Genomic DNA, 102608 nt, shown 5'->3' with positions numbered 1-102608 from the left:
AGGCAAGGTGAGGTGTCTGCCTTAGATGGGAGGATTCACCAGGACAGCAAATCTCAATGACAGTCTTTCCCACCCCCTTGTTCCTGATGTAGATCTTCCCCCACCCCTTCTTCCCTGGTGAGGAGGGATGTGCCATTTTTGGATCTTCCTCAGGTGCCCAAATGTCTTGGGCCAGCCCTAGTCCTATTATAGTTGTTAATCTTTAAGGCACCACAAGACTCTTCTGTATTTGCTACAACACAGCTACCCATTCAGAAGATGCAGAGGTGGTCTTTCCAGGTTGTAGAAAGAAAATCATTTGGCATTACAACATAAAGCAGTATTTTACATTTGATTTTTGTAGCAGGCCCTGGAGCTATAATTGGACAGAACTGCCCTCAGTCCCAGCCTGCAGGGTGAGGGATGATAGATGTCCTCCAGTGCCTGGTGGGAAGCTGCAGATTCCCCATCCCTAGTCTGAATGAACTGCCCAAGCAGTGTGTCACCTAAAGCATTTACATGGCTGGGAAGAGACTAGGACTGAGGATACACGCATTCTGTTCCTTGCCTTGTTGGTGACACCCTTTGTGACCTTGCATAAGCGACACAACCGGTTTCTGCATCAGTTTGTCCATAGGTAAATAGGGATAATGACACATAATGAACCCCTAATTGCAGCGTGATTATTAGTTATTTGCACCTCGCGTGATCCAAGCGCAGACATTTTTGCAAGAGTTTAACCAGCCTGCTTTGCTTAGGTAATGCGAAACGGGCAAATTAAAGCGTCCCCTGAAAGCTTAGCAACACGGCTTGCAGCAGCCCGCGCGGGAGGACTGCCTGCACAACAGACGAACCATCGCGCCATCTCCGCGTTATAGGTCAGCGGTATTTCTAAGGGCTCCTTGCGGAAACGATCATTGGCGGAGCGGTAATTTGAAGGACCAATCTGGCTCTCTCTGCGCCTCCTCCTGTTACTAGCCCTCTAACTTTCTTCCGCTGGTGCAAACACGGCGACGGGACCACCGAGGGAGGCGCAAAACGGCGCCCCTCTCGGCGCTGCTGAGCCAGCGCGCCCGGGGAAGGCGCAAAGGTCAGCGGGCGACCTTCCGCCCTGGAGGGGTGTTGCCCCCACCCCGCCTGTCCCCCAATAGCGCTCCGCAGCAGAGGAACCCGCTGGGTCGCTCCCCTTCATTCAGCGCCCGTGCGCTGTCGACAGCGCCTTCTGCAGCTGCTGACCCCGCGGGGCCCACGCGGCTGCCTTTGTTTCCCTCGCATCGCGCCTCTTCAGCCCTCGCGCAGCCACCCTGGGTGCAGCGGGGAGAAGAAGGGGAACCTGCCCGGGCTGGGAACGCAGCGCCACAATAGACCTCCTTCTCCCCACAATCCTGCTCTATGCACAAGCCTCCTCTCCTCCAAGCCCCTCCCCTCCCTCCGGCCCCGCCCCAACTCCCTGGCTCCTCCCTCGGCCCCGCCCCATCGCCACCAAGCTCGGTTGCCGCGCGCCAAGGGATGATGTCATTCTCTAAATAAGCGCGTGACCACCGGGGCCCGCCCTCTTTTCGCATTGCTCGGAAGGTGCCGTCCGTCTAGGCGGGGGCTCCCGCGATTGGCCCAGCTGCTCTTCCCTCCCCCGCCCACTACAAAATAATAAACAATCTAGTAAAATACGGCCGGAGGGTTCGGTGGGCGGCTGGGTGGAGGCGCGTGGGGCGAGCGGCCCCTGCAAGAGGAGCCTCCCTTGTGCAGCCCCTGCAAGAGGAGCGTCCTCGCCATGCCCCGGTCCCGTGTTAGTGCCATTGCTGGGAGCTGGCTCTGTCCCGGAGGCGCCTCCCACTGGAGGGGAGGGAGCGAGGGAATCTGGCCCACGGTGGCCGTGGCACGAGCGGGAGAGGGGGCTCGAGACTGCCAGCCCCGGGATTGCAAAGGGAGGCGCATGTCCTCGCGGGCGAGACTTCACCCAGGGAAGGGGAAGGGCAAGATCTTGAGTACCTCAAGAACGTGAAGGGAGCTGGCATTTGGGCTGGGGGGTCAGGCAGGGGAGGATTTCGGACGAGGCCGTCCTTGGAGCAAGCCCAGCAGAAAGAGCGAGTGGAGCAACTGGATCACACGGCTCCATCTCTTTCTCTCTTTGCCTGCCCTGCAAAGGATAAAATAAGGTGCCTAGCAGGATGTTCTGCAAGGGAGAATTGTTGCGGGAAAGGCAGATCTGAATCCCGTTCTGTGTTGACACGATGCCGAGCAATAGGGCCAAGCGTGGAACTATTTACACCCCGACTTTGTGTAAAGGGAGGAAGGCAAAGGGTGAGCAGGAACAGGCACGTTTGTGGCCTTGAGTATGATATAGCTTATTATTTGGCTTAATTAAAGAGAGTGCATTGAACAAGCTTGATCCGGGGTCTGTGGTTGTCAAAAAACTTAGATACAGCCTGAGGAGAAATAGATCTACAAGGATGTCTATGGCAAATACACACCAAGCTTCACAATGTTGCTTTTTTATGGATGTCTGAGTATATTCTTAAATATGCAATCATTTGTGGAAGTCTTTGCTCTTTCTGGCCTAGGGCTGGGGAAGCTGAACATATGCGATGATAGAAAAGATATTCAAGCAAATTCAGCAGAAATAAGATAGCTCTGAGTTGTTGTTTTACTCTGTCTGTTTATATGGTTGGAACATAGAAGAGCGGTCCTCAAGTTTTATTCAGGTGGTCTCTGGTGGGTCTGTAAATCGTGCAGCATCTAGCACAGTGCATTAGAATTGCTACAACAGGTAGAAATACCATTAAGTGGTTCACCAAGACCTTCAGCAATTTTCAAGTTGTACATGTTGGGAAAGGTTTGGGAACCAATATAGTTTTCCTTAATTTCTTACACCAGTAAATTTGTCCTCGGCCATTACATTTACCTTTCTGGAAAGATGCATTTATCCAACTTGTGATAGTAATTGTATTGTTATCTGCTTTATAAGTCTCTTCATTTGTATTTACTACAAGCTCTCCTATCATGTTTGTTTTTGTCACACTGTGTGTGTGTTGTGTTATAGTCGTACATTAAAAAATTAAATTTAAAAAAGATAGTACAGAGGTATTCACTTCCATAATGCAAGATTTGTGTCTGCTGTCTGTTTTCACACATGGTTCTAAAGATGCTACAGTGAAGTGTTTTATGTATTCTTTTTATTATTAGTTTTTATTAAATATTTTCTTGTGTTACAAAACAAAAAAATAAACAGGGAAAAGTACATCTATTGTCTCCACTTTCAATTCATAGAGTGTTTTTCACAGTTCGTTTACATGTAGTGACAGACACTTTTGTCATAGGCATCTTGCAGTTGATGGAAGGGAGAGAGGTGGGGGTATTGTTCTTTTGTTGCAGAGTGTTACTGTACCGATTTGTGTTAGCATCACATGGGTAGATCCTTTGTTACACACACACATATACACACCAATTATGAAAGATTAGGGGATCCAGAGCTTGGTTTGTTGCATTCAGTTGATTGGAGTGTGGCTTGTCTGTATGTGTGTGTGTTAGAGGGGGAAGGTTGTTGACTCAGGTTAGCCATATTGATTTTTATACAATGGTACCTCGGGTTATGTACGCTTCAGGTTACAGACTCCGCTAACCCAGAAATAGTACCTCGGGTTAAGAACTTTGCTTCAGGATGAAAACAGAAATCGTCCTCTGACGGCGCGGCGGCAGCAGGAGGCCCCATTAGCTAAAGTGGTGCTTCAGGTTAAGAACAGTTTCAGGTTAAGAACGGACCTCCGGAACAAATTAAGTACTTAACCAGAGGTACCACTGTACTGTGGAGAGGGGATAGGTCATTGTCCTGTTGTGCTGTGTTTGTGATAAAGGGGAACCACACCGGGATGAAGAGGTTTTCCTTTGCTTGTCCCCGTGCTAATTTAAGTTTGTTGGTTAACTTTCCTAGTCTAGGCCGGTTTCCGATACATTTTGGTACCAGTAGTCTGTGTTCACTTCTGATAGATCCTTCCAGTGTCTAGTTTCGATGTTTCTTGCTGCTGGGAATAAGTTACTTATGAGTTCCTTAGAAGAACACTTGGAAGCTTCAGGGACCTCAAAATGCAGCCACTAGGATACTGACTGAGCTGGACTGCATGGACCATATAATGTAGGTATAATGTGGGTTTGAGTCAATCTTCACTGATTTCCAGTTGGTTCCCCAACTGTCCTTTCCCAAACTGGAGTTAAAATTATGGAAATCATTTCCTAGTGAGTTCCATTGCACTGTCATTAGACTCCAGACATTCAGGTTTCTTCTACAGAGCTTTTGAGGTTCACTGCGTATTGATTATGGCTGTTTTAATTCATTGTTTTCTTGCTGTGCTTACTGCTTCTTTATTGAATTTGATTTCATTATTGCTGTAATTTAAAATATTTTGTTACCTCCTTTATGAATCTACAGATTGGAAGGTTGGTACAGTATAAAATATTTTAATAAGTCATTGTCCGCCTGCAGCTTCCTTTTTGCTTTATTTTATTATTATTTATTAAATACCATGCATAAGTATTATAAATGAGAAATAGACCTGGGAAATAAATTGTATTCCAGTCTGTGTTTTGCAGTTTAAGGACAAATTGATTGTAGCTTCACCTATAGCAACAATGGAGAATCTGTGGCCCTCCAGAATGGACTGCAACTCACATTATCCATGATTCATTACCCTGACTCAGGCTGATCAATCTAACAACATCTGTTCTCCACCCCTGATGGAAATCTAACAAATGTCCGAGCCGAAAACTGAAAAAAGCTCAACAACCTTTCTGTCTGGATTATCACTGTTTGAAATATGGCCACACCAGGATCTATGCATGAGCCCTAGATTCAATGGGAAGTGCTTCCAAGTGGGTGTGACTGAAGCCACATTCTCTCACAGGCAAAGTGTGCATATTATTTTATTTCACTTTAATATTTCACACACACACACCCCTTGAGAACGCAGCCATATCTCCACAATCATTCACTATTGCTGTGCGAGTATGTGACACACTTTATTTGACAATAAAACATCAGAATCTCCGGTTTCTCAGAAACTCAGTAGATTCAGTAATGAAAAGGCCATAAAAGTTTTCTAGACCTCTCAATTTCACTTTTTCATACATCTTTCATACATCTAAAAAAATAATAGTCAACATTGATAGTTGTCAATGGCATAACTAAAAAAGCAAACAAACAAGCCCACAAGGGAATGATCTGTTTTGGAAGAAGATTCCAATATTTATTTGTTTGTTTCTTAATAGCTGCTTTCTATGGAGCACAGCAAAGATCTGCCCTTTTAAAATGGATTTTCTTTCTTTACAAATTGAGTGGGAAAGTGGGGGTAGTAAGGGTGTAGTTCAGAGCTGACATATGTTCAAGCCCAAGAGGCTTAAGGAAGCATATACTCATTTTAATTTGTTGAGAGAGGCACCATGCCCCTTGTCTTTGCTGTAATGATGACTCGCTGTTTCAGAGTAGAAAGGGGAAGAAATTAACAGCTCAGGCTTATGGGCCCCTTGGTAGCTACCTGACCAAGGGCAACATGTGACTGTCAAGGCTGTTAGTTCACCTGATCTCTTAGCTAGGGAGAACCCCTGAAGCGACTGTTTTCTGTGTCCCTGTGTTAGGAAATCTATTTCAAGCCTTTTAATTGGAAAATTAAACACAAATTGCTTTAAAACAGTGGTGCATTGCTTTGAAAAATGAAGACCATATGGTGTCATTTATTACTTTGCAGGGTGTATTCAATCTTTCGGGTGTAATTTTAGATACCCACTAATGCAGAAAGTCTTCTGGAGGAGGAATAAAGCACTACAGTGTGTGATTTAATGTTGCAGGGTCACCAAATATGTATCAAGATTACTGCCTGCATCAGGCTGCCGTAAAGTAACGGATGTCCCTGGAACAGTGAATCCGTGACAATGAGAGAGGCAGATAAATCTAGAGAGATTTTGAAAGTGTGATGTACAAATAAAAAACCAGAATAAACCCAAAACATTCCTAAATCCACTATCCAGACATATGCTAAGAAAAAAGGCTTTTAAAATAAATGGGAATTATGATTGACAAGGACAAAGGGTGCTTCTAGCCTGTTATTATTTTGGGGTGAGATTCAACCAGACACTGACAGATTCAGGTTGTGCAATTAAAGTTGATTTGGGGCTCTCACACTACAAGCCTACTTCTTGCCAAAATTATACATGTTACGATAAGGGAAGTGACAGGAAAATGGACTGGGAGGTGTGGGGTAACATTTGCTCAAGACAAGATCATATCGCCTCCCTTGCAAACAAATTGGAACGAGTGTTCAATAAATAGTCAAAGCTGTCTAACCTTCCTGCAAACTTTTTTCAGACGAGTCAAGATGAATGCTCAATAAACAGGTCAGCTGGAAGCAACTGAACAGTTGCGTTATTAGATCTGATGGGTTTAAGCTGATATGCCTTGAAATTATTAAAGCCATGTAGGTACATCTGTTGTGCCTAAGCTTTAAAAACAAAACCCTAAATACCTGCATGTTCAGATGCACAAGGCTAGTTTGTGCAGGGCCTATGTTTCTGTTTATATATGTAGCAGAGTGTAGGTCTAAGCCTCAGGCTCATGTAACCCTCCCTGCTGTGTAGGAGCATTTTAATGTGAATGGGGGTCTACGCTTGTAAATTCCTATGTCTCAGAAGAGCCATCCATTTTGCTTGCACACCCCACCCTTATGTAAGGCATGTAGGCCATGTGTGGAACAGCCCCAGATGAAGCATATTTATACATTATTTTGAGGTGCAAAGAGGCTCCATTGGTTTTTCTATTAAGACAGCCCATTTCCAATAATTTAGAGTCTGGTGTAACTCTGCTGCATGTAGGGGGTTTTCTTTTGCGCTTCGATGATCAGGCGAAGCTTATTTCCCTTCAGTTCTGACACACACTTTCATTTTTGAGGGCAATTGTATGTTGAAGTTGTGGGATATCCAGCCTCATATAACCAACATACTTAAGTCTAATTAACGCATGAAGTGGTTAAGACCATAGAGTAAGCCATACTTCCAGGCCTAGCTAGGTCATTTACCCATCACCCTTGTTCTCTCTTCCTTTCCACCATGTGAACCCTACCAGTTGGGATGTCTAAGCTGGATGTTCCAAGCTTAGACCATGTTGCTTAAGAAAGCCATCTTTGTGTTCCTGTACAAATAATTTAGAAACATTTACTACTTTTTGAAACTAAATTTTGTCTTTTCTTGATGCTGTATAGAAAAGCCCATGAATCTTACCTCTGAAGAGCTTGTAAGTGTTTTTAACTTAACAGTCGTGTGGTCTCTTTCCATGCTAAGGGAAGTAAGGTGCTCTGGAAGAAGATCAGAAGGGGACATTTTAAAGGTTTAACCACCTATATTTCCATGCTTTGCTGCATTTTTGTGTGTGATTTTAAATCTCTGCTGGGGTTCTCTCACCAAAGCCTGGATTTAGGCATGAAAAGAATTCTCCTTTTATTTTGCCATATCTAGTATTCTTTCTTTTAACCAAAATATTAAAACAAACAGAAGTGACCTTTCTTGTCCAAAGAAGGCTAGGTTGCCCTTCAACATGTCAGGACTTTGCTGTCTCAGCTGTTCAGGGAATGGAGCACTGAGAGGAACTTTCCCCCCTGCAGACCTGTGCATTTTTGTCTATCCATAACTGGCAGCTTCTGCTAGCATGGGTGCTGCAATTCCAAAATGAAGGCTAAAATTGAGAGCTTATTCCTTTCTTATTTTAGGGAAGTCAAATGATTTTCATTATTCTCTGGTATCATGACCAGGAATGTGACATAGGATTAGTTTGATTTTTAATGTACACTTACTGCCCTTTTAAAAATAAAAATTGCCTGGTGACTATTTTGTTTCTTTTTTGCCATTCTACTGTGACATTTCTAGTATATCTTCCATGAACAGCCATCTTATAAGAAGATTCCAGTCCTTTCTGTCTCATCAGAACCCATAATCCATTATTCATGCTCTTGTAATTTCAAGGCTAGACTACTGTAATGTTCTTAGCATGGTGCTACCTTTGGTTATGGTCTGGAAGCTTCAGTTTGTTCAGAATGTGGAACCAATCCTTTGATAGGTTGATCACCCACAGAACATTACACATGTGCTCCAACATCTGTGACTTCCCATTAGTTTCTAGGCACAAGGTGTTTTGACCTGTAAAGCGCTTAATGACATGAGCCCACACCTCATCATGGCTGTTATGTTTAGTCTTTCCAAACCAGGTTTTAGACCACTAGAGATAGTGGTTCTGTGCCAGAAATACTTGTTGTTTTCATTTGAAAAAATTGAGAATCTCATGGAAGATTTAACCTTCACAACAATATCTTCCCTCAAAATTTGACCACACAACTTTATTAACTCATACTGCTGATGTGTACTTAGTATTGCCTGCCCTCCTCTTCTTAAAAATTAAAATAAAAATTCACTTCCTGTCTCAACACACAACTATAAAAGGTATAGTATGACCACATCTTACATGGGGGGTTCAGTTCCAAGGGTGGGTACTCAAACCACCCCCTTGGAACCACCCCTACCGGAGCATCTCCTGCCTTCCAGAGCTGGTGTGCTCAGTAGGCCTTGCTGGGTTTTCCCAGCATAGAAGGAGCTTTTAAGCTCTCTGTCTTGCTTTGCTTTACACCAGCTCCTGAAGGCTAAAGATGTGGGCACAAGATGTCACAGGAACTCAGCCCAATGAGTCTGTACACTCTTCTGTTTACAGTGGTACCTCGGGTTACATACGCTTCAGGTTACAGACTCCGCTAACCCAGAAAGAGTACCTCGGGTTAAGAACTTTGCTTCAGGATGAGAACAGAAATCGTGCGGTGGCAACAGGAGGCCCCATTAGCTAAAGTGGTGCTTCAGGTTAAGAACAGTTTCAGGTTAAGTACGGACCTCTGGAACGAATTAAGTACTTAACCTGAGGTACCACTGTATTTTGCATCTACTATGCGCCCCCCACTGGTTTGGAAAGTGGTGCCCACACCATGTTAGCCACAATACATATGTATCCTGTATTTATCCTGTCATTTCTTACGAAATACTGTATTTTGTCCCAAACCAGCTTTGATCTGAATTGAGAATTGGAACAACCCAGCTGTGTTTTAAGATGGCATTGAGTACGTACCCCTACTATAGTCATTGGAACTTATTCCTGGGCTGCAATCATTATTACTTACCTTTCTGGATGCAAGCATGATTAAATGCACTGGGACTTTCTTCCAAGTAAACATGCATAGGATTACAGTATTAAATGGCAACAGAGGCATGGACCAAGTTATAAGATTTAATAGGAATATTGTTCCAAACTTTTCTGGGGATTTTTGCTGCAACTTTCTATAAACCAGTACAGAAAGGCTGGCGGGGGGGGGGGGGAAGCCTTCTGATCAGCCTTTTAGTGCACTTTTTTTTTTTAACAGAGATACAAGGAATTGGGAGCTTTCTTTTTATAAGCATACAATTTAGAGGAACTGGTTTTCACTCCATCATATTGCCTAGGTCATGACCTGTTGTGTAACTTTGTTAGGCCAGATAAAAGGATCAGAGCCATCAGGGGCACACTCCCATGCTTCCATGATAGCCAAGCAAAATGGCCATTAGAACAAGAGAGAAAAGATTATCCTCTGTCATTTAACATTTGGATGAGCACCAAGCCAGCTTCCTTCCAGATCTGTGCTTTGTGTTTCTTCATTGGTATAATCCAGTTACCCTGAGAACCTGGCTTTTTTTTATATATATAAAGGAATCCATGGTTTCAAATACCCTCATAATATTGTTGTGCCTATTCCTTTCTATGATAGAAGCATAAATCCACGGGCTGAGAGCAGATTAATGGACTGATATCTTGCTAAGAACAGACATTAGGGGCAGATACACCTAACGCTCTTCAGCGCTTTTATTTCCCCTCTACAGTGGGTAGGGCTACATATTATGGACAAACACATTGAAAACACTTTAGAAGAAGAAATGGTCACTTCCAGAGGGGCTGATCAGGAATTGAGTAGTTTTGTGTTAGGAGGTGGTTCTTAACCCTTTCCCCACCCATTTTCTTGTCCCAAATGTTCCCTGAACCACTTACCCACCTCCGTTTTGGTTGCTCTGGGCGTTGTGGTAGGGTAATTGAGGATAGGAAAAGGCGTAAGCACCATAGCTGCCAACTTTTCACTTTTTAAAAGGGAAATTCCCTTATTCTGAATAGGATTCCTCGCAAGAAAAGGGAAAAGTTGACAGCTATGGTAAGCACCCCATCTTATTTGTTGCTTCTCCTCCAAAATGACAGCTTCCTAGGGTTGCTGATTGACTATAAAAGAAGTGTTTGGGCTGCTCCTGTGCCTTTGACAACAACTGGATCTTTAGAAACCAGCCTGTAGCTTTCCATGACATGGATATAAGCATCACAGCCTGCTAATGTCTGTAGATCAATTGCAGTTAACCACACGGGAGCCATGTCTGCTTTAGAAAGTTGGTAACTCTGGCATAGTTAAGCAGCACTTAAATCACAATCACACCAACACTTTTCATACCCCTGCCACTATTTTTGTCATGCAACCTTTTTGCGTATCAAGTACACTTATACAAGGATGGGCATGGACTCCACCCTCATCCTGGCTACTTCTTGATATTTCTCTTTTCATTCACTCTAGGCTAGGCTAAAGTGTGAACGCTTACCCACATGTTATACAAACCCTCCTGACCTCAGTCTCACAGCTTGTATGAACAAACATCCTCTTGCCAGACTTTTTGGTGCTGGCATCTCTTGTGTGGCTCTTTTTGTACATGATTTGTGCTATGGGCCACTGTTTATGTCTTTCCTGGCACTTAATCTGTTTTCACCCCTCTCTTATATTAGCAAAGTAGGTTAAAGGTAAAGTACCACTGGACAGTTAAGTCCAGTCAAAGGTGATTTTGGGGTATGGCACTCATCTCGCTTCAGGCCGAGGGAGCCGACGTTTGTCCACAGACAGCTTTCCGGATCATTGGCCAGCATGACTAAACCGCTACTGGTGCACAGAGTACCATGATGAATGCTAGAGCGCACGGAAATGCCGTTTACATTCCCGCCACCTATTTATCTACTTGTGTCGGTGTGCTTTCGAACTGCTAGGTTGGCAGAAGCTGGGACAAAGCAATGGGTGCTCACCCCGTCACGCAGATTCGAACTGCTGACCTTCTGATCAGCAAGCCCAAGAGCAGGCCCCCCCAAACTCGGCCCTCCATATGTTGTGGGACTACAATTCCCATCATCCCTGACCACTGGTCCTGTTAGCTAGGGATGATGGGAGTTGTAGTCCCAAAACATCTGGAGGGCCGAGTTTGGGGGGCCTGCTCAAGTGGCTTAGTTGTTTAGACCACAGTGCCAGTACCCTATGTGGATAGTGAATTTTAGATCCTATGTCAGGGATGCTTTGGAAGGATAGAACCAAAGCCTCTCTTCCAATTTCTCCAACTAAGTTGTCCGAGGACACAGAGTGGAAAACAGTGACATGGCTGGTGTCTGTGTGGTTATTGTGTCTTCTTTGAAAAGTACTCCAAGTCCTGCCCTAACCTTGTTCCCTCGTAGACCTTTGGCAAAGATCCTGCTGCTGCTTGACATTTCTTTGGCTGATAAAGGAAACTCTGAACTCAGCCAGCGCTTGCTTTGCTGCTTAGATGCAGAGCCTCTAAATGACCCACTAGATGGATGCAGCCCTCCAGAAAGGGGATGGGAGGAAGCTGTGAAGCAGATAAGAGGACACAGAACACCCGCTAAAGCCGTGTGTGAGAAGGGTTGGCCAGGGGACACCAGAAAGAGTTAAAGCAGGGGTAGACAACATGGTGCCCTCCAGATGTTGTGGGCTACAGCAACCCTGACCATTGGCATGCTGGCTGGAAGGCACCACATTGGCTAGCCTGTTCAGGATTTGATCTTCTGATGTTGAGCTGGGGCAAGTGTAAGGCAGAGAATTGTTGTGGCTCAGAGCATCTGCTTGGCAGGCATAACATCCCAGGTTCAATCCCTGGCATCTCCTGGTAGGGTTGGGAGAGACTCCTGTCTGAAACCCTAGAGTGCCAATTTAGGCAATACAGAACTAGGTGGACCAGCTAGGGTTCTGATTCAGTTTGGCAGCTTCCTAAGCTCCTACCTAAGCTATGGATCTTGCTTGTCCACCATAGAAAGCCACTGTGTAGGTGCCAAGTCTCAGTTCTGGAGGGCCTTAGACAGGGCACAATTCATGGAGACCCCCTGCCCCATGGTTTTACCTCATTTTATCAAGTTTGGTGGTTTCATGCCAGTGGGCCTCCTGACACTCAATGTGTACACTCAGTAGATGACTGGCATCGAGTGGTCCTATTTTAACATTAAGTGGCTAATTAATTCCTCCTCCTCCTCTTCTTCTTCTTCAGTAGGTATTAACTGCAATAAAATATCTCCCAGATTCTAAAATGCAGAGTGGTATCTAAGCATGATGTGTAACATCGTACAAAGATACACTGTACAGCTAGTATCTTGGCTACAAGCTGCCTGAAGGGTTCCTATTTGTTCTCTTTTGCACTATTTTTAAACTATCTCCACAATCCCATGCATATTTACTCAGAAGTAAGCCCCACTTACTTCTCCAAGGAGGCTAATTCCCCAGCAAGTGTCTGCAGCCTGAATGAAAGGGTCATCAACCAATTGATTTATTGGAAATGTGTCACTTTTATTTATTCGTTCGTTCGTTTTAGGGATTTATACCCCACCTTTTGTCTTTGATTCAAGACAGCTAACAACCAAAACAATAATTGAATGGGAAATATAATGAGTACGTGAAGCCCAAGGCTTGGCTTTCTGACATCAGCTTTATGCAATCAACTAGTGTTACTGTTATTAAGAAGGGCTCAACATGCCATGAAAAATCAAGTTCAAGTAGACTGGATATTATAGAATCTGCCATGGTGTTCGGGGCTGTGGATTTTGAACTTCCAAAGACTTTGTAGTTCCATCCATGCTAGTAAGCAGAGCAGTAGAACAGAACCACCCAAAGATGCAACAGAGGTTTTGGCATGCTAGGACCCTCCCCAGGAATTGGGTGTGTCTGCTGATGCTGATTTAAAAAGAGGGGTGAAACCATTCCCAATGGGAGCTGCATTGTGCACAAAAGCCCTGTGGCAGGAGTGAAATGTGAGAAACATCTAAAATCTGACAGTGACAAAGGTGTGTGTGTATGGGGAGGGGATGGACCCCCGGGGGTCTAAGAGCTCCTCCAGACATCCTGTTTATTCCACATTTATTTAGCACGAGTTCTTATGGACCCCCCAATGTATTCAATCAGTCCTCAGGGAAATTCTCGTAAAAGCTACCCCATCAACTGTGATGTCTTACCCAACAAGGCTCCTGCATTTACACTGGTAGATTCTTAAGGTAAAAGATACAGTACTCAATGGTTATTTTTGAGACTATCTGAGCCAGTTAGACATGCGGTCCCTTAAACATCACAGTGAAATGAAGATACAACCAACCCTCTCATGGAGTGAACTCAGAAGCATTTCTTCCCTGAATAACAGTGATTATATTCTGCCATCTTGTGGCTGCATTCAAACTTGCAGTCAAATTCTAGGTCTTGAACGTCCAGCAAGCAAATGTAGAATGTTCACAACCACAATCTTGCAGTTCTCCAGACAAATAGATTAATTAATTAAGTCATACATGCGTAGAATATACTTGTCCACAATGGTCCCAGGGCGTGGCCTGAAGGCTGATTGCAGCAATCTTGTTGAAGCCAGGCAGACCTAAGTCCTCTCAGTGCCAGCGGAGGACCACTTGGAAACTCAAAAGTATGCATGCCCTCCAACATTTCTCTGATGTAAATAGGGATGTCCCATGCCACCACCACCACCATTATTATTATTCTATGTATGCCCCACCCATCTGACTGGGTTGCCCCAGCCACTCTGGGTGCCTTCCGACATATATAAAAACATTATAAAACATTAAACATAAAAAGCTTCCCTATATAGGGCTGTCTTCAGATGACTCAGGGGTCGCATAACTCCATACCCTCCAACATTTCTCCAATGAAAATCCTAAGGAAAAGTGGGACATTCTGGGATCACAGAAACCGGGACAGCTTCCATAAATCTGGGGCTGTCCCTGGAAAATAGGGACACTTAGAGGGTCTGAGTGTGCTGCCTTGAGTTCCAGGGAATAATAAACAATTGTTGTTTTATGATCAACTGGTGACCACCTTTCTAAAAACAAGAAAAGAACAATCTTTTAAGAGTGTAAGAAGAGTCTTGTTGGACCTGACTATGAGCCGAATCCAGCATTCTGTTTCCCACCGTGACCAATCAGATGCCTTTGGGAAACCCACAAGCAGGACATGAGAGCGAGGTCTCCTCTCTCCTGCTGCTGTTCCCCAGTACCTGGGATTCAGAGGCATGGCACCTCTGATCTTGGCGGTAGTATATGGCCATCCTGACTTGCAGCCATTGGCAGCCCCCTTCCCTCATTGTTTGAGGATTTTAATGACAACAACATTTTCAATGACAATTACAGTTCTAGAACTTAGCATTTTGGTTCTAACCCATTTAAGATTTTTTTTGGGGGGGGGGAATTCCCCCTTTCAGACAGCACAAGAGTGGGAAAGTTGGTAGTGGCTGATCCCTGATGAACAATAAACAGAGCTGGGCCAATAATTTTATTTATTTAGGTATTACTTTGTCACCCTTCACTGTATGGTCACAGGGTGATGCAGACCTTAAGAGGTGGAATTCAACATCATGCTAAGTGGGGTAAGCTCACAGGGAGCAAGGCCCACCCTCTCCTCTTCCTGTTCCTCCCCTAAACCTGTTCTATGTTTCCCCTCAACCCCCCAGAGCAGATTTAGGGGGGGGCACAGGGCATGTAGAGGGGAGAGTCTCATTGTGCAGAACTCATTCTGCACCTGCAGCAACTTAGTTGACTCTTGCCCACTGAGACACATCAATATATGTTCTAAAACTGATTCAAACATCAATAAAAAAGAAACACAAAAAAATAAAAAAGAATATAGCAGAGGGTCCCCTACAAACTAATGTCAGACAGATTATGCTTCTTCACCTTCAAAAGCCTGATGAAAGGAACGTCATCATTCTCCTAAAATGTGTGCAGCTCAGTTGGTTGAAGAAAAATAATATTGAGGGTTAAGGAAGGCTAACTGTGGCTACTATGTGTTAATATAAAAAGTGAGAAAGCATTACAAGTACAAAAAAAGAGGACAGAGGGGAATACAAACTTGCTTACATTCAGACACAAGTTTAGAAATACAGTGGTACCTCGGGTTATAGACGCTTCAGGTTACAGACTGCTAACCCAGAAATAGTACCTCGGGTTAAGAACTTTACCTCAGGATGGGAACAGAAATTGCGCAGCGGCAGCAGGAGGCCCCATTAGCTAAAGTGGTGCTTCAGGTTAAGAATAGTTTCAGGTTAAGAACGGACCTCCAGAACGAATTAAGTTCTTAACCCGAGGTACCACTGTAATAGCTATTTCTGATACATCTCAATCTGGTGAGGAGAACTTACATAGCGACCTGTGTGCTTGCAGAGTTTGGTGTCTTGGTGTGAGCTGTTGATGGGCAAATTCCTGGTCACACAGCAGCTCTTCAAACAGAGTACTGTCCTCCAAGATGGTCTTGGGTGGGCCTATTTAAAAGCAATGGGAGGCTTCTAGCATCACAGATTGTGCCTTGCGATGGTGCACAGAGAAAAGGACACATGTGTTTTCTTGAGCTCTGCTGCAGACAAACTGAGTTGAACACTTGGTGGTGCTAGATGCCGACATATGGAGTCTGTGCTTCTGGTGTTTCCTTAAAACTGCATTCAGGAACAGACAGCAAATTCACAGTTTTCAGCTACAAGTAACAATATCAATTTCAGAACATTATATTGAGATGCAACTTTATTATTTTAATGGGATCATTAACAGGGGGGAATGTGTTATTCCAGTGCCCTGTATCACACAACTATAATGGCAGTTATTTTTTGTTATCATAAATAAATATGATTGGCATGTACCTGAGTGACAAAGCAGGTTTTGGCTGGAATATAACAGAATAAAGATGGCAGAATGTATTCTGCTATCAAAGAATTCAAATTTATGAAGTTCTTTCGACCTGACGATGATTGCTTCCGCACCACCCCTTTTTCCTGGAATTGCCATCCTTTGTTCACTCTTTTTTTACAGGCTGCACCTTCTTTTTTTTAAAATGTTTTTCAGGGCAATAAAACTTGCAGGGCAATAAAACCCAGTGTGGACAAGCAAATAACTGTTTTCAGTTCTCTTGAACCTTTATTAAATATTTCCTGTTTGCAGGTCCTGCCCATTTCATAACTTTTTGTTTATCATGACTGGGAGATTAGTGACAAAGAGCATCTTTAAATTTTCTCAGTGTCAGTTTCTGTTTTCTGGGATAGAGGAGAGCATGGTTACTGATTTATTCTCTTTCCCCCAATTGTTTTTCTAGCAAAATCTTTTCATTTTTGGGGCTACCAACAATATTGTAGAAAATTGAGCTGCACCTACAGATGCACTATTTATTTTTTCTTGAATTTTTTTAATTTGATTTTCAAAAATATAAACATGTAACAAAACAATTCATAATCCGAATATCGAGATTACTCTGAATCTCCTGACTTGCCCCCATCCCTTCCATGGGTCCTATTGATCCTATTATCCACTGCATATCAATACTTTCCCAATTTTTTATCTTTCTAAATTATTCATACATTCTGTAACACTACAAGTGTGTTTAAAATCCTGCCAATGTTTTAACCTGCTTACAATGATCTTGTATATAAATTATAAACTTTTCCCATTCTTTTTTAAAGTTCTTGTCTTCTAGATTCCTGAGCTTCCCAGTTAATTTTGCCATTTCACCATAGTCCATCAACTACCCACTGATGGTTGACAGATGCACATTTCCTTCTCTCAGGAGTGTTAAGTTCATGGCTAGGATTTTCAAAAACATTGTAGGAAGCAAAGGCTTGGACATCACCCATAGGACCTAATGCTATAAAGTAGACAGATTTCCCCCCCTTTTTCCCATGGAGGTAGCCTCCTTGGCAGGTGTGGGGAACCTTTTGACTTCTGGATGTGGCTGAACTACAACTCCCATCAGCAAGCATGGCCAATGGCTAAGGACATACCATCTTGGATAGACTTTAAAGGGGGATTAGACAGGTTCATGGAAGATGAAGGTTATAAATGGCTCCTAGCCAGGTTGTGCTATTTCAAGTATGCCTCTGAATACCACTTGCTGGGAATTACAAGCAGGGAGAGTGCTGTGGGGCTCAGACCTTGGTTGTGGGTTTCCCCTAGGTATCCACTGTGAGAGTAAGAGGCTGTCATCTATTTTTAGTATATTGGAATGGAAGTTACCACCAGTCTTTTCTAATGGAAACATTGATAAATTGAAATAATACCTGATGTTTAATAATAACCCCTGGACAATTTTAATATGGGTGATATTTATGGGCTCATTCTTTACTTGGGGTTGATTCTTTTGGGTGGTTTGCCTATGCACACATATCCATAATACGACAGCATAGTTGTCGCCTTCTGTGGCAAAATCATAGCTAACATTTCAGTCCTGTGCATTTGTATTCAGTTGAATGCAAGCAAATTCAGTGGAGCTTACTTCTTAGGGCTGTATCCAATGTCGCTATTCCACAAGTTCAGCAGACTTCCACCTGCACAGTGGAACTCTTCTCCAAATTACAGCACATCCTCAAAATCTGCTCCAGAGGGTTCACGGAATAGAGATTAATGGGGAGAAAAGGAGGAGTAGGAGTATATTAAATTGCCACACCATTTCCCTTGAAATATTATGATATTGCAACTAGATGCTGGTAGTAGGCTTTAAATATAATTGACATTTTTATTTACACTTTGTATACCACAAGGCTTATACACTTAAAATGGATTTTACAATTATAGCAATAATCTTCCACATTCAACTATTTCTTACACGTTGTCCTTTGGCATCTTGGAAGGGCATTTGCAGGTATTTGTGGTATACAATTTTCAAGAAGTAAAATAAATATTCCAGTTTGGTTTGGCTGCCTCCAGACACTGATGAAGTTGCTAACTATTACTCATTACTGTCCCTGTGTCGCACTTGGCTCTCTACAGAAAACCTTCCAAGAGGTGAAGAAACAAGGTTATTCCCCATTGCCTAAGAGGCAGTGATCCGTGGGAATCAAGCTACTACAATGTGGAATTGGTAACTTTTTCTTAAGCGTGCCTGGCAGACAGTTGCTACAGCAAATATAGCTGTACCCAGCATGGAGGGGCAACGATGGGGGGAGATGTACTTATTTCTCACCATCAAATGCACAGTCCTTGGTGTTCACAAAGCTATCAGAACTATCTTCAACCTATGAAGTTTAGTAAAAGTACTGTAACTTAGCTCAGCTGCCTTTGGGATGCGGACTGACACAATGTGTATTTATGGGTCCACATAAAACCTCGTCAATCTTGGTCAATATGGCTGGAGTTATATTGTGACCTTTGCCTCTGGAAGATGATAAAGACCTCATCATACGTCTTTCTGTTCCCGTGGCTGTGAGGATAGAAAACAGGTCTATGGGGTGGGTAGGATGGCTTCTAGTTCAGTTTTCCCCGTCGTTTTTTGCGGCAGATGTCATTCTTGCTAGCAGAGCACCCACAATATAATCCCTTTCCTCCTTTTCCTTGTCATACAGCTTTTTACCTTGAAAACAGCTTGTGTCCTTCAAACAAAAGTGGTTACATTGTTTGTATTGCCTGTCTGGAAGTATTTTTTCCTAGTGGATTTGATTTCTCAAATAGTTGCCCATGGGCAACTATTATGGAAGAAATGTTGGTTTCTCTTCCTATGCATGGCCCTATTTAACTCACAAAATGCTGGCTGCTTGCTGGTTGTCTGCATTCGTCCACTGCAAGACATTGTCTTTAACTAGCCCTGGAGTAAATAGCCATAACTATCAGTGTTGACCTCCTGCTCATTGTTTAGTAGGTTTATGAGTTTATATACCTATTCTAGTAAAATTGTCCTTTATATTCATAAGCCAGTTTTGGTGCTCCTGCTTACTGTACCATGGTGGTCTGCACTGGGAAGTGTGCCTTTGAGGATGCCAGACTGTGCATTGTTTGTGGTGTACATTGGGTATCCAAGAGTTATGCTACCAACACCATTCATTGACTGGTACCTTTCCTAAATGAACAATGTGGGCGGTCTTATTAGTAAAGCAATATCATGACTGATGGGTGGTTGAACTGCTAAGAGATGTTTCTGTGTTTGCATTGCTTTTTCCTGTGCTGTTCAGTGAAAGAGCATGATCCACCAATGTTACACATGGCAATGGTGACTATCTGGTGTAGAAGGATCACTGCATTGTGGTGGCGGGTATGTGAGTGTGTGTAGATTTGCACTTACTGTCTTGTGCATAGCTGCTTGAAAACATCCTCAGCATCAGGAGGGAAGGAGGACAACTTAGTCAAATTCCAATATAAAGTCCATTTTCACTACCAGTACAAAGTTCACCTCAAATCTTGTAAGATTGTCCTATCTGGTCTGCCTATACAAGACACAGTGAGTTCACTTCTGCTTTGATACATATCCACTTAATGACATTTTTTACTCTTGGTTCTGTAATTCCACTTTTATTTTCTCTTTGCACCCTCCCTATCAGAAGAATTTGAGACAGGGGGTCACACATACAAGCAAAGGAATAACAATTAATTGGTCTACCGTGGCAGTAGGCGAGCAGAAATAAGAAATGTATTTAGAATGACAGAGCTACCAAAATGCAATTATGTGATTTTGTACTTAGTAAAATGAGAAACTGATTTTTTTCAGTTGCTGCTCAGAATCATAAAAAAAAAAATCAAGGATACTGAAGGTGCAGTTATCTGTAACTGAAATACTAGAGGTAGGCGGGTGCAATAATATGTACTTAATTTGCCTGGTTTAAGCCTACCATTTGTTCAAGCTGTAGTTTTTCAAGTATGATATACAAATGCAGGTCATAAACTGTATGTGCCACTCCTTTCCACATAATTTGTAGATTTGGATTCTTGGTCAGGAAAGACTTCATATTAGGCTGGACTTCCACACACAGGCATAAAACTGTTCCCACCAGCATTCCAGCATGCAACCTGTCCCTTGTTAACACATAAAAAGGCAAATGTTTAGGAAGTAAGGTGCAAAATTGGGCAGTGTGCCTGTTAAAAATAATTTTGCATTGAGCTAGAACTCTTCTTCTTTACAAGTACTATTTGTGTTTTGCTAGTCTTTTTGCAACTGTGGTTGGTTGCTCCTGTCCCCCTCCTTCCAGTACTGCTCAGTCTGCATTTCAGTCAGTCGTGAGATGGTACGCTGAAGGGCAAAAATCTCCTCCTCTCCTGTGAACATTGAAAGTCCTTGAGCTGAATCCTAGAGAGAGATGGAGGCAAAGAACATTTTTTTTAAATGCAGACAGCATTAAAAAGAAACCAGAAAAGGAAAGACTTCTCAAACTTGCAGTGTGGCCTGAGCCCACATAGTCACAGTCCGTCCGCTCGCCTCACCCCCCAGGTTTGTGTGCAATTCATAACTATCGAGCTCCCTTTCTTCTGCAATCATGCTTTTGTGGAACAAAACTATTCTTAAATATTAAAAAAAGGATACAGGGAGCAGCACCAGTTGCTGCTTTTGGCTGTGCTTCTGTGCAATATTTTTTGGTGATATTGCAGGTCTCTGCGTTACATGTTTGTGGCAGGTTTGATGGCCTCATAGGGATAGGGAACCAATGGCCCTCCAGATGTTGGCGGACTCCATCTTCCATCAGCCCCAGCCAGCATGGCCAATGGTCGGACGTGTTGTAAGTTGCAGTTCAATAACATCTGGTTTTCCACCCCAAATATAGAGGCTAATTGAAAAGCACACACTTGTTCTATGATAACAATTAACCTATATCTTCCTTTGCCAGTGGTAAAGCCACAACAAAATATTAGGTTTAAATATCACCATAACACAGCTTGCCCTGCAGGGGCCAATGTACTGTGAGGATGAATCTCTTTCCATTCCCACCTCCCCCCATTTGTGCATCACATCACAGTTTTGTACAACATTTTTGTATGATAGAGATCTTTCAGAGACACTTGTGTTTAACATATATTCAGTAATGTGTTTTTTTTTATCCTTATCAGTTAGGAGTTAACAGACTGGGTTCACAAAACATTCCTCTCACTTTCTTTGAATTTCCTTTCACAGCAGGACTAAAATGAAAGCAAGTTTTCTCAAGTATATAACATGCTAGGACAAGGCTTTTAAAATGTGTGTTGGCTCATATTCTGAAAACATTATGCTTTCCCCCACCAAGGTGAATGGCACTAAGATAGAAAACTGTGTGAGTCTACTGTGCATTAACAGCATACACTGAAAGATCAGCAACAAGAGGACTAAGCTGCAACCCTTAAATTACTTTTCAGAACCACCATATTTCTTTATAAGATATAAAAGGGAGACATTATTAGAAAAGAATACTTATTAGGAAACCTATTTTTACTGGATAAACACTGGAAACTATTTGCCATAGATAAAATTACTTGAGGCTTCTAACTTCTGATTTAACTTTCTGTTAGGTATTAGTATTCATAAACTATATAATGTAAGAATAGAAATATAATCTATAATGCAGAAATGCAAGCAACAGATTCTTGTATTCTGGGTTGTATTCAACCAACAATTACTCAGAGTAATTGCTTAATGACCATGACTAACGTGCTTCTGGCCCATGGGGTCACGAAGAGTCGGACACGACAAAACAACAACAACTTGGGCTCATTAATTCCAATGGGCCTACTCTGAGTAAAAGTTAGTTAATTACAAATCCTGTGCATATCAGTTTGGGGAAGCAGTATTTATCAGCTCTCTCCTTTGTAAACCTGGAGTGATAGAGACACTTATAACACACCTATTAGACAATAAACAGATTCCCAACATGGTGGCCCAAGTAAAATAAGGTGCCTTGAGTTCCAGTCCAAGAAAAAGGTGGGATGATGATGATGATGATACAAGTGCAATGTACAAAGCTAAATGTAGCTGCACTAAATCTGAAGAACATGTATTAAAGCAGCAGCATGACACAATATTTCTAATATATTAGAAACACATACTGAGTAAAAGATTAGAAGTATCTCTAGAATTATGCTAAAATGGATTGGTTCAAACCATTTATGAATAGCATTGCATTAAGTTGGAATAGAAGAAAAGGTGCAACGTTGATCCTGCCAGAAAGCTACAGAATGACCGGTTAAATGCTTTTGCTGCTCACTGCCCCCCGAGCACCACCACTCAGACCAAAACCAATTATGCTCTCCTGCAACAAAGGCTCTAATGGTCATAGTGCTTACCTGGCTCAACCCCAAATCGTCCATCATTACCCTACTTTCGTCCAATCCACCATCATGGGATTCTTGAATAAATATGTTTTGGAGTGGTGCTGATGCAGAGCAAACAATACGCACCTGGAAGAGAGTGAAAAAGCTGTAGGTGCTATCATATATAGCTCCTATTTCTCCATTTGAATTTTGTAAAATCCACCATGTTTTCATTTTGTATGGTGTAAGTAGCAATTTTGATATAAACAACAACTGAAATGATTTCTGATTTTGCCAAGCATAAGTAGCTCTCCATAAGAATGCAGAATGAAAGTGGCTTGTACTGTACCATCATTATTTCTTCACTTCACAAACACTAACCATAAACCCATTTATAAAAAATGTGCCATTCTAACACAACCACCACTAACTTTAGTTCTTTTACATAGTCATTGGGTATAGCATCTTACCATCAAAACCTATATGTAGTAAATATCCTCAAAATCAAAATGTAGGCCATTCTTTTCTTCTACTATTCTTAAGAATGTAAGTCAGCATTAGGGCATTTATTTCTACTGGTTTTGTACAGCATTTAGCTTACAGTCTCTCTCTCTCTCTCTCTCTCTCTCTCACACACACACACACACACACACACAAAAACACAATTTAAAATACTTATGCTCATCGAACATTATCATGCAATAAGCTACTTTCCTTTTGTAGTAAAAAAATATTGAAACTCTGTGCCACAATGGAAGGCAGGGCAGAAATTAACTGAAATAAGGCCACTAATTGGTTATGCTTTGTTAGATGAATTAAATTCAGTTGTGACAAATTTAATTGGTGATTTATTATCATTAATTTTTTTGAAACAACATTAATGCTTATAGATGCATCACCAGAAAATATGAAAAGCCAAGTGTAACTCATGGAATTTTGAAATGTTAAATAAAAAATAATATATATTTTGGCATGGCATGAAAACTGTATCAGAAAGAATAAATTTTGCTACTACCTTTTGCTTTTGGGTGGAAATACTATAGCTAGGCACCGCAACATTACAGTTTTGTATTTCTCTTTTTTCTTTTTTCTAGACAATTGTCACTTCTCTACCAGGGAATTTTTGTCAGCTTCAAAATGACCATTTTCTGAGTCAAGAGAACAATATAGAGCCACGCAAACGTACATCAAGGAAGACCAAAACACAGTTTCAAAGTGAACCAGGAATTTCCTTCTACACTGCCTGGAGCAATTCTGAAGTCACTTTGGCGTCTTTGATGTGTGCAATTCTAAATTTTGCCATAGTACTCCTCAATCACAGCTGTGACTTTACTCATTGACTAAATTCAGTGAAAGGTGGGAGGCGGCTCCTTTGCCACCAAACAATTCCTGGAATGGTACCTACGCATTTTGCTTCATGATGTTTGTTCTACAAGTGCTAGAGCAGACTCCCCCAACCTGGTGCCCTCTAGATGGTCTGCTGCCTGGGCCCAATAGGGGTTATGGTCTAAAATACATTTAATGTGAGTTGCTAGTTGTCAGCCTTTAAGTTTTAGCATCCTTTTTTAAAAGAGGATAAAGTTAATAAAGTTGAGAACCTCTAGTGTACAGCCTGCCATTTCACAAGCTGCAGGTGCCAATGTATATTTTAAACTGTTGGTCTCTATGATAGGCAATTGTCCAGTGAAGAAAGAACAAGCACTCTCCCAGCTATAAATACAGCCAGTAGTTTTGAGAAAAGACATCTGGATCCATCAGGAAAAGTGAGCTGCATCTAAGTCATTTACTAAACAAAGATAAGATTGTCTGGATAAGTCCCAACTATCTTGCTGAACTAAAGGTGGTTTTTTGTTTTTGTTTGAATTTCTTTGCCAGGACATTTTTGAAAAAGGTTTTTAATCTCAATTGATATTTCCTGATTGCATAAATATTTAAGTGCGTGGCTATAATCACACATAGGGTGAAGCTTAATCTCTTCCATTACTTTTTAAAACATCAGCTTAAATATAAAGAGCCTTTTTTAGTTGTTTTAATACTGCTGATTTTGCTCCCATGATTGAAACCTTTGTAAATCCAAGCTAAGTGCTGCATTTATCATTACTATTTCATTAGAGGTCCCACAACTCAGACTAAAACCAAGAGTGGCTGTTTCTTCTAAAATTATTATCACTTTGGGGCAAACCCATTAACACTTTACTCGTCTGTTCACTTATAACGAATCATGACTGGGACTCTAGGTGAAATAAGATGAAAACAAAGCAGATCTGTACCCTGGAATTATAGCAGCAAACAAAACTTTGTGGATAATTTCAATTTAACTATTGTTTGGCTTGCAAAACATGATGTGACTTTTTACCAATCAAGAAAAAAGAATCATGATCATTTCTCTTGGAAAGATATTATTTTGACTCAGGAGAGTTGGTGGGGGCATGGGGCAGAATATACCAACTAAAGCTATCTTAAAACTCCACCTTGGAGTTGCAGATTTTCAGGGATAGGATTTGGTGAGCAGCAATGTTTTATCTATGTGTCCTAGTTTGGAGAAAACAAGAGAGAATGTTTCATTCTTCTTTTATAGTGCTGGAACTCAGGCTCACCTAATGAAATTGCCATTTGATTCCAGGAAATTAAAAACACACCAAATGAAATTAAACCAAATTTAACTCCCACCTGCTGAAGACCTATGACCTAAACTGTATCTGGGTTAAATTGTCCCATGACTTGTTCACCCCTGTCATCTCATGTGGAACCAATTTCCCAAAGCAGCAAGCAAATATGAGAGAAAATAGGAAGATTTAACTTACATTACCCATTAATCTTATACTGATAATTTCCAGAGCAATTCAAGATGCTTTCATCCTGTAAGAATTTACCAACTGACTGCTTACCTTCTTGTCATAAAAAGTATCAACAAGAGTAATGAAGCGGCGAGCTTGGGTCCTTTTTGCCATTGTGAACTCAGGTATGTGACGAACAAAGACTAGGTCAAAATGCATAGCTACTTCCAAGTAATCACTGGCTCCAAGCGGCTGAAACAGAAAATGGGAACTGTAACCCATTGAAAAGCCAACAGACCAACATAATATATATTTTGAAATGCTACCATCATATCTCAAGCAAACCAGTGTGATCCCTCCTATTTTGTTTTCTTTTTACATTAGGTGAGAAGGTTGACTGTGATAGTAACAGATTGATTCCTAAAGTTGGTGGCTAAGCTTAGCTTTATGATCTCTAAATTAAATCAGAAAGTAATTTGCTTGGGTATTGCCAAAATTATAGACCAAATAAGAAGGTCAGGCCAATGGCCCATCTAGATCAGTATCCTGTTCTCGCAGTGGCTGACCAGAGATTCCTGTGGAAAGCAGGATCTACATACAACAGCACTCTGTGAATGTATCCTTGTAAATTTTGTACTAATTGACTACAGCAGGTGCCTCCCCACCACCCACCCACATCATATGTTAATGCTAAGGATAAAGTTTAAAGAAAATGGAGTCACTTCCTCAGGGTAAAACCAAATAGGATGCAGACAGTATTAATCATTTAATAAGTCTATTTTCAGCTATGAAATTAATACCCACAGTGAAGGGGTTAGGATTGGAAATGTGTTGCACAGCAAGGAAGATTTAGCCTTTACCTCCTATGCTGTGGTCCAAGCAGATACAATTTCCCCTTCCCAGAGCCTCCGGGAGGAAGGCTACCATTGGTGCAACTGGCAGCTTCCCTCCTGCGGTAAATAACAGCATCAGAGAGAAGGGAGTTTTAGCAGGATTGTGATATGGTAGGAGGGTAAAACTCTCCCTCCTCATATGCCATAGTCCTGATCCTGATCCCCTCTTGCAGCTGTTGCACTGAAAGTACGTTTTTTAAAAGACACAAGCATGGGCATAGCTAGGATTTTTGTCGGGGGGGGGGCAGAACCAACATGATTGGTCAGTTAAGTAATTCTATTGTTTTACTTGATCTGGGGGGGGGGGGCAGCAGTCCATGGACACAAATGCATTCACACATTTAACATCACATCTAGTTTGCCATCAAGTCTTCCACTTTCTTGAAGCATTCTAACTCAAACTAAAGCAAAAGGAATATAAGCACAATGCAATAAACCCAGATGTGTGAACAAGCCCTAAATAAATCACATACTCAAGCTCTAACTACAGCTGCAGAGAATTCATGCAGGAATGCACACGTTACAGAAATAGGCTATATGAATTAGTCTGAAAAATTCCAACAGTAGTAGATATGTTCCTGATACCATCCAGTCTAATACCAGATTGGTTTAACTAAATTCCTATGAATTAAAATAGCAGCCACAAAATAAAAGATAAAAGATGGTTCATGGATCATTTAGTACACCACACATTTGTGAATTAATTAAATGGCCCTGGATACCTAAGATTATAAAAGCAAACCAAGTCCTTAGGCTTTATTTCTGGTTTCAGAAGATTAAAATAAAAAACACTCTTCCATGTTTGGAATGGAGGGAAACCCCTGAAACATAAAGAATGCCCTGCCAGGAGAATCTTGATTAGCACCCACATTATGGCCCTTTCAACACTAGCTAGAAAACTTTTTATTTCCCTATGGTATGTAAAAATAATCTTTCAGTGCTTTGCAGTGCTGTTTTATAGGGCTGACTGCTGGTGGTATTATCTCTTCTATTTCCAATGAGAAATTTATTACTATTTATTTAAGACATTTATATACCACTTAATGACTAATATTTTAAATGATTGTAAGTTTGGTTAAGTTATTAGGCAATATAAAAATGTTGTAAAATAAATGAAATGAAATGAAAAAGCCAAGTCTTTACCCAACATTGTTTTGAAACAAAGTTCTCTTCCCCCATATTGTACACTGTTACTACGCACCTTGCCTTTCTACAGAGGAGCAGGAGGCCTGTGACAGAGGAGTTTTCCTCCCTTTTTGGGAGGGGGGGGGAAAACAAGCTGTGCCACTGAATTAGACCCTCCACACATAAAAACATGTGCCCTGCCATAAAAGCTTCTCAAAAGCATTACTCCAGCTTTGCCAGCTGCCCACCATACAGCTGCGGTTCCCTTGAAGGCATTGTGAGGGTGTTGGGCACATCTGCTGAGGAGATACAGAATTGGCCACTGAAAATGTGGTCCTGGCAACAGATCCTGAGTAGCCTCACAAGCAATATGATTTCTTTATGCTGGGACTCTTAACAGGGAGAGAACCCCTACAAGCCAATGAATAAGCCAAGAGTTCCAAAGGAAGAAATACAAGCCACTAAATATCACACAAACCCAGGTGCCTTGTATAATGTCAGTATTCTTTTAACCTGGGTGGGGGGAACACCGGCACAAATTCAGTGAAGTCCAGTGAGATCCTGTGAACAGGTGGAGCTGCTTTATAGCAAGTCAGATTGAGGGTCCAATTAACTCAGTAACGTCTGCAAGACCTCAGCCAGGCCCCCTTCCCAGTTATGCTGGCAGAGCCCTTTTTAAGCAGGGGCACCAAGAATTGAACATGGGGTCTCCTGCATGCAAATCTTGAGTTCTCTTACTAGGCACGGTGGTCGGATGCAAGAGAGGACAGGGCTGCTACACCTGTAATAGTTGTGTAGAAGAGGGAATTGCACCAGGTATAGATTAGCACACAATGTACAGCATTCCCTCTTCTACGTAATTATTCAAGCTGCAAGAGCCCTTCCTGCTTTTGTGTCTGGCCACTGACTCTGACTCCCTGCCATGCACAACTTCTGAGCCATTGTGCAGTGAACCCATTGAACATATCCCTACTAACCAGCTAAAGACCTATATAAATCCAGTCTCTGGTTAGGGAAGATCCACCGATTTAGTGGCAGAGAATCTCTTTTGCATGCAGAAGGTCCCAGTTTCAACACTGACATGTCCAGGGAGGGGCTGGGAAAGAACCCTGCCTGAAATCCTGGCGAGCTGCTCTGCCAATCAGTGAAGGTAGTACTGAGCTAGATGGACCAATGGCTGGACCTGGTATAAGGCGGCTTCCTATGCACCTCCTGAAGTTTGTTCCTCTTTCAGTTACATTTATTGGGAAATGCTTTAATTTTGTGGAATGAGCCAGACAAGTTACTGAAACCTATCTGGAGTCCAAGGTCTTGCTTTGTACGATTGACTGATTAGCATGTAAATACTAGAAGTCTACATTGGTATAATTTATTATGAAATGTCACCTTTCTGAAGAGCTTACTGCTTCTGTATCAGTCAATAGCAGCCTCAATACAATGCCTAGTTTTAAAGAAATAATTATTCTGAAGCTACATAACATGCCCTAGGAAGAACTGATTTGCTTAATTTGAATACTCAATGGCACTTCAGCTAGTGCCGTATTTGGGCATGTTATTCCACTTCAAGCTTCAAATAAGATTACCTGGTACAATTCCTCATTCTCACAATGACACCTTCAGCCACATCTAATTTTACTTATTTATTTATGAAGATACCTATTGTAGTAAACAAATGTTCTGATTTTGTTTTAACCAGATGGGACCACCAAAACCCACTCTGCGGACAGGGTGCTTTTCCTATTGCTAGCTCAATTCTCAGCTGCACTCCCGATCCTTTCTGCAGGACTCTAAACAATTTTCAGATAGTTCTAGAACTTCATGGGAAACTCCTTTAAGTCTGTAGTATGTCTACAGTTATCTTAATATCAACTTCTGCGATTAATGACTTGGCTTTCTACCTTGTTGCTGCCATGTAAAAGATGGATAATGAAGACCAACCACTGTGGATTTCTATTACTAATTCTTAATACTGGGAAGTAGGATTTCATTGATGTCACACTCACTCAAACCACATTCATGCCAATTCAAGCCCACCAAGCTGTTAATCTACTTTAGTCTGCTTGACTGAGCTGTCCACTTCATTCTTTTTCCATTTCACTACCAAGTTAACAAGTGTTCTGCTACCATTATCTCAAGTTATTTTAATAGCTGTCTATATATTGTAATGCTCTAACAAATCACTCCATTTTCCTTATTTTCCTATTAATTATTATTATCATTAAATTTATTACCCCCCTTCAGCAGCAGGTCCCCAGTATTAAAATTCAGTATTTAAAGCAGGTAGAACGTATTGCAGTCACAGGAGTTAAGGGTGGGTCCCACACATCTCAGGTACCAAAAGCCAGGGTAAAGAGGTACCCCTCATTTACCAAAAGCTGTATAGTGAAGGTGCCAGATGCACACTAAGGGGATGGCTTTGACCTTTTTTTTTTTTTTTGCTTCTGAAGAAAAAAAGCAAAGCAACAGCCCTTTGCTCTGAGGTGAGGTTTTTATTATTGTTACTAGAAATACAAAAAACCACATAAATAGGAAGCAGAAAAGAAAGTCAAGCTCTGGAATCTACCTATTGCAATTTCCTTCTTTCTATGTTATTTAAGGGACATTACCATTTGGGTCTGTGTCGTTTGTACTTTTTGTGGGCTCTTACATTTTATGTACTGTAGGTTGTAATTGGTCATTAACAAGTACTTTCAGGCTTAACATGCTAAGGGATGATATGTAACCATCCCAGCATCATCCTTTACATGAAGAATGTTCCTAAGTGACCTAACCTGACAGACGATACAACCGCTGTAATAGAATCATTTCCATGATTGTAGCAGCTGATGAAAGGACTCCTGCAATTGTAGAAATCACTGCTTAGAGACCGTGGCTGTATTCATGAAAGGGGTGGTATCCTTGCTACCTTCTCCACACAATTGGCTGCAGTTGCATTACTTAGAACCAGTCTTCCCTAGACAAAACAACCTCAGTTCTTCAATCAAGGATCTCCTCAAAAAGCAAACAAACATTTAAAAAAGCAGAGTGGAAGGGGGGGAGGGGACAACTCTTGTGCTCTCTCTCTCTAGGTTTCGGTGTGTTTGGTGTTGGCAGCTATTGAGTAGTGTCCATTAAAAGTAACTATCCCCTTGCCTTCATGGTTACCACACTTTTGGATTGTTTTGTTTTTTTCCATTAAATATTTTGGTACGTCAAATGATGGGTGCATATAAATATAGGTGTCCATGTAGCTCTTAAAATAAAAAAGTGCAAGTTATCCTTAGGACTGACATTGACTGCCAAAAGATGCTGCAAAGAATTTTGAAGAGTGAGTGACCAGGCTTTTGCCCCTAGAGAGCGTCTCCATTATGTCTATACCACTATCAAGTTACTAATAGTGGATCAGGAAGTTCACCGTTGTTGCAGAGAAAGAACCATCAGCACACAGCCTTAATCACATTAAAAAGTTAGTATTGCCATGAGAGGGCAGTATTTGCTATGCATAATCATGGCTGAAAGTTTTTCTTTCAAAGAAGAATTAAGAAATATAGATAACATGGAGATATTAAAGGTAAGATTTATGCTGCACCTACCTTTCTGGTCAGTATTAATTTACATTATACACAGATGCTAGATACACAGATGCTGTGTGCTTTTTACACACAGATGCTAGGTGGTTAAATGGATGAAACAGGTGGATGGTGCGAAGAGACAAGTGAAATGACTTTCTGTGTGTTACACAGTCAGGGCCATCTATAAAAAGCAACTGTGTAATGAAAACAATTGTTCTACATGATGCAGTGGACCTTCTTCCATTTGCTATGCAATGTCTAGAACTTAAGACCAACACAGAGGCTGTGAAATAGTATACATAAAAATCTGCACATGACACTTGCTTATTATTTGAGCTTGACACATTCTGGGTATGCTGTTGTTGTCATTCATTCAATTCAAATAATAATAATAATAATAATAATAATAATAATAATAATAATAATAATAATTTTTATTTATACCCTGCCCTCCCTGGCCAAGATCCTACCCTTCCTTCCATAGCAGGCCAATATGTTGACACATATATGAATTAGACTTACAAAGAACTCATGGCACTCTGTAGTTTGTATGTATGTTTGAGACAGAGGTCGCCAACCTGTTTGGGACAGTGGGCACACTTTTGAATATTGAAATAGCACTGTGGGCACCAGCCACGAAACAGCTGCCTTTGGGGCATTTCATGGGGAGAAAAAGATTGCGATTAAAGAAAGTACAGTCATTGTTGCTTCCCCACTCCACCCCCTGCTCCAGACAAGTTGGTTGGTCAAGGGAAGTCAGACATGTCTGACTGGTCCTGTGGAGATCGCACAATATTGATTTCTCTTTCTTTCACACACTAATGCTGTTGCTGTCTAATAGGGGGCATTCTTCAGTACCAGGGAAACCATACAAGGTGGCTAAATAATATTCACTTTCTCATGTACATGCAACACACTCACTGCACACATACAGACCTCAGACAAACATACATCTCTCACACACACTCAATAAATCACACATAAAACCTCACAGACCAAACATATTCACCCTCCCACTCTCACATATAGGTCCCATGTGCACCACGCACAGAAGAAGGTGTTCTCTAGATTGACAACCTCTGTACTAAGCAATGGTTTGGTGCAATGTGCATGAGCTGCAATAAGATCAAAGCTCAGATTTGCACACTCCTGACCCTGTTGTGTGATTTAGAGAAGGAGTTCTGCAGTCTTATATTTTACATTCCACAAATCCTGACAGTGACAAAGGAACCAGATTTTGTCATTTAGAAGAAACTCTGTGCTAAGTTTCTAACAAGCCAACTTCAAACCATGGATTATGAAGCTGGCTTGTTTAACTAACCAGAGTTTCTTTTAAAGCACAAAATCAGGTCCGTACATAAAGCTACACCAGTATTATCTGAAACTGAAAGGAGACCCTGCCGAGGTCCTTTCGTTCCTTATGTGGAGAGGAGAGGGGAGCACCCAAGCCTAAGGCAATGTTCAGGCTCCTTCCAGATCATGCACATGGTCCTAAATCATTATGTGCAAATCAGTCTGCTGAGATTTGTCACTGTTTAAAGCTCTGAGTGCCACAAATATATATAACTGCAAATATGAAACCTGCAAGATCTATTCTATGTTGCAGTCTAATGCATATGGACTAATCCATGTGGGGTGTGGGGGGGGGCATGATTCAACCACTATGTCTAAATCAAGTGGGTGGTCATGCACGAAGGTAGGGCTGGCCTTGAATGACCTAGGAATGAAAGAAAAACCATATTTCCATTTCAAAGTTAATTAGACTTTTATGAGTCTGTGTTCAGACTATAAATAACTACCCACTCATTTTCACAATCTGTATGTAGAGTTCATCTTCTTCAGTGTTAAATACTGCCATCTGAACATTTCTGGGGCTTGAATTGTTGTTAAAAATAATTTTGTAATGTTTAGAATTTAGCATGTAATCCTAATTACACTAACCAAGAAGCCAGGCCCACTAAATTTGGCTGTAATCATCCCTGAATGCAAATGCATAGGACTAAACTCTTAAATTTCCATTTTTTTATTTTACCACAAAAGGCAACAATCATGTTTCATTGCCTACTTGTCTGACCAAGGAAAATGACCTTGCACCAACACATTTACTAGAAGAGCATTGGTTTTTTGTGCTGACCCAAAGTTACACTCAAAGTTAGCGTAAGTTGATGGCATGATTATTATTATTATTAGTCCTGAGGGGTCCTACAGGCCAATGGCCAAAGAATTAAACAGGAGTCCCTCCCTCTTACTTGGCTTTTTTTCTCAGCTGAAACTCCAAAAGATTATAACCTTTCATCATGGTGGAGTTGAGCAGCTAATGTTTTTTTCCACCTGCCTTGCCCCACCCTCCAGCTCTGGGAGCCTTTATAAGGGAGCTGTTTCCAGAGGAAGGACTGTGAGGGAGGAGAGACTCAGAAGGTGGCTGGTTTCACCGATGCAGCTCTACCTCATTTCCCCCCTGCTTCTGGAGTCAAGTGCAATCATGTTGGACTTCTCTGACAATTGTCCATATGTTGAATTTGATAGCACTATGATCACTGTTCCCCATCAGTTCAACAGCACATTTCCTGCCTTCCTTAGAGTTTTCTAGATTTCTTTTATATGTGCTCTGGTCCATGGGGTCATGAAGAGTCGGACACGACTAAACAACAAATAATATATATTTTTTTACCTTTGTGTTGTGACCAGAACATGAATCTACCCACAGTCAATGTGAGAGTAATTTAAGACACTTATTACAACAACACTTTATCCTTTTAGATGCCTAATTGATTGCATTGTCCATCTCAAGACCCCCCTGGGCATTCTGCTGAGGGGGTAATAATATATCCCCAATTCTATTACTTTGGGGTATGCATTATCATCCCACTTCCTGTGAAAAAGCCTGTTCCTTTGGAGATGTCAAGTTTCTTTGATTTTATGTTCTCTTTCACATACAGCTACACCATTCTCATATGCCCTTCCCTTTGCTTCATAGAATATTAGTACCGAAAAGATAACTGTATCTCACTGGTTCTTTCCATTCCACATTGGCTACTATATCTATGCTTTCCTTTGGTTTTGAAGGACACTCTAGCTTGCCCATTTTGGCTCACAGACTTCTTGCGGAAGAGTATGACCATCTATCTGTGATGTCGCTCTCCAAATTTCCCCCTACTGAACTAAATGGTTATCATGTACCCTTACACTTTCATTGCCTAATTCTGCTCTACTCCCATATGCAACACTCCCATTTTCACCCTAACCAGGTGCTCTTTAGCTCCTATCAACTTTTCCTCAATGATTGGTTTCAAAACTACTCTGCCACTTTTTTGATGTGCCAGCAATCTGTTTCCCCTCCAGTTTAAGTGGCGCCTGTCCTTATTGTAGAAGCCCTATTTGTCCCATAAGAGCCATTAACTGTTTGAGGCAGGAGGTCTGGGCTGTACAAATCATCCCTACATGGATTCCTGAGTCACACACCACCTCCAATATGACCTATATATTGGAGGCATGTCTGCAGAGGGGCAGTTTCCTGACTATACAACTGCTCTCCTCATGAGCTGCAATTCTGAGTACTCAGAAAAAGGCCCAACAAGGCTAATACTTAAGACCCACAATGCTAGACACTTTTGGTCATACAATGCCATTAGATAAGATTTCTAGAGATCATTTTACATTATAAAAAAGTAAACCTTTTTAGAATATTTACTATATGCAATTACAGAACTCTAGTATTCACATTACACAAAACTACCTATCAGAGTATCTTAATATACTTTACCTTAATATACTTAATATATTTTACTTTACCTAGTCACAGTATGTAAGACAACCATTGAACAGCTTTTGCCCCTGATCAAGGCAACAGGCTTCTTTAGTAAGCTACCTGGCTGGTAGCTCTACATTCTCAGTACAGGTACAGATGGGCAGTTTCTTAAAGAATATTTTCTAGGGTCTCACAGAGAGTCACCATGGAGTAGTAATTCAAAGGGCAGCATGTGAATCCTTGGCTGAAAAGGTATTTAGATGGAAGTCTTATCCTTTGTCTCACTGGAAGTAAGATCAAATGTAATTCACCATTGGAGACATGTGATAGATGGACCTTTGGTCTGATTCTGAAAGGAAGTTTTTATTCTTTGTGCTCCTTACCTAAGTGATCAGCATTTAACAACTGACATCTAGATGTGAATTTCTTTTGGACACTAGTGCCTTAGCAAGTTCCAGAATTTTATTCACACATTTAAATTGTTTATCATAGAGATCACTTTCAAGAGAAACTGATTTTACTTTTCAACTCTAGAATTCAAGTTTTCTTGTTATTCTTGTTGTTGTAGGTTCAAAGGATATCTCAAAGCTTGTTTGGAGCTGGGATAATATAATAAAAAGGGGGGGGGAGCCTGAAAAGCCCAACTGATCTAGGCTTGACTGGGTACTCACTCTGTCACACAGCTCTTCAAATGTGAAGTCTGCAATGGTTCCACACGCTTTATTCACTCTCAGCTCTCTGCCTTGTACTTTTAAAATCCTTGGTCTAGTTACTATGGGAACATGAACAAAGACTCAATCTTGTCTGGATAATTACTACAAAACTCATCTCTTACAGATAGGAAATGCATAGCTTGATGAATAATAGCACATGATTCAACACATAAATTAGACAAAATGCTGATACAATGACTGCCACTTGAGTGTGGCATCAACCCATATACAGCAGTGGAACTTATTAATTGGTCAGTGGAGATTGGGCATTGTGTTCTAAATGTATTCTCTTTCAAGAGAAATTAACTTACGTACAATCATTTTGTTTTTGAGCCAGCTCATCAAACAACTTATCCATGACAGCCTCCACATCAGCTTCACTTGTGCTACAGTGAAAAGAATAATAGAATATGAAATTAATAACACTTGAAGCCAACATCAAACAGCTGCCTGAGCTTGCTTAGCTTTTTGCCCATAAAAAAGGAGAGAGAGTGAGAAAGACAGAACAGGATGTTATGTTGTAAATACAAACATTAGAGTTAGAATACACTTAAAAGCAGAGAACATTAACTCTCAGGTAGATGATTCTGCTTTATTTGCATACATAGGAAGACTTTTGTGTTTCAAGCTGTTTCCAGTAATGAGGCAATGCCAGGCCAGGCCATCAGATAGATAGACACACACACACACACACACACACACACACACACGAAACCCCATGGTGCATCAGTAGCAGCAAAACTGGACGCCTTCATTTGCCCCACCTGCAATGAAACATGTCTCTCCCATGTTGGTCTCTACAGCCACAGCAGGCACCATAACTGCCCAATGCTTTGACTTATTCTCAATGGCGCACTGTTCCATTGTCTCTTGAGAAAGACAGATGCCAATAATGCACACGCGCGCACGCACACACACACAGTGAGAAAGATAAGCTTTTGTCTATATCTTGCACACAAAATGAGAGCAAAGAAGCAAAAGCTAGCAAGCATCTGAAGGGGAACCCTTAAAAACCTCTAAGAGGGTGCAGTGAAATTAGATCTGAAGTAAATATTATTTTATCACAGGTTTAAATAGATACAAATAAAATGTAATGTGTTGATCTGGCATTTTCTAGAATAAAGTTTGCATTCCTATGCCCTCTTACTTAGGAATAAGTCCCACTAAATTCAGTGGGCTTTACTTAAAAGTAAACATGTATAGGATCATACTGTATATAATTAGTTTTGACATATCTAAAATCCTTCTCCAAATAATTTGAGATGGCCAAAGATTATGAAATTACAGGAAATTTTCAGCAATGATTGAAGCAGCCACTTACGCATAACCATCCAAAAAGTACAAAAGAGGAAGCAGATTTGCATAAAATTCGCATATAGTGGTGATTTATATGTTTATATACCATTTTAGAATTATAGGTTGATACTCTGTGTTGCATGAGCAGAAGTTTACTTGCACAATGGGCCTTCCCTTCCCTTCCCTTCCCTTCCCTTCCCTTCCCTTCCCTTCCCTTCCCTTCCCTTCCCTTCCCCTGCAGCCCCTGACACCTTTCCCAAGTCTGCTCCAGAGTCTCTCAAAGGGATTCAGCTAGACATCACCCATTTACTATAATTTAAATAGAAATGCAGTACATGTTACTATAGTGGGAAATACTATGACCATGTGGCATATGTATTTGCTTGCTTTGCTGTCTAGGTGTTAACGATTGTTAGAGAGTCCTGGTCTCTCTTCTTATGGTTCTTTATGTTTAAACTGGACTTAGTCTGGATACAGAATGCAAAAATGTTATAATAAGCTTCTTTTGCGCAGTAAAAAGTGCTAGTAGTTTTAAGGACTGGGACTATTTCTTAACCTGAAACTGTTCTTAACCTGAGGTACCACTTTAGCTAATGGGGCCTCCCGCTGCCGCTGTCCCGCTGCCACTTGATTTCTTTTCTCATCCTGAAGTAAAGTTCTTAACCCGAGGTACTATTTCTGGGTTAGCGGAGTCTGTAACCTGAAGCGTCTGTAACCCGAGGTACCACTGTACTAAGGATGGTGCCTCACAATTAGCAATCCATTAGTATCTCATCTTGCCCACTAGGAGAGAAAGCCCTGAAATATAAGTTAGATTCTGTGGGATTCTTCTGCCCTTGCTCCCATATATATACACATTTAGCTCAAAATGTAGCAATGCCAGAAGCAGAAATCCATCCCCATAACATTACCTAGCACCTCTCCTTTATAGATCTGGAGTGGGAACACTGTTTATGGGTGAAACAGGGAAATTTTGCCCAAGCCCTTTGATGCTCAGTCCAGATTTGCAGAAGGAAAAACCACGTTTCTATAGAAGTACCAGTCCAAGCTTCAGTGCAGTCCAAGCTTAATACAATATCAACATACATGAATTCTACCACAATATGAGAAAATAAATTGTTTCTCCCTTAAAAGATAAAATTTTAGTATTTCAAAATCATTTGTTAGTATTGCAAGTACTAATTGTGGCCTTGAACTCACTATGTGAAGTGAAATTTCTTTTTTTCCTGCTCAGGATGAGAAGCAATGCTCAGTAACTTTTAATTAACAAGTCCCTAACTCCAATATTTTATTCCTTCCCCAGAAGCCTAAGAATAAGCTTAAAACCTAAAACTTCAGGTCATATCCAGTTGTCTGGCAATCCTGAGTATAAAACTCACCCCAAAAATTATATCCAAGGTGCTACCCCTGGATTATGAACTAAATCATACACTCCCATTATAGTCCTAGACTGGGGCTAATCATTTTGCTAGCTGGAAAGCCCAGTCCTTATTTAAACTCTTCAAAAATAATATTAAAAAACAATGCCATAATAAAGCTACAAGTAGATTTGTACTTGTATTGGCTTGATTAAAACCACTTTCTCTTCTTAAATGTTGGAACAACTTTGCATCACATATACTTGTATTCTCAAATTGCTCTGAGGGTAAACTATCATTAGGGAAACAGAAATCAAAGCTATACAGATAAATTGTACTTATAGCTGTATTATGGTATTATTTTTTTATCATCTTCAAACAGAGAATAAATGCTGAAGGAAATCAACATCCTAGATACAAGCAGATCATCTGTCAAAATAAGACAAGTTTTTCAATCCACAAATGGTAACACCCAACAGTAAATGAGTCCTTGTCAGAGGATTTGTATAAATAATTAGTTTACTACAATAAAGGATGCTCTTTTATTTACCAGGGAATTGCACACTCTTTTACAAGAGGATATTCATTGCTTTATAACCATCTGTCACTTCAGTTCTGCAAACACCACACCTCCCCCCAAAATCTAATTAGTTTTGATTCAGTCACACATTTTAAACGATGTAACTGAAGATACTGAAAATGCCATCTGATGGCACTAGCACTGTGGCAAAACAGAAGATAGTTGGCATTTGTTTGGTTTTGTGGGGTGGGGGGGAGTATTTTTACTTGCCCCTGTGGCAAGACATGTTGGCTAGTGAAGGAAAGAGAAAGAAAAGAAAAATACCTTTAGCTTTAACAACTTACAGGTAATATAGCTTTCCTGCTGCTGGTAGCGCTTGTTTCCTATAGTCTATTCCGGAATCCAGCTGGATAGTGCTGCAGTATTTCTGAATACAGAAACAAAATAACAGAGTTGTTACTTTCCTTAAGCAGATGCTATGGAATTTTGCAAGGGTGTACAGCATAGCTTAGCAGTGCATCAGCTCATATGTCCCTATGCATCAGCATAAGGCGAACTGAATGATGGGTCCGGCAAGTTATTCACTTGGATTATGCTCATTCCACCATCAAGGCTGCTTCAAAGTAATACAAAGAAATCACTGAGAATTCTCCTCCCGGCCACTAAGAATGCCTTAATACAGCTGTTACAAACATACATTTTCAACATCACTCAGTAAGCAATACAAGGTAGTAGAGCCAGGCAAGAACAACAACGTAAAGTGGACGTTTATCAAATCAGACAAAAGGTGATCAAAGTTTCAAACAACCTCTATAGTTTCATATTGCTCATCAATATGAAATAGGGGCTAGGAATGCCAGCAATCACAGCCCTAGTTTGAATGTACAAGAACAGCCCAACTCTCATACTCAGTGCAGACTCAATGAAATCTATGGACCTAAGTAACTTGAGCTACCAAGTTCATTTTTTACAACCGGTCTACTTTGAATATGACTTAGTTGAATATAACAGATTGTGTTTTTGAATTGCAATGTGTAAGCTGCATTTGAACTCAGAAAAGCTACATATCAAACTTTTAAAAATACTATATAAATAAATAACTCCAATGAGTTCTGTGGACCTTTCTTCTAAGTAAGCAAGAATAAAATTGCATCACAAGCACACAGTGGTCAGCAAGAATGGATTTCTGCAGCAAATCTGGAAAAATGCCTTTAAAAGTATTCTGCAGTTTGAGTAAATTTGCACAGTGTATGAAAATGCTTAATTTAATTGCAATTTGGAAGGGGCAGTTCTGAATATTTTTTAATGTATAAATTGCTATTATTAGTAATATTACCGTATTTTTTGCACCATAACACTCACTTTTTTCCTCCTCAAAGTAAGGGGAAATGTCTGTGCGTGTTATGGAGGGAATGCCTACGGGTGGCATGCCTACGGATTTTCCTTCTCTAAAAACTACATGCGTGTTATGGTCGGGTGCGTGTTATAGAGCAAAAAATACGGTATTATCCCTCTCCCACCTTCTTTAGGACCTGTCTGCTCTGAGGGAAGCTGGACGCAAGGTCTGGGAGTTTGTGGCATCAGTTCCTGAAGTTGCCTAAGGGTATTTTGTATCATTTGTTTATTCTAATATTGTTTGAAACTATGTGTTATCTTGGCACATGAAGGCAATACATACATACATATTAATAATTATACAGTATAATAACAGCAATGATTGCATGGTGGATAATAGATCAGAACACATGAGGAAGTAGGAAGGGAAAAGTTGTTTCTAAGGACAAGGAGATCTGAACTTGGATTACCCCCACCCCGATGAAACATGAAGGCCTTCCCTTATAGTGAAAACTGATGTTCTTATAATTGCGCTCAAGCTTCTGGAATCTGCATTTGAGATACTAGTTCAGGGGTAGGCAACCTAAGGCCCGTGGACCGGATGCAGCCCAATTGCGTTCTCAATCTGGCCTGTGGACGGTCCGGGAATCAGCGTGTTTTTACATGACTAGAATGTGGGCTTTTATTTAAAATGCATCTCTGGGTTATTTGTAGGGCATAGAAATTTGTTCATCCCCCCCCCCCCAAATATAGTCTGGCCTACCACATGATCTGAGGGACGGTGGACTAGCCCATGGCTGAAAAAGGTTGCTGACCCCTGTGCTAGTTCCATGGTCTGCAGCAAAATCATGGTCATATTATTGGGTCACCTGACTTCAGCACAGGCAGGGTCCCTTATTATCAGGTGACCTGTTCACATCACAAACTATTCTCTAAGCTTCCATACACTGGAACATCTTAATAACAGAAATACATTACTTTAAATATATTTACAGAGAGGTGGTTATGTAAACAAAAATGGAGATCTCTCAACATTTGAAATACTTACACAAGGAAAACTGCTATTTGAAAAGGTCTTGGGTTACTGCACAGTGAGATTAATTGCTCACACAACACAACACAAAAGACATGTCAGAATGTTGTGCAATGTAAAATAAAACATTCTTAGGATGAGACAGACAGAATATTTGGTAGTAAAGTTCACGTGCTTCTGGATTGTCGAAATTCTGCATGCTCCGAAATACTTCATCACAAATTTGCCTACTTTATTTTTTTTTAGTGTTAAAAATAATAAGCCCAATAGAAACAATACATGTATTAATTTGGTCTCTCTTTGAGCAACTGACTTCTCCATCATGGGATTGATTAAAGCTTACAGGCATGATTGCATTCCACACTCACTAATCACCATCAGGGAATCCTAATCAGCAGCTAAAGAACTTTTAGCTGGAGTCTTCATATTTTAGCCCTTAATTTTAAAGCTACACTCCTAACAGTTGGTTTACATTTAAAGTCTTTCGATAATCCTATTTCATCTGCAGTGTTAAAAGTCTCCTGTCCTTTTCCCAATGGTAGTAGAAGCTAGTCATAGCAGAGCTGCATGTCACATCAAAGGAGCATTTCAATACCATTGGCATAAAGACTGTGACTTCTTACACTATTCAATTTTAATGCTTAGAATTATTCAGCTGCTCGCATTATTATGTATTGGTTTATGTATTTATGTAGAGCAAAGGACAAACACAATTACATTCTGAAAATATAATTAAGAAGGTTAAAAAAAAACCCTTATCACTCACACACGTTACTGTAAGGGGGAAAACTTTAGACTCTGTAAGGTAGAAATGGAGACAAACTGTGATATCAGGAATTTCTGTTAGAATGAAATAATAACTCTAACACTACTGAAAATGATACATCCATTGGAGACAACTATGCTTTCCTCCATATAATCACTACAAGTTAGATGTAACATCCATACTGAAAATACAGCATAGGAACATAGCAATCTGCCTTACACCAAGTCAGACCATTTGTTCCTCTAGCTCAGTTTGGTCTAAAGTGACTAGCAGTGTCTCTTGACAATTTCAGGCAGGTTCTCTCCCAGCTCCAAATGGAGATGCTGTGTATGAAAGCTGGAACCTACCGGTACATGCAAAACAGATGTTCTACCACCGAGCTATGTCCCATCCCAAAAAAGATTTGCATGCCCCCCCAGCCTGATACCCAGTTTTCCTTTAAAAAACTAAGTTCAATTATTAAATTAAGGGTTATTTTATTTGAACATCTGCTCTTAAAAATAAATACATAATTAAGTCCTTACAAGAGCTTAAACAGAAATATATTTCTCAAACAGGAGGAATACCTCCTCATTAAAGCCTGCTACAACGCCTATGTGCCAGCACTTCTTCCAAAGATTTGGTTGTATTACCAATTCACTAATTTAGACAATTGGCTAGGATTTCTGCCAATGTCCCAAATCTGATTTCAGGTTTTGGTTAAGGTGATTTCCTGCTTAACATTTCCCTGTTAACACTAACTGTTGTGGATGCTTGTTCTAGCACATCTGTTATAGCTCTAGTTAGGGTCGAAGTGAGGGAATTCCTCCCAGAAAGAAGAGTGAGAAGGGGAGAGAACAATATCCTGTATCCAGTTTCTGATCTCTTAGGCATGTTGAAAAGCTCCCCAGTATTGTGTCTTGCAAGTACAAGCACCTACTGCTATGATTTTGCTGATGGGTTTTGTAATGAATTGCAAATGAATTGTCTGAAATGTTGATTTGACATTTTATTATGTTTTAATATGTGCTGGAAACTGCCCAGAGTGGTTGGGGAAACCCAGCCAAGATGGGCAGGGTATAATAATAATAATAATAATAATAATAATAATAGGGCAACCTCAGGCCCAGGGACTGAACCCAGCTCTTAAAATATGTCTCTAAGTCATGTCCTCTTACTAGCCCTGCTCTAGGGACTCTGCTTTTGCCTGCTCAAATGTGTCTTGAACTATGATGGTGCCTTCTGCTTGCCTGAATGGAGAGGAGAAGGGGCATGCACATACATGTGTATGAAGAAACCACTAACCTTTTCATGGCTTGAATTTAGCCCACTATACAAGATAAGAATCACATCCTTTGCCCCACCCACTTTTCGCCTCTGGCCCACCAATCATGAAGCCCTCAGAAGGTTATTTTAACTACTGAGAAGGGTTATTACCCATACCCAAGCTACTCTACTTCTAACCCTGCTGCCCTCATTATGGTTCCCGAGTTCTGTGCACCTACCTAATCTACTCACTTCATGCACGCTTGAATTTAGCCCACTATACAAGATAAGAATCACATCCTTTGCCCCACCCACTTTTCGCCTCTGGCCCACCAATCATGAAGCCCTCAGAAGGTTATTTTAACTACTGAGAAGGGTTATTACCCATACCCAAGCTACTCTACTTCTAACCCTGCTGCCCTCATTATGGTTCCCGAGTTCTGTGCACCTACCTAATCTACTCACTTCATGCACGTACCAGAAATCATTCCCCCACACCCCACTTCCCATTAAGTGCTACTTCTTCTAGTTCTGCATTCCCAAAGCTGATTCCCCTCCTGATGTTTTGGACTACAACTTCCATCAGCCTCAGCCAGCAAGGCCATACCACCTGGGGTTTACCAAAGTTGTTGTTGATAAAACATCGGTTGGGGGGAGCCCTAGCTTGTAGGAGGCTGTTCAACCGAGGGTTCAGACCAGGGGTTCTTAACCTGTGGCCCATAGACCCCATAGGCTTCAAGAGGTCTGTGGACTGAACATACACAATATTTTACTACTGCGATAGAATAAATTGTGTGTGTGTTCGTGTTTATGTGTATTTTTCTGGGGAGAGGACTTTCATCAGATTCTCACAGGGGTCTGTGACCAAAAAAACACCCTTAAGAAACACATTTAGCCTGAAATCATTTGTTTTACTCCTCTCTGTATACTTATTTCATTGGCCTAAATCTCTCCCCCATGCTTTGTATTTCTCTGTCTGGATATTAGTTTGTCTTCAAATCATGACATGTAACACTGCCCACACTTCAGTTCCAAACATGTTACAAAGGGTACTAAAAATCCTTCTATCTGAAGGTATATTGTAGGTTAAATGCACCTTGTAATCTAATAAAGAAACTGAAGATTCTGATTTATAAGATAACCAAAGTCATAGGAAGGAGACTGGGCTTTTAATTACCTCTCCTTTGGGTTATGCTCTACATACAATAAACTATAGGAGAGTTAGTAGTACATTGTTTCATCTTTATTTGTTTGACCTTCTGAAGACAGTGATGGATATGATCAGGATATGATATTAAAACAAAGATCCTGCCTTATCGTGTGAACATAAATTTCTGTAACAAAACGGAAAAGAGAGGAATCATCTAGTATTTGTGGAATAAAAAAACTTGGTCAAACTATTGTTCAGTATGCACTCAGTCTTTGTCTTCGTGTTCAGATGTTGTTCAAACAGCAGACTTAAAAGAAAATAATGTCAATGAATCCTCCCAAGCACTATACATGACCTCTGGGGTAATTAGCAATCATTGAAAAGCAACAAGACTAAAATGTTCTATTCTTTATTACTGTCAGCTCTTATCTTGATCAGCATTTTAATAAAGATGGTTCGTTCCTAAGACAGTTCCATGAATCAGTCATAATTACATCCTGACACGCAGTGAATAGTAAAGCAATACTAAATATCACTTCATCAACCTTTCTAACCTTTATGCAAGTATTAACAGTAAATAATTTTTACACAATCCAACAACAGAAAATCTGCATATATCTTAGCTTTGTAGAGAGTCTACCCTAAGTGAATTTCCTGTGACCTACACCAGCAAAACACAATCGGGCATAATTATTCAAGCTCCGGAGATATTCAGGTGTTGCTTTTTTTTTCAGAGTGTACAACTTCAAGCACAAAAGGCTACTTGTTCTACATAATAAACCCTCAAAGGGTTAAATGAAATGCCAGTTTCCTTTTCTCAAGCATATCCCAGTAGCTACAGAACTCTAAATTGAGAATAGAGTGCATGTACATAAATATTACATTTTTAAATAAATACAAAATGCTAAATCTAAAAAGCATTTTAACACCCAAAATGATTAGCTCAGGCCCTCAAGTTGGAAAAGAATACTATGCATAAAATGTGTGCGTAAGGCTATAGCTACTACTGCTGCTACATTGCGTAATTGGAGTCTGTATGTATTAAATCAGATTTGTTGGGCTTAATATTTTTAAAGGCTGACAATTATTCTCTATTAATATTGATTTATTTCCTATGTTTGTTAAAACACTGTGGATATGAAGTAACTGTTCATTCTCCATAGCTGTATCATTGTCCAGAACCTCAACTGGAATAATAAGTTTAGTTTCTCTGCTTCAGCACACAAAATTGATAATTTGGTTCCTTAATTCAAATTAGATGCTTTACAGTTGTTTCTGCATACCACGTAGTTGTAGCTATGCAACCGATTGAGATCGTTTGACTATAGTTGCAATAACTATAAAGTTCTTTAAAGTTCAGCTTAGTGGGTGCATAATCAAGAGAAAGTCCTAAACAAAGGGAACAATATTAAGTTTTAGTGGGGAATAAGGTAAGAGCATAACTCGGCTTCCTTTTTCAAGGTCTCTCAAGAGAATCATTCCCTACCCACTGCGCCAAACAGAAGCGATATGTAAACCAACATCTTGGTCTTTGACAAGGTGCTTTGCATTATATCCAAAAGTATAAACAACTCTTACAAAGAATGCACTCCCACAACTAAGGATAGCTCTTATTCTAGTAAGTAAGCGGTATACAGTATGCCTTTCTGCAAAGCAGAACAGGACTGGCTATGTTTCATGCGAGACTAAATGAGCAGTTGTTCAACAACAGGTCAAATATATAAAGATGACGAAGTTACTTTAACTCAGTTCCATCCAATATGAAGTTTGCTCACAATGCTTTCTTACTTCAAAATCTGATTTGTACTTCCTTCCTTGGCATGAATCTTTGCTCCTGCCAGAGCTCCAAACAGGGAAGAAGAAGAAAAGGGAAAGTGTTGATTTCAGAAACTAGATTTCCAGAATAAAAATAAATGTTTAAGATCTAAGCAGACTAAGGATGGCGTACGCCTATCTCTGATGAGGTCTGCTACCTCATTACCAACAACTGAAAACTTCTGCTGCATTTTGTTTCAAGAGAATCCAAAAGTCCTTGCTGTAAAGCAGACTGGGGGGTGCAGAGTCCATTCAGTCTTTCTGTATCACAACCATTATGTAAGAAGTATAAAACACTGCCTTTATGCTGCCAAGCCACAATGACTCCTCTTACATCAAAGCAGTTTCACCACTTGGGTTTTTTTCTTCCAAATTTATTCAAGCCAAGGGCAGGGAGACAACAATTCATACACGCTAATTACACCTAATTATCTATTCCTCTCCCCACCCCAACTTTCGGCCAGTGTTATTTGCTATTTGGGTTTCTCACAACCTCCTCTTGCCCTGTCCATCCAGCTCAACAGTAAGTCTTTGAAGAAAACAGTTGTGGCTTTTTAGAATATTCACAATGTAAGGTTCAACCCAAATTAAACTATTCCCATTATTAGTTTTGACACGTTTAATGTGTTAAATATGAAGGCCTTTTGCTTAATTTGGCAAATTCCTCATATCACTGCAAGGAGAGAATTGCCAGTAACACCCTCTCTTACGGGAGCTTCTCCTCACACTTTCTTTTCATGATCTAAATGAAATGTTTATTGGATTAAAGTTCTTCTCTGCAGACCTCCATGGTAGCCTGTGACAAAGCACTTACAAGCCTTATTAATTGGCTCGGACCTTTGGGGCGAGGGGGGTGGAAGAAGATAAGGAAGACCTTATTTTGCATTACATCACAAGCAAAGGAAACATTAAACAAATCAATTGCGTTACAAGCAATGCAATATTGCATATCTAACTCAGAATTTGAGCCAGCTGTTGGAACCAAAGCGTTCATTTGCTTCAACAGAGAACAACTATTATTAAGATCAAAATGGAATAGAATGCAAGAGTTTGCTATCATTATTTTACCTTCAGATGACAAATATATATAATATATATTTAATTGAAGGATTGTCAAGTAGTCATCTTACTGTACTTAAAATGCAATAAATTTAACAAAATATATTTTAAAACCTTACCTGATTTTTAGACATTTATTAATTTGGATTGTGAGATACAAAACCTATAAATATATTCAGTGTGGTATGGATTTGCATACCTACCAAAAGACAGTTTTCGGATGATCAAACAGAATTTTTGAGTATTTAGAGTTCTAATTTTGTGCATTAAAGTGTAGCTACTTTTGAACTCAAACTCTGATATGCAATCACATTAAAAAGCCAAAAAAATACAATGTGAACTTTTGAGCCAGTCTGTTCTAGTCTTATATTTACTTATTATATGCTTGCACGTGTGTACCCCCTCATTTTCTCTCACTCTCACTCTTGTTTTCTAATGCTAAACACAATGATTCACAACTGAACTGTATTGTAAATTCCAAAAGTAATCCATTTAATTAACACAGGGGAAAAAGAGAAAAGCAGAGCCTACAACTTCCACAGGTTGGGAAAGAAAGAGTCTTCTATTTAAGACTTGCTTGGGTACTTACTAAGAAGGGAAACAAAAGGCCTAACGTCTTCAGTAATGAAAAAGTCAATTGATAAGTGAAGACATCACAATATCAAAGACTTAATCCCAGCAATTCTGACTCAGGTGACAGCTCAGCAGAGGTCAGGGTGCTGACACTGGCCACAAAAGCAAGTTTTAACCATTCAGCATACTGAAAGCTACTGGACTATCACAGCATTAGAATGGAACTAACTGACAAATCAATTTAATCACCAAGATGACTTTTTTATTTTAAAAAGAAATTGTCAATTCACAGATCTGTGTGCTTCTAACACAGGTGGCTTTACAAAGGCAGAACACATAATCAAAGACATTTTATATCTCCTAACCAGTGCTAGAATCCCACCCCCTGTCACAAGATCACTCTGAATCTGCTGGTAGTAGTTTTCAGACCTAATAGTAGTATAAAGTTGAATCTTCTTCCAAACATTAATAGTGGCTTTTTGACAAAAAATAAATATTATTATTTAGTGGGGTGAAAGCCGATGGAAGAATAGGAAATAATCAAACAGTCCAAGCTTATACATGTTTACTCAGAAGCAAGTACCACTGAGTTCAAATTAAAGGACTTATTCCCAAGGCAATGTACATACAGTTTTATCACTGCATAAATGCTAATGGCTGTTCTATAAGAGAATCAATACTAAACACAGTTGTTTGCACAAAATCAGGTTTATTGTGTTGATTTCTAAGGATCAGGAGCTGGCTACTTGGAATCCCACTCATAGAAGGAGGAAACCTAAGTAAAATAACCCAGACTCAACTCAGGCTTAAATGGTCGTGGGTTGCACCTTTAGTATCTAAGCAGGCTTTGTGGATTTATCACTTCCACAGTGAATGTCTTTGCTTCTACCTATAGAAGGCTCTCCACACTATTTTTAAAAAATTCACTTCTTTCATGTCATACTGATATTACATTGGCATTTTGGGGCCACGTAGAAGACTTTTAAAAGACAGTTTAAAGGGAGAGATGCAGGCTGCAGCCTTATTTTCACTTACCTGAGAGTAAGTCCTATTAATATCAATGGGACTTGCTTCTGAAATATGTGTATTTAGACGTTTATAGACTAATAAAATGAAAAAGAACCCTTCCCTATACAATTAAAATGTTGATCAAAGTAATGAAATTCTAGGTTATCATAGAAGGATTTAAGCAATCAGAAAATGGCTGCAAGTGCAGTTGCAGTGCAATCTCCAGGAGTCCAAATTGAGATTGTATTGGACTCCCATAGAAAAATTAGAAAGTAGTTCATAAAAGTTGGTAACCCACAGCCAAACCATGCAACAATGAGCCCTTCTTCATGTAAGATTAAGATAGAAATCCAAATGCTAATACAATTTCCCTTTCTCTTTGAACCTAAAAGCAGGGAAACCTGAATTTGTGAAACCCATGACACAATAGCAATTTCATTTTTTAAAAATATTGATTTTGGTATCTGGCATGGGTGATTACTATAATGCATTGATCTGAAATGTTTTTACTGCTATTATAGAATCATAGAGTTGGAAGAGACCACAAGGGCCATCGAGTCCAACCCCCTGCCAAGCAGGAAACTATGACTGTGATTATAATGTTTATATTTTATATGCTTTTAAATTATTTTAAAGGTTGTAAGCCACCATTGGAAATATTGTATTCTGAAAGGTAGTGAATAATTTTAAAAAGATAACAAATAAATAATCATAGGCAAAATGAACCTTGTAGTCATTTGTATTTTTGAAAAGAGTAGAATAGTAACAGGTAATAATGGATAGTGCTCTCCTAGACCTGGCTTGGGATTTTTTCTATCTTCATGAATACTACATGTGAAAAAAAGCTGAGAAGTAAAAATTTCATTCTGTTCTGATAATGTTTCCTTTTATGTTGTTGCTCTGAACTCTGTCATTCAGTTTGGAGAAAAAGTAGAGCCTCAAGATTCAAAAATATTACAAATGAAATCTTAACTTCTGCCTCCCCTAATTGAGTTAATCCCAGAAGGTTAAAGAAAATTACTCCCAGAAATATGAACAAAACAGTTTTGCAATAAAGATGCTTATCAGTAAGCTAGCAAGATCCTTTATCGAGCACATCTTCCTTTACCTTAAGAACAGCAATGAATGGCACGAAGTTCACTCTTTGGAGCCCATTTTTATAGAGATCTGAAAGAGAACACATGGATATTATCCTCACCACATACGTCTGACAGGATTGTCTTTTGGTCTTACTTACAAATACAAGTTCTACATTAGGGAGAAGGAACCTTTGGTCTTCCTAGCATTGTGGACTAAATTCCCATCAGCTATGTTGGCTGTGCCAATGGGAATTAGAGTTGAACAGTATGGTTGAGTTCAACACAGCTAGGATTGTCATACGCCCGGATTTTCCCAGGCATATCCAGAATATTGAAGTCGGCAGCAGTGTCCAGGCAGAAACTGGGCAGTGTCCAGGGAAATCCAGCATTTTTTTATCCCCCAAAAGCTCAACAACTTTGGCCAAAAAACATTTCCCCACTGTTTGAAATATGGGAACCCTAACACAGGCTCTCTACCTCTGTTCTACCAAATCAAGAAATAAGGAAGGAAAAAAGAAAATAATTTAAATTTTAATATTTGGCTGCAATTTATTTTTAAATTAAATTGTATTTAAAAGTAATTAATATATTCTTCTTACTTAATTAAATTAACCACATAGTTGAAATGTATCTCATTGCTTTGGAGAGGTTAACTTTATAAATCATAAACAGTAAAGCTACACAATACAGTGATTAACATTTCAGTATCTGCTTTTTAAAATATACTTAAACTCTAATGTATAAGAGACAAAAAACATCATTTAAAAAATAAATTTGACTGCATTACACTCTAAATAAGAAAAATGGGAAGAAATAGAACATCCCCAGAAAATCTGATTTGAATCTATGATAAAACATGTGAAAACATGTATGTATGCATGCATGCATGCATGCATGCATGCGTTTTGTGCAATTTATCATACCCTTCCCCCCACCCCGAAAAAGGCAAAACACATGAAAGGGCTATCAGTAGCCTGTGCACAAGCTCATAACTCTGACATTTACTGCTCAGTGGAACAAGGGAATGGAAGAAGTGTGATTACAGGCATAGAATTTTTCTCAATCTGATCACATCCTGTCACTGGTGTGGATGGAAAAAAGTAACAGCTATAATCAGCAACACATGATTGCTGGTGGAGACAGCCCACTACAGTTTTGCTCCAAAAAACTTCAGAACACAGCATCTATAATGATACATCTGGAAGGGCCCACTCTTGCAACAATCATAAATAAATGTATTATATTGCAGTTTTAAACATATCTTTAATATGTATATAGTTTTAAGTATCAGTGTTTAATTGTTTTTAATGGATGTTATTTTCTATGTTTTAGCTGTTCTTGTTTTTATCTGCAAGCTGCCTTAAGTCCCATCAGGGGAAAAGACAGGGTAATAATAATAATAATAATAATAATAATAATAATAATAATAAACGTGCTTGACAGTAAGTTCCATTTAAAACAATGGAGTTCACTGTCCCAAGCAAATGCATTTATCACCATGATGTAATAGATGTATTCTCATTTGTTGTATTTTATAGTATCTGTGATTCAGGAAGATTGGACACAAATAAATAACTGAAACTGACCCAGAATATCTCAGCATATGATTCTAACTCATTTGGCAAAATGCAGATACCATGGATCACATCAAAACTGAGGAGTAGGGGAGGAGAAAGAATGGTTTTGTCTGCAAGTAATCTGCTGATAACAGCACTCCAACAAAACTGCTCTGCAGCAGAGAAAGCTGAGCTTTCAGGATAATACAAACTTATTTCGCCCACATCCCATTGAAATAATATAATATGTAGCACACTTTGGGCCTCCTGAAGGAATCATCAGCTTTACGCTTAATCAAACTATGGCCAGCTGCAGGAACAGGAAGCACTGTGCCAATGCATGCCCGACCCACACTGTGGATTCTCAGAGTGATAATCCACTAGCCAGCAAAGCTGATAGGATCCAATGCAAGGCGTGCAGTCAGCAGAGTTGGTCTTCTGCAGCAAGTGTGAAGGTATCTCAGAGGAAAGGTTTGTAAAAATGCATTTGCCCAAGACAGCACACACATTCCCTTTGGATGTGCTATAATGCTTATTTGGAGCAACAAAACTGCTGTCTGGAGGTAAGCATAAGAAAATTAAATCCTGAATAAACTTCAGGATTATCTTTACTCTGGCCAAGGATATGGGTTAGCCTGAAGACTTATCTTTACTAAGGGTTTCCGTTTCAAGCATATACAGTCATACTTCAGACTATTTATAAAGGACTGTGAACTCAATGCTTGTTTTTGTATAATGGTTAAGCACTATCATAGTCCCAACAAAGCCAACTGAACCATGATAGTTTCCATGTCATGCAATATCAGCAAATGATCTTGCATGACATGGAAACTATCATGGTCCAGTTGGCTTTGTTGGGACTATGACAGTGCTTAACCAGGATCGGGACAATTCCAATAAAGCTGAGGTTGATTTTATCAGATTAAATTCCATTAAAATCCCTACTCCTCTGGAAGCTTAGCTTCAGTTCCTGAAAACCAGCCAAAACAATTGAGCCTTATGATGTTTCCAGAAGAGCTGCACACTCATTAATTGAGTTTCTGAGAGGCAGAGCATGCCATGATTGTTAATCCTAGCACGAAGACAGGGTTGCTTATTTTTATTTTTAGGAAGACCTCAAAATTGTTGAGCTTTTTAGATTGACTTGCCTAAGATACAGGACAAAGCGCCACATTTCAGAAATCCCTCTTGGACATATGGCAGCCCTAACACTGATGTTGTGCTGGGTATAAGACAAGGTTCTCAAACTGAAATTTGCGAGCTTCATTAAGGTGGTTGCTTATTACAATATGTAATAAGTAAAATAAACAGTAAAAATCAATTAAAAAGCATACAACATCTGGCTCAGTGCATTACAACTGTAAGAACAGGTAGAAAGATCCTCAGCAATTTTCAAGTAGTCCGTAGGACCGGGAGTAGAAAGTCTGTGAACCACAGGTCTAAGCTTTTTAAAGTTTCATAGGCAGAGACTGGTACCTGAAATTACAACATTGTTTTTCTCATTTCTATGAACTTCTCAATTTTGTCAGTCACATACTACATGAAGACTATGCTAGAGGTATTGGTTTAAATCCAGGCATAGGCAACCTCGGCCCTCCAGATGTTTTGGGACTACAACTCCCATCATCCTTAGCTAACAGGACCAGTGGTCAGGCATGATGTGAATTGTAGTCCCAAAACATCTGAAGGGCCGAGTTTGCCTATGCACGGTTTAAATCTCCCTAAATAGCAACAGGACTCTGCAGATGCTATGGCATTTTTTAATGAGCTTCAGCATTATAATTAAGGCAGGAGTAAGAAACCTCAGGCCCAGGGGCCAAATGAAACCCTCCAGTGTCTCCATCTGGTCCCCAGGATTTTGCCCAAGGTTGAACCCCTCATTGGTCCTTCTATGTCCTTTCCTCTAGTAATCTTAACCAGCTTGAAAGTGTCTTTGAATTATGATGATAGTTATTGCTTGCCTTGATGAAGGATGGCAAGTGGTGTTTCTAGCCACACCCACCACTGATACATGGCCACTACACGGAATTGTGGCCATTGAATTGAACAAAGTTTCCCATCATTGCATTACAGTATTAATGATGGGGTTCTGGACAAATATCTGTGAGATCACCATTGTATGGTTCTGCTTATTAGGAGACAAGAACTCCTACCATCCCAGGGGTTCAGTCTTTCCTGTTCACTCAAGAGTGTTGCTGGCAGTGTCCACAAATGATTTTTCACCAATGCCATTTGGTAAGGCTGCCTCCTTTTTTCAGGCTGCCGAAATCATGCCTTTGTAGAATCAGAGCTAGACTTACTATAATGCACCTTATGTATTGTTGCATTTGCTGATATACAGAAATTTTAGCTGGCACAGAAATTAATATTATGCCTCTAGCCAGAGGCAGTCTGTGGAAGCTCATCATGCCAATGAGCCTCCTAGCCTGACTTCCTACTACTTATGAGCATAATTTGGTGTGTAGGTGTTTAGAACTCTTAGCAGTACAGGTTCAATCAAGAGAACGTATCCTCTTTCAGAACCCCTTCACAACTTCTACACCCAATAAAGATGTTCTTTGAATATAGAATCTGCTCATCAAGGGTACACAAAGCGCTGTTTTCAGTGGCTGCCCCAAAATCCTTTCTTCTGAAGACATAAAACACCTAACGTCTGAACTTCATTCAGAGAAATGTGGCCAATCACTTCCCCCTTTTTGTACTCATTTTTGAAAACTATGCATAAACCAGTAATACAGCAGGCAAGGTTACCATGGGATATGTCTTCTGGGTTTTAAAAATTATGTATTTTAAAAAACTGGATTAGCTTATGATTATTTCCAAGATTTTGAGATGGAGCAAACTATAAAGTGTAATAAACTATTCAACTTGAAACAGGCAAAACATAACTAATGGAGGCTATCAGACCTTTCCAATAACCTTGGAGGAAGCTGGCTCCCAGAGGAAATCATAAAGCTGTCAGTCAAACACAAAAACTCATCTCTAGGTGGTTTATTCCAAACAATTAGCTGATGGACAGGATACTGTTTGAAGATAGGAAGTCATGAATTGGGCCCACCTTGCTAGATCTCCATGCTTCTTATCACTATCTGGGTAGACACCGGCCAGAGACCCAACTTCTGTTTATTAGGAAGACTCATTTTATTTCTATTCCCATTTCCTACTCTGTTCACTTGTATTGCAGTGTTGAGTATCTGGTAATAGGCCATGGAGAGCACTTCCTCACCAGTCATTTATTGATGTGAGAAGCCAGCTGAACCTGCTGTTTCATTTAAGAATTGAATGAAGTCTGTGAAAGTCTACTAAGGATCTTACCATATTATCCACACGGAACCAGCAATGGTAGTATTAGTAAATACATATATGTTTTTCAGAAATTCTTGAGAAACAAACATAACTACACTAGATTGCAGAAAATAACAGTACTGAGTAAATATGCAGTTTTTATCTGCAATATCATATTTGCAGTACTTACCATAAACCACTCCTCTCACACACAAATGGCTGATTACAGATTATGTCTCTGTAATAGTACAGCTAGTAGATTTTTTTTGTTCCCTACTAGTTTTTAAGAAACAATCAAAATATAAAGTGATTAAAGAAAAGTTTTTGTTCCTTTTAGATGTTTACTTAGCAACAAAGATATGTGAAGTTTCATTTTCAGTTTTAAGTTTATTAAACATGTTTCCACATTAATTTGCAATTTCATTCAACATTTGTTGAGAAACTTTAAAGATTTTCATGTTCTTTCTTGTAGCAGCCAGTCATTTTCTTAGTTTCTTATTCCAATTATTTATTACATTTCTTGCTACAGGTACACCTGATTGTTTTAGAGTAGGTCTCATTAATCTTGGGCCTTATGCCAGAGAATATATCACTATCATTTGTCTATTTTATCATGCAATTATTATTACGTTGTATGCTTATCCTTGTCTTTCTTCACAGAGCTCAGGACAATGTACATTGTTCTCCCCCACTGACCACCCTGTAAGGTAGGTTAGGCAGAGAAAAAAATGACTGGTCCATGGCCATTCTGAGCTTCATGACTTAAGTGGAGATTTGAACCCATTCTCCTTGGATCTAGTCTGACGCTCTGAATACTACATCACATTTATGTGAGCATCCATTTTTCTCAGCTCATTCTCCCTGATGATCAGCAATATTACCAATCCTATAAATAATTACCCAGGGGGCAGTCATAAATGCATAATGCTGATCACCCTTTCCCCTCACCTTTTTCCTCCTTCCACTTTCCATCTTCTAGCATGAAAGGACCATTGGCTTTTCAGTGCTACAACAATTGTTCCATGAACTGAAGACACTTCCATTCACATAAGAAGAGTTTCGTTCACAGAAGTTCATGACTGCAATTCTCCTGCTCAGAGTTCCTACCTCCTATACACCATGAAGTTTCCTTAGCATGACTATATTCCTCGCTTCCATATATTTGAACAGAAGCCAAGGAAGTGTGCCATATAGGGCACAGCATAGAACCTTTAAAAATTACAATAGAAACAACACAAGAGATTGATCTTAATTAGAAAATGAATACATGTAATGCTACCTTATCAAGGCATCTATTCCTTTCCAGTGAAAACACCAATAGCAACATATTGTTTGGTTTTACCTTCTGGTGGCCTGTTGGATGTTGCTACAACAACAACACCATTTTGAAACAGGTTTTCAAAGAGCTGCTTGAGAATCATGGCATCAGCAATGTCTGTGACCTGCGGAAGACAACACCGCCATCATGAGAGGCTGATTTTGACTTGCTCCATTAACTGATCTGCAACTGGTTTTTTGTAGTCACAAAAGAGGCTTGTTGGTTAAATGACAGAAGATTCTAATTACTGCTTGCAGCAGAAAAGGAGGGAATAATTAATAAGCAGTGAATGTGCAACAATATGTCGGTTCTTTATTACAGAGCCCCATCATTTTTTAACAAACTGCTGGAACAATTCTGTGTTAACTTCCATTCTAAAACTACAGGTGGGAAACACAGAAAAATAGATCCAAACATTTAAGAGGCCTAATTAATTTGGACCAACACACACACACAACCCTCCGAAGATCAAGGAAGAAAATACACACCAGCTGCTTTACACTTCTATTACCTTTCCAGCAAAGGATCACAAAGGTGACTTTAAATGGTCATGGAACTTTTGGAAAAAAGGACAAGTAGCCAAGTATACATAATCAGCTGCTGTTGAAAATAGAATGATATGACATAGATACTATTGTGCAATTGTTGCACAAAACAATTCAACAGATGGCCCATCACAAAAAATAAGCAATTTCATTGTTCTTTTTAAGTGCCTTCTATTACTGTCCATGAATAATCAAAAAGGCACTGCAGTCAGTTCCAGCACAGTCAGCCTCTTCTAACCTTCACAGACACAAATCACTCTCTCCCTTCATAGACACACACATACACACTCACTAACTCGTTGTCTCAATAAAAATGAGGGCAGCAATTAATAATGAAAAGAAACTTTTGTCTGAACGTTTTCACTTTCTTGCTTATTGTTCATCAAATTATTACAGTGGGGCTCAAAATACTAACTTTATTATACGCTGAATTTAAATTAAACACAAACTTACCATGGAGAAAGAGAACAAATGCAGAAGCAGGTATGAGAAAGGCCAGCTGAAAATGGTTTAAGGCAGAGCTGAGTTTTTGAACAAAGTAGCTGTAATACATCTGAAATCAGAGCAAACAGCTCAGCTGCCTTTGCCCATAGTACCCTTCTATGCTTCTTTAAAAGGCACTTGTGACACATTAAGAGCTAGTTTTGGAAGAGGCTCTGTCTGAACCAATTGACTCACGGCTGCAGGACTGGGCGGTGGGGGGGCCCTGCAATACTGTGAATGGGATGGCTGCACATGCAAACACAATCAATCCTGACATATAACCATGAGAGAAATTAGGATCTTTGGGGCTAGAAATAAAGAAAGAAAAAGAGAACTAAACAGGTTTTTAAACAACAACAAAAACCAGCTTCATGGACCATTGAAATATGCAGAAGGCAACACAAAGGAAAAGAGGAAGAAATACACACCTTTCTTCTAGTTTGGAAATTGAAGTGGAAGGCGTCATGCAATAGGACAATCTAGGTTTACAACAGGGAGACTTTGACAAGGCATAACACTCTGGCACATTAAGCTGCAAAATATTTATGACCAGAGGAAATGCAAAGAGGCCTTCTCAGATGGTGTTTTGATGTTTCAGAATTTGAATCTATTTGCCTACCAAAATACATTAATTTTTTTAAAAGCTACATAATTAAAAAAGCAAGAGTCATTCTGTGTACTTGGGTGCCAATTTATGTCCTTTTGATCCTGTGTAGCTTTGGAAGAGAAGACAAAAGTGAAAGCATTCTCAAAGCCCAGGTTCTTTCTGTGCCCAGCATTCATTATAAAAGGGAACAAAAGAAAAGGATACAAATTACCAATAAGAGGGATCTGCTAATGGAGAGAATGGAGAAATTTCATTAGCATTTAAGAGAAAAGATTTTTATGACCTAGAGTTGCTTTCTTTTCTCTTAAGTTGAAAAAAAATCATAATGTATGTGTGTAAGTGCTTGAAGCTCAGTTATCCTCTGATTGGTACAGTTTCTTATAATGAATGAAGAACATAAGCATGTATAAGCAGTAATTAGTGTTAGCTCAAAAATAAGAGCTTAAGTTTTTTTATTACATGTTTTCAACAGCTTTTCTGGACTATAAGCATTGCATAAAGCATATTGATTTTTACCAAACACGTGAGATATTGATAACATCACACAGTGCTTCTCAATTTTTCTGTCTTCCATACAGTTAGCATTCTCCCCCCCGCCCTACCATTAATGACTTCATACTATGTTTCTGAAAAGCCTTTTCATTTCTGGTTGGGATTTATGAGGATGACATAAGACTAAGGGAGAAGACAGATGCAATATAGAAAGAGCATTCACTGGATGCAGGATGAACAATAGTATTTATTTTAGCAGCCCATCCTAATGTGCACTAATGCAACAGAATCTGGCCAATGACAATCAACCTACATGCTATAACAATGACAGAAACTAACTTCTGTATTTTATAGTTACCGTGTGTGCTTAATTTCATTTGGAACAAAATCTGTAACTGCTCTAATCAATCCTGTGATTGTGAAAGGCAAAGTGGCTCTTCCATCTCTTGAACACTGTCAGTGTAGTAAATACAGTGGATCCTCGGGTTATGTTACCTTCGGGTAACATAATTTTTGGGTTGTGAACGTGGCAAACCTAGAAGTGTATACGCCACGCACACAAGTGCAGAAGCGCTCTATTGCACCGTGCGCAGAAGTGGCACCTCTTACAAAATTTTCGGGGTGTGCACGGACCCCTGGAAAGGAATTAAATCTGTATCTGGAGGGTCCACTGTACAGCAGAATGTATTTCAAGACCCGGGGTTAGCTCAAATAGTTACATATTTACAAACAGTTTCAATTTTTATAAATAATAACTGAATACAATAATTTATAATTTAGACATATTGTTTCATACGAGGAGGTTACTGTAATTATCTTGACACTCTTTTTTTGTTTCAAGTCTACAAATATGACATCTTGAAAAGTTGACCAATCAATTAATCAAGCACTTTTTAATGTTTCTGATTACATTTGACCAATCAATTGAACAGAATCCCACTCCTTCAAAGCAGAGAACACAAGTCCATCAAGTCACAGCAAGTAGTAGAAAAGGGTATGAACACACAGGCCAGGAATGTAATACAAGCCAGAAAGCCATGTGACTTAGTACATGCCCAAGAAACACACAGTTGAAAAGAACACACTGGATGAGAATTCAACAATGTCGTACTTGAAGTAGACCCACTGAAATCCATGGACTTAAGAATCTTCAGGAAGGGTTTGTTGGGTATCAGCCACAGTCATAAAAATGGTCACCTAGTTACTAGTGAGCCGCACTGGCAGAGGAAGAGCAGTGCGAGGGAAGCGCACCACCCCTGGCAGCGCGATCCCAGTAGGGTGCCATCGCGGCTGCCCCCTCCGCCCGTGACGGGCACCATGCCTCTGCTGGGGGCACACCACACCACGCCCCCAGGATGTGCGCCATGCCCCTGCGGGCGGTGCATCCTGACCCTGGGACGTGCGCCAGCCCTGCCCCCACCTGCTCTCCGCACCCTGGTGCCGGAGCATGAAGCTCCGCCACTGGTAAGCAGTAAGGCCATTCTGAAATGAACGCCACAGAAGCTCGCCTGAGGTTAAATACCAGAATCGGCTAGAAATCACAGCACCTTATGCAGTGACTATTATGGTGGCAGTCATTGAAAAATAATACATGCCTCAGGACTACACATCTGACAGAAACCCAGGCACAGGGCTAGCCCAACCATGAGGCAAAGTGAGTGGCCACCTCAGGTAGCAGGATCCACAGGGACAGCAGATCCGGCCTCCAAGGAATGCATCGCCCACTCCTGCCAAGGCAGCAGTAGCAACAACTGTGGTGAGCTCCTAGAAGGTTGGATCTGCCTTATCCTTGGTAGCCCCCTCCATGCCACTTCAGCTGTGGCCCCTTGACAAATAGGTGCTGCTGGTCTCCTACCACCCTTGTTCCCGATGTAGATCTTCACTCACCCTGCCTTCCTTGGCAGGGGAGTGCCATTTTGTGGCTTGCCTCAGGTGATATACAGTGGTGCCCCGCAAGACGAACGCCTCGTAAGATGGAAAACCCGCTAGACGAAAGGGTTTTCCGTTTTGGAGGCGCTTCGCAAAACGAATTTCCCTATGGGCTTGCTTCGCAAGACGAAAAAGTCTTGCGAGTTCCTTCGGTTTTTTTTCCCTTTCCCCCCCTTTTCCTAAGCCGCTAAGCCGCTTATCAGCTGATCCGCTGATAAGCCGCTTAACAGCTGATGGCTAAAAGCTGCTAAACCGCTAATAGCGCTAATCCACTAAGCTGTCAATGGGCTTGCTTCGCAAGACGAAAAAACCGCTATACAAAGAGCCTCACGGAACAAATTAATTTCGTCTTGCGAGGCACCACTGTACCTCACATCCACCATTCCAACCATCCTCTATTTGCACTACTGCTTCACTCTATATGCCCAGTTTAGTCTCCAACCCAGGCACGTGTCCCTGGCCTGATATTTGTACATATAACAACTATGGCTGCTGGAGAGCAAAATCAGTACGACATGAGGGCTGCTCTTGATCTGCTGTTGTCCCCTTGAACAAGAGGAGATGCATTACCCAGCTGTTAGTATTTCAGTGTCAAGGCTGTCACTTGGAGGAATGAAAGAAAAAGGAATAACTCAATCTAAAGTTACTGCCCAGGGCACAACAATGTAGAAATGTTTTATAGAAACATTAGCTTCTAACTTTTTTTCAAATCCTTTCTATCAGTTACCTATAGAAAGCAACTTTATAGGTGCTTTTCTTCAAACAGTTTTAGCAGCAGAGAAAGTGAATGCTAGAAGACATTTGGGTCCAGCAGCCCATGCTGAGATTCAACTCCCTGACGCTGGGTAACTCTGGTGAAATCATTTTCTCATATTTCAAGTATCAATTGGCAAATGGAAATCATCGTGACCACAGAGCTCTTTTGAGGGGGAAGTGGTATCTTATCCGATAATGTATCTTGGTTGCCATTTCATTTTTTCTTCTTCAGAAGTACACAGTGGATAATATCTTGCTTCTAAAATTACCTTCACAAGGGTATTCTTTCCATGCTCCCTTTTTCCAGTGGAGAAAGCTATTGTTGTAGCATATGAAATTCAAAGCTACCATCATCATCCACATGTCTAGTGGCCAACTATCTAACCCATTTAAATTGTATCTCACTGTACTTCATCTTGATGGCAGCCCATTAATACACATACTCTATGATCATTCAGCTAATGGCTCTGGAGCCAACACTTACCTCACTCACCCATTTAACAGTATCCAAGGCCTTAAAGTCAAGGTATATTATATACACTACATCTCCATAGTCTGCTATGCCAGTTTCCTATCAAAGGAGGAAATTAGGCTAGACTGGTATAATTTGTCTTTGGCTGATTCATGCCATTTATCATATTCCCTATTCTCCACTGGTCATTTACAAATGGTCTGCAGCTCAGTTGCTGGATATAACAGGGACACAATGGGACTACAAGTATTTTAATGATGAACTCCTCAACAGATTTATCACCTGTCAGGAAACAAACACACTTGATTGCCTTGTGCCACCTTGATTACTATTAACCCAGCTGTGAATTTTCACATGCCAAAGAGAAAAAATACTGGGATATTGCAAAAGGGAAGTGGCAAGATTCCACACAACAATGTGGACAGCTCTGAGTCTGGGCTTCTTGAACTATAAAACTGGAATAAATTTGGATTACAACTTTGTAGATGTACTTTTGTCTAAAGGAAACTTCGGATAATCTTGTTTCAAGTATTATAGCATGAAGAGGTCTCTGAAGGCACTGTTTGTAGGACAAAACTCTGCTGAATGAAGCAACTGACTATTGCAGTGGAATAAAATGCCCTATTGAATGCAGGAGCGGAGAAAGCAGCTCAGTTCAGAATTGCATCCACAGCTTCATTTCTTTGTTTTGTCCTGTGACAAAGAGAGTAATCTACATTATTAAGTGATTGTGCTGGCCAGAAACAGCATCCACACTGACTATGCTATTCAGGGCATCCAGAGGATCAGTACACTGATCAGTGCAGATTTCAGCTCATTCCCAAGGTAGTGCAAGATGAAACTTTACAAGGTCAAAAACAGGATTCTCAACCCTGTGTGGGCTTCATAATGCAAAAGGGCTATGCAGGCCCTGACTGTCCATCTGGCAAATGCCATACTGGCTGGTGCACTCAAGGCCCTCTGTATCTGTCTGCTGGGTGCAGAGGAAGGATGGCTGGGTCACCCACCCCTGCTTTCGAACTCCATTGGTCTACCCCCCCCCCCCCGCTTCTTGTGGGTGACAGGGTTAGATGGTGACTGAGGCAGCCAAAGTGCCTGCTGCAGCAACTTGTGGAGAAACAGCTTTAGATGCAAGTCAAAGATGAACTGGGCATAGCTGTGCCTAGTGGCAGCTGGAGGCAGATGGCTCTGGGGACAAAGCAGAATGGGAGGCTTTCCCCAAGCTGGCTCTGAGGACGGAACAGGGAGAGAGTAAGAAGTGGAGGATGGGGGCTCAAGGTCACCTGCCACCCCTTATGGACATCAGAGGAATGTGAATGGATATCTCCTGTTCCTCTCTTTGGTTAGTGGCATGTCACCCAGATAGCTGGAAGAGGGAGGGAGGGGCTTGCACCTTGGCTGGCTTATGGTTTTAACTGCAGAGAAGCAAGTAGGCAGAAGGTTAGGGGCTGGGAGGGGAGAATGACTGGCTGAGAATGGAAACAAGGTACAGTGGTACCTCGGATTACATATGCTTCAGGTTACATATGCTTCAGGTTACAGACTCCGCTAACCCAGAAATATTACCTCGGGTTAAGAACTTTGCTTCAGGATGAGAACAGCAATCGTGCAGCAGCAGCGCAGTGGCAGCAGGAGGCCCCATTAGCTAAAGTGGTGCTTCCGGTTAAGAACAGTTTCAGGTTAAGAACGAACCTCCGGAACGAAGTAAGTACATAACCAGAGGTACCACTGTATGTGAAATTCCATAAGCCAAAGTAGCCCATATAAAAATGGGTCAGGAAGGAAGAAGAGCTGTAGGGGAAGAAAGCCACTCAGGCCTGCAAGGGTAGATGCCCCAACCTGAAGGGTAGATTATTTGGTTCCAACCCACGTAGGACTTGAAGGGGGACCAGACTGTGGATATTTAAGCAGCGTTAGAAACTCCTATTGCTCCATGCACATTTTGCAACAGGAAATTTCATTAGCGTGAGAAGTTTCTGAGCTCTGGGCGCAGTACTGCACCTAAGATTTCAGATTAAAACTGCAGAGTGGAAGGAAAGGAGGACCTTTTCCTGCCTCGCCACTTCCAGCTACTCTCCTAAGACTGGAGAAGAGGCCCTCTTAAGAATATTAGGAGGGTGGGAAGGGAAGGACTAGACCATGTGAAAAAATAACATAATATTTTAGCTGCAGTTCATTTATTTTCAGCTTTGTAGTCTTCTTATAAAGAAAAGCATGCCAAGACATTCTGTTGTTGTGCCCATAACCTAGGTTTAAGATGCCATTTAGCTCCTAGCTAAGTCAAGAAGCTATCCCAGTAACTGTCCAGGACAGCAGAATCCATTAAGTGCTCCCTGGTGGAGAAGACAGCAAGCAGGACACAGTTTTCTGCACCAGACAATGGGAGCTCTGGGTCAGAACTCTGCAACAGTTAAATAAGGTATTTTTTTAATTAAACACATATTTACATTTAAACAAGTGTATGACATAAAGCATATAATCTGGCAGAGCCAACAGAATTGAACCTAGGCTGGTGTACTGTCTGTCACAGGTGCTGGGGTGCATTTTTAAGGAAGAATTGGTGTGTGGGAAGGTTTAACAAAGGGTCCACAAAATGCACTTGCCACTACTGTATGCAACCACCTTAGTCCCTCTTCCCCAGTCACTACCAGGTACTGGTATTTCAAAGGAAATAAGGTTAGGAATTACACTTTACCAGCCAGCCTTAGGTAAACCTTTGTAAATGTCAATTAAAGATACTGTAACTTTATTAAAGCAAATACAAGTCTTAAGGAAACAGTTAACAACTGACTTACAGTTTGTACCTTATTTTATACTTATAGTTTATAATAAATAAATAATATCTTGTAACTTTTACTTATAAAAGTGTGGCTGGCTAAAGTATCACAGCCACTGTGTTACAGTTAAAGGTGTTGATAAACAGTATAATACAGATATATCATATTTGATGGGAGCAGTTAGAAGCTGAATCAGCTGTGGTAAAAAAAAGCTAGTTCTCTACATGCTAAAGAAAAAGTGAATTCACTGCAACTTGCCTTCTACATGAACATACTGGACAAAGAGGATGAGTCTATCACCTATACATCTACTTGAAGCTGTGGCTTTAGGCCATGTGAACATCTATAGTACAACTTTAGATCTAGAACAGCTACAGGCTCTGGTAGAAGTTGGAAGGGGGAAATGTTCTACAGTACACTTCCAATAGCACATGATATATAAAGCCAGCAAAATATCTTAGTGGAACAACCAGGATACCATGCAATTAGACTAGTTCGTATCAGAAAAGTCTTCAAATGGCTAAGCTGAAAAATGTTTTGCCAGTTTAAACTTATTTCCCAGAAAGGAAATTAATGCACTTCTGGTCTAATGTATTATTACCTGAAATTCATCAAAGCACAAGAGACAAGCCTCCTCACTTATTTCAGCAGCTACTGGGGCTATTGGGTCATATGATTTAGCCATTAATCCAGGTTTCCGTTTTGGCAGAGTCTGTTTAAGGCGATATATTCCTGAAGAGAAGACAGTGCACAGACAATAAGCAAAAACTAATTTTTGGTCTAAGTAAGCCTAAATATAGCATCATGCTTACCCATTAGTAAAACCAGCGATATGACAATTAAGTCAAAAGTGAATTTAAAAATACATTTTAAAAGTTGTCTATTCAACTTTTTGGAGGTTTATTTTATTTTTATTCAGTATTGCTTTTTTCTAGACCCTGGATGAGAATTTGAATTACCAAATTACAAAAAGAAAAAGAGCACTTCTGTGTGGAAGTTATACCATTGAGGGGGGTGAGGTAACCACAAAGTACTGGAAAATAGTAATAGGATAAAGCTTCATAGGTTTACAAAATGGTGTGGGCATGGAGGCAGGAATGTAGCCTTGATTGTTGAAAACTACATCTCAGGAAATGGTTTCAGTTAGCTGAGTCAGTCACAGAAATATGAAGGCCTGTGCAACTATAGTGAGTTGGCTCACATGTAATATTAAGGCAAACCACGGCTTAGTGTGAATAGGCAAGTGAATAGAGCAAGTGTAAGTAAACAGAGAAGCGGGAAAGGATATAAAGAAACCTCACATAAAGTCAGGGAACATTAAGGACTAAACATTACTGGGATGGGAGGTGGAAGAGGTCTGCGTGCCAAAGTACAATGAACCCATATTTCATGTTTTGACTCAAAATAACTAAATACTTCAACTACAGGTCCTGAAGAAGGTGCACTGTGGAGAAATCAAACTTCCCATTTAACATGCCCCCTGTTACACAAAGCATTACTAAACTTGCAGACAACAAATTACTAGAGAGATGAACTATCATCTTCTTATGGTTGTGGGAACACCTCCTCAAGCACAGACCTAGGGACAGAATGATGTATCTATCTATTGATACTTTTAACATTTCTGTGGGGCAATGAGCACTGGAATAATAATATTTGTAGAATGTAGGACATCACAGCAATGTGTAATCAGCAATGAGATATTTTAGTCTACCTTATATATGAATAGGAAGATGGCCGTGGTTGGTTGCATAAGGAAATCACTCACTCTCATTTGATGGCCTTTTCCCATATTCCTAATTTGATGTCCAAACATCTCAATTCCATAATGTTTACTTGAGTGAGAAACAGAAACGATGTATCTGTTTCTCACTCTTCCTCCCCCCTTTTTTTACTAAAACGGCTTTTACTCATTTTCATGTATATTTCTATCACTGAATATGAATGTAACAGGAATGCAGAAGACAGGATCTGCTTTTTAGTTAAAACCAGAAGTCTGTAATCATGCAAATTAATATGATGTAACACAACTGGTCTACTGCCTGATGTCACAGAAAAAGTGAAGTCTACATACTCAAGTCTTGCAGTAATTTTCCCACAGCAATTTCTAAGGGAAAGGAGCATTTTGGGATAACTTTATTCAAAGTGAAAGATCCAAGGTCCCTCAGAAACAACCTATAAAAATCCCTTCTCTATTTTCAGATAATAGCTCTCTCTTCTGTCACAGCAAAAGGATTCAGGAGGAGGATGACAAGACATTAAGAGGCAGACAGTGTTATGAACATGGGACATATCCATACCATACTGTACTGCATAAAAGAGATTTAAACTTACTTTTGTGCACATCTAACATGAAGCCATGAAAATGGACTCTCTTTTTTCTTTCTACTTCTATATGAGAATAAAATATGTCCATCACCATTGTCTTCCCTGTGCCTTCAAATAAAAACACACATACCCAACAGGTTGTTAATTTAAAACACTATGTACTGATTACAGTAATGACTGTTCATTAGCATCGAGCTAATGAAATCATAATCGTGATCTGAACAGTACAAAATCATTATCTTTGGGAAACAAGACTTCAGCTTATGTGGATGGAATTGCTTGTATTATCAGAATCTGAACTAAATATAATATCAGAACCAGCAACTGTAATTATTGCTTCCATTTGAAATACTTTCAGCAGCACACATTATGAATAAATGTGATGCCTCTCTTCTTTTTTTCAATTTTTATGTATCAACTACAAATGCAGCCTTGTTTAATCAGACCAATGGTCCATTTACCAAGTACCCTGTTTCCAATCGTGGCCAGACAGATGCTTCTGGGAAGCCCACATAAGCAGGGCATCAGGTCAGCTGGCTGACTACACTGTATGCAACCCAGTACCAAGCCTTCAGAGGTACACTGCAACTGAATCTGGAAGTTGTTTGAACCAATAGCTAAACCTTAAATTTAATGCATTGCAAAAGGAACCAAATTAATATGGGTTTAACTGTTTCTTCTTCGATGTTTGCCAATAGATATATCTGTCTTCTACTTAAGGATAAAGAAATACACATTTTAGCAGCTCAAGGCAAAAATACTTTGATCTATTTCGTCCCATTACCATCAACAGAATTAACATTTTCAATGACTAGGTATTATTTGAAAACATATGCAAATATTATACGGGTAAACATTTGGATATACTTCTGATAAACTTACCAACATCTCCATAGACATAAAGGCCTTTTGGGGGTTTATGTCTTGTAAACAACTGAAAATAAAGAAAATTATTCATTATACTTTATTTTGCTCTGATAAAAGTTAAATAATGAAACAGACACAATGTACAACACATATTTATCAGGTACTCTGTCATTTGCAGTAAGTTGAGTCTGGCTTAGTTTTGACTTACAATGAAAATATATGAAAAAACAAACTTTGATAGCAGATGGTGTCCTATCAATTAAGAGCAAGCACAATGCAATGAATTGACTGTTGGGTTTGGGCAGAGTCCAGATTAAATAGATGACTTTGGGCATCATCATCCAGTAAGCCCAATATACCTCTTCTCAGGCATGCTGCAAGGATTTTAGGGGAAAGGATATAAGGTTGGATGATAACATATACACCTAATAATATCCCGAAAAATAATGTTTAGGCTTGTTTGTTTTTAAAATGTTAAAGTTCCCATTATGTTCAACTAGGAAAGGAATTAACCCTTTAAATTAAAACAGTTATTTCATTAAACATGTGAGCCTTGCTTCCTAACTCACCCAACTTGCATTTCTGAGGACTTCCTGTACCCAATCTTTACAGCTTTGTCTTACAGTTTGTGTCAATGTTACTTGGGAAATGTTAGATGTATACTAATTTTCTGTCCAAGACAAGTCTTCAGGAAAAGGACTTAAACTAATCTGAATTTAGTTTTAGTTTTATGATGCTGGTATTTTCTCATGGTTGCTTAGATCTGTACCTGGGAGTACAATTGTCATACAATTAGCCTTTCTGAAGTAATAATGGTGAGGATGGTGATCTAAAAATTCCTCTCAAAACAGAAACCTCATAAATGGTCACCAGTGTCTAGCACTATTGTGTCTGCAACTCAAAATTCATGTTGCAGATGTTTCTGATTATCAAAATATTTTATTGGCTAGTTGACTCATAGAGATCAAACTGCACTTTAGCTTTAGTCCCTGCAGCTTGTATTTTATTAAACACATACCAATAATCACATTTCAAAGCATTTAGAAATAAAAATTGCAAACTAGTACATATCTGCAGCAACAAGAACCACTTCAACACACACAACAAAAAAACTCCACAAAATAAAACTATGGCAAATGTCCATAGTCTGTAAAAAAAATGCTATTAGAAAAATGCAGATGTTTTAAATGTAAATTTATACTTGTCTATCTTTTCAGCTAATGTGTGTGTGTGTGTAGAAATCAAATACACAATTACATCAGTGTGGCTATTTGCAGCCATGAGAATTACATGGGTTATCTGTTTTTTAAAAAAACAATAATGGATACAGGGTTTTGATCACATAGGAGATATCAGTGCATAGGAGCAGGCATCTGCATATGAATTGCACTTCTTCATCTCACCCCATATGTGCCAAATGTATGTATATATATATATATGAAATAAGGTGGGGGATATAGCAACCACTAAATTGATCAAGGTTCCATCTATATTTTCTAAGATGGAGAGATTCAGTAATGGTGATATTTCTGGCCAGCATTATATGCAATTCCCATATTTATGGCTTTGGAAGAAGCAACCAAGTTTTTGGAACAGGACGGCAGGATGTTTTAAATGCATCAATATATAGTCTATCTAATGTAACATTATATACCCTGGTATTCTTAGAAGTACTAATAGTGGTCAGTCAGGCAAATCTATTTGAAAATTAAAGATAAATAAGCTAGCATCCAAAGAATTATCTAACTGGTTTATTGTGCCCAGTGTGGCTTTAAAATAACATTTCTTGAACAGAACTTGCATGGAAAACAACTTTTGAAACTGGGAAGTTTGCTGTACAAAGAAAACAAGCATAGAACCATTAGTAAAAGCCTTTGATCTCACCTCAAGTAGCTCTTTGATATCTATCACTTATATAAAAACAATCAAGCATGCTGAAAATATTTGTCTTTAGATTTTCAACCCACTACATCATTTGCTAAGCAACTGGAGAGAATTATTTTTACATATGCATGTTATTCTAAGCAGAAAAAACTGGTAGTGAGACAGGTCTCATCAGTTTATGTGATTGCATAGATATTCATCAACATATTTCACAAATGTACAAATTTAGTTATTGCTTTTACAATTTTTTTAATGTAACACTAGAGCTGAAACAAATTAAAGTTCAAATTTTTTGATCTCACGTGGAGCTGAGCAATTTCTAGACTGTTTCAAATAAAAACTGCATTACAGATAAGTATTTTCCTCATCAGTTTGTCAAGTTTCTTTGCCTTTTAAAAATCAGTATATTCAGCAAGCCACACAAGCTAACTATTACAACTAAACCACTTGAAGATTTAATTTAAAGCCAAATTAAACTGTGCCCCAAAATGTTAATTCGGTGGACATTTGCAACAAGGTTTCAGATGTTCTGAAACTATTTCAGTAATAGTTAGCTGCAACTACTGTAGTAAATTGTGCTGCGAAAATACAAGACAAAATTAGGGTTGTTTTCTAGCCTGTCTGTTTTTTAAGGACTTGTTTTCAAAATGCTTGCTTACCATTATTCAATATACTTAATTATTCAAAATTACTTAATATTCAAACACTGAACAAGAAAAGAACAAAGAAATAAGGAAACAGAAATGGTGATCTGCATTAGAATACTTAAGAACAGAGTAGAAAATTGTGGAGATTGCATTTTACATTGTTAACAGTCCAAATCCAACAGCTCCTTTTTTTTTGCAAGAAGAGTTTTTATAAGTGATCTGGAGTTAAAGTTGAGCAGTGAGGTGGACTAGTTTATAGGTGACACAAAGTTATTCAAGATGGCAAACTTGTAAGCAGCGCCAACAAAAAAAGTACTCCAAAAAAGTCTCCAAGCCAGAAGACAGAACAACAGTGATACACACTGCAGAGAGTGGATGGAAGGGAAAGAAAATCTTAATTGCATGCATGCTGAGAGGGGAGTCAATACTTGTGCTAAACAGAAATCTTTGGGTAACAGAACATGTACTGAAAATATCAGTTCAGTATTAAGAGGTAATCCTCATAGCGTTGCTCATGACTGAAGCTGTGGGGAAAGGTTGTATGCAACTGTGGAGGGGATGTCTGATCTAATGGCCAATTCCTAATATAGGGGGTTTTTTTGAGGGAAGAATTATATCTTGCATTACCACAGCTTTGCTTAAAGAAAAAATAAGTAAATACAAAGTAATAGTGTTAGACTGTTGCTTTAGCTACTTACTTTTTGTTTTTAAAAGTTCTATATTGCTTAACTACAATGGTCTCTATGGGGTGTACAAGAAATACAACAGAGAAAAGGTATAAAATCAGTATAAAATCAGACTGCTGAAATAAAATGCCTGCTAGAATAAAAGAGTATTCAGTAGGTGCCAGAAGCTCAACTGGAAGGGGGCCTGTCCTGACCTCAACTGAGAGTTCCACAAAATTGGGTCCACAATACTGAATACATGGCTTCTGGTAGATACGAGCCATGCATCTGAGCCACAGGGACGGCTGACAGGGACTTCCCTCAAGTTCTCCGGGATTAAGCAGGGATATGAGTGATTAGGTGGTCCTTGCGGTATCCTGGAACCAAGTTGTTAAGGGCCTAGTAAATTAATACAAGAACATTCAAGTTGGCCTGGTAGCATATGGGCAACCAGGGTGACACTTTTTAAACACCACTAGTGGTGGTGGTCTATATAGACCATTGGTCTAGGAGTGCAAGGTTGCTCATTACAACCTTAGACTCAACTGCCTACCACTATGTTCTACCCAACTCATCTCATCCACTTTGTCCAGTATCCCTACATATTTCCTACCCTTTTCATATTCACCCTTCCAAGGGTCTTCTTAGTTAATTCCCAATACATGACAATACAAGGGACTACTGACATTTTCCTCTCTGTAGCCTAGTGCTGAAAGTCTAGCAGCAATGATCCAAAGACTTAGGCAGAAGTATCAAAGGCTATGCTTAAGGAAGCTTTTAATGTTTGATGGACTACTGTATTTTAACATTTTGTTGGAAGCTGCCCAGAGTGGCTGGGGTATAAATAATATATGATGATGATGGAATCAAGTATAGTGCAATACAATAATCAATTTCTATCATTCATTTCTGTTTACAACTCCGACAATTGTGTTTTGGCAAAAAGTTCTTTGTGGGACCAAGGTACTGCCTTCTGACAGCAATAATGAGCAATTCTAATGGAGAATCTGTCCACTGGGAAGTGGGGGAAATGACTTTCACCATGATTTTGGAAGCACATAGGCAGATGTACTGAAGTTCATGGAACAGTGGCAGCTAGATTATATTGCACCTCATGCTAGCCTTACTTTATTGCAGGAGAAACAGAGCTCAGAAACCTGAATAAAGCTTGTAGGCCAAACATTGTTTCTGAGAACTGAGATTAAGTTTGGAATAGAGAATGCCCTGCCACACACTTGAGAATTGTGGACATTTAAACAATATGTGTTTAACTGTGAACAAAACTTTACAAGGCATGTACATGGGTAGGGCCTCTTCCTTCAATATGAATAGGTAGGGATTTCACATCTAATCCATAACCAAGTCAGAACAACTTCATCAGTTATTAAGTGACATATTTGACCAGAGGTGGCCAACATGGTGCCCTGATGGGCTCCAACTCCATCTTCCCAGATCACTGGTCATGATGGCAAAGACTGATGGGAGCTGTAGTCCAACAACATCTGGAAGGTACCATGGTGGCTACCCCTACAGATCTGATCATAATTACAATACTGGTTTCAACCCAAGAAACATACTGTTGATCTGCCCTCGCCATCAGCTCTTGCCACTAGTACTTTAGCCTGGATTTATAGATTAGGTAAAGTCAACCAACTGCACTTTTGCATGATTAAAACCAAAGCAGGTTGCCATTGTGGCACCCTGCACAAACAAGTGGATATGGGATAGTTCACCATCAACAAAGAAAATGGGATTCACAAAGCATGAAAAAAAATGAGTAGGGAAATACAGGTAAGGTTTTTCAAAATACTAGTGATCAGAGGAATTCAGATATAGAGCACATAGAGTTCCCACATAAGAAAGGCCTTCCATGATGGTTTTAAGCTTCATTTTTCCAATGAACTTGCAGAGCTCCGCAGCTAACAAAATCAAAGGGGAAATACAGTCATACCTGGGCTCCATATGTGCACCATATGATTTTGGATCAGAACCCTTTTCAACAAGTATATAAACTGGTATTCTAAATTTGCTAAAAATCATTTTGTGGAAAAATCAACTTTTAACAAGTTTCTCTTTTAGACAAATAATGCAGTGCAGTGGTCATTACTATTTTTATAACTGTGAGATGAGGCCCGAAGTCCTAGCTCTGACTCACAGGGTGGTCCTAGGTGTGCTTTCTCAACCCGTTTCTCATGTGTAAATAAAAATTATTAAATGTTACCGTCTACACAATTGTTGCAATCAGAAGTAAGGGGGGAAAACCTAAGTTGAACATTAAAGACTCTACAGTAATGCCTAGTGACAGAATCTCACCTTTGATAAGATGTGCTTTGGACTGATACTATAGCCTTTAAGGCTTTCATGTAGCTTCTGCAGGCATTGTACAACTTTTCGTTGTTGCTCATCGTTCCTCAGCTCCTCGGCTTTGATTAGAAACTCATAATGTTCTAAAGGTCCATTGCAAATTAACAAGGCTTTGGAATTAGCATCTGCTCGAGTGCCACTGGCAGCTTTCTCAGCTGCCTGAACCGTGTAAGCTGTAAAAAAGAAACATGGGGGAGGTAAATAATGATTTATTTTATTGTCAATGGAAAAGCTTGAAGATTCAGAGACATTTTTATATGTTCAAATATACACATAGCCATATCAAACTCTATTTATTTACTGTGCCTTTTAGTCTAGGAGGTGCCTATTAGGCTCCTCATGCTGCAGTCCTACACACACTTTCTTGGGAGTATGTCTTATACAGACGCTTCAGGTTACAGACGCTTCAGGTTACAGCCTCCGCTAACCCAGAAATAGTACCTCGGGTTAAGAACTTTGCTTCAGGATGAGAACAGAAATCACATGGCCCCATTAGATAAAATGGTATCTCAGATTAAGAACAGTTTCAGGTTAACGGACCTCCAAAGCGAAATAAGTTCTTAACCCGAGGTACCACATTACTGTATATATGTAGAATGTATAGGATATGATAGGATGTTTTGTTATCTGGTGTTGGGACAGAAGTAGGATAATGAGATGCACTTACACAGCCTGCTGAAATTTCCTCTTCACCACAAATATAAAAAAATGTAGGAGCCTTGTCCTTGTTGGAACTGGCCAGCATAGATAAAAGTCAAATCTGTAATTATCCATTCTTCTTGCTCTGCCCTTTGTTTCATTGCTCAAGTTTGAAATTTTTATTAGTTCACATATAGTATTCTATGACAATTAGCCTAGAGCTAAAAGGAGCTGAAGTCCAAAACAGTTGGAAAACAGGAGATTGAGGAAGGCCAACATAAGCTTTAATGGACTTCAGTGCATTTCACTGGATGCATAAAATGTTTTAAGTTTACGTTACACAGTAAATTCACTATGCTTGAATAAAACACATTCTGGACTGAAAGCTTGTGTGCAGCATCTAGTAGATTTTAGACACAACATTTATGAAAATATTTCTAAACCACCATAAGATAAAATATCAGGGCAGTGAACAAGAAAACATAAAACACCATTAAAAAGAATTAAAATGACTGGTTCATCCATTTAAACAGCTGCAAATGCTTGGCAGCATAAAAATATAGTATAATAATAATCAGAGTTTTTTTGTGACAGTATTCACCAGTACAAAGTACCAGCACCTCATTATTTTAAAACCAAAAAAATACTACTAATAATGATAAAACAGGGTGTACACTGTTGCAGGGAAGCACTGACATTTTGAATTCTTCAAACTTAAGAAAAAGGCAACAGAAAATCCCTTCATGGTGGACAAATATTCTGAAACATCACAGTCAAAAACACTTCTTATCTGAGTATCCTTAAATGCCACAGAGAATAAACGCCACTGTTCCAAAAGGCCCCATATGTAAGGTAGTGTGGTTTGTGTGAAGTTGGCGGTGAAGGGAAGCCCGCAGAACATCTCCAATACATTTGCTCCTGAGGAAGTCGAGGGAGGAGAAGGAGCGCTCCTAGTTACCGAAGGGGCTCATGGCCAGAGGCGCCTGGGGCTTTGGCCCAGTCACGACCCGGCGGTGAGGCAGAGGAGCAGTCGCCGTTTGACAGGCTGCTGCTGCTCCCCGTTGATATGGGTCAGCGTAACTCTGGGCAGTGGGCGCTCAGCCCTCCGCGGCCAGGACCGCGCAGTCCCATATCTAAGCGGCACTAACCTTTCCGCGGGGCGCCGGCTTCAGCCCACCCGGTTAGCAGGAGAGCAGCGTGTCGAGCGGCAGCCCTTAGAAAGCAGCGCCCAGTAACCAAGGGCGACACGGGCGCCGCCATCTTGCCGAGGCCCCCCGCCTACCCGTTTCCTTATGAAGGAAAACTTTATTGAAAAGAAACGGACGCAGACAGCCACGAGTCAGGCCGGTTCCAGTCACCTTCACCTTGAGGCGGCGTTCCCGGCACAGACTACACGCTCCAGAATGCAACGCGCGGCTCCCCTCGCGCCGATGGAAAGCAGCCGGATACAAGGGCATGCCGGGAAATGTTGTTTTTAATGCCCTCAGATGTCGACCCAGAACTGGGAGATCGCTGGGGTGAATAAACGTGCACCACCGGGACCGCAGGCTGAGGAGACAACGTGTATTATTTAGCTACACGTCGTGCATGCCCTTATGATCCCGTGTAAGAGATTGTACTTTGCACTAGTCTCGCTGCGATAGCTTAATAATTGACACCAGGCAACTCAAAATCCCTTTAGGTGGGAAGTTACTCAAGATGACGTGCTTCCCGATCCTGTGCGTTTACTCTTTCATCACCTAAACAAAACAAGTTCATCTTTTATGCTGAGGCAGGAAAAGAAGTTTATGCTGCAGGAAAAACAATCAAGAGGAGGCTGACCATAAAGCAGGCCTTGCCCTTTATAGCGAACAGTTTCCCTATCTTGCACCAATTGACATAAAGTTTGTCTAACATATAAACAGCATTAATACCTCTTTTTTTAAAAAAGTAATTCTTACATCACTACCTGCCATATTATTGGACTTAATGCCAATAAATGCATTGGAATGACAACACTACTATCATTCTTTCCTTATTTGATTTGGATGTACCCCTCATACCGCTACAAGAGCTGACCAATGCCTTAGATCTCAGCAAATGCTTGCTGCGTCGCACATCCACACCACACATTTAAGGCACTCTTATACCACTTCTCAAGGCTTCTCCCCTCCTGGCAAAGAATCCTGGAGACTTTGGTTTTTTAAAGGTGCTACAACTTGTTAGCAGACCTCTTACAGAGCAACAATTTTCAGCACTCTCAACAAACTACAGTTCCCAGGATTCTTTGTGGAATTTTTTTTGTATGTGGTTAGGGTGTGGATGTGAACTTAGAAATATAGTTGTAACTACACCAACAAAAGGAACTGATGAACAGTTGAGGAAAGAGATGCTCAGTCATAACATTGCTACTTACATTGATCAACCTGTAAAACACTTAATTGTTTCAGCTCCCCTCCCCCTTCTTTTGATGCAGTATGGGAAGAGCTTGCAGTTGAGAATGTACTAACACAGATCCATCCATTAGAGCTAGATTAGTAGCTCTATCCTCTACAACTGGCCTGCTGTTCCATGAATCTTCCCATTCTGGAGACATGGCACTGTTGCCCACCATTCCAGTGCATAATAGAATGCTTGCATACTCACTAGTGTGCATTATGTCATGGTGGAATGTTGAGCCACTGTATCAGGAACAGGAGTCGGGAGCTGGTTGGCAATGGATCACATGGCAAACTCTTTACTCAAGTAAACACAGTTGACTCAGAGGGCCAGGCCTAGTGATCACAGCAACTCGTCCAGATAGATCTTGCCCCTTTGAAGCAGTTGTGGGGCCTGAAGGTCCCCACCTTCCCACACTTCCTTAAGTCTCCTCCTTCCCCAGGGTCCTTCCAAAGCAATCTGAGACTCTCTGCTCTGCCCTCTTCATACCTCTTTTGGTTCTGGGAGATCAGGAGGGAAGGGAGCTAGTCGCAGCAGGAATGAGAGACACCCTGGCTTCCTCACCAGCCTGACTCATCTCCGTCATTTGGCCTCTCCTCCTCTCCAGCCTCCGCTTCTGCCTCTGATTTTGGACTGTTCTCTGCCACAGACTCTTCTCCCTAAACCCTGTTACCTCTTCAGCTTCCAACACCTTGTTACAGTAAAAATCTGGGTGCGAGGCTGCTCTGCCACCCAGCTTGTCGGACTACGTCCGCGGGTCCCTGCAGAGGAAAATGAGCTCAGCCGGAGTCAGGAGCAAGCTGCAGAAGATCCAAGTTTATTGTGCAACAGGTTCAAGGCGAGATTGAACAGCGAGAAAGGGGTGACATAAACTTTTGAAACTTCCCTCCATGTCCCAGAATACAGTGCAAAATACATCCCAGTTACATCATGAATACATTAAAGAGAGGTTGGGTTATACAGATTACATCATGAATACATTAAGAAGAGGTTGGGTTACACAGGATTAACATATGGAGGAGGGAGGGGGGAATATGCAGAGCTGGAGATATGTGCAGATAAGCACATCCTGATGAGAAGACAATGGTCCATGTACTGGCATTTCCTGGAGGAAAGGCTTGGCAGAGTGATTTGACAGGATTAGGGTCTTGACACCTTGCTTGAGGGATTATGGAGGACAGGGAAGGTGTGATGGAGTCCTAGAGAAATTGAGCAAATTGGCACCTTGATTTTCTATGAATTTTATAGATTTTAGTCCCTTTTGACATTGACAATTGGAAATAAATCGATATATTGTAGCGAAGAAGAAGGTGAAGAAGACATGCCCCCCCTTCCGTATCAACCTCTTGCTTCCTCTTTTTCCCCTGACCACTCATTGTCATCCCAACACCAGTCCCCTGGCTTTGAGCCATCTTCCCTTGGGGTTCCCCTGCTGGTGCCTCCAGCTACTCTGCATCCAGCCAGTCCATGACAGACACTCAGTTAAGAGAAAAACTACAAAGAAGTTTGTGGTACCATAAAAAAATAACAGATTGACTGTAGCATAATCTTTCATGGGGTAGTATCCAATTCATCAGATGTAAGAAGCCAACCAGATGCCTATGGGAAGCCTGAAAGCAGGATCTGAGTACATCAGCACACTTGGATGGCTTTAAAAGAGGATTATACAAACACATGGAGGTACAGGCTATTGGTGACTACTGGCCACAATGGCTGTGTTCTACCTCCACTTTCAAAGACAGAATGTGTGCTGATGCACCCTGGTGATTCCCAGCAACTTGCCATCATGGCTAGTAGCCACCAATAGCATTTACCTCCATGCATTTGTATGATCTTAATGTAAAGTCATCCAAGTTGGGGGCCATCACTGCCTCCTGTGGGAGCAAATTCCATAGCTTAATGATGCGCTGTGCTAATAAGTACTTTATTTTGTCAGACTGAACACATTAAAAAATAAATACCTTCTTTTAAAGCAGCAGGATTGCGCCCTGTCAGACACACAAAGTGTTAAAAATGTTGTGCTTTGTATTTGTAATTTAATAATGATACCAAACCACTTCTTTATGATTTTTTAGAATCAATTTTCCTTTTCGCTGTCCTTTTAGGAGCTTTTATGGGTTCAGCTTGCTCTATATTGTTAAATGCATCAGCACCTGGGCTCATTTAACAAAGAATTCCAATGCACATCGCTATGAATTGAACAGCAGACATCTCAAAAAGGCACTGCAATTGTTAGAAGCAATATTTTTAGAAACTCGAACAAGGAAATAAACAACTTCAGTAAAAGTGATTTAAATAACAAATAACTTCTCTTATAAACAGCTTAGCTCCTTGAGAACAATGAATAAACAAGGAGACAAGAGTCTTTCTCTCCCCCCCCCCTTTGCATTATTAACTCTCATCACGATATGAATGGGTGAAATGTCAGGAATAATTGGAGAAAATCACAGCGTACTCTTTGGCAAAAACATCTGATTTATTTAAATTGTCACTACTCATTCTTAATAAATCCTCTCTTTAACCTTTTGATCTGCAATCCAGCAGGCTAAGAACTGTACATTTGTGTGCGATGAACATCTTCCGTCTTCTCACACAGTATCAACAAAACTGCATATTGTATGTTGAACGAAGAGCAAACACTGCATCCTGTACTTTCTTTCTCAGGGGTTGAAACGACCCGGGGGCATGGCTCCAATCACAGAATCTGGGAATTCACACGAAACAAGTTTGTGCTAAATATAGCTCTGAAGATTATTTCAGTAAAGAGCATGTTGAACATATGAGTGCCATCTTGTCTGCATTTCCTTTAATTTACAGTCTCGGTAGTGCAGGTACCTCTTTTCAGTTGCAAACAACAGGGTTTTAATTGTGCATCTGTGAGACTGATATAAACATGCCCAATCCAGGTGTCTGATCCTAGTACCATGCAAAAAATAAAAAGAAATAAAGGGAAATATTGTTAAGGGAACAATCAGATTTCAAACACGGGTCAAATTTGTTCTTGATGGCATGGTATGAAGTGTACAACTGGGCCAGTGAATAACTGGAGGACATATATGTTTAAGTATTGCTACTTATTTTCCTCTGTGTTTCTGAACATGAGAACCAAGGGCTATGGGCCATGTGATCCTGTCAAACAAACTAGTCCTCTATTTCCAAGTATTTCATAGCCTGTTACTAGATGCTGAACAAAAGGTTGTTTGCTGAATGCCCAATAAAGGCCTATCTGTCTAGCCTTTACCTGAAAATATAACTGCAACCATCCCTAGCTATCTACAGAGTGGAGGGTAGAAGATATCTAGTTGACTTTATATATTATTGGCTGCCTCCAGACTGTCACTGTTTTGCTGGTGGAATACAGTTGCATACCAGTAATTAGTTTGTGCAATGAAAGTGGATTTGGCATTCTTACACAACAAATCCACTCTTCTTCCCCCCACCCCAGAGGCAGAGCATCTGCCTTGCACAAAGGAAGTCCAGGTTCGATCCTCTTAGCACGTTTCTCCCTTGTGTCCTGAGTTTGAGTGTCTTCAAAGCCCATGACACCTTTGGTAAAGGGTGTTCTCCAACTGGAGCATTCACAGGCCAGTGTTTCCCAGTTGTCAGTGTTTATACTACATTTTAAAAGATTTGCCTAAAGACAGTCTTTCAACCTCTTTTGTTGACCACCAGCATTTCGCTTTCCATTTTTAAGTTCGGAATAGAGTAGTTGCTTTGGAATACGATCATCAGGCATCTGCACAACATGACCAGTCCAACGAAGTTGATGTTGAAGAATCATTGCTTCAACACTGGTAATCTTTGCTTCTTCCAGTACACTGATATTAGTTCGCCTGTCTTCCCAAGTGATGTGTAAAATTTTTCAGAGACACCGTTGATGGAATCTTTCGAGGAGTTTGAGATGGCGTTTATAAGTGGTCCATGTTTCACAGGTTGGTAGTACAATAGCTTTGTAAACAAGCATTTTGGTTTCTCTGTGAATGTCCTGGTCCTCAAACACTCTGCACTTCAATCGGGAGAAAGCTGCACTCGCAGAGCTCAGGCGATGCTAGATTTTGGCATCAGTGTTGGCCCTTGTGGAAAGAAACTGCCTAGGTAGGAGACATGATCGACATTTTTCAATGTTACACCATTGAGTTGGATTTGTGGCACTGCACAATTTGTTTTTTTAGGCTCCCTATGTCAGTCATGCTCCTCCCAGTGGGCCACATAAATTAATGCTGCACCACAGACTAAAAAAAAGACCCTGCCAAATGCTTCTTCTGCAATGAAGTTTTTTACTGCCGTGATATTTGAGCTTCAGGGTATAGCTGGTTAGTCCTACAATACAAAATGAACAAACAAGGAAGATATATAACAGACAGGAAAAAATAAGCATACCCATGTAATAAACATTAGTCCTTAGAAATATTCACCTTAAGCAAAGCAAAGTATTTGCTAGGTTTCCATATTAACCTATAATACCTCTAATCAAAGAGACAGGTAAAAATATACATCTCCTTACAAGATATGCCAGTCCATACAAGTAAGGCATACATTCTCATACAAGTAAAAGACACAGCAGTCCATTCGGTTGTTGCCCTGCTTTGCCCATAGGAGCCAACTTCTAAGGGCCAAAGTCCCTTCAGCCCCTCCTAAAATTTTTGAGGGGACCAGGCCCCTCCAAAGTTGATGGACACTGTCATTCAAAGGGCATGCATGCACCACATCATGTGATTACCTGCTCACCTTATTTTATTCAAGTTGACACACTTGGGGTGGCCGAGAGGAGTTTCTCAGGCACATAGAGGCCTGGAGAGCTGCATCTGGGCCTGGATCTGAGGTTCCTTATCCCCTAGTATCAAGATTTATTTTTTTTATAATGGAGTATCATTGAAGCCATTGTTTTTGTATGAATCTATCTTGTTTTTCTTTACTTCTATTTAGCAATTTCAAGCATAATTTATGTATACAAAGTGTGTACTTGAGAACTCAGGGTTCAGGAAAGTGTCTTTTTAGTTTCCTAAGTAAGTATTGCATAATTGAGTGACATGTTTCTGAATCAGTGTTTCTCAAAATTCTGATGAAAGATTTTCAAGTAAATGTTCCTTCCTCAAAATCTGCAATATGTGTTTAAACTCTTTGAGAGGAGTGTGACTGAGCTGTTTTCTCGTAAAGCGATGATCAAGGGCCGTTTTGCATAACAATTTTTAATACAGCACAATCAACATCACTTTTTCCAGTGATTTTGGCAGAATGCATTGATCTCAAATGTGCCATGGATGATATCCAATGTTGTTCAAGCAAACATACCCTTTCTCTTTTCTCCCTGAGGCTCCTAATGCCCCCCAGATCTGCTCTGGATGGTTCCCCAACCCTCAGGAGCTTTGGGAGGCATGGTGAGCAATAGGAGGAAGGGGAGTAGAGTTAAGGGGGTCTTGTCACACAAACAGAAGTCCATTCCACTGGCAGACGGGCATTGGATTTCATCCCATGTTTATAACTCAAAATACTATCTCTTACTATAAAAAACTCCAACCACAGGTGTGGTGATGTGCAGCATGGTTACATGCTGGCTGAACCATTCAGAAGATTTGACAGAGGAATGGCCTAATTCTCTGTAGGTTTACTCAAAAGTCCCACTGAGTTCCAGGGACTTACTCGCAAGGAAGAGTGCACAGTACTCCAGCAGTCCCAGAGCTTATTCACACAACAGTACTGATGTGCTGGTTTCTTGTACAGAGCCAGCCCATACACAGCTGCTCTTTCAGATATTTTTTCTCATTGCTCTAAGATTCCTGAAGCTAGTACTGATGAGATGACAGACAGAGGGCTGTGTAGCTGCATATGGTTGAAATTTACCTACATATTAGCTTTGTAATACAGAATGAGATCTCATATTGGCAACCCTCATAACTTCTGGTATTAAACATTGTACTCATTTATTGATTAAATTAATAAATGAACAGTTGTTAATAATCATTGTGACTTATGGGTGTTAATTTGGTAATGTAAGCAACATCAGAGATAACGTTGAATGTTAAAAGATATGGGTGCCACCATTATGACAGTTCATTCTTTGTTACTCATTTAACAGGAATGCTTTTAATGGAAAGAGCTACTCATGGGTATTTTGCTGCCTGAAGCCAAGGACAAAGTATCACCCCCAGCCCATATACAGAAGGCAACCAGACTAGTAGTTTAATATTGGTAACAGGAGTGCACACTACACCAAAACTGAGGGTACCAGGCTAGCCTTGGGGGTGCAGAATAGGCCGCATGACACATGCAACTCTGTACCTACTCCTTTGCCTTGTCGCCAGCACCGGTCGTCTGAGGTCCCTGCCTCACTTTGCCTCATGACAGGGCTGACCCCCATCACAAAGCATGTGCTGTGAAACTGTCCTGCTATTTTCTGTCGTGTCTGGAAGGGCGCGTGCTGGAAGGGGAATGCAGGCTTCCTGTCCTGCAGAATGAAAGACATCTAAACCCCCCCCCCGGAAACAATGGGCGTGCCTCACTCTGCAGACAATCGCCGCTTTTACTCTCTGCAGCATTTTCAAACGCAACCAGGCAGGCTCCTCTTAAAAGCACAGCTACACCGGTTGGTTGAAGAGTCAGCAATCTCACGCAAACCTTTCCGCTTCCCCTCGCCCCACGAACGACGCTCAAATATGTACACATAGAGACACGGCTCGTTTATTGCCATTTTTCAAAGCGCACTAGGGAAAATAACGCTGAGGATTCTTATGATTCGGAGCCTGCGCCCCTTTATTTCCCCAGCTGTGTGGGGTATTTACCAGGATCACTCCAGCTTTTTTAGCCACGCCCCTTTCGAATCCAGGAAGGCCCCCAAAGAAAATTCTCCAAGCTCCGCTAATTGCGCTTTGCCCCTTCTAGTACGGATCGCCGCGGCATTGCGGGAGTTGTAGTCCCCGCGGCGGCCGCTGCGCATCGCGTCGAAGCGGCCTCCTGCCGATAGGAAGACTACAAGCTCCGTGGTGCTTTGCGCGCGTAGCAGGGCTCGCTCCCTCCGGGTGCGGTCGGCGGCTGGGCCGGAGCGTGTCGCGGGGGCGTCACGTCGGCTGGTCACCCGTGAATAAGAAGGCGAGAGGTGGGGTTGGGGTGGGGCTGCTGCGCCGTGACGCCCGAGCGACCTCCCAGCCCGCCCGCCTGCCTGCCCTCGTCGGCGCTCCCCCCTCTCCCCTCCCCCGGTGCTTCCTCCGCGGTCCTTTGCCTCCTGGGTCCTCTTGCTTGAGAGCGAGCGGGCGCGCGCGGGTGGGGGAAATGGCTGAGACCATCGCGGACACCAGGCGCCTGATCACGAAGCCGCAGAACCTCAACGACGCCTACGGGCCGCCGAGCAATTTCCTCGAGATCGACGTCTCCAACCCTCAGACGGTGGGGGTGGGCAGAGGCCGCTTCACCACCTACGACGTGAGGGTCAAGGTGAGGGATCCCAGCCAGGAGTGGACGGCGGGGGGGGGGGGGGTCGGCGGATGGATGGGGAATTATGGGGGGCGGGCCTTGCTGGAGTCTCGGGCTTATCTGCTTTGGGGAGCGAGGGTGGAGGTGCCTTGCCTGTGCAACTTCCAAGCAGTAAGGCCTCTTCACTCCTTCAAATACGTGCCTTGCCTGGTTGGCTGGCTGGGTGTAGCTTAGAAGTGCCTGAGCCAAACTGAAGGGCTTATTTTTATCCCCCACCCTCTTTCTTTTCCATTTCCCCCCACCCACCCACAGTGGAAGGTCAGGGGCATTTCCTCACTGAAGAGCTCACTGATTCCCTGGCACACCTTCAGAGAAGATGCTGCAGCTCCATATACATAACCAATATGTCGTTAGCACTCTGATCTGGCAAGCTGAGCTGAGGTTGACAGTGACATCCTGTGCAGTTGAGGGTGGGGGAGGGGTGTGTGTGTGTGTGTGTGTGTAGGGAGAGATATTTTAAGCTGTTCATTTTCTCAGTATCTTCTAGTGTTGATTCCTATATGAATGCCGAATGCCGTTAGCACCATATTCATACAGAATGAAAGGTCTGATGCAGAGCCTGCGCATGCCAAGGTTCTTGAATGCACATGTAGATCCCAATTTGGCTTCCTTCAGATGCTTGTAACTGGAACTGTGTGTGTGTGTGTTTCAATGTTCCTTATCTCTGCAGTCCAGAAATGCAGTGTGCTTCAGCTTGGTGCTGTTCCATACTGGCCCCATGTCTCTCATCACACACCAGAGTTATGCTAAGTAGTCTGTGTAGCTGGCTTCCTATACTCATTGTTTGTTTGGTCTTCATGATATGGCTCTACTTTGGTTAGTCACAATACTCTTATGGGTACCTACTGATATGTGAGAACAAAGAAAACTGCTGTGAGAAGGGCCTCCAGTGACCAGTGATACATCCTTCAAAAGCTTTAAATTGTGATGCTTCCCTACATAATGTCTAGTAACTGGTAGTAGTCACTGCCTCTGAACAATTATGGTAATTCTTTTGGTCCACTTTTCATGTTACTGTATTTGTACTCTGCCTTTAACTGCAAAAGGAAGCCCACAGCAGCCTTATACATTAAGGAAATACATTGTTCTCTGATTCTCACTCTCATGTGATAATAACATTCTCTGCATTCCTATAACTTAAAGGCTAACAAGGGAATTTATTCTCTGGTGGAATACCTCGAATTCATAGTTTTAACTGTGTCTACATGATAACAAAAAGATAATCTCAAGGTTGTGCAGTTGACAGAGTTAAGATAGTGGCATCTCATTCTTTGGGGAAGGCTTTAAGGTCTTCTATAACTGCAGTACAGTGGTATCTCGGGTTACAGACGCTTCAGGTTATAGACGCTTCAGGTTACAGACTCCGCTAACTCAGAAATAGTACCTCAGGTTAAGAACCTTGCTTCGGATGAGAACAGAAATCGTGCAGCGGCAGCAGGAAGCCCCATTAGCTGAAGTGGTACCTCAGGTTAAGAACAGTTTCAGGTTAAGAACGGACCTCCAGAACGAATTAAGTTCTTAACCTGAGGTACCACTGTAGTGGATCAGGGCCCACCACTTGTCTCTTGTGGGTTTTAGACAACCTGGCAGGAGAAAATAAGGGTTTATCTTTGTTTTCTCTTTCCCTCTCCCACTTTTCAGGTAATGGAAGAACTGTCATGCAAGGGTTGAGGAAATAATAATTTTACGTTACATCTCCTTGAATGTACAGTTCTTGAATTTATTAAGAATAACACTTTGTCCGAAGCTGTTTTCCACTGTCATTTGTTTATCAATTTGTTTTTCCTTTTATGATAAATGTTGTAAAAGTAGGTTCGATCTGAAACAAGTAACAAATTTCTTGTTGCTTCTATTTACTCTGGACCAGGTTGTGCATTTCTAAGAAAGCTGAGGGTGATAATGCAAACTAGAGCCATTGGACAATATGTTTATGGATTGCTGAAAGTAAGTAAGGTCTAGGGTAATAGATGGCCTAATGTTATCTTAACTGGTTGTGTACATAAGTGGGACTGGAGAAAGAATGTATGTGTTTAGGTTGTGTAGGTTAGATAACTCAGAGAGGGAGCCATAGCACATTGCTTCACATTCCAAAGGTCCTGAATTCAATCCCTTCCATTGCCAGTTGAAAAACTCTTGATGTAGTAGGGCTGGGAAGACCTCTTCCTAAGATCTTGGGAGAGCTGCTGCTGCCAGTTAGTGAAGAGGGTACTAGATCATTGACCAGTACAGTAATTAGGAATAAGGTAGCTTAATGAATTGAGGAAGAACTTTTGCTTGAGGATGTGCTAGTGTGGGAAAGTTTTACCGAATACAGTCATGTTTTCCTTTTAATCCATTGGATTGCTTCTTTGGCACTTGGTTGTCTGTGCAGGCCTGCATGTCACTCGTATCCTGTTCCAGCTGAAAGGCTCGATGTTTTTAACTGATCCAGTTGATGAACTATGCTTGCTGATGCAGTGTAGGCTCTTAGAAAGCAAGGTATAACCCATGCCTTCAGAAAATGCTTATGTATGACCTGTGGATATTGCCTACTTTGGGTACTAACTGGCATTCACACTAGTGAATTGTGCCTGGCAGTGCCAACCTCAGTGCACCTCTACAATATGCCCTTCTAGTACTACCCCATCACAAGACTTGTTGATGTTGTGTACCAGTTGCTAGAGCTGCCTTGAAAGCTGCGGAGTGCAGTATTATCATGAAGATTTTGAAGGACAAAATTGTCAGATCAAAATATAAGACTGCACCCCCTTCAGCAGATGGTGATAGCAAAAAGAATTTCTTGCTGTTTATTAATTTATTTTCATGGCCATGCCATGACTACCGTGGGCGTAGCCTGAGGGGCAGCAGCCCCCACATCAAGTAAAACAGTAGAAATACTTAACTAACTGACTAATCACGTTGGTTCTGCCCCCCCGAACAAAAGTCTTGTCCCCCCCAACCAAGTCCTGCCCCTCCTAACAAAAATCCTGGCTACGTCCATGATGACTACTAAGAACACACTGGCCCAATAGTGGTTCCTAAAACAGCAAAGTTGTGATTCGTGGGGACCCATGAAATGCTTGGAGGACTACAGTTTGCCTTGCAAACGAATTGGTTTCACCTGGACTTAGTTTCAGTGACTTCCTTGCATTTAGCCTGCTTCATTGCATTTAACCAGACTTCATTACATTTGTATCTTGCCTTTTCTCTTCAAGGTTAAGAGCCTGTTGTGAAGAGGGTTATCCCATTTCTTTTTCACAGTCCTATCATGTGGGAGAAATGTGGTATCGCCCAAGGCAAACACTATTTCAGTGTTTCTCAACCACCGCCTTGAGCCATGTTCAGGTGGGCCTTCAGTACCTCAGCCAGCCCAGTACCTCACCTGCCTATCCTGTCTTCTAGTCAGGTCATTCCCTTATGGTTAGACCAGGGCCAACACCAGCAACTCCCTGCATGCTGAGCAAAGGTGGCCGAGAGACAGAAGTTTGGTATGCGGGGGAGGGGGGAGAAGGATCTCCTTCTTGTGAGGGGAAAGGGCCCTGAGGAAGTGTTCAAGGAAATTAGAAACTGAGATAACAAGATGGTTGTTATTATTATTATTATTATTGGAAAAACCCACCGGTTCACACACAACACACTAAACACTGGTGAAATGTTCTTAGATGCAGCTTCAAGGAAACTGGAAATTTTCACTTCAGTTTTAGATTACTCCAGACTGGTTAATCTTAACTATAGCTTGCTGAAACAAGTCAGCTTCCTAATCCATGAGTTAAAGGTGGTTTGCTCAAACAGACCTTAGGTAAGAGTAACCACAGTTTGAGTCCAAATGATATGGCAAGATGTGTTTCATATAAAACAGAAGTGAAAGCTTCTGAACCTGTGATCATTGCTGGGGGTGGTGTGGTGAATATATATGTGAGGTTTGCCTAGGCCAGGCATGGCCAAACTTGGCCCTCCAGATGTTTTAGGACTACAATTCCCATCTTCCCTGGCCACTAGTCCTGTTAGCTAGGGATGGTGGGAGTTGAAGTCCCAACACATCTGGAGGGCCAAGTTTGGCCATGCCGGTCTAGGCTCATCTTGGCCTTCATCATCATGAATGTTGTGGACCACAACACCCATCATCCCTCAATGCTGGCCATGCTGACCAAAGCTGATGGGAATTAGAGTTCAATAACATCTGGAGGGCCCCATGTTGAAGAAAACTGCTGTAACTATGGCTTAGCATCACATCTGAAGCAGCCAGTGGTTGATGATTCCTAACAAGCTTTGGTTGATGTGCCTGCCTGCTAAATCTACTCTCCCCAGCTCCTGAGCCACCAAACTAATGGGAAATGAGGGTTTTTTTTTATTGCTTTTATGCTGTTGGTGCTGTTTCTATGGGAAGATCTTTAAGTGTCTCAGAATCCCAAGGCTAAAACTAATTTGTAGACCACACTTGATTTGAGAGCTTGGAAGGTATCAACAACGTGAATTTGCACGTAACTTGAGTACATTGCTTTCACAAAAGACAAGGACAGATGCATTTCTAAGACTAAACTAAAAGTTACTATTGAGCCTTTCTAATGGAAGCTCCTTTTTTCTTGGCAAGCCTCAGATTAGATACTTAAAAGCTATTATATATTGCATTTACCACTTAACCTGTATTAACTTTTAATATAAAGCACGTAGATTTAATCTTTCATGTTCACAATTTTTTAGAAATAAATTGCTGCCTTAAACACTCCACCTAAGAAAAGCTTCATTGAATTGGCTTAATGCTCTAACTAAACACACATCCTGTTTGTACCCTTTTTGGCTTTCCATTATTAACGAATCCAGGCGCTGAAGAAATTGAAGGTGAGGAAGGCATAAAAGTCCACTTTAACAGCACTTTAGGATTTCTTTTTATCTGAAATGGACAAGAACTGTAACTGCAGATTAGTAGTGGGTGGGGTGAGCTTTCAGTTAGAGCGGTTCTTTGCACACATCAGTGGCGTTGTTTTGTGGTACTGTGGCAAGTGCATGCTTTCTTATGGAGCTGCACTCCTAAAATAGTGGATTCAAAAACTTGCTTTCATTGGGTCTAGACCAAAGCATTGTGAGACAAAGGGTGAGATGGCACCTTCCTCCCATTCCGTTGTGTGAAGTGGGAAAGGAGAAGGTTTAGAGTGGGGCACCATTCCTGGCACAACGAGAAACTCTTGAATTGTCTCAGTCCTCTCTGAGACTAGAACTTTTCTGTCTCTCAAAGCCATTTAGGCTTTCCCAATATATTCTTGTCTATTCAGAAGTGCACAGGATTGCAGTCTTCCATTCAAATTTGTGAAAAGGATTGAATCCTGAAAAGGATCTGATCTGCACCACTCACATTTATTTGGTCTCTAGCATATATCCGTGTTTCTCTACTGTTGTATTTCCAGCTCTGCTTGGACTTGGAAGATTGCACTGTAGTCAGATAAAAAAAATTGGTTCTACTAAATGCTCCTTTTGAGTGAGTAATATTTTGTTTACAGTGAAAACCGTAGAGGTCAGGTATTCCCCATTGACAGTGACAAGCATGAAATATGAAATGCCACTCTAAACAACAAAGTTGCTCTCAAATCATGAAGCATACAGTTGATTAGTTAAAAACTAGAGTAGGAATTGAGTCACTTGTCTACTTTCACTTCTTCCATCAAGCAAAGGTACCCTAGATTGATGCAACAGAAATATCAATGTAATAGAATATTGCTTCAAGTGGTTTATACCACAAAGATTAAACAGCACTAAGAGTCAGATATTTTAACAGTGTAGCAGCAGATGGTTCATTCTGTCATCACAAGCCTGGCTGGATTGATTTAGATCAAGGAGAGTTAAATGGCAAGAAAAAAGGCCAAAACATAGCATTGATTTAAATCAGAGTTTTCCACTTACTTAGATATTTCCTATGTAAAAGTGCATGCAAACTGGTTACTATAATCTTAAACGTTGATTTTAAACTTTAGAGCCTTTATATAACCTTGAAGACTGCACTGTTTTTCCTATTATTTAGAAAATGATGAATAATTGCTTTTTTCCAAATAACTCATAATCCTGTCACACTGCATTAGAATTGCTTGCATCATGAATACAGAAGAATTAAGCCAATTATCAAGCAAGTTTTAAGGTCACTTAGCTGCTTTGGTGGGTGAAGCTTGTGACTTGCCAGTCCACCAGTATCAATGTTGTGTACTTGTATGATGACTGACAAAGTTAGTTTTTTCACAATTCATTCCCTTTAAAGAAAAGTAGTTGTTCATAAGAGGATCATAGAGTTTTAAAGAGTTTAAAGTTCAGGTTAGTTTTAAAATATTGTAGCTTAAACACTAACAATCAAATCAAATAGTTTTATTTTTTTATTTTTGTCAGCATCTTTTGTAGAAGTTGCATTCTGATCAAAAATTACAAAGGAGAAAAGTATATGTCTCAATTGGGATTAATATACCTTGGTGCTGCTGATGAGTTACTGCCTTGGCATGTCATAGAACTACACAATCTTAGAGTTGCAAGGTGGGATAAAATGTTCATCTCTGAATCGAACAAAAGTATCTGATTCCACTGATATTAGATATGCTGTCCTAGAACCAGGTATTTTCCTTTCAGGTTACTCTCCCAGTTACTGTGTTCTTCCAAACTGGGTGATATGGGTGCGTGTTTCTTTCTCTCAATTGTCCTGAGTCAAATGATCTCTTTAAGAACGGAGCATCAGGTTAATTAAATTGTCATTGGAATGATGCTCTTGCAAATTCTGCTGATTTGAGGGGCCAAGCTGAACAGTTCTATACCCTCTATATTTCCTTCTGCTTTTTCTTTCCTTCCTTTTCTGCTGTTCAGCAACTTTGAAGAGCCAAGTGAAAGTCTTTCTGGAGAGATGCGGGTGGCAACAATATTAAGCAACACTTACTTGAGCATGTGCTTGCTCTGTCTGAAGTATACTTAGTCATGGGATAGAAGTCCCTGGTGTATTATTTTTATTTCAATTTGTATGCTCCTTTTCCATTTTAACGAGGCCCAGTGTGGCTCACAACACAAATGCAATCAATACATCATGACACTCAAATATTAAATAATTTCAAAAAGTAATATATTGAATAATTCACTTTGGTGACAGAAAAATAATGTAAAGCTATACTTATGTAAATACTAAGGAGGGAATTTGATGTTTTGCTAAGATTATCGTTCTGTCGGGCAAGTTGAGCTTGTCAGACAGAATGATCCCTCCCCTCTGCACTGCTCTGGGGCGTCTCTTAACTCCACAGCCAGTCGCAGGGTGGGGTGGGGTGGGGAGTTTGCAAGGAGAGGGGAAAGCCCCATTGTGCAAGCAGAAGTCCTTGCACAGCTGACATGACTCATTAGTTGAATCCCACCCTAAGTATTTTCAGTGTTTATACTAAAATTCTCTGGCCTTTTAAGAAGAGACTTCCTGAAAACACTTTAGACCTGTTCTTCAACTGATTATACACTTGGAAGAATGTACAATCAGCTGGTAAATTAACTGAAGCAACTTCATAATGATTTTCTAGATATCAAGAAAAATTGTGACTTTTCATGGTTGAGGCCAGACCATTTAGTGTTGCCAGAAATTATTTCTAATCAATTAATGTAAAAAGACCTTGGTTTTCTCTGAGATAAAGAAAGTACGATTCCATACAGCTGCTAAGTACACAGAACCCTATGACTCTCCTATTTGGCAGTGGGGAACCTCTGGTCCACGGGCCACACCCACCTGCCCCACACCTCATGTTAGGTGGCTGAGGCAAAAGGGGGTTTGCAGGCACCACTGATAAGTTATTTGGTAGCCCCTGCAAAGACCTTTGCAAGGTGCTTTGAAGGCCTGACCACCAGCTAATAGTCACCAATTTCTACAGAATCAGTTAATGATTTTTGCTTGGGACCTCCATTCTAGAATCTGTTCTGCAACATGGGCCAATAATTCAATATGAATAAAAGTTTGAAAACGTGGATCTGTTCTAGACAAATGCTTAAATGACCATTAGGCTATGAAGTCTCCTCGACCTGTGTTAGAGGATAATATAACTGGTGGCTTGTTGGGTGGGCTTACAGCTGCTCCTACATGGGTAAGGCCACTTAGCTGATTAAAAATATTTCATTGGAAATCAGTGGTCCAGAGTCCATCAGCAGGATGCCACACATCACACACCTTCCTTTTCTCAGAAGGATTGTGAGCTTTCTTGCAAGCAGGTCTGAATGCCACCCCTGCTGTTAAAAACAGTACAAAGCAGAGTTGTTGTGATATGACGTGAGGTGAAGGAAGTCTGCACAGAGAAGCAGTTCAGCCCATGTGTTGACAGCATTAAGTGGAACTGTCCCTGGAGGCTGGAGTCCTCTTCAGAATTGAGCAACTGTAGTGATGGATCTAGCAAAACAGAAGTGCGAAGGGACCATCCCCTTCTTGATGACTCAGCTGTTTGGCGCAAGCGTGTGCTTGTTGTGAGTCTCGGAAGCTCCTTTTTCCTGTCATTGGTTAACATACCTTGAGTGGTCTTACGTCTCTGGTGGTTTTCTCTCTTCCTCCTCCTCCTCCTTCCCCCAGAATATCGTAGGTGGCTATCCTTTGGCCATGGCTGGAGCTAGCATGCTCAATAGCTGACTATTGATGCAAATTGGAGGGCTTATATTGGGAAGGGGATTTCTTAGGAGTAGCTTTGCAGCTTTTAAGTGCTTCTACATCAGCAGTGGGTTGGTTGAGCTATGGTGCCTGGAGCTGAGGGGTGACGTTTCAACATCTGCAGGGCCACTAAAGCTTTTGAAAATTTCTGCATATGCAGGTATCATTACATGTGTCTAGCAGGTCACAGTTTTGCAGACAAAAAAGTTTGCATCTGTACTGACACTGAAGTCAATACAGAAGAGGTGTTAAGATTCTCTTCGGATTGGTTTTTATTGGATAAGTGTCAATTACTGACACTCAAGGTTGTGGACAAGATGCTTGTTCTGATTCTCTTGCAACTTTCATGCAGCTTACCCCAGGAGAGACGTTGGGGGAGGAATGTAATAATTTTTGTTTTCCCAGACTGCTTAGCCATGTTTGGTACCATTGGTCCTGGTAGCCCCCTGATCCAACTGGGGTTCTGAGTAGGGAACATTGCTTTGCAGTAGTTCTGCTCATACTTCACCTGCAGATCCCTGGGAGCCTTCATGCAACATTCTGTAAAAGTTCCATTCAGTCTCTCATTCCTTAACTTTCACATTACACTTCTGGTGAAGGATTTCTGAAATGTGTGTTTTCAGTGGATTATCATTGGTATCTTAATGATGCCCAGCTGTTGCTCCTTTCCATCTTAATCAAGTATGATGGTAGTCCTTGAATGACCGACCACCTGAGGCCTATGATGGGTTGGATGGAGGGGAAATAAGCAGAAACAATCCATGTATGAAGGAGTTTCTTTTGATGGACAAAAGTGGTTGAACTGTCTGTTTGAGAAGAGATTTCACTCCTAAACTGTTGACCTGCATTTTAAAGGGAATGCAGTTTGTGCCTCCTGGATTCTCAGAGGCTATTGCTTGAGAATTTTATTTGCTGCCTCTGTTGTGCCAGCTGCCATGGTGACCTTTTACTAGAGCAGTAATTTCCAAACTTTTCCCCAAGGGCCACTTGAAAAATTGCAGAGGGTCCTGGAGGACCGCTTAATGCTTTTTCAGCCTATTGTAGCAACCATACTCTACTGTGCTAGATGCTGCATGGTTTTTCATTGTATTTTTACAGATGCACCACAGACAACTTGAATGAAACTCACAGACCACTGATGGTCTACAGACCACAGTTTGGGAACCCCTGGATGCAGTAAGGAAATTTCCAGTAGGTTGTTGGTTTCCGGGAGTATACAAAATTTAATATTTGAAAGAATCCAGCTAGCTATCTGTTAGAGCAGATAGCTTCTCAAAAGCTTTAAAGAACCCACGTTAGATACACCTTCAGATATCTTCATCTGATTGCTGACTTCCAGTAAGGAATCTCTTTGCAGATGCAACCTACATAAGAGGCTGGATTGCCCTTGACAGCTGGCAGAACATTCTGTTGGTGCCCCACACTGCATCAAGTTGATCTATCCCTAGTTATCTACTAGGATTTGAGAGTCAGGCCACTTACACTGTGAGTGCTTAAGATTTTTAGCCTCCTAAATGTGCCGCTGCTGTTTGATTTCTGGTATTGTTCCTGCTGCAGATTTCTCCCATAGCCTGAATTTTGAAATACGGTATTAGCTGCCATTTACCATTGTTTATCTGCTCTTTGCTTTATGGTGACATTGTGCTGATGGTTGCCATTGTTGGATTTCAAATTGCTTTGATGTACTCCACTCTGGGATCACTTAAGATGATGGGCAGGTAATAAATAATTCAAATTAAGAAACGTGGGAGAGGGTAGACACAGGGAGGAGAGAAATCTCTTTTCTGTAGACAATTGCAAAGGCATAAATTCAACCTTCCTGCACTTGATGAAACCTTTGAAGCTCTGCTTACACTTGTTTCTTGTAATTTTGCACCATTCTGAACAATCGTGACCTTGACCAACGTGATACTGAATGTCTGTCACATTAGGCCCTTGGTTATAGCAGGCTTTTAGCCTGCAAGGCTACTATACTCTCCAAAAATATGCTGTAGTCCTTGTTAACAATATGTGTGGCCCTCTGGGATTCTGATATGTACAGTGTTCTAAACTGTGGTTAATGTCAAGAATTTAAAATCCCCCTGTGTGAGCCTTATTTCTCTTTTAATGACTAAGGCTTATTATCACTGTTGCAAGTGTCCAAATAACTTCCCAATCCGAAATATTGGCTTGATGGGTGACATGAACACCCTCCAAAGGCTGCCTCCACATAAATAAAACATGTACAAATTTGTTGAATAGGTGACAGAATGGGTACCCAGTGGTAAAAGTTTACGGAAGCTCTGCAAGTTGTCCTCTAGTACGGCCGTTATGGATTTGCCCTGAAGTACTGCTGTGGGTACTTTGAACTTCCTTTTTGTAATGCCTCTAGCAGCCTTTCTCAACCTGTGGGTCCCCAGATGTTGTTGAACTACAACTCCCATCACCCCTAGCTAGCAAGGCCAGAGCTCAGGGATGATTGGAGTTGTAGTCCAACAACATCTGAGGACCCAAGGTTGAGAAACATTGCTTAGAGTTTAAGACCTGGCAGCACTAATTCTGAGAATTCTACCAATTCTCTTACAAACATCTCTTCTATCCCCGTAATCATGGGTTTGGCAACACACATTTGGCAAAGTGATTCAAGGTTATTTTTCTATCATAAGTATCTGGTAGCGTTGCTGATCAGTCAGTGGAAATATCACACAATCGTGATGAATAGCCTTGCGCTTCTAATAATTCAGAATGGCATCTTGTATCAAAGCCCAATCTATGAGTACTTGATCTTTCTAGTGCTGTGTTTGTATAGGCTACAATCAGTTAGCACTTATTCTAGTTATCTTTTAGAAAAAGGGCCTTTTTTAGAACCTCCCTTCGGTTTCATATCTCAGAACCTATTAAAGGGCTTCTTGTTGCTGTACATCATTTTGACTTTCCCACTTGCATCATCTTATGGCATGTCATGCAAGATGGAAAAAACTCAGGTTTGGGAGGAACTGATTAATATACCTTCCATTTTTAAATTGGAACTACCATTGATGGTGTGTTAAGGGTTGTTGACTCATGAAGAGAGTAGCATAAGAGAACTCTCGACTCATCTAGATAATTTCACTCCGTCTTCCAGTGCTTGCCATGCACTTAAAAGGAAGGTCAGTTTTGAATCTGGTTTTATATATTGTAACATCTTTGCATAGTATTTGAAAAAGGAATCTTGCCACTTCAACATGTTGGGAAGTGATGATGCTGGTCAGTGGTGGTGGTATTTTTCCAACATGCATAACAGATACAAGTAAAGGTGTATAAATGAAGATCAGGGTGGGGGGCGGACTGGCTTTTCCAGATGGAAATTCTCCTTGGGGGGCGAGTATGTGATGGCCCACATAAAAGCACATTTTAAAATTTATTTGTTGAAAGATATCGCCCCACCTGTTAGTCAAGACGGATGAGTGGCTTACAAAAATGCTTTGGCTCCCTCTTAAATTTAAACCTTTTTAACAACAATCACATCTCTTTAGCAGACTTAAGAAAGGTTCACCAGGTATCCAAATAATGTTAACCAGAGAGAATCTGCCAGCAGGAGGCAGTAGAAGAGCATTGTAACTTCTCCTAAACTCCTTCATAATGTGTAGGTGGCACATGCAAGAGAGTCTCAGATATGCTTGTTTTACACCATACACCATACATACCTGATAGCTAACTATAGAAAGTTTATTGGAGCACCTGGTTGCTTTTAGAAACACCCACACCTCCCTGTTGGCAACTGAGTTGTAGGAAGGCTAGCTACTATGAAGGTGGCATCAAAATTGGTGTAAGTTACACGATGGCTTTGTCCAGAGACTCTTCAGGGAGTCTTTTATTGCAGGTGTGTTATAGATTTACAGTGGTACCTTGGGTTACATACGCTTCAGGTTACAGACTCCGCTAACCCAGAAATAGTACCTCGGGTTAAGAACTTTGCTTCAGGATGAGAACAGAAATTGTGCTCTGGTGGCACGGCGGCAGCAGGAGGCCCCATTAGCTAAAGTGGTGCTTCAGGTTAAGAACAGTTTCAGGTTAAGAACGGACCTTCCAGAACAAATTAAGTACTTAACCCGAGGTACCACTGTTATGGGTTTACCTTGAGGCTGTTTAGGACATGGAACCTTCTAGTCTATTTTCCAGTGTGCAAGTGCAAATCTCCTGCAAAGATTGTTGGTAAAAATGTGAGGAAGGTTGGTGTTTAATCCCAGTGTTTCAGAAGGCAGCTGATGAGGTGGTTACAAATGAATTTGCCATTGATGTGAATCCTGAACCAGATACTTAACACATGGCTACAACGCTGCATTGACTCTTAAGTGCCAGTATGTCAAGTGAGCCAGTGTAGCGGTTAGTTCTGGGCTAGAGCTAGAGACACCCAGGATCTAATCCCTACTCAGCCATGGAGCTGGTTATGAAGGTAAAGCAGGGCATCACGGGGAACCTATGGCTCTTTAGGAGATTACAATTTCCAATTCCCACCAGCCCCAGCAAGCATCACCAGTGGCAAAGGAGGATGGAAATTGTGGTTAAACAGCACCTGAAAGGCCACAGGTTCCCCATCCCTCAATGCTAAATCATCTTGAGCTCTCTGGAAGAAGGGTGGGATGTAAACTTTGTAACTAAATGTCAATATAAATAGGTGCTTGTTTAATTAAAAAACCCCTGAGTTGCAACAAAATAGGTTTGGGAGGTCAGCGCCTAAACTGCACCATTGATCCTACATTATAGTGTTGTAAAAGCATACAATTCATCAGACTGAGACCTTTGTGTTCCCTTTCATTACTTGAGATGGATCCAAGTGTAATCCAGCCTTGCTGACACATATAAAGTTACACCTTCTCTGTCCTTGAGGCTGTAATGTAGTTTTAGCAGTTGGTCTGCTGGAATGAATTGCTGCTACCTCAGAGCAAATTATCAACTTCAAGGTTGGAGCAGTGCAGCCCTTATCACTTATACATATCTCATTGGAATAGATCAGTAGTCTTCAGACCTGGGACCCGCCTTTAACCCAAACATGTATTGAAGCCATTTCTTAATTCTCACCACCACCACCATATTTGTATGAAGTTAGCACTGTTGTTGCAACCATATAGAAGGTCCCAACCCACCAGTTGAATATCAGTGATGTAGAATATCTCATTTGCCGTCTTGCAGATATCCTGCAAGAATCATGAATAGCTTTTTTAGCTGCTCAGTTCTATATTTCAAGTAATTTCTCCCTCTCACATACTCAATACAGAGGTACCTCGGGTTACAGACGCTTCAGGTTACAGACTCCGCTAACCCAGAAATAGTACCTCAGGTTTAGAACTTTGCTTCAGGATGAGAACAGAAATCGTGCTGCGGTGGCAGTGGGAGGCCCCATTAGTTAATTTGGTACCTCAGGTTAAGAACGGACCTCCAGAATGAATTAAGTTCTTAATCTGAGGTACCACTGTACTCGGTTTTAAGGTAATTGCAAAGAAAAGCAAAGAAAAAAAAAGAAAAAAGCACAGTGGTTAGGATGAATCCGAGATAAATTCACTGCTGCAGACTACGTACTAGAAGCATGTAACTGAAGTGTTAATCAGTGTGGCAGAAAGTCTCACGCTCCTTTGCAGTTCTCTAAGCAGCTGTCTTGAGGTAGCTTATATCTTAACAGGAAACGATTTGGCAAGAGTGAAACAGCTAAATGTGTTGGAAGTCTAAATCATGATTGTGTCAGAAGTTCAAAGGAGGAAAAATGGAGGGGTACCTATATTGGGCCAGCTCATTTTACCTAACACTGTACTTCTAAGCCTTATATATTGCTTGGAGATTAACTTTTATAGGCTCCTGTACCAAGAAATAAGAATTTCCGAGCACTCCTTTCACTGCTTTATCTTAACTTACTGAATAAAAGAGCAGTTAACAAGAAGGATTAAGTAACTTGAGCAAATGGAATGTTAAAGGTGAAAATCTCACCTGCAGAAAACACTAAAACTCTACAGGCCTTACACACTTACAATGACTTAATTTGGAACTCTGCTAAGAAGCCAAAAGGTGAAATCAGAGAGCAATAATCCACTGTTTTTATTCTGGGAATCTTTACTCCTCAGCTCTGGGGAAACTGTATAGTGGTGTTCCCTGCCTGGGACAAAAATGCCTTTACAAAAGCCAGCGTCTTTCAATGCAAGCATGACTTTTTAGCATAAAGGAACTCGTTAAGAGAAAAAATATGCCTTAAGACATAATACAATGAACAGTGTTGTGCTTACCTGGGAAAATGCAAGTGCCTTCCTAATTCTGCTTGGGTTGGGTTTCACACCATGTACATACAGATGTTGCTGTACATGATGGAGCACAGTGGGAGGATTTCAGCGTCACACTAAGGTGATCGTTTAGTCAGGGCAAGCATTGTGGATTGCCGTACTGAGCAATCTCCCTTCTCCCCCCCCCACTCTTCTAATGGTTTTCCTGACCTCCTGAGCCAGTTTTGGGGTGGGGGTGGGGGGGGGAAGAAAAGGTTTAATACCAAGAGCTCACGGGTTGTATTCAACATAGTGCTAAGGCAGGCATTCTCCTTGCATAATGGGATGTTCTCTCCTCTCATCTTCCCCCTGCATCCTCCCAAATCTGTTCTGGGTCCCCCCCCCCCCACAGCAGATTTGGGGATGGTGCAGGGGGCAGGAAGAGGAAGTCCTGTTGACTAGTGGTCATCCTTGCAAACGTGTGCAACTTTGCCATGCCCCATACAACAGGGACTCTTAATGAATTTCAGTGGTTGCTAATCTATCACTGAACCAGATTCAAGGTTGTATTGTGGACATGTTTGGACTAGTTCTGTTTAGATTTCTTTTTAATTTTTAGGGTACAATTTTTGTTAAATAGTGCCCAAATGGCTTGGGGCCCAGTTTACTTCAGGAACACCTCTCTTCTAACATCTAGTCCATGAAATGAGATCTGCTGGGGGCGGAGAGCCCAGCCTAAAGGGAAAATGAGGGATCAGTTGTCCACCTGAAGGTTTTCTTAACAATATCTCCCTGGCTGGAGGGTAGGCTGGTGCCAACATCATACACGCTTTGGTGCTGCCTGAAGACCTGTTTTCAGGCTGGCTTTTAAAAACAGTAACACATGCTTGTGTACTGCGAAGCTTTTGCTATTGTGTTATGTATGCATTTGTTGTAACTTGTCCTAGGGCTTTCCAACCAAGTACAGGATGTAAGTTTTAAATAATAATAATAAAGTGTAGGAAAAGCCAGATTGACAGTGTTGCTCTGTACATCAAAGAGGACATCAGTCTAGAATCCAACAAGCTATAAATTCTGGATTCGGGCCCAGTTTGGAGCAAGCTTCCTTCGTCATGCTGGATGACCTAACCAAGAAGTGGACAGAGGGAATGATGGCTGCTTCAAGAGTGAAGTCTACAGGCTCCCTGAAATGAAATGAAACTTTGTGCAGAAAAGTGTTCAGAATATGTTCAAGAGTGAGGCTGTGATTAGTTGTTAGTATGAACTTTTTATGATTAGGATAGGCAGTGCTGCAATGCCAGCATCAGCCTGGAGATAAGTACTTATCATCCAGAAGGGGTAGGACAGATGCTTACCTTTTGTGGACAACAATTAGAGCTAAAATAGTAAAATCTCTATACTTAGCCCTCACAGTGATGTTAAGTTTGGCACTTGGGCTTGTAGTGTATGAGCAATACATCCTGAACGCAGTGTTAGGAAGGTAGACAGTCTCAGCATAATCCAGCCTGTGTACTCTATTGTTGATGAACAGTGATGGAACATTCCCCCCCCCCCTTTCCTTTTCTTTAGACAAACCTTCCTATTTTCAAATTGAAGGAGTCTTGTGTCAGGCGAAGATACAGTGACTTTGAATGGCTTCGAAGTGAACTAGAAAGAGAGAGTAAGGTAAGGCAAAACATTTTCTTGGATACAAAGGTGTTGTGGCACTGAAAAAGGTTGCCCTGGGCTGTTAAGTAATGTGGTGTCAGTGGTGGTGGTAAGGATTGCCAACTCAGTTCTGAAATTTACTGTGACCCGAGCACAGGTCATTCTGAATCCTTGCAGCTGTGTTTAAGCTTGGCACTTCTGTGCATCCCATATTAAATCAGCCATCCATCTTGAGTGCCATGTCTAAGGGAAGGGTACAGCCCATGTACCCCTAAAACAAATTTTCTAGGCACTGTATTAAAAGCTAGATGCTTTCTACATAAAATAAGCAGTCTGTTTTTCAGTGTGTTAGTAATTTAGATCACAACTGTCTTTCAGGTTGTAGTGCCTCCCTTGCCTGGAAAAGCTTTTTTCCGCCAATTGCCTTTTAGAGGAGACGATGGGATATTTGATGACTCTTTTATAGAGGAAAGGAAGCAAGGGCTTGAACAATTCATAAACAAGTAAGTGCACTATTCTATTTCTTGAGTTGTGTAGAAATGTCAGTTGTGTAAAGGCAACCACATTATACATGCTTACATCTGTCATTGGCTCCGGTGGGTTTAGCAATGCAGTTGCTCTCGTACCACGCAAAGCTCAGTTCACCTTTTTAAATGCACCTGAACTACTTTCAGGGTTGAACTAGCATCTAAGCGCGATCAGCATCCAAGCTGAACAGTGTACAAATGCTTTAACATTTGCTGCAATGATTGAAGTATTTGTCGTGACCTGGGTTTTGTTTCAGTTTTGCTTAATTTATGCAAATTGCTAAAATTACAGCATGTAAAGATAGAATCATACAAATAAGGCTGGGGGGAGGTGGGGAGGGGCTGTGATTCATCAGCTGGAACAGTTAGGTTACAATCTGACTACGCAGCCTGAGAAGCTGATGCTCGTAATGTGGCAAAACGGTTTTTACACATAGCCTTGGCTAGGGTGGCCGTCTCTTCAGATTTGCTTACTGGAACAGTTAAGCCTTGGCTTCCATATTAGGTCAGAGGGGGCAGTGACTGGAGTTCCATGGTAGTTTTGCCTCCTTGGCAGTTGCCTATAAGCTTTCCAATCCTGAAGTTGGAGGGGGATATAACAGGTAGTTGGGAATGCATTTTTCACGTGTTTCTCCATCCTGTTTTCTGAAACCTGCTTATTTTAAGGCCTCTGGATATAAAGTGTAAACTATTTTATTTTGCTGGAAGAAGGCTGGGCCTACTACTTCCTAGTTCTCCTTTAATTTATTAGAGGGAGGATTACCAGGATTGGTTCCATAGTTCCCCATCCCATTTTGCTTCTTGGAACCAATATTGGTCATCCTCCCTCTAATAAATCAAAGGAGAAGATGAACATTATCAAATCAAAAACACAGTTCTGAAAGTCCAGCTCATTTGGTAATAACTTATTTGGACATGATGGTCACCTTTAATTGTGCATGGACTTTATTTGCATATAAAATAGGAATATGAGAATGCTTCTCATTGTCATTTTAGTATTTGTCCCAATAGCTTCATAATTGCAGTTCAATGGCATTAAATTTGTGCTTATGACATCTGATTAGACCGTGGCTTCAGCCACACGGCTGTTGATTCTGTTTTCCTGACGTTGCCCTGTTAATTTCCACATTATATTTGAGCTTTCACAGAATGTCAAAGCCACTTCCAGAAATACAGTGTAATATTGCTGAGGTTTTCATGTTATTTGCAAACAGATTGCTTCCGGGGGGTGGGGGTGGGGGACTTGTTTGCAAATGACACAGGAATTGGCACTAAACTTGTCATACCTTTTTGGATGTGGCTTTTATCTTGTGGAAAGCTTCAATATAACATGGAAATTAGGAGGAGAACGTAGGGAAAATGTAATAAACTGCTGTGGGAATGTGGCCTGTCTCTAGTGAAGTGAATTTAGGTAGCAGGACTTGTGAAGGGTTGTCTGACTTGACAGCGCAGAGTCTGAAGAAAATTAACAGTGCTAGGCAAGATGGGCCAGTGATCTTTTATAGCTGGCTTCTATCATCCATGAGCTCTCAACATCTCAGATGGCATCCAGTGGCTGCAGGAGGGGAGTGGCAGCTTTTGTAAGCAATCTTTCCCTCTCCGAAGACAGGTGGACCTACTGAATACTGGAGGCTGAGTTGCACGCAGCTGAGTGGGAGGTGGAGGAGATGTGAAAGAAAAGGATTAGTTGCACAGTTAAATACAGCCCCAGATTTTTGGATGCCTTCTAAGACTGTCTTTAACTTGGCAGCTGTTTCTTGGGAAAGTAGGTTTGCTGCTGAGTCTTTGCATATAGGATGTGCTCAAAATTTCAAATGGCTAATAATGTCATTTGCTCTATTCTCCTTGAGGGTGGGGGAGGGTACATTAGAGTCCTACCACAGACCTGCCCCCCTTAACCTTTGTCAGGAATGTTGACTTGTATACAGTATGATCTCTCTGAAAGCAGTCATGCTGATAGGATGCTAATTCTGGTAACTGGTGGGTGGGTGGTAGCCCATTAGCCGTTGGTGGAGTTGTTTAAATGCCACTTAAGATAGGGGAGAGTTTGGTTTTTGTTGTTGTGGGGTATTTAAAAGCAAGTCTAAATTGGAAATCTTCCTGAAAGTTCGGGGTGGGAGAGTGATTTTTAAAACTGGAAGTCTAATTTTTTTTCTTCTCAAATTCTAGAGTTGCAGGCCATCCCTTGGCGCAGAACGAACGCTGTCTTCATATGTTCTTGCAGGATGAAGTAATAGACAAAACCTACACGCCCTCCAAAATAAGACATGCTTGAATGCTGCACAACACTTTAACTGGCATAAATGTTAGTGGTGACATACTTCGTCTAAGATATGTAGTTTAAGGTTTTTAGCATGCTGCAAACAAACTGGCACCAGAAGCCTTCGATATACTAACAGCACTGCGTGTTCTTTGCATTGATCTTTATGGCATTAAAGAACTCTAGGTAAACCTGCTGTCAGACTGTTGATTAAATGGCTTTTAAAAATCTCAGTATTTTGAAACTCTTCCCTTCTTCCTTTTGCAATGACCCTTGTGGTGGTTACTGACTCAGCCTTACTCGAACTTGCACTGTTTATGGTGTCGCACGTTCACTTTTCTTTGATTTTAAACACTAGAATATTTCTGTACAACAACTAGTATTCAACCTGCAATTTGGTGACTAACATGGTGCATTGTATTCAATACCCCCTTGTATAAAATAAGCACTTCTGTAGTTGTATCTTTAAGCTTGCGAGGGG

At 40.8% G+C, this 102608-nt stretch overlaps 2 protein-coding genes and 3 long non-coding RNA genes across 7 annotated transcripts; 3 read left to right on the top strand and 2 right to left on the bottom strand.

Annotated features, from left to right (window-relative positions):
• Window positions 1-17845: 17845 nt before the first annotated feature.
• AFG1L (AFG1 like ATPase) lies at window positions 17846-74382 on the bottom strand. Of its 3 annotated transcripts, XR_014562253.1 has the most exons (14): window positions 74143-74376; window positions 72305-72528; window positions 66811-66862; window positions 65935-66036; window positions 64202-64332; window positions 55564-55663; window positions 49410-49468; window positions 38662-38744; window positions 35459-35529; window positions 35102-35202; window positions 27213-27427; window positions 25225-25365; window positions 22370-22483; window positions 17846-20408 (listed from the first exon to the last, which is right to left on the bottom strand). XR_014562253.1 is itself a non-coding variant. In XM_083731364.1 (13 exons), exons 1-13 carry the CDS (start codon window positions 74252-74254, stop codon window positions 20262-20264), a joined length of 1437 nt encoding a protein of 478 aa, XP_083587490.1. In that variant the 5' UTR covers window positions 74255-74382; the 3' UTR covers window positions 17846-20261. The 3 variants fall into 3 exon arrangements, 2 of the variants coding, with proteins under 2 accessions (XP_083587490.1, XP_083587491.1); XM_083731364.1 differs by lacking the exon at window positions 27213-27427 and having other exon boundaries at window positions 74143-74382; XM_083731365.1 differs by lacking the exons at window positions 27213-27427; window positions 74143-74376 and adding an exon at window positions 73953-73980.
• LOC310841082 lies at window positions 27434-30293 on the top strand. The gene is made up of 2 exons (XR_014562334.1): window positions 27434-29675; window positions 30155-30293. It is a non-coding gene; the product is annotated as an uncharacterized lncRNA (long non-coding RNA).
• Window positions 49475-51080, top strand: LOC310841084. Its single transcript, XR_014562336.1, has 2 exons — window positions 49475-50628; window positions 50666-51080. It is a non-coding gene; the product is annotated as an uncharacterized lncRNA (long non-coding RNA).
• A 3485-nt stretch (window positions 74383-77867) lies between the features above and the next one.
• LOC310841077 lies at window positions 77868-81807 on the bottom strand. Its single transcript, XR_014562328.1, has 2 exons — window positions 81696-81807; window positions 77868-78328 (listed from the first exon to the last, which is right to left on the bottom strand). It is a non-coding gene; the product is annotated as an uncharacterized lncRNA (long non-coding RNA).
• Window positions 81808-82317: 510 nt separating this feature from the next.
• SNX3 (sorting nexin 3) lies at window positions 82318-102360 on the top strand. The gene is made up of 4 exons (XM_083731536.1): window positions 82318-82840; window positions 99263-99358; window positions 99719-99843; window positions 102037-102360. Exons 1-4 carry the CDS (start codon window positions 82679-82681, stop codon window positions 102140-102142), a joined length of 489 nt encoding a protein of 162 aa, XP_083587662.1. The 5' UTR covers window positions 82318-82678; the 3' UTR covers window positions 102143-102360.
• Window positions 102361-102608: the final 248 nt, after the last annotated feature.

Source organism: Podarcis gaigeae (assembly GCF_964106915.1).
Source record: "Podarcis gaigeae genome assembly, chromosome: 3".
Taxonomy (NCBI): domain Eukaryota; kingdom Metazoa; phylum Chordata; class Lepidosauria; order Squamata; family Lacertidae; genus Podarcis; species Podarcis gaigeae.
The sequence above is the reverse complement of the archived record's forward strand: the minus strand, read 5'-3'. Positions and strand labels throughout refer to the sequence as shown.

Bases quoted from the DNA above. Each gene is read 5' to 3' on its own strand.
- AFG1L (XM_083731364.1), bottom strand. From the start codon at position 74,254: ATGGCGGCGCCCGTGTCGCCCTTGGTTACTGGGCGCTGCTTTCTAAGG. The intron at 64,333-65,934 runs GTAAGTTTAAAT...TCTTCTCTTCAG, and splicing joins CATGTTAGATGTGCACAAAA to GAATATATCGCCTTAAACAG. The intron at 38,745-49,409 runs GTAAAGGAAGAT...TTCTGTATTCAG, and splicing joins CATTCATTGCTGTTCTTAAG to AAATACTGCAGCACTATCCA.
- SNX3 (XM_083731536.1), top strand. From the start codon at position 82,679: ATGGCTGAGACCATCGCGGACACCAGGCGCCTGATCACGAAGCCGCAG. The intron at 82,841-99,262 runs GTGAGGGATCCC...CCTTTTCTTTAG, and splicing joins CCTACGACGTGAGGGTCAAG to ACAAACCTTCCTATTTTCAA. The intron at 99,359-99,718 runs GTAAGGCAAAAC...ACTGTCTTTCAG, and splicing joins AACTAGAAAGAGAGAGTAAG to GTTGTAGTGCCTCCCTTGCC.